This window comes from Mixophyes fleayi, chromosome 5 (assembly GCF_038048845.1).
Source record: "Mixophyes fleayi isolate aMixFle1 chromosome 5, aMixFle1.hap1, whole genome shotgun sequence".
Lineage (NCBI taxonomy): Eukaryota > Metazoa > Chordata > Amphibia > Anura > Limnodynastidae > Mixophyes > Mixophyes fleayi.
Genome location: NC_134406.1, coordinates 195,620,214 through 195,764,392, shown reverse-complemented (window position 1 = coordinate 195,764,392; position 144,179 = coordinate 195,620,214). Strand labels below are relative to the sequence as shown.

At 39.3% G+C, this 144,179-nt stretch overlaps 1 long non-coding RNA gene across 1 annotated transcript; it reads right to left on the bottom strand.

The window, feature by feature from the left end:
- Window positions 1-59,253: 59,253 nt before the first annotated feature.
- LOC142157807 (uncharacterized) lies at window positions 59,254-130,117 on the bottom strand. Its single transcript, XR_012692644.1, has 4 exons — window positions 130,014-130,117; window positions 116,653-116,792; window positions 59,847-60,068; window positions 59,254-59,370 (listed from the first exon to the last, which is right to left on the bottom strand). It is a non-coding gene; the product is annotated as an uncharacterized LOC142157807 (long non-coding RNA).
- Window positions 130,118-144,179: the final 14,062 nt, after the last annotated feature.

Genomic DNA, 144,179 nt, shown 5'->3' with positions numbered 1-144,179 from the left:
CTGAGAGAAGGGAGGTAGCTGATGCTGGACCGCTTGTTGTTATTCTTTAGCATAAGTTTCTGATTTTCACAAAAGCTTTCCATGAACTCGCTTCAAATGGCGTAACATGGATGAGGTTCCTAGATGGTTAAGGTCCCTACCTCTACTGACTGTGGTTTTACAATGCTACAAATGGCTAGACAAGTGTTGTCAGGATTTGGGTAATAATAATTCCATACATAAGAGGTGGATTTTTTGGTCTTATGCCCAGGCATACACAATGGCATTCTTCTTATCACTGGCAAGAACTGCTGCAGTCTTTGTTTGAAGGTGTATGTAAATAATATTGTGATCTGTGAGGTGGTCAAAATTGACTGCAAATAACTTGAAATTAGTGTAACTGAGGTTGATATTAATGAAAGGGGGGGAAGCACAAATATGTGATTTTAGCAAAAAAAAAATAGGGATTTTAGAAAGAAATCGGGATCCAAAACCAAAACCAAAACACGAAGTTAATCCAGATCCAAAACCAAAACCAGAACATGGGGTCAGTGAACATCTCTACTTAGAATCAGTGATGGAAGAACTAAGTAGTTACAGTATGCAATGTCATATTAAGGAAAGAACAAAAAATAATACATGACCTATATTATTACAAGAAATACCTTGCTTCTTATCATACACATATGCTAGACACGTAGAGGAGGCCTGTGGACCAAAATATAGGGAGCATGTCTACTGGCCATATTCCGGCAGCAAAGGAAGAAAAATAGACCATCTGCAAGCACTAGTCACAGATGGGGGAAAAAAAATTGTGCTGGTAAAAAAAATATTCTTAACTTTATGTCTATTTTTATCGTTGTTTATAATGTATTTGTTTGTTAATAAGTGTTCTTGTTTCAATCAAAATCTGTATTATTTTGCATATATTACAATAAATTTTTAATAATGAGTCAGGTAAGCATCGTAAATGCCTGATCACAGCATATAATATTTTATTACATTGCCTGTTGTCTAGTGAAAATTTAAGGCACATTTATATGACAGATATTTGCATTATTTTAACTTGGACGTATCTATATACCAAAAGCATGACTATTTTTTATCAAAGTATTTTGAGATGGATGTATCTCACAATACATCCAACTCAATATACACAAGTAAGACTGCAAGTTTGCATATGATTTTTTCAATGTTTAAGTATATAGCAACGCAGGCAACTGTGCATAAAAAAAAAGTTTTTTCAGGACCTATCTGAATTACAATTAAAAACTTTCCCCCATGTCATTTACTTACAGTATACGAATGCCACACTTGTATATATTTTCCGGTTGACCAATTTAATTCATTTACCTTACCATAGCTACCTAAAAATATATGAGAAAAGTTAACCAATTAAGTAGTATAAAATTAAATATGAGGGTGAAGAATTATGACTGTAATTATTTTGCAATGCAGTATATTGCTAATGCCAACATTTAAATTTACATTTGCCCCCTTTGTAGCATAACATGAATTTTAAAGACATACCTACAAAATTTGATGTAATAAATGTACATCACACCTATCCTATTTTCTACAACTTTTAATACATGAACTAATGTAAACTAATCATAATCTCATATTATATTGGCCTTATAAATCAGAATCAATGGTGGGGTTTGGGGTTCATTTTGATTTCTTTTGTTACCTGAATCAAAACAATCTTTTTTTTCAATTTAAGTTTTACAAAATATTTAATTCATTCTTTACAGAACTGATTGATTTTGTGTACTTTTGTATTCTCTTGCATGAACTGCGTGCTTCAATCTTTTTACAACATTCCAACTGGTTTAAGTTCAGATCATTCATTTTGGTCACTTAAAAGATAATTTTTTTTCTTGAGTAACCATACAGTTGTAGATTAACTTGTATGCTTAGAATTTTTGTTGTTTTGTATCCACATCCCATTAACCTTTAGCATATAGACAGATATCCAAATATTTCTAGTACAATTTATTTATCAATGGGAATGCAGTGCTTAATTTTCTTACATAAATCCTCCTGGTGGAATTTATAATTTCCTTTTGTTTGGTTTATCACATTTTATAACATTTGCAAAGCCAATAGTTCCCATGAAAAACACCCCAACCTTTCTATTTTTTGAAAGATCTACAAGCTCATTATCAAGCTCTGGTCATAATGACATTTGCATAATGCCCACCAGATGTTAGTCTGACAGATGTCAGTCAGTATTTCTAATTGTAATATAACTAATTATAATATGTGACAAACATACGCAAACTCTAGTGCTTAGCTGACAATAATTCTAATTGGACTTGTACCAGCTACTGTCACTGCCACACAGCATGGCATATAACAGTCTTAAAAAAATACAGCTTAATTTTTTTTCACCAATAACAATTATATGATATAAATAAATGTTTCTTTACCATTTCTTAAATTTATTTTAGGTTGTCTGTATTAGAAAGAAAGGAAACTAGAATATATCTTATTAACAGTATGATTAACATTTTTATTGAAGAACTATGACATACTTATATCAGTAACAGTATTATTTATTTTATTGCAATTATTTTTATTAGAGCAAGGCATTGTGTGTGGTATACTGTACAAAGTATGTGATGTGAATAATATCCCCTACTAAAGGTGACTTCTAGTTCATTGATTTCCTTTGACTTAACACCTGTCATGCAAGATCCAATTAGAAATGATAATATAGCAAAAATACCCATTAATACATAGGTATTCAATAAACATGTCTGGATCATGTTGATGTATTGCATTGTTGACCCTGAATTTACTATCACCAGGTAATATCACAATATATGTGTTGTGACAAATATGGTTCTAGTAAAAAAGCAATATGTTCCTATAAACACAAACACTAACCAGTTAAAAAAAACTATACTGGCTACAAAATAATTGTTATTGTAAATATAAAAACAGCAACCACAGAAATATACAGCAAAGTGAACAATAAAAAAAAGTGAAAGTAATAAAAGTAAACCTATCTTTAACCCCTTAATTAATATAGTTTATACTATTGTGACTATGTTGGCATTTTTGCTATACGCCTGTTAAAATACAGTCATTTTAATTTATTACGGCTTTTATATTGTTGTATTCATGACAGCTAGGTCTTTATTTTCACAGTGTTTTTCAAATAAACATATTTCTAGGGTTATGAAAGCCAAATTAGATTGAAATAGTAGAAAAATAAATAAATATATATTCCCATGATTAGACTCATGATTACTTCAACAATTATTGCACCCTTAAAATATCTTCTTATTTACTACCTTACCTAATACTGTAATTTGTATGTAACCACATACTGATACTGAAACATCATTATTACATAGCAGGCCTTGTACATTGTCCAATGAAGGTTACAACAAGCCACATTACTAAATTCAATACTTTTTCTTCTACACTTGGACAGATCAAACTGTAATCTATTAACTATTTTTAAAGTGAAAACTTGCACCTTGCAATTTCACCCCTGAGACCTGCAAGTTGTTGAGGCTACAGCCATTGCTTGTGGCTCCAGCAGCACTATGACTGCACAATTGAGCATTGGCTCAATATGCATGAAGCTGGACGCCCTCATGTCTGCAAGTAAATTAGACTTTTCGACATTCTCCAAACTGATTGGCTCTCAGGCCACGTGTTGGCTTAGGCCCATAAGTCGCTGATCCCTTCTGTACGATAACTAAATGGCTGATTTTCTCTCACCTGTCATTGGAGGATTGGATGACCATCTGTCATTCAAGCAAAATAGTGGGTCATTACCAGTCAATTAGAGGCGTTACAACGCCTGGGCATTCACACACAACCAATGACATGAGAGGACGCCTCTGTAGACACTATATAAGGCTGGAGGAGCAATCATAGTGCCTTGCCATTTTGTGATATAGGATGAATATATATCAATCTGTATATTGTGCCTGGTATTTTGGCTGTGAGTATAATATACTGCATATATGAGATGTATTCTGAGGAAGAGACGGCTGGCCAAAGGCAATCTACCTCCACAAACAGAGACAACCAAATTTTTCCCAACGTGAGGTGAAAATCTGTGTGCAGCTGGTGGTGAATATGCTGCACCATACCAGCAACTATCTGCCCCAGTGAAGCACCGCATTTGGGAAGACATCAGGGAGCAGGTCAATAGCTCCTATTAGTTAGGAGATTTGTGACTGAGGTGAAAAAAGGGTAAGCAAACACAATTATTTATATGTATATATGTCAGTATATCGTGCTCTGCCTGCATTTCTAAACAGACCACTTTCTTTCAATATTGTCAAACACAAATGTTGTGCAAGGCATGAGAAGACCAAGACCAAAACCTTTCACAAATATAGTAATTTAAAAGTTTGCAAGCTTACATTGCAACCTGTTATAAGTTTTTAAAATAATTATGGTTGTGTAGCAGTCTGTGATTATTGTGTGACCTTTAGGCCAAATACATTTATATCTATAGGTATGTATGCAATAAAGTCATCAAGTCATTAGATTTGTGTGAGTGAATGCCAAGCTTATTCATCGCTATCATCCATCACCTACTGTAAACTTGACCTTGAGCAAGTGCAAACCTTAGATCTGAAAATGAGCGTACTTCTGCGTACGTTCGAGCATGAATCGTCTGCTGCTTGGGAACACCTTTACTGTACTTCGGCTACGTTCAACCACCCCTTCCCTCCGCAGTTCTGCCCTTCAAGTGGTAGGCTTTTGTGTCATTTGTGTTCGAAGATTAATTGCATACACTTGCATTCTCTGGTGTATAGTTTGGCTCTGGACATGCACAGAACACTTTTACTCAAAATACACTTATCAGCAATTGCGTTCCTTGATGAATCCTGTGTGTTTATAAAAATTTCGTTTTTTCCCCACCAGATTACATATTGGACCATTTTGCCTATTTTCTGAAAAAGTAATTTGCTTTATGTCAATATTAGTTTTCACAATTATTTTTCATAATTTTTATCAAGCAAAATCAATGCAATAAACTATTATAATTATATATAATGGTGTGAAATACATTATTTAAAAAATTACTTTCAAGGGAGCTTATATTTTACATTTTGGGAAATGTTGACTTCTTTGATGGAAATATTTTGTCACTCAAAAATGTGACTTGTCATTGGGTAAAAAGGACTTTACACCATGGAAAAGGGTACAAGGGTCATGACATGGGAAAAAGGGAAATTTTTACTTTGGCCTTTTCTTTCATTGTTGACCTCCCCAATCCATACCACATTTATAGAAACAGATCTGATGAGATGAAGCATAATAGTGAGCCAGATTCAAGAGTATACCTTACTCTTTCCTTAAGTGCAATCATCCCTACACACGCACACACACACACACAAACTTGTTTTCATTGCATCATGAGGACCCATGTCTGGAACATGGCATATAGGGACTCCCCTTTCCGAATGCCCTGTCAACAGAACAATCATAGGGGTATGTGTAAGAGCGCTTTATCACCAGAGTTACCACATGAGATTTACACTTTGACTTTGCATAAAGTACTGACACGGACTGCAAGATGAGGAAAGTGTCATGTATTTGGACTGTCTGAGGACATCCACATTCCTTCATACATAATTTAATAAATAATAACAATGGTAGGGAACGTTTTGTGTATCCTGGCCATCTGAAGACATATTTATCCTTACACAGACACTGAGCCATGGAGGCTACAGCCCTGTTCAACCACTGCGCATCAGTTCAACAAGTTTGATCCCTCTTTAAAGCTGTTATGCACTTCTTTATGTAGAATTTCACCCCCAACCAGTTCCGATTTTTCAGTATGGATGTTTCAGCCATGAGGCACCCAACACAGTCTCGCTTTCCGGGCACCCGGCATGTCTGTATAAACCTCATCAGGTGTTTCCCCACAGCTTGGACCTCCTCTCTGTCCCAGGATTTCCTCCACACTTCTTTGCAACCTTAAAGGAAGTAGAGTGATCATTATGGCTTTGCAAAATACAGGGAAGGCAAAGTTCTTCTGCCTAGCAAAACTGTGTTCTACACCAACCTGTGCAAGCCATGGTTGGGCACTGGTCCCGTGTTGCCAGGTCCATACATTGCCTCTCTTCTGACGTGGAAGTGTCTACCAAACGATTGGTCACTTGTCCTTCTGTCATGGGGGATTGCTGATCATCCGACATGTTGCTCTGAGCTGGATCGATTCTGAAAAGAAACAGATAAATGTTATGTAAATGACCGAGGTAAAAGTCAAAAGCATACCTCGGACATGAGATTCTCCACATACCGTCTGGATCAATGTGCATCTCATCCAAATTCTTGCCTTTGAATTCAGCCAGTCTGCCATTCTAAAGAGCCATTAACAGTTTGCTGATTTTAGCGAGTTGGAGGGTACCTTCTGGGAGGTGGTAATACTGACGGTGTACCCTGATGTCATGCCCAAGGAAGTCTGCTAACTGGTCCAGTTCTGTGTCATTTAGATTGAGGACCTTTGAGAGAGTGGCAATGTGCTTTCGATGCTTCGTGGAAGACAGCGTGTGGGGATGCTTGGCCACACACTCTCGGGTAAACAGTCGTATGCAATCGGAGCCTCTGTGACAAGGTAGCTGTTCTGGAGAACATGTGTGACGAGTCGCGGCAGTGCCCTGAGTTGCCGCGACTCTCTGCCCACTCTGCAGCTACATCCTGGCCATCACCATGACGACCGGGACGTCATTTCTTCTGTCAATAGCACCGCGTTCCGGTGTGATCTAACAGCCGGGCATAAATTACTATAATACTGTTATTATTTATATATTTTATACGTGTGGTCTTTTGTTTGGGGCTTTCTTTTTGGCAGAATTAGGAGTGTGTAGGGACATTCTACAACTCCACGGGGAGCTCTCTTATGAATTAAATTGGTTCAGTTATATATTTATACATGTTCCTGGGTTATGTTATTACCTATGCCAGTTCTAAACTAGTAATTAATTAGTAGCCTCCTGAAGCTGATTGTCAGCCCTGTGCCTCCTCCTTTGTGCTTGGCCCATCAAATTATTTAAGGCAGGGAGGGCTTAGCCTACCTGCCGGTTATAGCATTCTGTGTGCTGCACGTGTGCTGACCTGCTTTTGCTCCTGAAGATATTAGATATCTGTGACCTGATTCCCTGCTGTGACCTCGGCCTGTTTTCTGGATTCTGCTTGAACTCCTGTGCCCCTTGACCTCTGCCTGTTTTCGGATATTATTGTACACTGCCTTACCAGACCTTTTGTCTGTCCCTTGGTTATCCTGCTTACAAGTCTCCAATGACCCTGGCCAGTTCCTAAAATCCTCCTTCAGCTTTCCGCTGACCTCCTGCGCTATAGTTATTTGGATAAGCTTCCTTTCAACCTCTAATAGTGCTAGGGACACATCTTCATGGAGATCAAAAGTTTCTCTTCCCTTCTTCGATTGAACAAGATCACCTGTGCCAGGGTGACTTTTGCAAGTAATGCCCAGTGGTTAACCTCAGTGGAAAGACCACTTTGGTAGCCTTGCTGCTTCACATCGAGGTACAAGTGCATCTTTTTCACATCTTCCGTGAAAGGTAAGAGCTGAGGCATGTTCCACTTGGACTCCTTAAGAGTTTTCAAGGCAGCCGGTGAGATCAGCTCATTCCATCTCGACTCATATAGCTTCCTGAAATTTTGTGTGTTTTCAACCACAGCAGTGCAGCCCTCCATCATGGCTTGGCACTCCGCAATGCTCGCTATCTTTTGCAGACCATGCCCGACTTTAAATGCCAGTGAGGGTATCTTAAATGTACCTGTCTCCTCATCATAGCCAGCTACCAGCTTCACAGCATCTACTACGTGCAGAAAGTTCGATGGGGCGGTAAAGTCTTCCATCCTCTCCAAAGGGATAACTCTTCTGGCCTTTAGCAGTAGCCTGACCATTTGTCTAAGCTTCTGATGGATATACTCATGCCTGCAATATCTGAACCGACCCAGGTTGAAGAGATGCTGCACAGTGCATGAAGCCTTTAGCATCCATCTCTTTCTCTGGAAATTCGCACAGGACCAGAACGCCATGGCTTGTCCTCATTGCCTCAGGTTTGTGTGCAAAGTTGTCCCTATTGCTAAAATGTGCCAATTGCATGCACCTTTCTTTCGAGTGCTTGGGGAATTTCATGGCCCAGACTACTTCATTCTCATTGCCGTGAACATGCTCCATGTGCGGGGCTGTTTTTGAGATGGCCTCCTCACTGTACACACAGCACTGCTTTTTGTTATACGCCATGGAGCCATCACTGTTTCTGGATAGGGTTTGGATAGACACCTCGTCATCTCTCTGACCCTCTGTGTTTAAAACACGGCTAGCAGAAAGTCAAAATGGTCATACATAGAACTCATCTCTGGGTACCTGCACTCTGCTGCGCTGGTGGGCAATGGTGCATCACCACTGGTGTCTGAACCTTCTTCCTCTGAAGTGTCAGGTGCATAGTCCATTGCTTTCCGAGCTATAGTCGGAGCCACCAGTGGGCTCTGTCATGATCCACTGTCCCTGCTTTACCTTCAGCAGCAGACAGATATGATTGTGTCTTGACCCGGTTGGTGTATAAAGCACCAGATGGCTGCAGTCACTACCTCTTCCTACTCCTGCTATACATATGGACAGTCTACTGACCTCTGGCGGTGGCATGAACACACACTCTCCCCTCCACATTGGACACACACACACTTTTGGGAAATAGAATAGGAGAATAGGCAGTGCTGATAGCACCATACAAGGGGTCAGGCAGAAGCGTAGTTAAACAATCCTAAGTCAGTCCATGCAGGTAGCGAAGGACAACGGGAACAGACAGAGACGTAGTCCGACGATCCGGAACATGGACCATGTTAAATCAAGAAATATAATAATTGAGGATGAGACATTTTTGATTGTAAAAATATAAAATAGGTGCAATTAGATGCCATATACTCACTTACTATTAGCATTTCAAGTAATCAGCAGGGCACAAGCTGACATATGTGTGAAAGTCAAATAATTGGATGAAGTACACCAAATTAATTAATATTGTTTTACCGTGCGATTGCGATTAGTATGCCACGTGTTATGACACAATCGCACAGATTAATAAAACACACATTTACATTCACTCTTACACTCGTAAATTACACACATTTAATAAGGTTCCAATCCACATTTATTTATTAGTAAAGTGTATTAGAGATTGTTTACACATAAATGATAATATATAAATGATATCTAAGGATCAGAATGTAGGAAATGTATAATTTATAGTGTTATTTTGATCTGCACATTACCATCTGGAATCCGCTACTTTTCGCAAAGCGATCGCTTCCTGCGATCGATGGTTATGGAAGATAAAGTATTAATGTCCAAAATGAGATTGTGTGGAAACTGGTTTAGGTCAGTTTCCTTAAGCATCTCATGTGTTCAGCTGTTGAGGGTGAGGTGGTCACACCTTATCAGAGGAATCCTTTGAATTAACTTATGACCAGCAGACAACTGGAACATCATTAAGCCTGAGTCAATGAAGACCCCTAGACGTGATGCTTGTGTACATAGTGAATTTATCAGTAGATTTTTGTACTGAAACTGCATAGAAGCAAGCTTCTCCCCTAGCTGAAACTCTCTTATCCTGACTACAGACGACATGACTGTATACCCTGGGCCCAGGAGAAAGCTCTAGCAAAAATGCAATGTATTCGGTGTTATACTTTCCTGCTTTATTGTAATATATTTTGAGTTATGATGGCTTGTTGCAAATCCAGCTATATTTTGCATATATTTGTGCTTTGGAACCACAATAAACGCATTGGACAATGTTTTTTTGGTAAGAGAGAAAAATACTTAATATAGGCTAGAGTTAACAGCATTATATTAGACCTTTTGTGCTGTTTTGCCACAATTGGATCATGAGAGAGGATGATAATTTTCTCCACCTGAGACCCAATATACTAGTAGGGCCTTGGCTAGTGGCCTGAGCACTGTGCTAGCTGGTACACTGGTATATATTTTAATGCTCTATCCATGAACTCATAAGGTAACTGTTAGGTCTAACCCACTAAATCTCCAGTACAGCAGTTGAACCTGAGATTGGGTCCCCTGCAAAATCCTGAGTGCCATTGATCCCTTGCCAGCTCTATAGTGGTGCTACATATTGGATCAATTTAAAGCTCCAAACCTAACCAGGGACTTGGAGGGAACTCACAGATTGTTTAATTAATTATACAACAAATCTAAATTGCAACATATTTGATTGAATTATAGCTGACATTAACAGGCTGGGCACCATTAATTAAACTGATTTGTAAAATATTACATTTAGGTTTTAGATCCCACTGCATCAGATGTAACATGTGAAGGTGCCTTTAAGCACTAGATTGGCTAATTAAACTTTACAAGAGACCACCAACATCAGTTTTATATATAGTAAATTTATGTTTAACACCAGTTTAGCATTAACTGTCCAACTTCTGCATCCATTTAGCGAAAACAGACTTTATTCTTTAATTGTGAGATGGGCAAAAAATATTTTTTATACAAACATTAACTTTATTGTTCCATTTGGATTCTCTTCATTCTCGTTTTACTAATAATTTTTATTTATTTCCCCTAAAATTTATCTTGTTTGGGTAACGGTTTTTTAATCTTTTAGACTGTATGTAGGACATTCATTTGATACAAATTTTTGATAGACAGTAAGGGTTACGCGCTCATTGGTTGATAGTGTAAACTTGTTGCTTATAAATTCTGATATGATTCCCAACAGTTCATCAGTAGTTTCTCGAGAGATGTTTAATACATGTCACGAACTCAGAGTATTTGCTTACTGGTTTTAGCATTACTCACCAAAGAGGCGCGGAGTCTAACGTTTACCAGGTCTTCGTCAGGAACCCCCGCAAGGGAGTATGGTCTTAGCTGCAGGAGACACGCAGGTCGCGGTCCTCAGAGGGAGCAACCAGTGAAGCGGTATGATGAAACGGTGTCAGGCAGGCTGGGTCAGAAACGAGAGTCAGGATATGCCACAGGGAGAATCCAATATCGTAGTCAGGAGTAGCCGGGTCAGAACCGAGAATCAGGATATGCCACAGGGAGAATCCAATATCGTAGTCAGGAATAGCCGGGTCAGGTATCAGAAGCGCAGGAGAGAATGGTCAACAAGCCGGGTTCAATACACAGGGATCACAGATGAAGGGTAGTCAGGAGCAAGCCGGGTAATACACAGGAGTCACTAGAGGAATGCACAGGAACGCTGGAGCTAGGTGGGACCTAATACTCTGGCACTCTCCAAGTGCCAGATTGATCCTTTTATAGGGCATCTCTAATCAGTGGCGGTGGTGACGCTGAACACCACCGCCGGAACTACTGGGAAGCGTTCCGTTGCCTATCAACGGAACATGTGACCGCCGACCCGGAAGTGCGCTCGGCTGCTCTGCAGCAACAGCAGTCGTCCGTCCCTGTGCGATGGACACAGCACGGGGACGGCGCCTGACAATACATATCGTTCATTACATGACCAGCCTATAAATTAGCAGCTTACTATTACCATTGATTAATAAATAATGTTTATTTAATAGCAAAAACGATTCAATTGAAAAAAATAGATTTTAATCAGATAAAATCATTTATCATAAACCCACATCAAATAACATACATAGTCTATTCAAATCCAACAACACAACTAAAAGAGCATAAGATGCTGTCAGGTTTGTACACGAAGAATGAGTGAGATCTTGCTGTCTCAACTGGTAATGTCTAGACTTCCCTAGAAGCGCGGAGTCTAACAGAATGGAAGGTATTCACCAGGGATTCTGGCAAGGGAATTTGGGCTTCAGCAGCTTCCACCCTGCAGGTCGCGGCCCTCCAGGGAAGTTCCCAGTGAGACAGATTAGAGAAATAATTTAGGCAACATTCAGAGAATTACAGTTCTAATAGCAGATGATGATCATAGCAATTACCACTAAAGAGTGAAACATAAATACAAAGTTCAATGGAACAGATAGGGTGCTGCAAAGGATGGCCTCAGGCTATGCCACTGGGAAGTGGAACAGATCAGCAGAAGTAAATGGTACATCCGAATAGATAATGGACGTTGATCACAGCAAATGCCACTAAGGAGTAGAACATATATGGCAAGTTCAATGGAGTACTGGGTATACTGCAGACGATGGACTACGGCTGTTATTACAGGAGAGTGGAAACAATCAGCGAAGTTCAGCAGTACATGCAGAATACATAGTGAGCGTTGATAACAGGAAATACCACTAAGGAGTGGAACATCTATGCAGCGTTCAATGGAGTATGAGGCATACAGCAAAGGATGAGCCACAGATATTACCACATGGCTGTGGAAGGAATTAGCGGAGGTCAGTCATGCAGGCAGAGTAGATAGTGGGAGATGATCACAGCAGTTACGAGTAACAAGTGGACCAGGTGAACAGGGATCAGCGGTATCCAGGTATGCAGCAGACGATGAGCCACAGCTATTACCATGGAGATGTGTAAACGATCAGCGAAGGTCAGTGGTGCGTGCAGAGTAAATAGAGGGTGTTGATCACAACGATTACCCCTGATGAGTGGACAAGGTAAGCAGAGATTAGCAATATCCAAGTATGCAGCAGACAGTGAGTCACAGCTTACCACAAGGATGTGAAACGAATCAGCAGTAGTTAGAGGTACATGCAGAGTAGATAGTGGGCGTTAATCACAGTGGTTACCAGTAACGAGTGGAACAGGTGAGCAGAGATCAACGATATCCAGGTATGCAGCAGACGATGAGCCACAGCTTACCACAGGGATGTGGAACAGATCAGCAGTAGTCAGCGGTGCATGCAGAGTAGATAGCGGGCGTTGATTACAGCGGTTACCAGTAATGAGTGGAACAGGTGAGCAAAGATCAGCGATATCCAGGTATGCAGCAGACGATGAGCCACGGCTTACCACTGGGATGTGGAACAGATCAGCAGCATGCAGAGTAGGTAGCGGCATTGATCATAACGGAGAGGGGAAGCTGAAACAGGCCAGGTGTAGACTCGAAGAACCAGCAATGAAAATGTGAAGGGAGGAACCTTATAAAGGAGGACTGACCAATGGCTAAACAGGCGAAACATAGGTGAAGCAAATAAAGGTGCAAACCATCGTTGACAGCCTGCACAATGAAGAGAATTACAGTGAGAGTCAGTGTATTGAGGCTCAGGTGGAGATACATGGTCGTTCTAGCCAATAGTTCAAGCAAAATGACAACCTAAAATTAGTTAATCCAAGTGTAAAATCCCAGGTGTTGGAAAAACCCTCTCCAATTGTAATAGAATTGAAAAATGTCAAGTACCTGAAATGTCAATATTCATGTCAATCCTATTCATAGAGTAGAGAAGTAAGGATGCAATGAATATATTGTTAAGTGCCAGTGCCAAATCGACTCTCAGACTTCCGTTCTAAACTGTAACACATGTTAGTGAATTGGGGAGAAAATGATGAATCTGAGTAAATAATTGAATACTTGCTGTGAAAATTGCGGCCAGGTACCCAGCGAGTCCTTGGTGGGCTGGAATGAAGGCAGCAGCAAGACGGAGTTCAGCGTTGAGAAAGTATAGAACCGCATGCATTCCAGGGTGAAATGCAATCGTCATTTCCGGTTAGCGTACTCAGCCAACGGGGTGAAAGTTGACGAGTCCGAACGCGTTTCATCCGAGAAAGAACTTTCTCAAGGGTAGAGAAAAACACAATTTTTTATGCAAATTTTCATTTTCATCAGTTAGATAACTCTATTTCATCACTCATCTTATGAGTTTTGTCCAAGTATTGTATGACATATTCTTCCAGATGATACATAATTAGACAAATGATTAAATTAGAGAAATAAGGGAACATGTGATACTGGAAGCTACTGAACTTTCTTAAACATGTTTAAAATTGTATCATATTGCAAACAAAATGCTAAATTTCAAATTCCATACATTTTGCACGGAGGTAAAGTATGATTCAGGCATGCAGTCTTCACAGTAATCTAAAATTGAGCACAAAATCTAGTCTCTGTCAGAATGAGGGCCTAAATATAACATTAAATGTCAGGGCCCCAAATATGAAATTGATAAATAGAAATTAATCTGATCTTCACTCAGATAAAAGTTGTTGTTTCCTTTTTAAAACATTTGGTAAATTAGCCGAGTGAGAGGTAATTAGTTTCAGCAGACATTCTGCCAGTAAGCTTATTAAGATATGCAGACCACAGCTATGCATTGTATTTAATTCTGTGTTTCCTATTTAGAGAAGACTGTCTAATGAGGCAGGGTAACAACAAAGGTGTAAGGTGTAAATAATGGGAAGCGTTAGACTAGATGAAAACCTTGTAGACAGATGCAGAAACATGAAAGCTATATATGCAGATATATAGAAATTTGAACTTCAAAGAACATGCCTTCGTATTTCATATTTTGGGAAATCAGGGTGCCACACCGTATTCAGGGATTGAAACTGCACAAGGGTTTTGAATTATAGGTAACAGGGGTACAGGGGAACAGCAGTAGTCATGTGTCTTTTGTAAAGATATTTCATATTGTTATAACTCCATCATGTTTGGTATTTAAATGTGTAGGAGGCTATAACTGGTTTATTGAAGGAGGAGTTATGTTTCTGAGATATAACTGAGAAAAGTTAAGACACATCAGAACTTTTGGAATATTTTTGAGCAAACCATAGTTGACACCCAGGGGAGATTTCCGCCCCCACTTTAGCATCAACACTGCCCCTTTGAATGCCGTCTCATTTGAATTGGAGAAAAAGCCTGTGTTGTGAAGGGACAAATTGTCAGTTCTTGGGATTCAATCTAATTGAAATACTGTCCATCTCTTCAGCCTGTCCCAGGCATACAGATAATTATATGCAAGTTTATTCTCTGTACATTCATCCTATTTGTTTATATAACTGTTATGCATTTATTGTTTGTATGTCAAAGGTTATGCTTGTTTTTATATCCAATTGCCCTGTACCTTTGTATATTAAATCTAAAAATGTAATAAGTCTTGTCCTTGATACTCTAATGAATCCATTATCCTGTTAGAAAGCATATAGCTTGACAATGACCAAGGCGAGCTCAGGGAGGACAGAAACCTCCCATGGAAACCTTCTGCTCCACGGGAGGTTTCTGTCCTCCTTGAGCTTGCCTTAGGACACCTGCCTTACGGTTTGACAGGTGTACTGCCCCAGTCAAACTCCCCACCTGCCACTGTCCTCGGAGCATGAATGCTAGTGTATGAATTGCTAATACATTTGACTAACGAGCCTAGGGTGTGCTTGTGTGTACAATCTGTGTAGCAGAGTCTTGAAGATTAAAGATTGCTAGTGTGGCCATTGGTAACCTGTGTATAACCCCAGAAGCATTGTGTGTATGTGTGGTACAGTATATTGGGGTCAATTGCCCTTATTTAATAGTTGGTGGCAGAACCGAAGTCAGTGGGGGTGTGAGAGCGCTGTTTTGTGGGTGATCCAGCAGATCGATAAACTGTGGGATAGGTAAGAGAGAGATTGAGTGCTGGAATTGTGTTTAACCCCATACAGTAAACACTGAAAGTCACGGAAGCTGGGAATGTGTTCGTGACAGTACATCTCTATATACTTTATAGAATAGATGTATTTACCAATGCCTTCCTAAAAAAATATGTTTTGTATGATGATATGAAAATAATTAGTATACTGCACTAAATTGTGTGCCATCTTCTATTAGGTATATGATCTATATCTATGGGTAAAACCCATGTCCCTTTGGTTCATCAAATTCTTCATAGATACAGAAGACTGGTTGATTCAAATTGAGAAAGAAATAAACTTGTATCTCCAACATTAAGGAGAAGCACTAATAACTTATATGTTTTCATTAATCACTACATTCTTCTTTACAATAATTCTTATTTTTTCTGCCATATTTATATACTAGTCATTGTCACAAAATCTACGCGTCTCAAGGTTTCTGTAATGTATGCATTCATTTGTATCTCTTGCGGGAAGGAGGCTAACAAATAATTTTACACTGATTAGTGGCAATAGTCATATAGCAATGTGCAATAAACAATATGGTTATATCTGAATATCTGAATATGGTATGCACTTCAATCTAGGATTCAGTTAAGACCAACAACTGCTTCTTAGTGAAATAAGAGTTTGAAAAACCTTTAAAGCTAAGACTGAAAAAACTAACAAAAGTGATGAGACTGATTGATAAATATTGATGACTGCATTGCACAGTCCTTTTTTTCACCAAGGCATTTTCAGTTAGGTGCCTAGTGTTCAGATTTACACCCTAGTTTGCTCACTAAAAAAGACATTTTAGGTATGGTTAAAATCATATCATAGTATCACCATCACAAGAAACACAGGGGGTCTTAGGTAAATCTGGGGCAATGCATAGAATTTCTGCCTTTTTATTCTGAAACTAATTTCCAAAAGTTTTTTTTGCTCCATCATCATCATCATTTATTAATATAGCGCCAACATATTCCGTAGCGCTTTACAATTGGGGACAAACATAGTAAACTAATAAACAAACTGGGTAAAACAGACAAAGAGGTGAGAAGGCCCTGCTCACAAGCTTACAATCTATGGGACAATGGGAGTTTGTCACATGAGGCTAAGGCTAAGTCTACAAATGTTTCACTGGTCACAAAACACCGATGCCCATAGAAACGCAACATTTGCCAAATCGTTTTGCTCATTTCTCAATATTACAGTGAGTAAGTAATAAAGCAATAAAGATGACAGGGCCATTTATGTAAATTAATAATAAAAGAGATGACAGTCAGTCAGCGTACATTTCTTAGTTTTCTTTCTGTCTGTGTAATAAAAATGTAAGACGTACTATATTAACTGTAGATCTTTTTCATGCAAACAGTAAATCAGTTCTACAAATATATTCAGCTTTATCATTGCCTATTCTTGCACAGCAGGCCATGTGCAGTGCTTTGAGCTCAAATCTGCATCCAACAATAATTACTTGAGAGACAGTGTCAGCCAGAAGTTACAGTTTATATATATATATATATATATATATATATATATATATAAAGAGAGAGAGAGAGAGTGTGTGTGTGTGTGTGTGTGTGTGTGTGTGTGTGTGTGTGTGTGTGTTCCCCTCTCCTCTGGTTGAAATACATTCTGTATTTTTATCGCATGTATAATATGTTTCTAAAATTTCATTAGACTATTAGAGGTGGATTTGAAAGAAACAACAATAATATAACACATGTACACTCGTCCAACAAAAATGATAGATAAATATTTTATTTTACTATTAGTACTTCTAGCCAAATCAATTGCTTCTCATTAAGCTGGTATTTTAAATGTAATCACCAGTCATAATTTGTATAGTATATAGTATATATTTGGGAACTGGAAGTAAGCATAAATAAAAAAGTGAGGTGGGCATCAAACTGTAGAGTGTGTGGATGATGCTGAGTTGGTTGTAGGCTAGTTTGCATAGCCAAAATATGCAAATTTATTCTGTGCATACCCACATAAAAGGCATATGATTATGTCCAAATACAGATTTTCTACTTGTGCCTTATTTTGATTGGAGAGGTGTAACAGTGGAGTAAAGGTGTGGAAATAGCAAACTAAAGTAGACCTACTTCCCAGAATGCTTCTCTGGAGAACGCAGGTTGTTTCAAAATTTTAAAGAAAAGTTAAAATTTTATTTCAAACTGACACCCCACTCTTCTGGAACAGAACATCAAAAATTTGCCCACCTACTTGCTAAGTACTCTGAATGATGGTATAGGTGGGGAACTGCTTTTCATTCCTGCTGATAGAGCAGCGCTAGTCAGAACAAGTCCAATATCTGAGAGGAGCAGCGTGAATTAATCGGCATTGTCTAATACTAATGCCCTACCTAATCTTGTGGGGTATGATACTCTGTATTAATTCTGATAATAAGGGGGATAAATTTCAGAAGCACGAACAGTAAATGAGGCGTCCGCCGACGCGCATTTCGCTATTAGCTTTGACTAGGCAAAAGCCTAGGTGGGCAAATTATAGACCAATTTGAAGGACAAATACTTTTACTTTTTTTATCGATTGATAATATACACTTATGATAGTCCACATTTATAAAGGTGTATAATAGTATTATTCTATGCTGCTCCTATAGAGTTTATAGTGAACAGCCAGCACTGTTTTCTCAGTTCATAGTGAGAGAAGCTTATTCCACCTATTATACCACTAAGGTGGAAGAAATATATTGTAAAAAGTGGTATAATTAGAGGATGATACACTATTAATCTGAAGGGTGTTTATTTTATATGTGATAGCACCAGACATTTATGGCACATGTTCATGGTTAATTAGATAGTGCTAAGCATTATTTTTGAGCAGTATCGCGGTTAGACAATTAATATTGTCTATTCTATCAGTTATTCTCTATCTCACTTTGACTTTCCAGTATATGCATCTTTTTAATATTTTGCTACTAGAAAGTTTTTATAAGGAATTTACTTAATAAAGATATATTTAACAGAATTTAATAAAATGCAATTATTCATCATATATGATTATCCATTAGAGTGCCCCTTATGATCATTCTCTTTTCCTCTCTCACCTTTTGGTTTAAAAATATTAGTGATTGGGTGCACCCTTCCTTGGGATGTATATTCATTACCACCCAAGCCAAATTGGCATGCATATTTGAGAGGAAGTTGAATGGACCACCTAGTGCGGTTTTCTCTTTTTCTGTAAATAAGCTTGTTATCTATTCTAAGAAGTATAGATATAGTTTTTCTGCTAAGTCGCCTCCGATAGTTGTTGACAGGCACCAGAGTAAAGAGAATTTTGTCAGGTACTAAGTCAGGTACTAAAACAGGTAGTACAGACATTCCTGTCACTCATCAAGCAGTTACATCATTTGACATTCAATGAGGAAATATTTCTATTGATAAAGCATCAATTATACTCCATTGTTCAATGTCCACATGTCATTGGAGCAGTGAATGATACTCATGTATCTACATTTAGGTTTTGCCTCCCCCCTTTTTTCTTTCTTTTTTCCGGTTTCATATTCCATTCACATTGTATTTTTTGACCTTTTGTATTTTATTTTAAATGATTAGGCTGTGGTTGCCCTTTTTTTGCATCCTTCATTTCTGATATTACCCCTTTTTTCAGTTTCAGTGCTTTCTGGTAATAACAACACTCTTTTTGATAACAGTCCTGACACCTACTTGCACGTTGTTATGTGAGGGTCTCCATGTGATATGTGGAGGTATTTATTACCCTTAGTGAAGACCTTGATTCATGGGTCTTTTGCACAGCTAGCTTGGACTAGCCATAATACACCTTTGTAATTTTACATGCACTTTTATATTATACTGTTTTGGTCACTTATGTTTCATTCAATGTAATTGACATACCATGAGTGTTATATACATGTATTGTCACAGGTCTATTGACTTTTAGCCTTGATGATATAGGCTTAGTTATATATATTTTTAGGCAATGTACTTGTTATTAGTATACCATATCTATAGTCTTAGTAATCTAGCCCTGTATTTTCTCACTCTTTATGTTATCTAATATTATGATGACATTATTGTATTTGTTAAACAGTATATTCTCTGTTACTTACTGCATGTATTATTGCTGCACTGACACTTTATGTGACATTACTATACTGTTGACCATATGTGAAAGCTACTGTAACTTTATTGTTACATTGTAACTGTGCTGATGCACGGAACATAATTTTTAGCAACTTCCAAGTGTTGAGATGTATTGCGCATGTGCCGATACATAAAACGTAGACGCATGCATCATCACGTATCACGACGTGATAGACGTATTACATTATTTAGTGTCGGTTATTGTAATGGCGGCAGCGCATATAAATTAGAGCCCCGGTGCTATTTACCTCTATCTATTCATGCTCCTCCATATGCTGAACGGACGAAACGCATTGAGGATTGTGTTAGCTCATCTGGTGATTTCGGCTTTCTATTTTGTGGACACTGGTCGTCATCTGTTCTCCAGCTAAGCGGATGTGGAGTTACAGAAAGAACTATATGTTGTCATTTCCACTGGATTCCATGCAGCCCAGATGAGTACTGGTGAAAGAAACCTTTATGTGTATATTTCACATTGTTTTTATGTAAGTGTGATACTTACTGTTTTAATAAATCTGTTACATACAGTATTACACTATTTTAGCTCTCTCTTTATCATGCCTATGGTCTGAGGTTCCAGCTGTAATCGGTGTCATTCTGCTGAGGAGAAGTTAACATTGGCTGTCATAGCAGATATTGAAACATCATCAGCATTTCAGTTGTGCCTTCCAAGTCTTGTATCTGGTACGCAGAATCTTTAACTAGTGGTGATCTCACTTGGGAATTGAGTCACTTCACTCACATGTGTGTTGTATTGACTTCACGGGTCTTTAACTTGAAAGTCACGTGTTTTTCCTATCCGGGAATTCATTATAGTACAGCTTTTATCTCACGTATATCTGGTAATACACTATGTGGCGCCTTGTTCTTTTTACTTTATATATATATATATATATATATATATATATATATATGTATATATATATATGTATATATATTCTATTTATAATCATAAATGACTATATTATTGACAGGTAACAGTAGTTGCTTAATATATTTTTTTCTATGTGTTCTTTTGAGATTTTAGAGAAACTTACTATTTTTTCTTGCTTTACTTTCCTTAATGAATCAAGCCCACGATGGGCTCAGTATGCGTGCCTTAATGAATTAGGCCCCTTGTGTCCAATCATGTATGAAAAAGTCTGTACATACCTGTAATTGTGACTGCAACCACGGAACTGCATACCCTGACTGTGACAGCCAGCCGAGACGGAACAGGCAGCCCACGAAGAACAGTGTCCCTGCTGGGACCAAAAGACAGTTTGAGTGAGTCGTCTCAATGAGCACAAAAAAGACAGTTGTCAGGGCTTGTCCTTAACATATCTGTGTGTATCTATCAAAATGAAAACATGAGGTATTAGTTCATATTTTGATCAAAACATTTAAGCCTGCATCCCAGCATCAAGGGCACCTCATTATATGCAGGTCCTACACTGACCTATATGCTTTAAACATCATTAAATTGCAGTTAAAATCAGATGCTCTCACCTCCTAGGTATAAGGGTTTACATCTAGCAAGGACTGACTTGTAAGCCACACTCAAATGTGCCTTAAATAGGCTTGATGGACAGCTGCTATGGCAATAAGGCAATATTTTTAAACAAAACCAGAGAAAAAACAAGTCTAATCAAGGTATATATACTAATTAGTCTAATACAGGTTATGAGTCCTGCATCCAGTAGATATGACATACGCCTGATATAAACCTGGTGCAGATGCTACGGATACAGAGTTCAATGCATCTTTTGATGTGTATTCCTCAACATATGTATGTAAATACACTCTTTTTACATGTAGCTTTTTAAGGTCATATTTAACACATATTTTTCCAAAACCGCATCAGGCCGTTTGTTCAGTGAAGATTGGGAGTTAAATACATTATATTCGCATCTGTCTTGTCTTGGTGAGAATTCTTATAACAAATTGATTAAGATATGCTATTTCCACCTATTGTCAGATTGCCTTTTATAAGATGGTCATAGGCACCAAACTTTTGGTTCTTAATATAAAATATGATGTGATACTAAGGAATGAAGGGGTTTGGGAGCCCAAAGGCTTTGTGCTATGAAAATAATGATTTCATTTTTAAAAAAAATGTAACAGGTAAGTCATTTGTTCACCTCAATTATTAGGTTCTCACCAATCTATAGAATAAAAATGATTCCTTTGTTCATGAAAATAGTTTGCTCACTATGAGAGCTGCACTAATATTCATGTCTGATTTCAAAATCTGGACAGACCAAAAAGGAGGCCTGTTGTATTCATGGCGCATCCATCATTTAAAGTCAGTAACAGGAGTACTGAAATGCAGTCCTCATATGTTGGCTGCAATTTTGCTTTGTTTACATAGCTGTTATTGCACTGCTTCACTTTATCCTTTAAGAGTGTCTCTGGTTGCAAATGCACATGTCAATACAATCTTTACAGAAAATAAACCAGCAATCATGTCAGTATGAGTTCCTACAGTTTTAAAAACAGATGACATGACAGTAAAATATTATCATCTATTCTCCAGTCCACGGTGAAGTTCTGAAGCAGGGGATTCTCAGTTTAGTTTGTGTAATTAATGCAAAAAAATAGCTTGTGGACGTGGCCATATAGCAATAATGTTGCAGCTAAAATACTCTTATCTATTAACATAAACAGTGAACACATATTTTGTGGCATACTACATCCAATCAAGATCTAGGTCTCTCTTCCACTTTCATCACTTCCTATTCTTGGTTACGAACTTTTTTCGGGCTGCACCCACTTTATGGAATTTACTCCCTTGCACCACAAGACTTTCCTCTAATCTTCAAACCTTCAAGCGTTCTCTGAAAACCCACCTCTTCAGACAAGCTTATAATATTCCTCTACCACCCTTTTAATCTCCCTAGGTTACCCTATTGCCACCTTCTACACAGCTAACACAAGAAAACAACCCTCTGACCAACATAGTTGTGTGACTGAGCATACAGCCCACTAAATGCTTTGTAAGCTTTGCATTCTAGCTGGACAAATATTCAATATAATGTAGCACTTACCCTTGTGTATCAAACCATTGTCCCATAGATTGTAAGCTTGTGAGCAGGGCCCTCTTACCTGTATGTCTGTAGTATGTATTACCCAGTATTGTTTTATTACTGTTTGTTCCCAGTTATAAAGTGCTACGGAATCTGCTGGCACTATATAAATAAATGTTGATGATGATGATGATGAACTGTCAAAAGCCTGAGTCGATCATTTACTGCATGATCAGCTTTATGTTTCTAGCATTTAAGCAATATATGGCACACAGACCAGACGTCACTAGGACAAATAGTAATATTCCATTAAAAGGCCACTAAATCTGAAGTGTGAAAACAACTCCTGCATGAGAAACCCTATATGTTTTCTTCATTGTTCAAATAGAATGAAAACACTTGTTTTATGTGTTGTGCTAAACCTGGCTGTGAGAATAGCAACAATACTAGTAATGCCGCTATCTTTGCAACTGTTACAGACATTTGCTGTCTCCAATCTCATGTTTTCATGTTAGATATATGTTTATATAATGCACAAAAAAGAACAAGTAAAATAAAATTATAAACATATTATGCAAATACAAGTAGAGTTGCAAAATGTACGTATCTTAAAGCTTTGTTATTTATGTAACCTTGATCGGAGATAGACTTACAGCTTCATAAGCACTGTTTGAGCAAAATGTATCAATATGTTTTCTAATGAGTTCATTCTCAAAATCAAATTGACTTATTTTATAAGTAGAACTGCTGACAACGAGATTAGACGTAGGCTTAAAGTACATTACTATGCCTATGAAACAAAAAAGCTGATGGGTAAGCAAAGACAGAGGTTACTGCGAAAGTGCAGAAACAGCATTTGCAACTCCAATCTTATCTGTTCCACTGTAATAGTAAAACTACAGTGACAAGAAAATCTGTCACAGTAATGTTATCTTTATACACAATATTTAACTGTGTCAGCTTTATGAAATAATAAAGCATAAAACAGGATACTAAAATGTAATTGTAATTTAGCTGCTCTCTGAATTTTCTGTTTCTAGTCTGCACTATATATTTAATAAAATATCAAAATAACAACTAATAATAAGGCTTATGACATCAATTCTCTGGGCTGCATTAGCATTTTTGCTGGGTTTTTTACCTGATAAATAAAAACAAACAAAAAAATCCTGTCTTTAAGGGACTACTAAACATTGAGCTGTATGCTTACTAAGCTGTGATATACTGTACTGTGTCAACACTGTACCACAGCAAAAAAAAAGCAATTGCTTCTCTAAACAAATAGCAACTTCAGCCTGAAAAGCGCTAACTTTGTATGATACTGCAGAGCAATTATGCATCTCTGCAATACAGATATTGACAGTTGAACCTTCTGGCTTACTAAGCTGTGAGCCATGTAATGATGTACATTGCTGCCAATACTTGCATGGTGGCATGTGGCATGTTCCATTATTGGAATATGGGAAAATTATGACAGCTGTGATAGCGATGAGGATAGGATTTCAAAACCTATTTATCTAAACCTGTATTGTGGAGATGATGAGCAATGAAATGTGCGTAGTGCTGGGTGTTTTATTCTTGGCTACCTTGTGTAAATGTTCCTCAGGGAGGTAAACCTAGAAACCGTCCTGGTTTATTATTATTTTTAATAATGTAAAGCACCACAGTGTTCCACAGTGAAGAAAAGTGGGGAAAAAAGGGCATACATAAAACAGGGACATACACAAAATAAATGCATATTAAAACAAATTGTAGAGAGTGTACTGCTCATAAGAGAGCTTACAATCCAGTGGGAAAAGGGCACCGCGGAGCAGCGAGTGTGTCTGAAAATGGACATTAGGACAAAATTAATTTGTCAAGCAAAGAGGTGTACTAAAATTCAGTTGACCGAGAACAGAGTGGGAGTGGAGGGAGGATGTGCCAGATGTAAACACACTGAGAATCTGTTCAATAGGTATGAAGTGAGCTAGGAAAATACTGCGTCATGAAGGCCAATGGAGACAAGGATGTGCAGGAGAAAAGAGTGATAAAAAGTGTCAAAAAGAACGCAGATGTCCAAGAGGATAAGTATGATGAAGTGATCCCTACACTTTGCCTAAGTAGATGGATAGAAATTGATCACTTTTATGAGCGTAGTATCAGTGGAATTTTGAGGATAGAAAAATGATTGTAGGTAGTCAAGAAAACAGTGAGATGTGAGAAAGTGAAATAGATTGTGGCATAAAACGTATCTGAAGCCAAAGGGGAGGATAGGTACAGGATAGTAGTTGGAGATAGAGTTTGGGTCAAGAGATGGTCTCTTTAAGGTTGGTGAGACGAGTGAGTCTGTAAAGGAGGATGGCAATGTGCTAGTGGAGTGAGATAGGATGAACTGGGAGCACTTTTGCAGGTGACTGTTAGGTGTACCAAGGTTGAGGTATTTAATTGCTGGTGAGTTTTCATGTTGGTTGGAGCTGCATTGTCTAGTAAATGTATTGTAATAGAAAGAGACAGTCAGATGATAGCAGAACAAGGTAGTTATAGGAGAGGAGCAATTTTAGTGAAGATTTCATAGTGTCAAGAGTATTTAGAGTCAAGAGTATTTAGTCAAGATTATTTAGATGTCATGATGTGTATGTCATTTTGGTGCAGTGGGGAGAGCATGGGATAAGGTGAGCCTGAAGAAAACAATATTGTAGTCAAAGAATGGAAAGGCAACTTTTTATAAAAAAAGGATGGAGCAGAATCTGGAAAGACAAGGTTAAGGGAATGACCATCACAGAGGGCGGGAGATGAACTGCACTGGATGAGACCAAGGAAGGAATAAAATAAATTTTGTGGCCGCAGAAACAGTGGGGTTGTCAATTGTAATGTAGAAATTGTCTATTATGAGAGTCGGTAAGTCAAATGATTGAAAATAAATGATCCAGGCACCAAAGTTGTCCAGAAATATGGAAAATGGACCTGGGGTGTCAATAAATGACAGCAAAATGAAGGTGGAGCAGAGAGGATAGACAGATTCTGATGATTTCAAAGGAAGAGAAGGAGAGGGAGTGTTTCAGGGGTATGACTTGATAGATGTAGCATGCAGAAAGAAGAATACCTTCTCTGTCACCCTGTCGGTCTTCTTGTCTGGGAGTGTGGCTGAGGGAGAGGTCCTAATAGAATAGAGATGCACATTATGTAGTGTCAGCAGAGGTAAGTCATGTTTTTAATGGTAAGCAGGTCGAGGATTTTAAAAATAATAGATCATTTTTTCAAGTGAGTTTGTCACAAACAGATCTTGTGTTCCAGAGTGCACAGGAAAACAGAAGGGAGGGTAGTGGAGAGAGACGTGGATAAGTTCGAAGAAACTTGAATTTCATTATAGATGAAAAGTTTTGGGGTACAATGAAGATTGTGAGTAGATAGAGGGGATTGCATGTGGCTTGGGTTTGGGTGAGATGTTGCCAGCACCCATGAGAAGGAACAGAGCGAGAAAAAGGATGTGTGATGTATGTATTATAGGGACAATATTTTATTATAAATACAGTACATAAATAAGTACAGGGACCATACTACATTATTAATAATGGGGGAATATTTCTTATTTTATAACGAGCAAAATTTATAGGGCACTTTTGTCACATTTCAAATGTGCAAGTATGCACTTATGCTTGTAGTTCTAAAAGCGCATGCACTAGCACTCATAAACTGTCACTGCATGCTGGCACTTCTAGTGCCACAACAGGTTGTGCTATATTTTTATTACAGATATTCACTAACCCGCGTGTTTTGGTTTTGGTTTTGGATCTGTATTAACTTCATGTTTTGGTTTTGGTTTTGGCAAAACCCTCCTCGAGTGTTTTTGTTTTGGTTTTGAATCTGTATTTTTAAGAAAAATTGCTAAAATATGCTAAAATCACATAATTTTGCTCTTTTTCTGTTCGTACATTATTATCAACCTCAATAACACTATTTTCCAATAATTTCCAGTCAACTTTGACCACCTCACAGGTCACATTATTATTTTCATATACTTTCGGCCAATGACTGCAGTGAGCTGGCTGGATGCTACGTGACAGAGCAACGACACAAACACACAGCAGTTCATAGCACATCATCATCATCATCACCATTTATTTATATAGCACCACTAGTTCCGCAGCGCTGTACAGAGAACTCACTCACATCAGTCCCTGCCCCATTGGGGCTTACAGTCTATATTCCCTAACAAACACACACACAGACAGACACACAGACTAGGGTCAGTTTGTTAGCAGCCAATTAACCTACCAGTACGTTTTGTTTTTGGAGTGTCGGAGGAAACCGGAGCTCCTGGAGGAAACCCACGCAAACATGGGGAGAACATACAAACTCCACACAGATAAGACCATGGTCAGGAATTGAACTCATGACCCCAGTGCTATCTAGGAAACTTTTCCACACAGTAGTGGCAGAAAAGAAAAGTGGTGCAAGATGGAACTGTCCTTGGGACCTCCCACCCACCCATATGTTAAAAAGCTTTAACAAACTCACACAGAAACAGAAGGGGTAACAGGTACAGTTTAACAAACCAAGCACTTCAGCGACAAGGAGTGCCACTTTTGTGTCTGAAGTGCTTTGTTTGTTTGGGCCCCCAAAAATAAGATAAAAATTAAGCTTAAGGCAGGTAAGTTAACAGTGTTGTCAGTGAACTCTAAGGGCTAGATTTACTAAGCTGCGGGTTTGAAAAAGTGGGGATGTTGCCTATAGCAACCAATCAGATTCTAGTTGTCATTTTGTAGAAAGCACTAAATAAATGAAAGCTAGAATCTGATTGGTTGCTATAGGCAACATCTCCACTTTTTCAAACCCGCAGCTTAGTAAATCTAGCCCTAAGACTGCAATGAGCTGCCTGGTTGCTCTGTCGATTAGTAACAGCACAAACACATAGCAGTTCATAGTACATTTAGGAAACATTGCCACACAGCAGTGGCAGAAAAGAAAGTTAGTGCAAGATGGAATTGTCCTTTGGAGCTCCCACCGACCCTTATGTTGGATTGACATAATATGATTGATAGGCAGCAGAGTAGATGAGGTAATGAAGTCGACAATATAATGACATTGACAGTATTATTAGGACATCAATTGCAATGTAGACAGCATTTACTAGGTTGACAATTCAAATGTACACAGTATTATCCCTAACTCCCTCTCCTTAGAGCTGTCCCTAACCATATCCGTAGCCCTATAATAAAAAAGTCCACATTTGAATAGTCTACCTATATCATACGGTCTACCATGTGAATTGGCGACCTAATAATACTGTTGAAATGTGAATTGTCGACTGTTACACAAGCTGATAGACCAAGGGCAAAATGTCAAACAGTGCAAGATGGAATTGTCCTTGAGAAATATGTTGAGAAGGTTTAACAAACACACCGAAACAGAAAGGGTAACAGGTACAGTTTAAAAAACTAATGAACTCTAAGACTGATTGGCTTTTCCCTGTTCCTCCATCCTCTGAAGAATATAAAGTGTGCAATTCCACCTCTTGCTTTAGTTGGTGGCAGGGCAAATTAAATTGTTCTTGTAGCTGCTGCAATCTAATCAACAGAGCAACAGCAGAAACACAGCAGTTCATAGCACATCTGGGAAACAATGCCACACAGCAGTGGCAGAAAAGAAAAGTGGTGCAAGATGGAATTGTACTTGCTTCCCGGCTGTGCTGAAAACACTTTTCAAGTACACACTGGATGGTGGGAAGCTTAGTTATTGCAAAGCGAGCTTCTACATTGGTCTTCAAATTGCCTTTTTTTCCTCTCAGTATGTAAAGGGACTGTCTGACCTGTCTATTTGTATGGTGTCGTTAAAATAATCCTCCACCATCCTTTGGATGTTGATAATAGGATCAGGTGCAGTTACAGCAGAGGTGTCATGGTTTTTGGTCAATTATTTTAGATCAGACCAGATGTCAACATTTTTTGCTGAGTCATCTGCAGCATTCCTGGATCTCTTGGGAAAGCTAAGATTTTTAAGTTTTTTACTAGCAGTAGTTGCCTGAGAAACTGAAGGAGGAGACGCCGTTGTGTCACATAACACTTGAGCTGTCACCTTGCTCTCCAAGAGCTCCTTGTATCTCTTGAGATCTAGGTCAGTTGGAAACAAAGAGAAGATATAGCTCTTAACTTAGGCTCAAGCACAGTTGCCAAAATGTAGTGATCCGATTTCAAGATTTTGATAATTCTTGGATCCTGGTGAAGCAAATAAAACACTTGATATACAAATTCGACATAATTAGCGTAAATTCTTTGCTTCATATCCTCCTTCAATTTCTCAAGCTGCTTTTCCAAAAGTCTAATTAAGGGAATCACTTGGCTCAAGCTAGTAGTGACTGAACTCACTTCCCAGGTAACTACTTCAAATGGTCTCAGCACCTTGCACAACACGGAAAGTATTCTCCACTGCGCTGGACTAAAACACATTGCCTCTCCTTTCCCAATGTCATGGCTTGTGGAGTAAGCATGGATGGCTTTTCGCCGTTCCTCCATCTTCAGAAGCATATAATGGGTGGAATTCCACCTTGTTACCACCTCTTGCTTCAGTTGGTGGCAGGGCAAATTAAATTGTTCTTGTAGCTGCTACAATCTCCTACATGATGTTGCAGAATGCTTGAAATGTCCTGAAATTATATGAGCCACACAAAGCATCTTCTGCACGTCCCTGTCATTTTTCAAAAGCTCTGCACCACCAAGTTGATTGTGTGAGCAAAACAGGGAATTTGATGAAATTTACCCAGCTGCAATGCTCTCACAATATTGGTGGCATTATAAGAAATGGGGGAGAGTCCAAGTGGAATAAGCCATGTAGCATTGATGTCACTTAGGCATATAGCTGACAATCTGTACACAGAGTAGCTTGCCTCTTAATAATGTGATGTAGTTGGGTACATGCTGCTGCTGTTGCTGGTGGTGAATGCAAATCACCAACTCAGTGGGCTATCACAGCCATATAATCTTTAGATTGCTCACTTCCGCTTGTCCACATATCTGTGGTTAAGTGTACAGTGGGTAGAATTACATTTTGTAGCCCAATAATTACATTTTTGCGAACCTTCTGGTAGAGGAATTTGGTAATGGGGACACAAGACCTCAATTAACTGGCTAAATCCAGCTGTATTAATAGTGGATATTGGGCGCAGATCTAATATTAGCATAGTCGCTATGGCATCTGCGATCCACTTTGCGACTAGGTGACAGCTTTAATACTTGCTTCCTCTTAGAAAGAATTGTTTAACAGTCAATTGTTTTAAACTAGTAATAGTCTTTTTGGTCTGCTTCTGGGAGGAAGATCCACCCCCAGTAGCACCAGCAGCAGCAGCAGTGGGACTAACGCTCAAGAATTCTTCTGGGGAATCCTGGATAGTGGAGGAGTCATCCAGCCTTAGCAACTTGGATGCAAGACTAACACCGATCACTAGTGAGGATATTGCTGAGGAAGGTGTTGTGGGTTTAGATTGCAGGTGTGAGAAGGGAGCTAGCTGATGCTGGACTGCTTGTTGTTATTTGTTTAGCATAAGTTTCTGATTTCCCCAAAAGCTTACCATAAACTCGCTTCAAATAGTGCAACATGGATGAGGTTCCTAGATGGTTAAGGTCCCTACCTATACTGACTCTGGCTTTACAAACACTACAAATGGCTAGACAACTGTTGTTGGATAAAAATAATTCCACACATAAAACATGGATTTTTTGGTCTTATGCCCAGGCATGACAATGGCCAAGAACTGCTTCCACTGTTGCAGGACAAAATCAACATCATCCTCATCAACATCCTCATTAGCACCGTCGTCACCTACACAAATATCCCCCTCATCCTTTTGCAATTCCAAAGTGGCATCCTCTTTTTGCGTATCACCGGCTACAAATGGGCTGCTCATCAACACATCTGCAGAAATGCTGAAAAGAGGCTTCTTTATGTGTACAGTATCAGTAAAGTCAGGCTTACACATAGCACTTGTGTATACACTCCCCTCAGGGATTTGTGTCATTTCAGAATCTGAACATACATTTTCTTCTAATGCCTTACTGTTTTCTTCCAGCTCTGCTTTTACACTTAAAAGTGTTTGGCCACTACTTTTCGAGTCAGAATGAGAAGGTCTTGAATCATCATGACTGACCTTACCAGAAGATGCCTCTCTGACAGTTGCAGAACTAGTACTCATACAGAAAGGCGAAGACCTATTTCTTTCCTTGCCACTGCGTGTGTAGAGTGGCATGTTGGCAATTATTTTTTTTAACGTTGCTTCGATTACAGGTGTTTTTTCTTTACCAAGGTAAATGCTTTTTATCTACATTTTTGATTCCCTGACTTAAAAACACATTTAACATAGGAGTTAGCGGATGATGTAGACGGATTACTATCATCATGACCAGTGCCCACAGCTGCTTGGTGCTCTTGGTCTTCTGTGGACTGATTTGAATCCATATCAATGGCACATATCAATGTTTCTATGTGAGCTATGGCACAGAGCAATGTGAATGGAGACTTTTCAGAACACAGCCAACTCTATTTTTTCTGTTTCAATAATGACAATGAGCAATGGCACTGACACTGTAGACTGGCAAGAACACTGCCACCTCTCCTGTTTCTGTGTGAGCTATGACACAGAGCAATGTGACTGCAGACTTTCCAGAACACTGCCACCTCTATTGTTTCTGTTTCAGCAATGACAATGAGCATTGGCACTGACACTGTAGACTGGCAAGAACACTGCCACCACTCCTGTTTCTGTGTGAGCTATGGAACAGTATACTGTCACTCGAGAATGTCTAGGACACTGCCACCCCTCCTCTTTCTGTTTCATCAATGATACTGCCCAACTGCACTGGAGACTAGCAAGAACCCTGCTACCTCTTCTGTGTCTGGCTGTGAAATGGCGCCGGATCTCCGTGGAGAGCGGTACTTATAGAATCCAAAACTGGTGAGATCCAACACTGCAACAAAGACGTTTTGCTTTGTTTTGAATTCTGAAGGTGCGCGAAAGTACCTAGCCAGCTCGGATTGGTACTCGGATCTGCAATGTCTGGGTGGTCTCGGTTTTCGGAAAACCGAAACCGAACATCTCTTATTTTTATACACTATATGGACAAAAGTATTCAGACGCTTGACCATTGGAACAACAGGGACTGTATTCAAATACATATACTTGTATTGTATTGTATATCATTGTATTCAAATACATATACTTTAATTAAGAGTTGGTCCCCCTTTTTCAGCAATAACAGCTTCCATTCTTTGTGCGCTTTTTACAAGATGTTGGAGTGTTTCTGTGGGAGTGTGTGTCCAATCATTCTGTACAGCCTTTATAAGGTCAGGCACTGATGCTGGTCGAGAAGGCCTGGCTCGCAATCTCCTTTCCAGTTCATCCCAAAGGTTCAGGTCAGGTTAGGGAATGCAATGCAAACGTTTTATTCTTTATTCATTTACTTTAATCTTTTGTGGCAGGAGAAGGGGAAAAAGCTCAAACAAAATGTGGTTTTGGATATCTAACTTGTATCAACCACGTAATTTTATTTTATTTTATTCAAGGGTGAATTGCCAGGTGGGTTGGCAAGCCTTGTAGTTCAAAAGTGGGAACATTCAAGAAGTTTAGGGCTGCCAGGGCTTGCTGGGACCAATAGTACACAAGCAAAAAATACATTTATATAAAATACTTTTTAATTACCCTACACCTATGACCCCATAAATGTGGGATGAGCCCTAGTGCTTACAGTACTGAGCTGTTTACCCGGGGGGCAAGACATTTTTTTTGCAGACATGATTTCCCTAGGGATTTCAGCCCCATGCTGAAAAGGCTAGGGCTCATTGACATTATGTTCATTTTATAGTGTCACCAGCCCAGGTTGCTATAGCCTAGAGCTGGTAGTTGCTTTTTGGGGGGATTTGATGCTGTTTGTACCCCCCCCCCCCAGGGTTGCAACTCCAAAACTCCAATCGAGGGGAGTACTTTTAAAAATATTAATATTTGATTTTATTTTTTTAAAGACTTGGAAGGTCCATGCAGATAATCAGCAGCATGTATCTTGCACCAGTGTTCGAGCACTTACAACTGATATGCCTCCTGACAGACATATCCAGGGCTGTCTTCACCTCTACATAGGTAACAAGTACACCTTTATTGTAATTTACTGCACTTACTATATTTTACTGTACTTATACATCTTTACTGTAGTTGCCCTACATTGGAATGCAATCCACCGTTCTGCCTCCGTAAGAGTAGTAGATGTAAGATGTGCCTGAATCTACATAGGGACTTGTGCTTACAAATTCACCGTGCACATGTATTTTATGTAAAAACTATGCACTTATGTCCAACTCTATATGAGGCCTGATGTCTCTGCAAACACAGGTTTATTGAATTCCATTTCAATCTGTAAATGCGTTATAATTGTCTTTGTAATGTACAGAAACTTTTCAGACTAAAGAAAACATTTTCTGGTATACTAAATAATTTTGAGTGAATTGATTTTGGGCAGTTATTATAAATAATAAGCACTCTCTAGCTAAAAAAAACAATGTACATAAAATACTTGTACAAGAGCAATTATAGGTTTTCGAAGACATTACAAAAGACAATTTAGTAATTATTAGGTAGACTTAGCTCTAGTTCTTTTACACATTCATTAACCCCAAAGGCATTTGGATATGGATATGATACATAGAACAAACTCAATATGATTAAATAATTTGGTAAGTCACATTTGAGATGATTAACTAGCACAATTTGCACAATCCCCTTTGACAATTACACATTTTCTTTCACCCACTCATGTTATTTTGACACTTATCTATTAGCTCAACTCATTAAGTTAGGGCTATTAAGGACTATTTCCAAACATTATTCTTAGAGATGCTCAGGCTCGGTTCCTCGAGAACCGAACACACCCGAACTTAGGAGATCGGCTCGGTACTCTCGTGCGCCTTTGGAATTGAAAACGAGGCAAAATGTCATTGTGACGTTGTCGGATGTCGGATCTCGCAAGTTTTGGATTCCTTTTTAAGGCCAAAAATAACGAGAGGGTGGGAGGCAGGGCCGACCCCCATTTTATTTCTGCCACTGCTGTGTGCCAATGTATCCTAGATGTGCTAGAAACTGCTATGTGTTTGTGTCATTGCTCTGTCGCTTAGCATCCAGACAAATATGTGATTTTACCATATTTTAGGATTTTTCTTACAAAATACAAAACCAAAACCAAAACCACAACACACGAGGGTGGTTTTGCCAAAACCAAAACACGAAGCTAATCCAGATCCAAAACCAAAACCACTCCATGGGGGTCAGTGAGCATCTCTAATTATTTTCTGAATTGCACTGCAAATTGTTCATGTAGAGTTAGAAAATGCTTATGTAAGAGTAACTCAGAATCTGCATAGATTAAAAGAAGAGGAAACTGTGTCACTTAAACGCTACATTTATTTTGCTACAAAATACTGTCTTGTAGAACTATGTGACATTAACCATACTGTCCTAAAAGGTACCCATCTCATTCATCATGTTTAGTGTCATTCAAATTCTCTTTTAATAGGATCACGAATATTGACATATATTAGTTAAAAGTCACATTATTTACAATATTTCCATTCAGGCTATGTGAGTTGTAAATAACAACTTCTTTTAACAAATGTCTGTCTGACAACTTCCCTTTCCACATCAAAATCGTTTAACTTTAGCACAAAGGAACCGATCCAAAGTGATATACATTTTTCCGCCTTAGCTGTTGGTGTGTAATTATGTATTCTGTTTTTCTCCTATTAAATGTATTATATTTATTTTTTTGTAAATATTTTGCACATATACAAAGACCTGTTATCAAATAAAACATGTGTCCTTTTTCTTTGTTCCACATAGGAACTTTCTACTTCTGAATAGATTGTAGTTTGGTCAATATTTTTAGTAATTTTAATAAACTGCCTAGCAGTTGATATACTTCTACTTTTACCTTATTGCACTTACCAGGAGTTATCTTACCTAAATATATAACTACACAAGACATTTGTTTGGCGAATGAAAGGTCACAAATTTTATTAAAAATAAATTTAAAGCGGTGTCAAGTAAAAGCAAGACCAATCAGCCGTCAGCCTTTCTCAAAGCCAGAATTAAAGCAAACTAAAATATTCAGACACTTCTAGGCGATGGAGCCCGACTATACCCAGTTTTGGCTCACTAGCTGGGGCCCGCCCAACCAGATGGTGTTCCATCACTCCCCAGGGGGGTAGTATTACTAATTGAACCTCCCTGTAAAGGGAGAGTGCCCAACCACCACCCGAATGTGCCATTATGGCTGCTGATTGGCATGCTTTTCCACCACCTAGACCTTTCTGGAAGAAAAAGCAGAGGAAACAAACAAAGCAAGCCACATAAAAGACATCAGGGGCCCTGGTGGGCGGGAAACCTTCCAGAAGACAAGAGAAAGAAAAACGGACACCTACTTTCCTTATAAGCCTTCCCCAGCTCAGCCCCTCCCTAGATCCTCATACTCATTGGCTAATTATTCATAACAAAATTATGCAAATTTAACTCTTCCTAAGCTCAATTAGCGTCATATTTTGCAACATAGACATTTACATCAAACCAATTCCTGCCCTCTATCCTCCTATTTTTTTCTAAGATCTGGTTTGCTATCAAATGGTAACAAAATCCCAAGATTTGTTTTAAATCTTAACTGACAGTGGCAGTATTTTCAAGTGCAATATAACAGTCCAGGTATTGAAGTGCCTTAATTTGTGAAAAGTTATGAGTTTAAGAGTTGCATCAACTTATCACTTCTACACACATCATGCCTGAGATGTCTAGTTCCCTGCATACAATTGGGTGTATGTAATCAGATTAGCAGCAGCTCTGGATATATGCTAAATATTATAACAGACACATTGTATTTGCATACCTGCATATACACACAAGGGACTAAGCAAAATATGCTAATTTACTCATTAAACATTTTGCTACATATTAAGGAACCTGACCACAGTAGCCTCTTAAAAAGTGTGGGTCTGTCAACAATGATTGTGTGGATAATCTATTTACCTTCTCAGCTGCACAATGCTAGCACCTGGGTGCCACAAAATCTCTCTGGCAGCGTTATTTAACTATATGTGAATGCAGCAGTATTTAAATGAAATATTATAACATTATGTTGTAATAACCCGCATAATATAAAGGTACTTTGCACAATAATTGCGTAAAGACATCACTGTACATAATACAGTAACATTTGAAACATAACTGAAATAAATTTGCTCCTATTTATTGGGGCATTAACTGCAACATATATTTATTCTATAATAAAGACTGGGAAGAGGTAACCAGGGATAAAAACTAGAAACTCATCCCTTTTAGTGGAAGAAACAAGGTACAATTTGGGTGATCTTGTTTCTTCACAATTTCCTTAACCTTAGTTGATCTGCTTCCACCTCCTTTCTGACATTGTTTAGTATTGAGATTATTAATTGTAGCAAGTGGGCAAGTCATAATGACAAAGCGAATGTGTGCTACAAGTAAATATCTGCCAACAATGCTAGTGGACTGCATGTTTGTTAATCGTATTTTTGTGAATCTGAATCAATGCTTGTTCATTTATCTCTACACCAATCCCACTCATCGAGGTCTTAGCCACACTTACCATGTCCGCCGTTGACATATCACGGCTTTCCAGGTCTCTCTTGGTGACCTGTTGCAGTCTTGAGCACCACTTCTTCATTTGTAATCAAAACACCTACTATTTATTCTGCTGCATGGGAGCAGCCATCTTGGAATCAGTCAGGTGACCTTCCAGCCCAACCAGATTTCAGCAGCTATGATCACATGATCTGTGAAACCAATAAGTATTCGGAAAACCCTATTTAAATTTGCTCTTGTGATCTGCTCATTGCCACAACAACACACTTTCTCTCCTGAGGATAGTTCTTGGCTCCAGTTGATTTTAGCACTGTTCCTCTGCACAACCAAGTGATCATCTTTCTGCAAATACCCTGCATTACCAAGTGCATATCTTTCTGCAAGTACCCTGCATTTCCAAACTGCTCATCTTTCTGCAAGAATTCTGTGTGTGGGTTTCAGGTATGTGGCTGTCTCACAGTCCTAAGTTCTTAATTCCTAGTCACAGTTCTAAATTTTGAGTTCCTCTCTCCAGTTCCAGCTCATTCTTTTCTGATTTTCCCTGTGATGCACATTCTGAGTTTCTAATAGTGGGTTTCAGTTTCATGTGCCTGGTCATATGTGCCGGGGTGGAGTTCCAATGAATGGTTCCAGAGTGTCGATATGGTGGATTCCAGTTCTGTACTCTGGCTCAGACTCCGGTCCTTGACTCCTACCATGCTAGTAACAAGTATATATCACTTTTCCTGCGCTCCTTAAGGACTCAGGGATAAGGTTAGGGAATGCAGCCTCCTCTCCCCAGGGATTGCCTAATTTTCCCCAAAATTAATGCTAGCGATATATATGGTTCGGATCGGGCGCAAATAGCAATGGGAAGGACAGTAAGGTAAAACACTCTTTGCCAATAGATGAATTGCAATGTTAAACAGAGAAAGTTCTAAAACAGTGAATTGTAACACAGCCAAATTAAACATGTATCCGGTACATACGATGATAAATGACAGGCTAGCAAACTTGTGTTCCTGAATTAAAGTTATTCCCAAGTAGAAAAATGCAACAGAGTTTGATTTTAATCCACGCTGAAATGGTAAGTCTCTATGGAGTCTCTGTTCTCTCTTCGGCTTACCTCATGTGCAGAGAGGGAAACAAGAAGAGACACAAGTGCTCCGCTGGTGTAATAATGTAAAAAACATTTATTGATAAAACAAATCAGAGTAAACTTACATTTAGTAAGTGCACAAGTGTGCATCAAGGTATCTTTGATCAGTTTAGTTCTCTAGACGCTCGTAGTGGCAGCGGTGGATTTACTCCCTACTTGGAGATATGCGTCTTTCTTGCTTGGCGCTCCAGTACTTTCGGGTAGGTGGTGGGTTTCAGCTCTCATTGGGCCCTACGAGTTTCGTTGTATTGACTTCGTCAGGGGATAACCAATAAGGGTTGGGTATTGCATTATATAGTCTGTGGAGCTCATCTGATTACAATTGGTTCTAAATGTACAGAGGGGCCGTGATAATCAGTGTATTGCACTTTACAAAGAAGGGTAACATTTCAAAAACAGAATGAATAAGACAATCTCATAGAACCTGGTAATAATAGCATACATGTATATTTATTATAAACATCCCTGAAGATATATACAGGTCTTCAGGGATGTTTATAATGAATATACATGTAATCCTAAAATATGGTAAAATCACATATTTGGCTGGATGCAAAACCCAGCCCTCATTGGAAGAACAATTATTGCGTGCAAAATAAAACAACTTACTTGAAATACACTTCTTCCTTTATACAAAAACTACAGAGTTTACATCTTTTACCAGAACACAGTATACTTTGCACAATAGATGTATGTAGCCTCTATACAAGCATACCACATGTCAAGGGGCTTAAAGACTCAAATCAACTTTTAATAACAACAAAGATTACCAGGTACCTCTCCTGGATTTTTTTTCTAAAACTATTGGAACTTACTTCAACTAGAACATTAATTCTGGAATGATGGATCTCTCTCAATTCAGATAGCCAACTGTGCAATGGGTACAGTCATATGATAATGCCTTTGTATGTCATTGGCACGGGAACAAGCGATTCCTTTATCAAACACATTGAATCCATCAATAACTCATATCAGCATTGTATCATAAAGTTTACATATAAGTAGGACCGAAATAAATACACTATTTAGATGTCTTGATCAAAAAAACATTACCTTTATCCCTTAGACGTGAAAATACCAGACTCAATAAATTACCATGGGTACAATCTTATGCCACCTACAACAAGGCAGTTAGAGAGGCAATTCATAGATTGTGGCCCATTGAACAATCCGACCCTGAACTTCCAGCTCTAAATAACACCAGAGTGATACCTTGTAACAAAAGAGAAAAGAATACCAGACACGTGATAATTACTGATGTAACCATATATGATGCCACATCATGCATCCAATTGATATCTAATACTTAAAAGGGATGCTTCCACTGACCTAATTGTACAACTTGCCAACATCTTCATACAGGAAACACCTTTAACAATTCTTACTCCGACAAAAAACATACTATCAGGTTTGCTCTTACGTGTACAAGTCATTTTTTAATTTACATCATAATATGTCCTTGTGGCCTTTACTATATAGGTAAAACTACAAGGCAAGGAACGTATGGCATTACACCGATCCGCAATGAGATTAGCCCTAGAGGGTAAAAATTTTGAGCAACCGGTTGCTAAACAATTTGTAAAAGAAAGACATTTTTAGCCACATTACATTACAAAATCATTGATCACATTCCCATGTATATAAGTGGTTGAGAACTGATTACTGCAAGACTGATTACTGAAAGACGGAAAGCCATTAGGAACAATAAATTGAACATTGGAACCCCAGAAGGACTAAATGAATGTCTGTCTTTGAACTGTTTCTTTGACATATTATATATTAATTTTTCTCTAAATTGCCAGGTATTTAATAGTGTCAAAAAATATATATACCTGATTAGCCTAATCATCATTTTCCTGGCACATATATCGTCTATGACTATGGTACTGAAAAAACACATAGAGTATTATGTTTCTGTCGCTATTCATTTAAACTTTGTTTCACTAGTTGTAAAATGAATATTCATATTCTCATGGTTGGGTTATTGCAAATCTTCCTTGGTGTATTCTCTTGGCTATAGTCAACCTATATAGATGTTTAATATAGTTCCATCTATCATTCATGCTATTCCCCTTAAATATACTATGGGCCTGATTCATTAAGGAAAGTAAGTAAAAAAAAAGGAGTCAGTTTTCTCCTGGACATAAACATGTTACAATGCAAGGGGTGCAAGTTAGTTTATTATTTTGCACATACATTACATACTGGCTGTTTTTTCATGTAGCACACAAATACCTGATAGCTTAATTTTTACACTTAAGTGTAAAGTTGATCTAGAACATGCCCTACCCCAACTATAAATCTGTCCCCACATTTTAAATTTAGCTCCCCATCCAATGCAACATGGTTTTGCCAAGGTGCAAAGGTACTAATTTGTTTGCTTTATTTTCCTTAATCGATCTGGCCCTATGTGTCTTAGCTTTCTTACATTGTGCTATACACTTCAACATAATACCTGTATCTAGGTAATACATAACTTAGTTAACTTGGGTTCTACATTTCCTAAATGATTAACATGTTTTTTGACAGATATATTTAGTTTATGTTAATAGTACATACATATGCCATTTCTAATCAAACACCTGTAACATCTGGAATTTTGCATACCTTAAAGTGTATCTAATGACATAACATTTGGGATTAGCTAACATCTTGATATTTCTATTATTACTGTAATTATTTGAATTCTTCTAATTCCAATTTTGTTTTGATGAAATATGCTACTCCTTGTAACTTATTATGCCTTTTGTCTTTTCATGTAGTGCAATACGAGTTAAGGTTAAATCCAACTATTATATATCCAAGTTTATTTACCATGATAGAAAAGACAATGTTTCTTTTCTACGCATTTAGTTTAATTATAGCATTAATATATTAACATCTATTATGTAGTTTTATTGTCCTCTATATTACTAATATCTGTATGATGTACAATATCTAATGAACTTTGTGATTTGACAGTGTATTTTGCTTAATTGTATTTTATTTTACTCACTTTTCTTTGGTTCTTCATCTATCACTATATTCTTATATCTTAATTTTCACATCTAAAGACCATTGCCGAGGCTGAGAAGCAACCCCACACATGAATGGTCTCAAGATGCTTTACTGTTGGCATGGCAAAGGACTGATGTTAGCACTCACCTTTCCTTCTCCGGACAAGCGTTTTTCCAGATGCCCCAAACAATCTGAAAGGGGATTCAGCAGAGAAAATGACTTTACCCCAGTCCTCAGCAGTCCAAGCCCTGTACTTTTAGCAGAATATCAGTCTGTCCCTGATGTTTTTCCTGGAGAGAAGTGGCTTCTTTGCTGACCTTCTTGACACAAGGCTATCCTCCAAAAGTCTTCGCCTCACTGTGTGTGCAGATGCACTCACACCTGCCTGCTGCCATTCCTGAGCTAGCTCTGCACTGGTGGGAGTGAAATGACTCACAATTTTCCCTAAGAACACAGCCATGAATGAAGAATGGTACCAAAACTTCCGCCAAGAGCAACTTCTCCCAACCATCGAAGAACAGTTTGGTGACGAACAATGAATTTTTCATCATGATGGAACACCTTACCGTAAGGCAAAGTGATAACTAAGTGGCTTGAGGAACAAAACATTGAAATTTTGCCCAAATGCCCAAAAATGCCCAAACCTTAATCCCATTGAGAACTTGTGATCGATCCTCAATCGGCGGGTGGACAAACAAAAACCCACAAATTCTGAAAAACTCCAAGCATTGATTAGGCAAGAATGGGCGGCCATCAGTAAGATGTGGCCCAGAAGAACTAGCTTTTCAATGGAAACCTGATAGAAGACGGAGCACTAGTTCTTGCTTTCTCTCAACCACAGATCTTTTAAATGTATCATTCTCCTTTTCTTCACCTGGGTGATTAATTAATGGGTTTTTTATAAAATGTTCTTCCTTTACTTTATCCCACTCTTTATAATGTACTATTTTCCTTTCAAAGCAAGTTTGGGAGAAAATTAATTCATTGAAACTTGTAATTTCTTTGCTGACAAATACTGTAGCTACACTTCTAATTTCTTTGCTGACCATATACGTCATCCCTGCACCATTGGTCACCTCTGAGCATCTGGAGGGAGGAGGAATGACAAATTTCACAGTTAGGTTTGTGTCGCATCTTCCAAAACATAGGCGCAAATTTGACTAATGGTTGAAGAAGCTTAACGTTTTTAGTGGATAACCAGGCCCTGTCTCCAATTATGATATTAGAAGTGTAGCAAAGAAATGAGAAGTTCCAATGAACTCAAAGGGCAGCCACTTCACTCTAAAGGGTGGGAAAAAGTAGAATGATCCAGGGGGATTACTATAAACACAAAATAAAGGAGAAGTCCTGGTTGAGGAATGCAGGGAACTATTTTGAGCATATTCTGCCCATGGCAAATACTCAGACCAATCAGACTGAAGACTGGAAACATAATATTTAAGATACTGTTATAAAGACTGGTAAGTCGCTTCTGTTTGACCATTGATTACAAGAAGCTATCAAAACAATTTCCAATTTTTTTTTAAATAAATTGCTACACTCTATCCAAGATGATATTAATAGGAGTATCATAATATTTAAAGATATGTTGAAGGAAGCCACTGCTTCGGCAGAGGGTAATTTGTTCAGTTATACAAAGTGACCAATTTTACTGAATTGGTCTATTACTGTCCAAATTACTGTATATTCTTTGGAAGGTGGCAGTTTAATAATAAAATTAATTAATAACTGGGACTGAGTAAAGGATTCAACTATCCCAAAGGAAGACTTCTAGGAGTCATAATTTCAAGCACCGGTTTCCAAGGCAGATAGGCTTTGGCATCTTTATTCAAAGAAGGATACCAGACAGACAGAGATAATAAACTGATGGTCTTAGACACACTTGGATGGCCTAACAATTTAAACTTAGAAAAAACTGCTTTTCAAAAGTTTACCAGATCAGAGAGCAAATGAGGAGCAGTTTTGCTGGCGATTGGTACGCTCTAGGCTTTGCGAGGCTGTGTTGGTGGTACTATGAAGACAAAACCTTAAGCATAGGTTGCCGTGTCATAAGGTCAACCAACCTGTGAGGAAACCAAGGATCAGGTTATTGGACTTTTATAGCGCTGGTCCCGCTCCTCCACTACCATAGGACTTTGACTGAAATGGTGCCTTTAAGCACAGGACTTTTGGGCATTACTAGTGCCCATGTTATCCACTATCAACCTTTTCATAGTTAGCCAACAGGGTCATTGTATACTAGTACCCTGAATTAGACCCCTAGGTTAGGCACCTTCTCCACAGGTGTACCAATGGCCCCTAATTACCAGGGAGAGGATATTCAGGGTTAAGTATAATCAATTTGCAACCTAACCCAAGCTGGCTACTGCCCCTAATTTGCCAACCTCTGTGGAAAAATTTATGGGGATAGACCTGTATTTTTGACTGTTTGGAGGAGTAGTAGATTTGTGACTTGGAACTGCGCTTTCATCACATGTGTATGCTGCACCTGCAAGGAATCACATCTGTCTGGTGATAGTATATCCACCTGTTTATTGCCATCTATGGAATAAACTGTGCTTTGGTTGCAGCAATCTGCCTAGAGGATTTCAAAGAACCCACTAGGACATGCAGTCTTCACACAGCCCTAACCTGTTCCTAGGGAAAATGGTCCCGCAAAAAAATGCAGCTTCCACAGAAACAATCAGCCCATTTGATGCATACACCACTATTATTATTATTATTATCATTTATTTGTTAGGCACCGCAAGGCTTTCACAGCGTCGTACACAGTACAAACAGTAGACTATACAGGGTGAAACACTACAGAACAATAAACAAAAATGCCAATACTTTAGTAACTTCACGCAGGCTAATACAATAAGCACGGATTAGAAGAGCGGGTAAGGAGACAGGAGGGAAGACGGCCCTGCTCATGTGAGCTTACATCCTAAGGGAGGGTAGACAGAACAGGCACAAGGGGAGCCAGAAGAGGCAAAGGGAGAGAAGGAAGAGCGAGTTGAGGAGGTGAGGTGGTTAAGTAGATGGTTGGTAGGCTTTACAGAAGAGGTGAGTTTTCAGTGCACGTTTGAAGGAGCACAAAGTAGGAGAGAGATGGATGGAACGAGGAAGGTCATTCCAGTGAAGGGGGGCTGCACGGGAAAAGTCCTGGATTCTGGAGTGGGAAGAGGTGATAAGAATGGAGGAGAGGCGGCGATCATTGACTGAGTGCAGGGAGCGGGCAGGAGTGTGAATGGAGAGGAGGTTAGAGATGTAGGGGGCAGTAGAGTGGGAGAGAGCTTTGTAAGTGGTGGTGAGGAGTTTGAAAAGGATTCTGTAGGGGAAGGGAAGCCAGTGTAAGGCAAGGCAGAGAGGGGAGGCCGAGGAGGAGCGGTGTGAGAGGAAGATGAGTCTAGCGGCCGCATTGAGTATAGAGCGGAGGGGGAAGAGGTGGGAGTGGGGGAGGCCAGTGAGGAGGAGGTTGCAATAATCCAGGCGGGAGATGATGAGTGTGTGGATGATAGTTTTGGTGGCGTCCTGAGAGAGAAAGGGACGGATGCGGGCGATGTTGCGTAGTTGGAAGCGACAGGCTTGGGCAAGGGAATGAATGTGGGGGGCAAAAGAGAGAGAGGAGTCGAGGGTGACACCCAGGCAGTGGAGTTGGGTAACAGAGGAGATGGAGGTGTTATTGACAACAATAGAGAGGTCATGGTGGGATGGGAGTCTGGGCGGAGGTAAGACAACGAGTTCCGTTTTAGAGATATTGATTTTGAGAAAGTGAGCAGACATCCAGGAGGAGATGGCGGAGAGTCAGTCAGATACCCGAGAGAGGAGGGTGGAAGAAAGATCAGGAGAAGAGATGTAGAGTTGAATGTCGTCAGCATAAAGGTGATACTGAAGCCCGAAGGAGGAGATGAGAGCACCAAGGGAGGAAGTATAGAGAGAGAAGAGTAACAGGCCGAGAACAGAGCCTTGCGGGACTCCTACAGGGAGAGGGTAGGCGGAGGAGGAAGAAGCAGATGTGGATACAGAGAAGGAGCGGTTGGCGAGGTATGAGGTGAACCAGGCATGGACAGATCCAGAGAGACAGAGAGAGAGAAGAGTTTGCAGCAGGAGGGGGTGGTCCATGGTGTCAAAGGTTGCGGAGAGGTCAAAGAGGATGAGTAGGGAGAAGAGACCCTTGGACTTGGCCAATAGGAGGTCATTAGTAACCTTGGCCAGGGCAGCAGCGGTGGAGTTTTGGTTGATGGTAGCCGGATTGGAGAGGGTCGAGGAAGGAATAATCAGAGAAGTGTCTGGCGAGGCAGCTGCAGACAATCCGCTCAAGTAATTTGGAGGCATAGGGGAGTAGTGAGATAGGGCGATAATTAGCGAGAGAGGAGGGGTCAAGATTGGGTTTTTTGAGGATAGGAGAGATAAGAGTGTGTTTAAAAGAGGGGGGATTACACCAGAGGAGAGTGATAAGTTGAATAGGTGTGCAAGGTAAGAACAGGCAGTGGGAGAGAGAGAGCGAAGGAGGTGAGAGGGGATAGGGTCGAGAGGACAGGTAGAGGGTGGGGAGGAAAGAATAAGGGAGCGAACTTCTTCACCTGTTGTGGGGCAAAAGGAGCACCAAAGTTGGTTGTTGGAGGGAGGAGAAGCAATGAGGGTTGCGGGAGAAGGGAAGGAGGAGATGTTCAGTCTGATGGCCTCAATTTTGGAAGAGAAAAAGGTGGCGAAGTCAGAAGCGGAGAGGGAAGGCGGGACAGAGGGGGGGGGAGAGAGTAGGGAGTTGAAGGTGGCAAAGAGACTGCGGGATTTGGAGGACTGAGAAGAAATGAGGGACTTAAAGAAGGATTGTTTAGCGAGGGAGAGGGCAGAGCAGAAAGAGGAGAGGATGAATTTAAAGTGAAGGAAGTCAGCCAGCGAACGAGATTTTCTCCAGAGGCGTTCAGCAGTGCGAGAGCACTTTTGGAGGAAGCGGGTGAGTTTCGAGTTCCATGGTTGGGGAATAAGGCGACGTTGGCGGATAGAGGAGCCCGGGGAGGAGGACAGCGTGAAGGAGAGGAGATGGTGGTCAGAGAGTGGGAAGGAAGAGTTGGAGAAGTCAGAGAGATCACAGAGATGGGAGAAGACAAGGTCGAGGGAGTGACCAAGACAGTGGGTGGGTGAGGAGGTCCACTGAGTAAGGCCTAGAGAGGAGGAAAGAGCGAGAAGTTTGATGGTGGCAGGGTCGAAACAGTCAATGGGGATATTAAAGTCGCCAAGTATGATGGAGGGGAGGTCAGAGGAAAGGTAGTGGGGGAGTCAGGCAGCGAAGTTGTCAAGGAAAAGGAAGGTGGGGCCTGGGGGACTGTAGATGACGGAGACACAGAGGTGGATAGGGGAGAAGATACGGATGGAGTGAACTTCAAAGGAGGAGAAGGAGAGGGAAGGTAAAGTAGGAATGACCCGAAAAGTGCAGTTAGGAGACAGGAGGAGGCCCACTCCACCTCCTGGATGCTCATCCGGTCTGGTGGAGTGGGTGAAGGAGAGGCCCCCATAGGAGAGGGCAGCAGGTGAGGCAGTGTCAGAAGAAGTAAGCCAGGTTTCCGTGATGGCAAGAAGAGTTAGAGAGTTAGAGATGAAGAGGTCATGGATGGAGGATAGTTTGTTACGGATGGACCTGGAGTTCCAGAGGGCACATGAGAAAGGGAGGGAGGGAGCAGGGGAGATGTGGATGAGATTGTTAGGGTTGATGGAGTGAGGGGGAGGGTGAGAGGCGGGGCAGTGAGAGTTGGGCCAGAGAAGGGGGCTGGGGGAGAGGATAGGTATAGGAAAGGAGCGGGGCGGCATGGTATAGAGCAGGAACGATGGCAGTGGCAAAAACAATATGAGAAGCAGCAAAAATTAGAATACAGTAAAAATTAAAATACAGTGCAGTTGAAATAAAAAGCACATAAAATTAAAATAAATGCAAGTAAAATTAAAATAGAATACAAACACTAGTCAGTGGGTGTGGACTAATAAAGTTTATATTGATAAATTAATATTTTTTTGCCGTTGCAATAAAGGGCCCAGCAGTGACATATCTAAAGCATTTAGGGATGCTGGCACTTGTAGAACTGTAAGTTCTATGTTGATGGTTACAGTCTAATAAATTACACTGGTACACTGGTGTCTCACTGGTTATGCTGTCTGTTCCCAGCATTCAGTAGTTGAGAGTGATTATCTACACTCTGTATACTCAAAGCAAATTGCAGAGCTTATATCCATCAAACGTGCCTGTGTGCTAAATAAAGGCAAGTCAATGAATATGTTCACTGATTCCAGCTATGCCTTTGGTGTAGTTCATAGCTATTGACAGCTCTGGAAACAGTGGTGCTATTTTACATCTGGAGACTTACAAATAAAAATTGGCCCTGATGTACATCAATTACTAGATGCTGTCATGATACTATCTAAAAAAAACTATAATCAAAGGCACAGCTCACCTCTCTTACTGATGATATCTCATGAAAAAATGCTTTGGCAGACAATTCAATTCTGCTTTGACAGCAGCCCTTTCTAGGATTTTGCAAAACAAACATACTTTGCTTGCAATGGAGCCAACTTTCCTCTGGCCATTCTAGAAAATATTGCTTAACATGGAAGTCTTCTGGCTATACTTTGCAAACTGACAACCTCTGGAAATCTCTAGACTGTTGTTCTGTCTTGCTCGTGCAGCTTGCTCATATGCTCGATGCAATGGATATTGATATTGTCAAATTCATCTTATTTTTCAGATCTACAATGTTGGTTCATTTGAAAAGATACAAAAAAGCTGCTTCAAGAGGCCCATTTGCAGATTTGCATATTAAGTTTATCCAGATATGAAAACGTTGTAACTGTTAATGTTAATAAACTGGCTTGTAGCTATAAAAACCATAACATTTATTATTACAACAATAAAGCCAACACAATAATATAGCCAGGCAAGAATCATTGAGAGTGCAACATTGAATAACCTGCAGGTGGGATAATAGTAACAGTAATAGAAATTACAGAGTAAATGCAAATCAATCCAATCATATGTTAAAAAGAAGCTCAAGTACATATTGAATAATAGTATCAATCTCCTCAGGAACTGCACAGTCCTATACGAAATAGTAGGTAACACAAAGTCAGACAAAGAATGTCCACATTGGATGGTATTAGATGAATAACAAAGTATAAGGTCTTATTCATGCTGAGATCATGTGTACATAATCTATATCTCCATTCGGATAGTGTCTCTTAGAACTAGACAAATAGTAAAACTCTTTATAGTCTGACATGTATTATCTCATAACAAGCAATACTGTTTCAGTACAGTTAATTTAAACTACATTCAACCAATGACTGCATAGTTAATTAGTAAGTATCTGAAAACAAACAAAAAGACACACCAAGAAAACAGCGTAAAAACAATTCAAATAAATAATCATCAAAATAATTACATATATTTTAATAATTTAAATAAAATACACAGATTAGAACACACAAACTAAATAAAATACATATAAATAAAACTTAACTAAAGTTGCTATAACTAGCCTGTTTAAATCCTTTACTCCTTCTCATATGGGGGAAATAAATTTTTGGCTCCTAGTATAAAACTTTATGCATTTGAAACATGATGTTTAACACACATTTACAGTTTATTTGTGGAGCTATATGTAACATATTTGTAAAAACTAGAGATGCTCAGGCTCGGTTCCCTGAGAACCGAACACACCCGAACTTAGCAGATCTGAGTACTGAGCCGGCTCAGCTCGGTACTTTTGCGCTCCCTCGGAATTGAAAACAAGGCAAAACGTCATCATTACGTCATCGAATTTCGCATGTCACGAGCTTTGGATTCTATAAGTACCGCCCACCACGACGATCCTGCGCCATTTCACAGAGGGACACAGAAGGTGTAGCACAGTTCTTGGCAGTCTCTAGTGCAGTTGGGCAGCGTCATAGGTACAAAAGAAAGATGAGGGGTAGCAGTGCTCTTCAAAGTCTCCAGTGACATTCAGGAGAGCTCCATTGCTAAATTGCTGATTGACATTGCTGAATTAGAAATAATAGGTCTGACAGGCTTAGTCTTCTAAATCTGCAGTCACATTGTACTGTGTTATATAGGTAACACACAAAGAGGAGAGCTCCATTGCTAATTGTCATTGCTGAAATAGAAATAATAGGTCTGGCAGGCTTGAGGGTAAATGTATTAACCTCCGGTTTCTTCAACTCCCGCGAGTTCGGCGTCTTCAGCGCTTAAATTTAAAGCGGCGCTGCCTTGTCCACAGTTTGATATCATCTGTGCTCACTGAATGAGCTGTACACATAAACGGACATGGCCCCAGAGTGTTTCCTGCTGCACTCCCGCTTGTCCGGCCCAGGACCGGATTCAGTTAACAGAGGCCCCTGGGCTAAGGATACTGTGAGCCATCCACCCTCTGTGGGCCCCTCCCTGTGAGCCCCCCCCCCGTGAGCACCCCTTGCTTACTTTGTATTCCTTGTCCATCCTGTCTGCAGGCTGCAGGCATTCTTCTGTCGCTCCCTGTAGTGCTTCCGCAATGCGCAGTAGTAAGGAGATTACTGCACGTCGCTGAAACACTACAGTGACAGCAGGCAACTAACAGCATAACATTTGCTGTTAGTTGCTTGCCCTCCTCGACCAGCTGACAGTCGGAGTCAGGGGCAGCTAAGAAAAAAAAAGCAGTTTCAAGGACCCCCCAGATGCCCGAGGCCCGTGGGCTCTAGCCCAGTTAGACCTCGGGTTAATCCGGCCCTGGTCCAGCAGGAGCGGCTACACCTCTTTTTTAAAAAAACAGCCAGGACCAAGAAAACTGCAGCACATGCTCAGGAACTGAAAACAGTTAGGACTTTGATGGCATTAGACACATGCCGCCCCCGTATTAAAGAACAGGAGGTAAGGAAGAGTCTGTGGAGCCACTTCATTCCGCCCTACGTGAAAAGCAAGTCCTGATTTTATCAGTGACAATTACTCTAGATTTGCATGCTTGTTTGTTGAGGAAAAAGAGGATGAAGAAGAAGGAGCTCGAAAACTGAAAGCAAAGAATAAGAAGTAAAACCAGTGGGCATGTTTAATCTTAGCACAATACACCTCACACAACTCACCAAATTCCTACTCAACAAATAACTGAAATTAGCTCCCAACAACAAACTGGAGATGTTTAACACTTACATAGACATTTGCAAATTCACATGAAACTTATGCCTAAATGTTTCACTAGCGCGTCTTGTCATAAACTTACAGAACCGGTGAGAGAGATATTCACCTATAGCAGCTGCCTTTCCCGTAGAGCTTGATGTGCTCACATGTACTCGGATGCCTCCAGGTCTTAACTCTAAAGTAGCGTAAGTTTATGAACAACACCACAGGTAGAAGGAGCCAATCCGGAAATTAGCGAGAAGTCTGAAGGCAGGCCTAGGTCAGGGGTCCAAAGCAGACAAGATGGTCAGGAATAATCAATAAGGTCAGGGCTGCTGGCAAACAAGAATATCCAGGAAACAGGTCCAGAGGTCAGGTCAATCAGCAAACAAACAAAGTCCTGGTATGAGGCCAAGGGTAACAACGGAAGGTCCATTAACAGAGAGGCAAAGTATCCAGAGGAACAGGTGTAACAGAACAGGAGCAGGTCAGTAAAAGACAAAATCTACGCTATAACCATCAGGAAGGCTAAGCCCTCCCTGCCTTAAATACACAAGGTTGCCAATCAGGAAAGAGGGGAGAGGTGAACCTCAATGAGTCCCAGAAGCTGCATACATAATTAATTAACAATACCCCACCGGCTATAACATTACTGCGCGCCTGGCTGCCCAGTGTTGCTGGGAGACAGCGCTGATTGAAACAGAGGTCCAGAAAGTGATGTTCCGGCTCTTGTCATGACAGCCGGGATGTAGGTAAGCATGAGCGGCGGAAAGCCGATACTCGTTACACTAAACAAGTTCTTCATGAAAGAAAAAAAAGCCCACATCGACAATACCACAACAACAACCAAATACACACACCAACCTGAAGAAAAAATCACATCCCACAGAGCTACAATGGCCCCTTCATACAAACAATTGAAAGCCTAGTAGAAGTAGATATAAAAAGGATCCAAATGAACTCAAAAGACAAGATGAATCTTATCCACAAGAAAAAGAAGCACTTCATCTATTGAAAAACAACCAATAGTCATAGCTAAATAAAGCAGACTACAAAAACCACACAGACACTTAGAAGACATTACTACATACAGCAAACTGAAGAGCGACCAACCTTACTTCTCAAGAAAGGTTGTAGCACAGGCATCTTCAAACAAGAAGGAGCATGAATGCTACATCCTAGACTCCCAGTATTATACTACATACCAAAGATCCACAAAAACATGACAAGACCACCAGGAAGACTGATTGTCTCTGCGATAGATTTATTAACATGCATCCTCTCCAAATATATATTTCTGCATGTAAATCCTGCAACTATTAGTATGCACGCAGAAGAGAAGAGATACCTGTAGGACACCACCCAAGTTTTGAAGACCATTGACTACCTGTGATGTGATTTCCCTCTACACGGTCATTAACCATGAACAAAGATGCCAGGATAACTACTACTTTCTCATTACAGAATCTTCCTCACTGGAACCTCAAGCAAACATTCTGATAGAACATATTCTTTTCATTCTGAAGCACAACTGTTTCTGGCTTGAAGGGAACTTCTGCAAGCAAATAAAGATAACTGATATGGGTCAAAATTCAACCAGTTACGTAAATCTCTTTATGACCACATGGGAAGAGGATAACATATGGAAGAACAACCCCCATTAGAAGGTTCTAATACTGTGATGAAGATAAATTGACAATATACTCTTCATCTGCGGAGGCAAAAAAGAAGACTTCAAAGCATTCACCACCTACCTGAACGAGAACCAGCTGAACCATAAATTCACCACCAACAAAAGCAAAGAATAGGTGGAATTTCTAGATCTCACCATTTCCATAGATGATGGACACATACAGACAAACATCTACATAAAACCAGTGGATTGTAATACCAGCAAACAACAACCACCGCAAACCCTGGCTGCAGAACGTAACAGGAGGATAATGCAGATGCCTATGCAGAGACTAATCAAAACTCACCACATTTAAACACTCAAAAGGAAATTCTTACCAAAAAAAATATGACTCAGAGCTACTGCACAAAAACACAAATAAAACAACAATATGGAAGGAAAACAACTGCTTTCACACAAAGGAGCAAGAAAAAATGTTAAAAAACAAGTGGAGACACTACAACCCCTCTTCATCACCGAATTCAACAGCCAACACAGACAACTTGAAAATAGCCTAAAAAAGCTCTAGCATACTCTTTGAAAAGATAAAAAAAACTAAGGGACATCCTCACGAATAGACCTAAAATTATCTACAGGAAGATACAGAACTTCAAGATCTTCTTTACAGCAAGCTTCATCCCAATACAATGAGAAAAAACAGAAATTTGGATGAAAGAAGAAACAAAAGGCTTCTCTACTACTGCAACAGATGCTTAGTTCCACAGTCATCTATTTTTGTAGATCCGAGTTGGGACCCTTAAGTATTGTTGATTAAGGAGTGCAGCTAAAACTGGAAACAGGAACACAGAACTCAGAACTGAGACCAGGGGATAAATGTATTATTCTGTATGTTTCCAGCGGTTTTGAAATGTGGAGATGTTGCCTATAGCAACCAATAAGATTCTAGCTATCATTTTGTAGAATATATCAATTAAATTATATCTAGAATCTGATTGGTTGCTATAGGCAACATCTCCATTTTTCAAACCTGCCTGAAACTCTCAGCTTGATACATTTATTTACTTGAGAACTCAAGCGGATGAATCAGCCTCGGGCCTGGAATCTACATACAGATTCACAGAACTGGAAATGAGCCCTAGAGACTCAGAGCTAGCCTCAGAACCGGTAATACTAGCAGAACACTAAGCACTTAGATAAGTGCAAAGTTCTTTCAGAAATGTGAGCACTTCGGAAAATGAGTCAGGAACAGTGCTGGAAACAACTGAAGCCTGGAGCGAGGGACCTATCCTCAGGAGAAGAAAGTAAGTTGTTCTGGCAATGAGCTGGCCTCAGGAGCTGGTATAATTAGGGTGTTCCCAGTGCCTATTGGTTTCACAGGTGATGTACAGCTGCTGGAGTCTGGTTGAACTAGGAAGATCACCTGACAGAATGCACCCATGCAGCAGAACAGACAGTATTTTTTATAAATGATGATATAGAGTTCAGAAATGCCGCAGGTGACCAGGAGAAGCCCAGATGGCCAAGAGATGACACAAATTGACATGGTAAATGGGACTAAGACCTTGATGTGTATCAAAGCCTGCAGAACTAAAAAGAAGAAAACAACCAAACCCAACACAGAATTCACAAGAAACATTAACAAACAATCCTGCAGGATAAAAGAGAAATTATTTGTGAATACAAAGGTGTTACAAACCTTCCACAATGCTCCTGTGGCTTTCACTACATAGGAAGGAAAATAAGAGACCTGAAGACCAGAATACAGGAACACATCAGAAACACCAGGAAAGAGGCTTGCATATTATCTACTCTTGCTTTCAACCCCACTTGCACACTACTAATATTACATTGTCAGTCCTTACTACTGGAGATTCATTCACCTGCACACTTAGCTGCACAGCCAATCACTGTCTGCCTACATCCCTCCTGTTACTCAGGAGAGAGATATCTGCTCCAAATCAAAGCTCCTACACTTTAAGTATACCCACCTTATCACATCCTATACCCACCTAATTACTTTGTGAGTACAGCATCCACCCACCCCGACTCTTTGCTTCTATCTACAATCATACCTTTTACACAGCTGTGCTGTAATTCAGCTGTAATGAGGACCTGATGGTAAGACTAGGTAGCGGTTTTGAGGAAAAGGGGGCCATATAGTCCTAAAAAATGGAAAATAAGATCTGATTTAATCATTCATTCTACTTATAACTAACAATACATGCAATAGTGACACATATAATGGTAGAATTAAAAGCTAAGTAATTGGACATGAATCTGAAGATTGCGGTGAGAGACTGTTAACTGAAATGTGTATATGACGATTTTGTGATAACCCTCTTGAAGATAGATGTGGAAAACAGTGTGATGAGGCCCCAGAACATTTTTTTTTAAATCAACAACCTATAGATTTGTATCATGAAATGATAGGATGAGCAATTAAACAAATTGTTGGATATGTACTCATATATCAAATGGACACCAAAATGTCAGATTGTTGCCAATACATTTAAATTTTACAGATTTGCTTAATTTGCGAGAGAAGACCGGGTTTAAAGAATTTCAGAGGATAGGTTGATGGGAAATATTATGAAACGTGGCCTCCTTACTTAAAATTGTTGCCACATGTATTGACTGAAAGTGGTATATGCAGAAATTTTAAAAGTATACAAGAGATTAAAACCTGGGAGCTGAACTGTTTTGAATTGGTGGTAACCACTTTTAATAGACCTATAGAGGAGAAAAGCGAACATTTAGGGAAAATTGGGAAAAGCCCTGCATTTAAAAATCAGAAATTTAGATATGTTGGACCAAAGAGAGAACAGTAGCATCACAATATTGTAATATAACTTTACAAGATGGTGACTGTAAAGAGCAAGTAAAGAATAATATGTATGGAAAGTTTATAAATATTCTCTGCACAGATACACTATATGGACAAAAGTATTTCACCACACCTGTTAATTATTGAATTGAGGTGTTTAAATGAGACCAGTTGCCAGAGGTTTATAAAATCAAGCACCTAGCCATGCATACTCCATTTGCAAATATTTGTGATACAAAATGGGCCATTCTGAAGAGCTTCAAACAAAGCACTGTGATAGGATGCCACCTTTGCAATAAGACGGTTTGTGAAATTTCATCCCTACTGGATATACCACGGTCAACTGTAAGTGATATTATTAGAAAGTGGAAGCTTTTAAGAACAACAGCCGTGAAGTGGAAGACCATGTGAAATCACAGAGCGGAGTTAACAATTAAATCGCATGGTGCGTAAAAGTCGCCAATGCTTGGCTGATTCCAAAGCTGTAGAGTTCCGAACTTCCACTGGCATTTATGTTAGCACAAAAACTGTGCGGCAAGAACTTAATGGAATGGGTTTCCATGGCCGAGCAGCTGCATGCAAGCCTCACATCACAAAAACCAATGCCAAGTGTCCATTTGAGTGGTGTACAGCACACCAACACTGGACTGTGGAGCAGTGGAAACGAGTTCTGTGTAATAACGAATCATGCTCCTCTGTTTAGCAGTCAGATTGGCGAGTCTGGTTTTGGCGGATGCTGGGAGAACGTTACCTGCCTGTCTGCATTATGCCAACTGTGAAGTTTGATGGAGGAGGGATAATGGTATGGGGCTGCTTTTCAGGGGTTTTGCTAGACCCCTTATCTCCAGTATGTAACACTACTGGTGGCATTAACTGAAGCCCAATAGCCGAATAGATATCTAGCGAGTAGACAAACGTTTGCCGGGTTGGTACACAAGAGAGTAGTCAGACGTTTGCCGGGTCAATACACAAGCAGGATAGTCAGACGTTTGCCGGGTCAGTACACAAGCAGGGTAGTCACGAATGCAAGGAAGTTCAGCAATATGCAGGAGCTGAGCAGGCAGAATACTCAAGCACATGTGTAATCCAGGAAGTGCCTATTACAGGCCCAAACAGGAAACAGGATCCAAGATGGTTTCTCCTTGATGCAATTCTGGCCATCTTGGATAAGGGTAAATCTGAGGGCAAGTTCATGAATCAGCGAACTCCATTGGTCGGAGATGCAAATATCAAAGTAATTCCTTACAAAGTCATTGCTATGCTTCCAACTTTGTGGCAACAGTTTGGGGAAGGCCCCTTTCTATTCCAACATGACTGAGCCCCAGTTCGCAAAGGACTACAAAGACATAGTTTGATCAATTCGATGTGGAAGAACTTGACTGGCCTGCACAGAGCCCTGACCTCAACCCCATGGAACACCTTTGGGATGAACTGGAATGGAGATTGCAATTCAGGCCTACCTGTCCAACATTAGTGTCTGACCTCTACAGAGTGAATGAGCACAAATTTCCACAGAAACACTCGAACATCTTGTGGAAAGCCTTCCAAGAGGAGTTGAAGCTGTTGTCGCTCCAAAAGGGGGACCAACTCCATACTAAAGTATATGTATTTGAATACAATGTCATTACAGTCCCTGTTGGTGTAATGACCAAGAGCCCAAATACTTTTGTCCATATAGTGTATATTTCAAGTAGCAATGGCATGTATTCTATCAGATAATATATTACATATGCAGAAGTAAGGCATATAAGTGTTTACCACTGAATTTAGGTGAAATATGTTATCTTGATGAGGTGATTACAGTTGTTAATATAATTACACATTATGATTTAACAGAAATTGTACATCAAAAATATTTAATAGATAATTCAGTAACAAGAAAGAAAAGAAGCAATAAAAAGAATGGAAAACAACCGGTATCACAATTCATTAATGAATCAACCGGTGTACAAATATTGATTGCATTAGAATTTTCAATATTACATGTAGAAATTTGAATGTATTTTATATCCAAGGTTAATTACATTGATAGATAATATAACTAATGTGTATGATGAAACCTTCCATTATGTTGCAAAAGAGCTTAATGTTTTCAAAACAGTTAATACAACATAGATTGGTCTTAAACTAACTTTCTGCACAAACAGAAGGTTATTGTGTAACATTCCAGATGAAGTATGGAATATTAATTTGTATCTGACAAACTACACCGATAATCCAGAGAAGATAATTCATAATTATACAGATGAAGTAGTGAAAATTAAGAAAGATTTTGCACAGATAACATGACATTATCTGCAGTGGATAAATGGTTTTCAAGGTTAGATAAAAAACATTTGGTACAGGGTTTCAATCAAAGTTGCATTTATTAGGAAAATTTCCTTTCTTTATATTAGGAATAATTTTGTTTATCTATTTTGTATTAAAATGCATACCAGTAGAGTTGCAAATTTGTAAGCAAATATTGAGTAGCAACATGGAAAAGTTAACAATACAGGGAAAGAAATTATAGAACTATGCAAACAAATAAAGATTCATAATATAATAGTGGGATTGTTGAGATAACTATCAAATGGGGGAACTATCAAAGGTATTTTTGGATGAAGGAATATATATACACTGTTTTATTTTATTTGATGTGGTATTTTTGATGCCAATTGTATCTGTTCGTGTGAGCTGAGAGGGATGTGAACAGCAGTGGAAAAGTTAATTCGAAGAACAGATGTTCCTAATCAGTATTGGTGGACAAAGACATTCCAAATTTCTTAAAACCCAATTAAAGTCTTGGGATCCTAATGGTCTACGGAACGCCAAATACTATCTCTGTCACTTGTAACACGGCATTTGAATTGTAACATAGCCTACTGTTCAGTGTTTATATTAAGGACTGCTTCATTTGTAGAAGTAGAGTTTCAAATTGAAAGTTGATGACAACATTATCACAGCACAAGCTTCTTCTTTTTTTGTTAATAAACCTTTGTACATTTTCTTAAAGTTTGTTTGCTATGGAAATTCAATTGCTTTATCAGTTATATAACCTAATTTTATTCTAAAATCTTATTATTCTTGCTATAGAGGGTAAATCTGAATCATACAATGCTTAAGTCAATATTTCTGTGAATAAGATATATAACACTTATTTATGATTGTGGGCTAAATGGTATGTAGCTACGTCAGGTTATCAGATTCCTGTTACATGAAATTATCAAGCATCAATAAATTCAGACAAAAGTCCATCTCTTCCATGTTTTCTCTAGAAATACATGGATAAATACATAGATAGATATACACAAAGTGGCCACTATATTAGATACACCTTTCTAGTATTGGGTAGGACCCAACTTTGCCTCCAGTACAGTCTGAATTATTTGTGGCATAGATTCAGCAAGGTCCTGGAAACATTCTTAGACATTCTGGTTTATGTTGACATGGCAGCATCAAGCAGTTGCTACAGATTTGTCTGCTGCACATTTATACTGCTAGTCTCCTGTTCCACTACAACTATTGAATTGAGATCTGGTGCTTGTGGAGGCCATTAGTGCACTAAACTCATTGTCATGTGAAACCAGCTTGAGATGATGGGCCTGAGTCACTAAGGGACGCATATTGAGCGCAGCAAGCGTTCGTGCGTTATCGCACATTCCAGACAGCTGCGAACATCTGAAGTCAATAAGAAGTGTATCATGACATACGCAGCCCAATGACTTCGGGTGCAACTACCTTGTGCTAAAGCCTGTGCACTGTACATCCACGTGTGTGACGATAATGTTTGTTCGCAAGGACGTTTTCTGCTCTACTTGCGTAGGCGAATGCTATGCATTAAAATTAAACACTACAATGTGTTGTAACATTCTAACCTTCATTTGTGTATGACTGACTACATGTACCATGTTGGTTGTGTACTTTTGGTTGTAATGGACACTAAAATATGTGGTCCCTTGATTTTATGCTACTTTGTTTACCTGTACCACCACTGGTCTCTGTGAATCCCAAAGTGTCAGCATGCCTATTGCCCTTGCACCCATGAACAGGTGATTGTTGTTTGCAAAATTGGCAAACTTTGCCACTAAACCTGGCATTAATACAAAGTTTGCCCCTATGATGTGATATTAGAGATGTGCCCGGTCTCTTCCCCTATTGCCTTTTAACTAGAGATGCTCACTGACCCCCGTGAAGTGGTTTTTGTTTTGAATCTGGATTAGCTTCGTGTTTTGGTTTTGGTTTTGGCAAAACCACCCTCATGCGTTTTGGTTTTGCATTTTTTTAGAAAAATAGCTAAAATATGCAAAATCACATAATTTTGCTCTTTTTTTGATCCTACATTATTATTAACTTCAATAGCACCAATTTCAAGTCATTTGCAGTCAATTTTGACCACCTCACAGGTCACATTATTATTTTCCACACACTTTCGGTCAAATACTGCAGCAACCTGGCTGGATGCTAAGAGACAGAGCAATGACTCAAACACACGGCAGTTCCTACCATATCTAGGACACAGTGGCACACAGCAGTGGCAGAAAAGAAAAGTCAGAAGAAAAGCCTGCAAGGCCTAATATTTGTATTTCAGCAATGACAATTAGCAATGGAACAATGGAGCTCTTCTCTTTAGGTGTATATAACACCATACACTTGTTTGTGGAAATTTAGCAGAAAAGTCTGCAAGGACTAGTAGTTGTATTTCTGCAATGAGAATTACCAATGGAGCACTCCTTTCTGTGTGTTACCTATATAACACTGTAGAATTGGACTGCAGAATTAAATCAATCCTGTAAGCACTATTATTTGTATTTTTCTGCAATGAGATTTAACACTGGAGCTATGGAGCTCTCCTGAATGTCAATGATTACTTTCTTTAATACTGCTAGCCCCTCTACTTTCAATTCTATCTATTTGCCTGCCCAACTGCTCTACACTCTATGCTACCCCTTCTGTGTCCCTCTCTCAAATGACGCTAGATTGCCGTGGTGGGCAGTATTTATAGATTCCAAAACTCGCAAGATCCGAGATTCAACGACGTCACAATGACGTTTTGCCTCGTTTTCAATTCCGAAAAAGCGGGAAAGTATCGAGCCGACTCGGCTCGGTATTCAGATCCCCTAAGTTCAGGTGTGTTTGGTTTCCGAGGAACCAAGCCTGAGTATCTCTATTTTTAACCCACTGGTTTACTTTAAAGAATCTGAATACCCATTTTTAAAAGGAATCAAACACACAAACACAACGTTTTCTAACAAAATAAACAAATTTAATTAGAAAATAATAATAAGAAATTTAAAGTCAACTTAATAAAACTTGTTCAGTAATTTAGTCAGGTATTTTATTTTTTGCATTTTTTGCTTTTTTAGATTTTTTGTATTTTTTTTCTTGTTTGTTAAGTTAATTTATTAGCCATTGACTCAGTGGTCTTGTCTGGCCCATCAACTCCTCGTCATCTGCAAATAAATAAATATCAAAATTTAGAAACTGCACTCTTATATGGGGAAATGCTAGGTCTATAGGTGTTTTTATATGCATTTTGCAAGCTTCATAGAGTGCACAAATGGTATGTTACGAGAATGACAGGCCAAAGTTTTGTATTATGCCAAACACATAATGTAGTATATATAGTAGTATATAAGAAGTGTATAGTACAATTGTGTGTATTTGCCTAAATATTTTTTCTCCTTCATTGCAAATGTTTCCAAGCAGAGTCTAACTCCCCAGGCTACAATTTTCAAGACAGCCTCTGCTGTACCAGCTGCACACAAGACAAGAAGAGGGCAAGGAAAAGGTTCCACTTTGGGGTGTACTTAGGATGCCCTCTGGATGTGATCATGGAAAGGGAAAACTGTTTCTCATTTCAACGTGTTTCTACTATAAAAATAAATTGTCAAAACTCTTACAAACATTACAATAACCTTGTACTTACTTTCTTCCACCAGCACCTGTGGCTGCTGGGATGGTTCAGGTCTGCTCCGGAACAGGAGTGGGGAGCTTGGAAAAATCTCCTCCTGGGCCTCCGCTGCCTCCTCCTCCTGGATCACCTCTGCCGGCTCCTCCTGGACCACCTCCACCACCTCCTCTTGGACCAGCTCCTCCTCCGATGGGCCTTCGTCATGGCGGTGTTGGTGGCGGGGGATGCATTGGCGTCCTGTTGAGAAATATTTATTTAAATATTTAATAGTATTTTTTGGTCACAAACCAAATATGCATTGTGTCAGCATTTATTGAATAGTTTGCCAGATGGCTGCTCAACCGCAAAATGCTTATTGTGGAAAAATTCAGAAATTTATGGGAACACAGTTATGAGCATTAATAATTGTTTTATCAAATATAGCGACAATAAGAATGATCTGTGCCTTTTTTTTTTAGGTGGGCTTGCAGTTACACTTTGCTATTTATATATTTAATCAAATACTATTAATTACTATATTCCCATAAAGGTATCATTACATGCAAATCAAATGTTAACCGCCACCTAAAAAATGGAAATAAACCTGGCAAAGTAAGATCAAGAAATGAAGAAATTTTAGTCAGTAGGAATAGACAACTACACAAGAGTCCTTTTCAAATATGTGTCCAAATTTGTTTGGATGTTTTCTGTGTATGGTCTATAATTCTTGTAACAATGCCTATAATGTTGTCATGTTGTCATTTTGGACGTATTTACGCGCTGCTATCTCTGCCCTTAATTCTGCTAGGAGGTCGGGCTGCCTTCTCCTCAGGTTGCTCCATCAGTGCTGCAATTGCAACCATATTTACCTTCTGCTCATTTGTTACATACCGTGGTGCGGGTTAAATACAACAGTCACGTGTTACTGTTAGCACCCACACCCTTTTACTTAGCATCTGAAGATGAAGGACTAATTTTTGATAGTTTCAATTTCTATTTATGTCTGAACAAGGGCCTTCTGGATCCTCCAGCTCTGCTAGGAAAAACCTGCACCAGCCCAATTTCACCAATCCAGAAATTTAAATTTTGGTTGAATTGGCTGTCGATAGGCTCCACTCCACTACTCGTCAGGTTACGGCAACATCAAAAACTCAAGTTTGGAATGAAATAACAAATGATGTCAACTCCGTGGTTCTAATAAGACGCCCGTTGTCTGAGGTGAAAGAAGGTAAATATGGAATTGTGTTACAAGAGTTACAAAAAGGGCAAAGTGGCCTCCAGAAGTTTGGGCTGAGAGTCTGGCACCATATCAAATTGTCAAAGCTCAGCAACCATATATGGATTTGGTAGTAACTATTCACTACTCTTGATTTAACAAAGGGCTATTGGCAAGTTCCCCTTACTTCCTCAGCCAAGCAAAATACCACATTTTCCACCTCTGATGGTCTCTTCCAGTATAATGGTCTATCTACCCTTTGAGTTGCAAGGGCCATGCAAAAGTTGCTGAGATCCCAGATAGTCTATGCAGCCACATACCTTAGATGACATAGTGAATTATACCCCTGAATGGAAGTCACATTTGCCCAAAGTCGAAGAGGTCCTAACTTCATTGAAGTACACAGGCATGACAGCTAATCCAGAAAAGTGTGCCATAGATATGAGAGAAGCCAAATATTTAAGGTACATTGTCAGGTAAGGGCAAGTGAAACCCCAACTAGACTAGGTGGAAGCAATCAAAACCTGGCCAAGACCTGAAAAGAAATCACGGTTAAGTACATTCCTAGGCCTTGTAAGGTACTATAGGAGATCTATAAGCCATTTCACCACTAGAGCTGTTACACTTACGGACATATTAAAGAAAAGTTGCCCAGATCAGTTAGCCTGGTCTGACTCTGCAGATGCTGCTTGGTCAGATCTTTGCTTAGCCCTCTGTTCCTCTCAGGTACTAAAAGCACCTGACTACACCAGGAGGTTTTTCCTCCAAACCGATGCCTCCAGTGCCAGCTTAGGTGCAGTCTTGTCACAGGAAAAGGATGGAATAGAGAATTCAGTACTGTCTCCAAGCCGGAAGTTGCTGCCATGGGACCAAAAAAATGCTACAGTAGAGAGGTATAGAAAGTGTATGGAACTCTATGTTGTGAGTTACTTACCATCCTAACAAATAAAGCAAAATACAAAGCAAGAAGTTGTTTGTGTATGCATCAACAGTCGGGTGCATGCCACAATGTATTAAACTAAGATAATGATGAATATATATATATATATATATATATATATATATATATATATATATATATATCACAGCTGTATATATAATATGTATATGCATGCTGTCTGTGGAAAAATAATGATGCATTGTAATACATTTAGAATATATGCAACAAAATGAATGACTGTAATGGGAGGCATTGGATGTTTTCTTGCTCACAGCTTGGATCCATTCTTCTTGATGGTGTAATGATCATTATATCTCTGATAAAAGATATTACTATACATCACAATTTCTTCATTTTACTGACATTTGTTCATCTTTATCTACACATTATGTGACTTTATGCTGTGAATGTAACTACTTTTTGGAAATATGTTACTTTTTTATGCAAAATGCTATTTCTTGTGTGTATAAAGAAGTATGGTTATTGTGACTCTTTCTTTGTTAATAGACATTTCTTTCAGATGTTTCTGAAATATTTCCTCCCAATCTCATAGTGTGATTTTAAAAAAAACAAGGGCTAACTATCTACCTTTCATATCATTGACTAAAGTAATGTTTTTGACAATTATAATTTAATATGTATCATTAACATGTACATTCTACATATGCATAGGACCATATTTTGCATATTCCTACATATGGCACATTGACATGTGGCTCTACTGACAAATCTTCCTGCATCAAACATTACGTGCAATCACAAGTCACTAATGACCATTGCTTTCCTCAGAGCAACTCCTCATTGGTAGAACTTGCACAGTTGTTTTGTTATTCTAACAGCACAGATTACTTTGCATTTTATTTCCATGTTTTCTGAAACTCTTTAATTTTCTCTACCATTCCAACTTAAGTTTCATCTCCTCCAAATATATTTTACTTTATCTTAACTCTTCCCATTTACTATCATAACCACCATACCAGCTACTGGTATTAGTTTTCATTTACCCTTAAGTTGCATGCTTTTATTTGAGGACTGATTAGCATGTGTAGTATGTCAAATATAGCCTTAGTGAGCCATGCATTATTTGCACACTATTGCAACATGTTGACTGTATATAGCCATATATATTAACAAAATACAGATCTATGCACACAATGCACAGCCCCATGCCTATGATATGCAAGTAGAACACCACCATAAGCAGACCAGAAATAACATACCCAACATGATCTACTATGAACAGTAACACGAACAGCAATATGTTTTATTTTTCCCAATAAAAAGTAACAATTACATCAAGATGTCATTTGCCAAATATTATGCAGGATATAAAATATTCCAAAATCTGATGTGACCTGGTAGATATCCCAGTGACACCAGTCACTTGCCTTTGAGTGTCCAAACATCTTCTATCTTTCCTATGTCACTCATGTAGCTAGTGCTGGTCCATAAAAGATGCACAGGTTGAAATAAACGACTGGAATCTGGACCTGGTGGACTGGAACCTGGATGCAGGAACAGAGGGACTGAACCCATGGCCAGAGACTCAGTACCTGCAAGAATTCAGAAACTCAGTCGAATATAGTATCAAGACTGGGACTGGGAAGGCTTAGAACTCAGGCTGCTGATTATCAGGGGTGACAACCTCCTGAACTGTATAAGCCTAGAACTAGCCCGGGCAACTCAGAACTCAGAGTCTGAGGATAATTACATCTTGCACTACTTTTCCTTTCAGCTACCGCTGTGCAGCTGAAGTTAGTTTTCAATCATCCTTTCAATTGCTTCTCTCTTGTACGTGTGACCACATACTTTGTCTTTCACTGGGTTCACCATCTCCAACTGTGTTATAGGAGTGCTCTGGGTGATGGAGATCTCCTGTTCTTCATCTTCCAAATCCTCGTCTGCAGGGGCCAGTAACATACTCATTTGTTTTCTCAGGTCTCTTAGCTGTTCTTTAAACTGGACATATTTATCATCCTGCCTCAGGGCCTTCTCTTTATTATTTTTCTGAAGCGCAGTGTATCTCTCATGTACAAGCTATCTTAAATCTGGGATCTCATCCGGTGGGTCACGTTTTAATTTAATTACGGTCTCCTCAACTGCATCTATATATTGGTTTAAATCTCTGTCCAAAGCAGCGTATTTTCACGCTGCCCACATGTTCCGTGTCACAATCTGTCTGAAGCAGTTGTAATGCCACTCCAGTTGTAATATCCATTCCTGTGTCTACATAAGATTGGCAGTTCTTCAGGGATGAGAGGGATGTATCCAGAGTGGAGAATGAGATTAAAGATGCAGCACAAGCAGACATGGTTTAATAATGAAGAGTTCATTGACCGCACTGTTGGGCAGCTAAGCTATTGGTAGCTTGTTTTGTGGGGGCCCAAACAAACTGAGCATATCAGCCTCAAAAGTGGCACTCCTTGTTGCTGGAGTGCTTGCTTTGTACATGTCCTTTTTAATATCTTACATAAGGGTGGGTGTCAGGGCCCAATTCCTTCTTGCACCACTATTCTTTTATGCCACTGCTGTATGGCAATGTTTCCTAGATGTGCTATGAACTGCTGTGTGTTTATGTCGTTGCTCTGTTGCTTAGCTTCCAGCCAGGTTGCTGCATTCTGTCCGAAAGTGGATGAAAATAATATTGTGACCTGTGAGATGGTCAAAATTGACTGGCAATGACTGGAAATTAGTGTTATTGAGGATAATAATAATAATGTAAGAGAAAAAAATAAAAAAATTATGTGATTTTAGCATATTTTAGCTATTTTTCTAAAAAATACAGATCCAAAACCAAAACCAAAACACAAGAGGACAGTTTTGCTAAAAACAAAACAAAACACGAACTTAAACCAGATCCAAAACCAAAACCAAAACACAGAAGGCAATTAACATCTCTATTCAAAACAGGGATCTGCTGCTATTAACATTTAACATCCAGTATTAACCACCAGCTTAATTAATAAACATTACTTGCAATTTTTACATTTCTCACCTTAAATACTGCTAGTTTATATTTATAGTTATTACCCTCATTACTGTTATACTTTTACATTTTTATGTGCACATAAGTGGTATAAAAGGCATCCCCATTGCAAGTACTGGATGACTTCAGATGTCTCAAATGCACCCAAAAAGCCAGTCTTTGTGTGGAGAAAGAGCTCCTGTGGCCACCCACTAATCCGACTAAATGCTGCCTTTCTAACCCTTTCTGATAGAATTTATATGCCATATGAGGCAGAAGGAAAACTACAGTTTCCGCCATCTTGCTTCCCTAACCCTTGCTGTACATGTAGATAGACGAAGAGTGACATCACAGCAAATTACCCTTCTTGGCTTGTTATATAATCAGTGTAGGAATAGACATACTCTGGTTACTGCTTCTGGCTCCTTTGAGCCATGGAGTCTAATAGCACTGCTGGTTTTCACCAGAGGACCCTAAAAAAGGGACTTTAATTGCTCAACAGAAAGTTAAAGAACTAGTAGCTGAACTTAGATTCAAACCTCCAGACAGATAACAAAAAGAGGCAAAAATGTATGCCCTTATGAAGATGCATGGAGTGTGCACAAAGATGGAGAAAATGTGGTAGAAACATCAGCCAATACGTATCCCTTGCAACATGCAATTGTACTTTCTACCACTGTCTATTAAGAGAAAATCATAGTGGGGCTGAGGCAGAGTTGGCCACAAAATGGCAGTGAATTACTAGTAGTAAAAGATTATGGAAAGAAACATATTTCCGCCTATATGCAGAGCCGTACTCATCTCAAGATGCGTCTGCCTCTGCATTTGCGTAAACAGGCTTTTACTATACTTGGCCAATGTTAGAACACACCTTTCGTCCCCTGTCCTGCCTATCCAGGTGCAGACTGGTGTAAGTGTCAAAATCATTCAAGTCTGCATATGTGCATATGTGTGAGCCCACTTTATGGGCATGCGCAGAGCAATTTCACATAAAATACGCTAAGCAAACTGGCATTTTCACCCTCTGCATCAGCCCCAGAGTGTCTAAATAAAAATAACATTTCTGTGTTATTTTTTTGACAGCAAAAAATCTTCAGGTTTACATTGCTGCAATATGTATTTTATATCTTAATTCATTTATCAGTATAACCAACCCATAATAATTTCAGATTGATTTTAAACAGATCAACTTAGAATTCTAAATATTTAAACCAATGGGGTGGCTTCTGTTGTAGTCAGAAATGATTACTTACCAGTATTTATACTGCATTGGAGGATAATTGATTTTTTTATGAAGAAGAAGAGAGGAAGCATTAACCTTTGGAGCCTGACAATGACACTTAGAAATTAATCTTTCTTGGCATTGCAATAAGATCAGAGCCTTACTACCCTAAGTGATATACGTTCTTTCTCTACGAGTTGTATGAATTTTTTATGCTTTTTGTTTCATTTACTGCATCCATATAGATCACATGGCAGGTGGGTTGTTATGAATGACAATGAAGAACACATTGTTTAGAGAATAAAGAAGTTCAATGAATGCAATAGATTAAATGGAATTTATAAATGAACAATTCATGCAAAAATACGATTTACAAATGTTGTTCATTGTACAATTAGGAAGAAACATTTACAGATACACATTTTAAAGATGATACCGAGATTGAAATGCAATAAAAGTATATTATATAAAGATGAGAAAACTGCTGATGTTTTGTTTTTTGTTTTTCTTTTGTTTCTACACTACTCATGCTTTGGTTTTGGTTTTAGAAAAATCAGGCTGGGGTTTAGGTCTTGGTTTTAAATTTCATCAAAATATGGAGTGGGATACCCCTGTATATAGGCAGCTCGCACAGGCATCCCAAGTCATCCTGAGCACTGATGTTGTTAAAAATATGCTGATAATTGTCACCATTCAGTCTCAATGTTTAAGTAGAATTGCATTTTTTTTAAGAAATATTGATCATATCATCATCATCATCATCATCATCATTTATTTATATAGCGCCACTAATTCCGCAGCGCTGTACAGAGAACTCATTCACATCAGTGTAAGTCGCTGTTCATTGCACGTGTTTTCTATGTTATTACCTGGGAAAGAGTTTGGGGTGCAATATTGGAACATATCTGAGAATTGGCCTTTTTTGCAATCTCTTCTTTTTGTATGGGATTTTTCTTTTCCCATTTGTTTTATCACGTCTGGCTTGATCTATTTGGAATATGCATCAAAGCTTTCTAAGATTAATTGTAGACCAGTCAGCCCACTTTCATGAAATATTTTCACAAAGTATTTTCTCTCGTGAATTACATTTATTTAGTGCTCTTTCAAGCCTAGATCAGAGAATATTTATAAGATATAGTTTTTATTTTTGGCTACATGGCTTTAACAACAACTATATTTCACCAGTGAGTTATGGTTTGAGAATTTACTACTGATATATATACCCCAGAAAGAAGGTTTCCGAACATTAAAATAATGCTGTTGAGTAGAATAGGGGCTTGGGTTTAATTGCATAGGTCAACTGCAGCAGTGCTTACACTGAATATATATATTTTTGCAGGTTAATTTAGCCCATTTTCTACACAACAAGATTTACATTGCGATCAATACTACTAAATTGATAACTATGACCATTAAACATGCTGATAAAGCACAATATTATGTTTAACTCAAAAGTCTACATATCTTATATTTTACAGCAATTATTGTAAAACATGGAATAATAATAATTTAGGAGAATCCTAGTATATGAATCTTTTATCAGTGTACAGAAAAAATAGATATTACTGTAAAAAAAAAAAAAAAAAAATGATTTGCTGCTACCACTAACGTTTTACCAGCATGGAGTGGCATTATGTGTTATGATGAAACAAAGCTCTGCAAAATGGCGTGTTCAGCCATGAAACTCTATTAGAATGAAATTTAGCTGGAACTTTGCTCTCAAAGTGTCCATATACACAAATCCTTCATTTTGGAGAAAGTTGGGGTGGGGCCAGGAAATCAAATATTGGAGAGCATTGATGATGTTTAGGTGTAAATGTATCGAGTCATAGACGTATGAAAAGGCAAACTGATAGAATGCTACTGGAAAAGCACCATTTTCAAGAGCACCACATTACAAATCGCCTCCTGACTTTTAGCCATGACACGAATGCAAAGTGTGAGAGGCATCAAGCAGCAGTTTTACTACCAGACAAATTGCCCAACAAAAAATAATTTGGTTCTGAGAGGCAAGATTGCTAAAAATGTCAGGTATTGGCCTATGCAAGCCTATGATGCCTATAAAAAGGGCTCAAAACTTATCTAATACTCTGGGTGTGGCAAGATGGCAATTGTTGGAAATGTCCTTAAATTTTTTAATGCCCAGCACATGCTCTTAGATTTTGAAGAAAAGAGGAGGAGGGAGGAGTATCAACATCACAAGTGTCAAGGTCACCACAGGCTTTGGAATGCACATATATTCCATTGATTATTAACCCTGGGCCCCCTCTCAGATCAGGAGGTCAAGTTTCATAACAGTCAGATCCCATAGAGATGGCTACTGGGTATGTACATAAAAACATATGATCTAACATAATTACTCAGTATATAAGTTTATAGACCTAATCTGTCTTTTGTGTGTCATTCTAACTGACTTATAGCCATTAGAAGTGTAAAGTAACAAATTTTATTTAGAGAATAACCATTTCACACTATTGTATAGATATATTTTAAAAAAACATATGTTAATCATTAGCATGTACGAAATTGATTTATTTTGGTCTTGAATGTTGCCACCTTCCTGGACCCTTCCTGGTCTACACACTACGCCTTGATGAAGTAGTTGGCATTGTTGTTGCTGTACTTGTCTGGCAACTTTTAGACAAGACTAGATTGGCCTGGTAAGTTTGATATACTAGCATGCTGTATTTGGACAGATGCAGAGACAATGTTAGAATTGAGCTCTTTAATATCCAACGTTAAAGACTTAATGGCTGTTGCCATCTGGACTAGCTACTAAGTGGGTGTTTGAAATTCCATTTTATGTATTTTCATTAGTAGATAGATATTTTAGACCCTTACACATATACAAACTGGTGCCCAAAATTGAGTGTGTTTACAATGGGCACTTTTCCTTTAAACTGATGACAGTTTTGCCGTACTTAAACCATCACAAAGCAAGGGACTTCTATGGTGGTTTTTGCCTTCCAAACTGCCAGATGTATTATCCAAACACAAACCACCAAGGATGTGTACCAATGGGTTGAGGTTTCAAAACCGCTAGAAAAAAAATGCTTGATACATTTTCCTTTAATATCTTTACACAACTATTCCACGTGAAAATGGATTAAAGTAGTTTCACATTATTTAAAATTAAATAATGTCACATTTTCATCACTGTTTTTTTTTAGATTTCAAAATGTTTATACTACACATAATCATTTTCTTTTTGAGGGCAATTTATGAACCCAGGCATGTGGGATAGGCATGGGGACTTGCGTTGTGCCCTCCTTTGCCTATGTACAGTTGGTGGGAATTAATTGGATTTGTTTCAGGCTATGTAAAGGTCAATTGACAATATTTTAATGATATGGGGACCAGGAATCCTTAAATACATTTTGTTGGATCTGGGCAAGTAGTTTTTGCAATCTTAAATTCACTCATTTGTACTTGAAAACAAGTTATATCAACTATAAATAATCACCTGGTTGCCTGAAAACATTGACATCGCAGGAAAAATACTGTAATATTCCTTAATACTCGTCCATATTTTTTTTTCAGAGCACACATGATATTTTTTAGGAAGTCATTTGCAGAGTAAACTAAATTGGACTAAACTGTTTAGATCAAATAAGAAAAAAAATATTTTAATAATGAGCTTATTTAATACACAATATAGTACTAGTTTTAATAAACATTGGAATATTTTCTTTTAAGATCCCATTGTACAATGTTTTTGCAATACAAATCTTCAGCTATATATGAAAAAGTTACTAATCTTAAATTATTTCCCCTTGTATGATATCCAGTATGACTAATACACAGTTTTCTGCAACAGGTTGTTATAATTGTTTATTTTGTAAGGCCTGTAATGTTTTTTCCAAGTGTAATAAGTTTGTATCTCAAGTGTGAATGTGAGTGGATATGTGATTTACATTATGACATGTCCATATGATTTGTAAACAGAAACTTCTTACCAAAATTGAAAACTCAATTGTTAGAACATGTAAATAATATAAAGAATATCAAACATAAATCATGTTTTAGCTGGTAAGATGCACATGAGTTTCTGGGAATTTGCTTTGGAACATATGTGGAACCTCCAGTTTCACTCTTGTGAGAGCAACATACTCACTCCATTTGGACCTGTTCATGGTGAAGCAGCTTTCTGTTTCCAATTTATTGATTTTATGGTGCACATTTTACATTTATGAGTAAGCAAATACTTTTAGTTCTGTAATTTTATTATGGTATTGACTCTCTTGACCTCCTGTTTTATCAGTTTTTTTTATTTTCTGCATAACTGTCACAACTTACTTGTTCTACACTTATGTGTTGCTAATTTCCTCTCCCTATGTGTAGAAGTCAGCACTTCCTGGTCACGTGATCATGGCTGGGAGGCGGCATAGTCTTTCTGCAGAGTATATAAACCTTACTCTGAGACTATAGCAGTGTCAGAGCAACAAGTGTCTCAGCTTGTCTGACTCCTGGCCATTGTTCAGTTCCTGTGCTCTTGCTCCCTGAGTTGCTATCCTGTTCATTGAACATTTGTGTACCAGGCTCTGGCTTCATCCTGACACTCCATCTTCCTCCTGATTCTGCTACTGCATTGCCCTCCTGTGTACCAGACTCTGGCTCTGTTCTGACCATCCATCTGCCTCCTGACTCTGTACCTCATTGTCTGCCTGTGTACCAGACCCCGGCTTGTTCTGACACTCCAGCTGCCACCAGAACCTATTATTAACCATTCATGTACCTATTCAGATTCCGTTTCTCCGAATGCTACCAAGTGCTTCTTCCCTCTACTACTGTGTTCAGTATTGTGTGTTACACCTAGGGGCAGGTCAGGGGACCGCGACCTGAGGGTTCTCGGCAGCTAAGCTCATCCCGCCTTGTGGCGGTTCTTGGTGAAAACCAGGGAATCTGTTAGACTCCGCACCCTTGGTCGGCCAGCGTCAATATAGGTTAACACAAGGAATCCTACTTCTGAAATTGTTACAATATCTGACTGGAGAGTGGATACCAGTGCCAACTGTAGCTACAGGGAGTCCAATTGATCATTTAACTGCTGCACTGCATAGACCAGATTTTAGTACTCTTTGCACTTAAAGATATGTATGCACATATATTTTACTGTAGCATTGACACTACCCAAGTCTGGAATGTCCAGGAGTGGTGTAACAAATTTTCTTCCACAAGAAAGACACTCAATTGATACCTGGCTGATGGTGACCTTCAGATTTCATAGTCCCTGAGTGATGAGATGCCATGTTGATACCTCCAAATGTACATGTGAAAGGTAGTAAAGTGTGATTTGGAGGCAAAAAAGGAGAGATTTTATTTTTCTAAATAGGTGAGAAAAAGGCAAAAGATAAATTGGTTGTCAAAACAGAAGATGATTGAGACACTAAGGGGGAAATGTAACAAGATGCATTTTTTCAGGCAGTTTTGAAACCGCTGCACATCACCACATAACCTCAAAACTGCAGCATTTATTATATAGCAGTTTGGAGTTCCAAAATTCAAATGTGACATATGTCAATTTCAAAATACTTAAACCGCCGGTGATTTAATCATAAGGATCAAAAAAAAAAAAAAAAAGATAGGTTCTTTTTAGACCTTCTATGATAGATGAGATAGCTCAAACAGCATGCTATTTAAGCTATCTTGCTATTCATAACATAACAGAAGCATAACAAAAGTATTATTTACTAATTAAGGGGAGATTCATTAATAATGAACTTATGGGGCAAAAATAATTTTTAATGAAATGTTATTCTATGATAAAATTAAGAGGATACTATTATTTTATAATGAAATGAATGGGACAATATTATTTGACTGCTAATGGTTGCAATAAATAATTATGATGAGGCAACACTTATTATTTCATGGTGGCACAATTTACAATGTATACTTCTTTCACATCACAGTATGGCAAGCACAGCTGATGCAAGTTCACTGAGATCAGGTGATCACTGACATCAGAGAGGTGGGTATTTTACCATGCATTATTTAAACCTATTCTGTCTGTCATCCCCAGTCAGAGTATCAGCTTTGCTGTTCTGAGCTCCTGGTTGTGTTATTTTGATTGCTACTTGACTCCTGATTATTGACCCAGCTTGTTCCTGTTTTCATGAGACTTAGATTCTGACTTTGTACTGCACTGCCAGATTGCTTTTACATTTGGCTTTGTGACTAGTCCCCTACCTGCTAATTCTGTTTTGTATTACCTGTATCCTGCTGACCATATCTAGTCTAACCATTCTGCCTTACCTAATATGTAGCGCTCCAAACACCACGCTAAGGTCCAGCGCAGTAGATTGTGACCTGGTTACTATATGCAGCCAAATCCATCCCTCCTTTTGGCAGCTCTGGTGAATATCAGTAGTAACTTAGACTCTGCACCACCAGTCTCTGGAAGTGTCAATCCTAGCTGGTGTTGTGTCCACAATCCCTGCCCTGAAAGCCAGATGAGCATTGTGGTAGAAGGCCCAATTCTCCTAGTAGGCCCTGGAAGTTCACTTAATGTGATGGCATCTGTTCAGAGGGAATCCAGACAGTGAGGTGAAGACTGCAGAGCAATAGAGCCCAGCGGACAGCCCAAGATGTGGACAGGCTGTTCAATCGTTCTCACATCCAGTGTAATGGGGTGCCTAGGGAGACCCTTATGGTTATGGATCCACAGCCTCAATAGAGGGAGCTGGCAGAGTATCATCCTGGCCCTTATGGTTGTCATTAACTCAATGGTACCACAAATAAGCATATAGCATTAAAAAGTGGCTAAGTTAGTAAACAGGTAAAATAGTGAGCACTTTACTGGACATGTTGGATGAATCGATGTTCAAGAGTACAGGTAAGAAGCTCACATTCACCAGTGCTGGGTGTTTAGCAGCCTATGTGAGTGCAAGTCATCTACGGCCGGTTCTGCCTATACTACATGAATCCCGGGAACAGCTCCAGACACTGGCTGTCAGAGGATGTTAGTAGTGACTGGTTTGATGGGTACACGTGTGGTTTAGGGCGCTAATGCTGTGGGTTGGTGGAAGATAGGCCACAAGCATGAATAACACAGCCATGTTGTCAGCCACATGAGTTCAGGAGTAGTGCCAGGGAGGCTTGAGGACTGTGAGATGTTGAAATATCTTGTTCCTGATGCTGCCAGCATGATACAGGTGACCATTCTGGTATACCTGTGGAGAGGATCACACTTTGAAGTGTAATCGTGGAGCCGGGTTTGGCTGAGAGTAGTCTCACGAGGCTGCTGTCAGGATGATCAGAGGTTGAGTAAGCTATCAGGTCAGCTTTGAGTGAGACAGTGAGACTCCACCATGAGACCAAGTTAACTATTGATGATTGGGTATTTTTGTGGTGGTGGTGGGGGGGGGGCTAGTCCTAGTGCTATTGAAAATAGTATTATTTAGGGGAGGCAAAGTTTCATCGACTCAGCAGTGCAAGTGCCTGGTTCTGTCAGTGTCAGCTATCACACTGCACTGTACCTTCTCGTGTTGACAGTGTCTCTTACGCTATGTGTGCAGCATGTTTTCTAAGCTATTTCTTCAGGAGTCCCCTAATATACAGGTACTAAATTAACAGTGAGGACTATTGTTTTCTGCTCTGAGTTACTTGCACTGATTGATGGGCGCAGACTGTGCTTTTGACAACACGTTCCAAAGTCAGTAGACAAATGCACAGTGAGTTGTGCATTTGTCACTGCTAAATAAGCTCTCTTTCTTTCAGTAAATGCTTGAAGTGATTAGAGGTGACTTCTGGCTCTACCATGTAGGAAATATCGAACAGATCCCTTGTAGGATTTTGTCTGTCCTACTCGCATGGAACACTCAAGAATTTGCTATGTGGCTGCTTTTTGGCTCAATGCTTTCCCAATTCAGAGTAATATTAGAGAAGTACAAAGTGGGGTCCACATCACAGTATGGGGTGCTTAACAGAGACACTCAAAAAAACACTGTGCAGAACAAAATGCATAAGGAATTTAATTTTAGTACAGAGTTGCCCTATAAACTTGAATATATAACAAATAGATTGTCGCCCTCCTCTTTTTTCACTACAAAGTTTCCCTACATGTTTTATAAAATACCTAAGTACTCAAAACCCTGGTGACTCTCCATTGCTCTCTCCTCTCTGACCACTGAGTAGTTTAATCTTACATACTATTAAATATTTTCCAGCTTGTGATTCATGCATTGTGTGGAAGATAATTAGACCACAGATGAAAGAATTGCTGCAAAGACACAGAACCAATTTTTGACATGTATTCTAAGACTAGACAGTTATGAAACCTTTAGCTGCCAGATAGTGTGTAATGGATGAAATTTCAAGCAATCGAGGCAGAAATTGTCTGTAACATTTTTAGCGATTTAGCTAAGCTGGTTCGGAAACTCAGGCAAAAGCATGCCTGGCACCCTTCTCTCCCAAACATCCCCCTATGAAACAATATTCATTATAAATTAATTTTATCAATTTACTCAATAAAAAATGCTTGCACCATAATTCATAAGTTAACTGTGCCCCCTCTTATGTTATGAATGGCAAGATAGCTCAAACAGCATGCTGTTTAAACAAATTTTCCTATTGGAACCACTTCTATTTTTCTGTCTGTTTCTCTGCTGTTTGCAAAACCACTGACTGATACATATCATGCTTTGCATTCTTATCATGACTAAAAGTGAAAATGGCGATTTGTAATGTGGCTTTTTTTATAATTGCGATTCTCTATCAGTTCGCCCTTTCATGTCTGCGGTTTTCAAAACCACCAAAAATTGCAGATTTTACACAAACTGCAGCTTGATACATTTTCCCCTAGGGATTGTATATCAAAACCATATAATTTTCTCACATTAGTCTTTGAAACAGGTGTCAACATCTATACCAGGATATCTAACTCATGAAAAGGAAAGCTTAATAAATACTTAACATTTAACATGGGCAATAAATAGATGCGTTCTGTCATATTTAATTATGGACAACATATTTTTAGGTCATAATATACTATCCATGCCTTAAAAGTTAAATAGCTAACACTGTAGAAATAAAATACTATATAATTTATGCTAAAATGTTTGTAATAAATGTAGAGGAGAGAAGACTACTAATCAGCTTATTTATTTTATGTCCTAACATTTGCTGTCATGCTATTGCTAATTATCTATTTGTAAACTGAGCGTGGGAGATGCTGTGAATCTCATGAACAGCTAGCAGAAATTGATCTCTATGTCACTGTTCTTTTCGATAACAGAGAAATAAATGTCATTTATTTGCAAGAAAATCTTCCACAGTATGGCATAGTTAGAGAAAAGATTTATTGTAATTTGTATTTTTAAAGAGAATATTTGTATTTTCAGGAAGAATATATAATAATGTTTTTTTTATTGTATATGTTATACTGTGCATATACATTTCACCATAAAGTGATATGAACATGCAGAAAAAAATATCACAGTAACAAAATGTGTAAAAATAATAGTGAGAAGCAGATGAACACTGCATTTTGTTGGATGTTTTGCAGTGCCATATTTTGTGGAACTAAACTAATTCAGACCCAGGTTCAACTCGCAATATCTGTTTTTTTGTGGCATTTGACCATTTTTTCTTCTCCGTTTATACCAGGCACCAAAAATTGAATTTTAAACACTACTAGGCAGAAAATACAGTATGTGCTTAAATTGTTCTGCTTGAAAATGTTTTTATGCTACCTAGCATAACATTCTATGTGTTGGATAAATTATCCAGATTAACAATATAGATCAATATATCTTTTTCTACAATGTAAAAACTACAGACCTGTAAAATTACAGGTTACACAACATTTGTAAAAAGGCATTCATAAAAACTATTTTTATTGTTTTTTTTAAGTTGATTCACAATTGTAGTAATAATTATATTTAAGTGTCGCAATTTCCATTTCTTGGGAGATATATTTATCAAAATGATTCTTTCAGGATCAGTCTGCTTATCGCAAGCTTAGAGATAAAGTTCAATTTTGTAAATGGATGGATTCCCCTTCCTCATACTTCAAAGGACACAGTGTGTGTAACTCATGAAAGCTTCTGGCTTCGGATATGAAAGTGTCCCAAGAACCCCTCATTTGCTACGTGGAGGGCCAGAAGAGAAATAAGGTGCTATCCATCCCTCTCCCTTATAGCTCAATGGAAGTCATCTATTGATCATGCTGTGGTTTCTCATCATGGTTGTTTTAGGGGGGGGTAACAGGTCAATAGCCCTGGACTCAAACCATTCTGAGGCCCCTAAGCCCTGCTTCCTTTATCTCATATGGGATGCTTGCTTTTATAAGTGTTTCGAGCTGTAGATCTTAATGTTATTTTACAACCAGTGCAACCCATTCATTTCTATGTGTAGCATCATTGCTGTCCACAAGAAAAGAACAACATGTATACAGCTCTGCAGCAACAGTGAAACCTAGCAGTCTCCCTGCTTTGACTTTACTATCTGAAACGTCAGTTTCATCATTTGAAATCATTGTTGCAGTCTCTTCAGAAGAACCTGCACAGCTTAGATAAGAAACACATTGGCTTAATACTTGAAATCAAAATGCGGTTTTATTGTCTTAACTCACCTTTGAATTCTTCTGAAGACATATTAATGTAAAAGAGTGCATAGAAGGGAACATGCCTGCACAAGTTGGCCATGAAACTTACATTGCAGGACACATGGCTATATGTACTGTTGTTAATATCATCATCACCATTTATTTATATAGCGCCACTGATTCCGCAGCACTGTACAGAGAACTCACTCACATCAGTCCCTGCCCCATTGGAGCTTACAGTCTAAATTCCCTAACATGCACACACAGACAGACTAGGGTCAATTTTGATAGCAGCCAATTAACCTACCAGTATGTTTTTGGAGTGTGGGAGGAAACCGGAGCACCCGGAGGAAACCAACGCAAACACAGGGAGAACATACATACTCCACACAGATAAGGTCAGGGTCAGGAATTGAACTCATGACCCCAGCGCTGTGAGGCAGAAGTGCTAATCACTTAGTCACCGTGCTGGAAACAGAGCTATAGTAGGCACAGGACTGTGAGGGGCAGGAGATTAAAAAAACTAAGTGTTGGCCATTGAACCATGGCAGACAGAAGAATGATAAGCAGAGCACAAAATAGGGAATGGATATGCCAAGTGTTTGCAAAAGTAAGCAGAATTTTCCATGAATGCCAAAAAACCTGTATAATTGTCCCTGACTTTGCTCCTAACACAAATTGATGCATTATGTTATGGGAAATGCTTCTACTAAATGAGAATTACTCAAATTTGAAAACACTACATTCAATGTAAAAAGAACTGAAGAATTCTCATCTGGGAGTGTTTCCACTGCACTCTGACTCATAAAAGGACAAAAAATTATTTATCTGAAGGCATAGCAGTCAAACTATGAGAGCCCCTAACAGCAAAGTATGCACCCAGCAGAAGCAATCATTGGCAGTTTTGGCAGTGGTGAGGACAACATACTGTATTTGGTGGCTGCATGATGTACTGATGATTGTGGTCCATTTGCAAAGACCATAACAGTGACCATGATACCATGCAGCTTAGAGGCAAAATTGACAAAATATTCTTCAATAGCGTTAGAAGTAGTGATTATGATCATGTCCAGGGGTCATGTGATGTTGGTAATTGTCCAATATATTACCTGTAATTTTTGTTATGTTGATTATCTTTCGTGGAATGTTAATTATTTTGTTAACTATGCACAATTTTTATTGTATTCTAGATAACAGAGTAATAACAAATACCTTAGCTTATGAGAATTATAGAAACATTAAAAAGGCATATTTATCAATTTTATTTTAATCAAGTGGAATTAAAGTGTTCCACTGTCATTTTATTCTTTCAATTTTCTCGACAGCAACACATTTAGGATTTTATGCTACTCCTGTGAAACATTCAGTTTGTCAAGCATTAAATGTCAATGCTGTCATCTAAGTAAATGACCTTGAAAAAGATTATTTAATATAACATTGTATCTTCCTTCTACTACTTGTAAGTTGCTTAATAGCCTTTATTTTACTGTAGGTGGATTCTCAGAATGATTCTAAATTCCAAAAGGTATATGATAAAAATTCACAGGCAAGCATTAACAAAGCAATATATATATATAGTTTACTCACAAAGCACTGATTAATCATGTATGCCAGACACCTTGGTGATAAAACTTCAGGCTTATCCGTAGTAAAATTTGAGTTTAGTAATGAAGCACTACTTTAATCCCTTGTGTGCTGTATCTTCCAAACTCAGCAGTCATTTCATGGATGTTTTATAGATTGGAATGAAATATTAGCACTCAAACATAAAAGTTGAGCATACAGATAATGTGTATAAATACACTGGCTTAAACTGAAGAAAACAGTATTAAGAGATATATTTTTTTGTTTTTGTTTTTAAATAATGATATCAATTGAAAGTTTTAACAAGACTTAATGACCCTTGCCTTGGAAATGTCATCTTTTAGTGCTGAAGTTGTAACATGTATTCTAATTATGTAGAATTGTGTCAAATTGTTGTCAAGATGTTCTTTCACTGCTTCTATTACTTCTTTTTTAAATTGTGTGTTATGGACTTTTAGTTCTATAATGACAACATATTATGCAGAATTTAATCATTAGAATTGAATTCATGTCTATCACCAATCCAGAGAGCTTACAATCAAATTTCTCTACCACAGACACAAAAATGCACACTATGGGCTTGATTCATGTTTGGGCGTTGCATATCTTGTGTGAAATTGCTTGGTGCTGTTACGATACTTACCTTTCCACGCTCCCCCGCCGCTCCGTCGGACCCGGAAGCCGCACTTCCGGGTTCAGCGATCACGTGACCGCTACCTAGGCCGGTCACATGATCACCACCAGGGCGGGGAATTCAAATGGGACTCTGCATAAAAACCTAGCTCTGACACTTGGAGAATGTCAGAGCAACTTACCAGTTCCTGGCTCCTGATTCCTGTGTCCTTCCTTGTTCCTGCTTCGTGTGTATTGACTCCCAGTGTACCGACCCGGCTTGTTCACTCCTCTGGATTCCGTTGTCCTCTGTGTACCGACCCGGCTAGCTGACCTCGCTTCTGTTCTTGTGACCCGTGTACCGACCCGGTTTGATTAACTCCGAGACCGCTTCCTGATTCTGTCTGCATTGCCTGCCTGTGTACCGACTCGGCCTGTCCGACTACTCTCATCTTGCTCCTGCTCCGCTGTACTACACCTTGTGGAAAACCTGAGGACCGCGACCTGCGACTCCTGGCAGCAAAGCCCATCCCGCCTTGCGGCGGTTATTGGTGAATACCGGGGAGATCGTTAGACTCCGCACCTCAGGTAAGCCAGCGTTAATCAAGGTTAGTAGAGAATCCAGTAAATCCGTTACAGGTGCATGCTCAGAGCTAATGCGCCAATGAGCGCAATTCATGTCCGAACGCAAATGACACTTAAGAAAGACTACAAATTGAGAAGCGGAATGGGGAAGAGAAGGAGAGAACGATCATAGACAGTGTACAGTCAGAGCGTTGCTGAGCGCGTTCCAACGCAGATGCAGGAGATTCAAGTCCTGGGTTTCTCGTAAGTACTCTTGGTTTCAGCCGTATCATTTGCACCAGCTACAGGGCGGTGTAAGTGCCAACTGACAGTGATGACTGACATGGCATAGTCTTTGTTTTAAAAACTACACGTATGGGTGCTACTAACTAGCACATAACATGTGTATGCAAGTAAGGCAGACTATATAAATGCATTGTATGTACAGTACGTATTGAAAACATATTTTTGTATGAATTTATTCGATTTATGTACTGAATGTAAAGGGGGAAAAAATCTTTGAAAATCCATATTTATATTAATGATTATACTGTAAATAGTTGTTAATGTATTTTAAAATATATTTTATAATATAATATTTTTTATGCATTTTGATGTGATCTTATATTGTATATACGTTTGTGCATATACTGGTCTGTTCTGTCTGTCTACGTAAGACATACTTAGGCAGAGCATACTTACACCCAGATTCATATCAGATCAGCTTCAACTTAAATATGGTCAGAGCTGGTAAACCTATTGTGATGAAACGGGGTCTCCCGAGGCTGATCAGCATATCAAGTCTACTTGTATGTGGGTAAAGATTTATACGAAGGCAGATATCCAACTTTCCCAATGGTAGCTTTTATTAAAAGAAAAGAACAGCCACAACAGGCACAAAACCAGCATATGTACAGGAGTAACAGTTACAAGCATATTTAATGGGCACAAGTGTAGTACAAGGGTCCTAGCAGTTCTTCTCCTCAGTCAGCTGCAGGACCATTACTTTCTACACCAGCCAGATATTTTTATTCCCTGAACACTAAACTGCTCTTCCCATACCCCCAGAATAGCCTCAGGCAGTGTGTTTGGCTTATTTCCATGTCTTATGATTTGAAGGCAATACACATTTCCAAATTAAGTTAATTAAATCAGGCACAGAGAGCTACAGTGTCTGACTTGTGAATACACTCCTAAAGCGTTGTACACATTAATGCAATTATCATGTAGATCACACGATAATAGACCCTTTGGTCAGCTATTGCAAGAGTGCCATGATTATGTTTTATCATACCAAAGGACATTACATCTGGTGATTTGGTTTTAAAAACTTCCTAAAATTCATGATCAACGATGGGATGCTGTCAGTCAAATATGGTCTAGTTTACATCTCTAGAAATGCAGCTAACAGCACAATCTTACAGTCTCTCACTGTTAGCCTGTAATGTGTGGGTAAATAGCAATGTCATAGCAGGGCAGAATAATTGCAATCTATATAAATGGTTACAGCATAGTGTAACATTGGCTATTCACCCCATTGTGCTGTAAGCATAACACTTGCCTGGCTAGATTTGGAACAGAGGTGGGGACATTACCCCTAGCTAGATCTCCAGTGCTCTAGGTAAACAAAGTTAGCTTCTGTTAAATAATAGTCTGCTCTACATGATCTGATAATCTAATTATTGATGCATGGTTTCTACAGATCTTTAGTATACACCTACTTAGGCTGGGCTGGTATTGTTAATGATTTTACCAAGACTGAAAGTCCCAATCAGCATGTCGATTCCTGTGTACACACTGTTGACGTTTTACATGATTTGCCATCAGATTTGTGCTCTTCATCTGTCATAACCATCAGCTGAAAATATTGAGATTCACGCTCCATAGAGATCCGTCTACACTGCTGGTCGTAATTGCATACACACTGCAGATTTGGAACAATATAATTCCATTATTGAACAAGATTTTTAGTCTAGTTTAAAAATCAAATCAAATGATACAATGTGCTTTGGAATGATAATCGTTGATAGTTGGAGCGTACACATTAATGCAATATCGGACTGAAAGGTCGTTGATTGCGCGATTGGCCCGATCATTAGATAAAAAACCTGTAGTGTGTTCCCAGCCTTACTACTTTAGCATAATTAAACAATGAACATCTCAAGTACCGTGTAACACAATCGCATACGTTACCAATATTAAAATGGATATTCAAACACAATATAGGGGTAAGCAGACATGCTATAGGGAATGTAAAGCACACATACTGAATGTATATAGTCATAATGAGTACTAGGGCAGGCACTCTAGTGCACATGTGGATAAAAAGCACATTTTCAATGAGTTTCATCACATCTACAAATACATCTTTTTACACTGGGGGAAAATGAGGACCCAAAAGAATTCCATGCTAGTACAGAAATAACAAACAAACAAACTCCAAGCATATATTATGCAGGATCAAACCCATGGCCACATCTTTTTGATGTATGTCTTAGTCCAGTGTTGCCTAATCTGTGACACTGCAGGTGTTGTGAAACTACAAGTCCCAGCATACCCTTACACCAATAAACTGCTATATATTGGCAAAGCATGCTGGGACATGTAGTTTCACAACACTTGGAATGTCACAGGTTAGCCAGCACTGTCTTAGTCCATGATGCTCTAGTTAATTTATCAAACAAATTGCAACTTTTCTTAAAATGGCCACTAGGGGCACTGTTCTCTTGTGGGGTTTTTTAAACCTATTTCATGTTAAGCGGACCAGGGCATTTACGTTATGAGTCATTTAACCCTTTCACTGTCCCATACATAACTCTTACATCCACAATCTACCACTCCCAGGTATAAAGTGTTGAGCTGCCTACTGCAGCCATAGTGAACTCCATTCTCTTACCTAACCGTCTGGTCATCATATCACTTCTGGTTCCAAGCATAGGGAGTCCACAGGATCATCATATTATTTTTAATTTTTGGTGACCCTGTCCCTATTTCTAAAATTCTCTGATCCTGTACATTTGGTGAGTTCTGGAAGAAAAGGACAACCAGAAGGTTGTCCAATCACTTAATAAGTTGGTAGACACTATCTCCATTTGACCAGAGGCAGAACATTCCCAATGGTGACAACAGAATCATGGATGAACCCCTGGGTAGATTATGCCCTTGCAATGGTAATCAAAACAGTTTAAGACTAAATAAAAAATGTTAGAAGGGTATAAAATAAAAATAAATTAAAGATAAGGGAAGAAGTTCTAACTCTACACACACCAAATACGCATAATGTACACATAATTATAGCCCAGTAACTTACACAAAACTTCTAATACATTTCACATATTCAGTAAATCTATAAATATAAGTCAAGGAATAAATTTAGAGGTATCATTTCACTGTGTGAAAATTGCAAAGGACAGAATTATGTTTTAGTGTGTGTCTGGTTTTGCATTGTCACACTTTTATTGTATGCAAAAGTCTGCAGATGATTCTTTTGCCATGAAAGATGAAATGATCAGTGTTTATTTTAAACAGGAAAGTTGGGTGGTGTTTTAGTGGTATGAAGAATTCACAGTAAGTGTATTCCTGCTTTTAAACTTACCCTCCCTACCCCCATCCTACAGAGGTTATTAACAAGATTGGGACCCTTGGAGAAGCAACGTTGCCCCCCCTTTTGTTCCAATATAGATAACAAGTTCTTCAGTAAATATTAACATTTGGGTGAGGTGTTATCCCCACTGAACCCACATGAACAGGTTCAGGATAGCTTAATCCTAATGCAAGTTGAATAATGTTTCCACCATCTTTTAAACAAAGAAGTACAGTATATGCTTAGATTGACACCTATGCATTCTATAATGCTGTCTTAATATTCTATTTCTATTATTAATTGTTAACAACTCGTATTTAGAGATAGTAATTAAAAATGTAAACAACTGTTCTATGAGAGGCACTAAGTATATTTAAAGCAATACCATACACATGCGTGTTTCACATATTAATTAATTAAATACCATTATAGTATACTTAGTAGTATACTAAAGTGTAATATACTTAATATTTGAAAAAGTTTTGCTTAAACAATTGTTTAAACATTTGGTTATCATGACTGCAAAAAGTTATACAATATATCAGGCTTGTATTTAATATGTTGATGAAAAAAGAAATTCAAAATATAAATGTTTTAACTTTGCAAACCCTAAACAGCCATAACATTTCATAGAGAGAAAATCTTATGACTTAATGTGTCAAATTAAAACTTCTTACAGTTAAAGAAGATCAACAATTTGAGGAAATTACATATATTATGCATGTCTAATTAAGCATTTTCTGGATCAGTCAAGGACTCCAAAAAAGAAAGAAAGTGATGTCCATTAAGGCATAAGCCGTAATGTATGCATTCCTTATGAAATACAAGAATGGCATCACAAAGTCAGATCTGGGATTCTTTATTGCAGTCAAAGTTAGTACTGGTAGAACAGAGGTGTGGAGTTTAACAGACCCCTGGTTTTCACCAGTGACCCCAAGCAAGAAGATTTGGATAATGGAGCACAATCTAAAGGAAACTCAGGAAAATGCTGTAGCTGAGACCTTATTAACTTAATACTCTCAGCACTGAAAAATGCACAGAGCACTGTTTAAATAGGTCTGCCTAATTTAAAACAGGTGAGCATGGTGAGCTATAAGAAAGAGAAGTTGATGCGCACCCACTACTATAAGCAGTATGGAAGCAGTGGAAGAGACATCCGAAAGGGAGAACTGGACTCTGGGTCCAGCTTGTGACAGTACCCCCTCCTTAAGTGTGGACACAGAACACCCAACAAAGGATTTGTCAAAAAACTTCTTATGGAACTGTTTGAGAAGGCGTAGAGCATGAACATTGGATGTCCAGGAGCATTCCTCTGTTCAATAACCTTTTCAATCAACAAAAAAGTTCAAAATTTGGTTAACCTTGTATTCTTCTTGCTGCTGCACACTAATGGAGGTTAGAGTAGAATTTGAAGAAGAGAAACTGAGGATTGAGAATTAAGGGTTTCAGTAGAGAGATATTGAATATATTTGGAATGCATTAGGAGGCAGGCAATTGTAGCTTGAAGGCCACTCTGGATTAAATATTTGTGGAATGGTGCCATGAAATGAATAGCAAATTTCATACTCAGAACTTGGAAGCAAAGATTAGAGTGGAAATCCATACTTTATTGCCTGCGGCCAACTTGGGAACTAATTAGCCAAGGTTTTGTTATCAAGTTATCCATGACCTGATACCAAATATCTAAAAAACAGCCATAAAGAACAAAGAAATGCAGTTGTAGCAGTTGTTATTAGCGAACTCCACCCAGGGTAATAAGTCAACCCAGTCATCTTGGTTGGCTGAAATACACATACTTAAAAATATGTCAAATATCCTTTTGATCTGTTCATTAGATTGCAGATGATATGCTGTTGAAAAAATAGAGTTTAACATCAATTTTCTTGCAGAACTTGCAAAATTCAGACATAAACTTAGTCTATCAATTAGACACAATCTCACGGAGACAGCCTTGCAAGCAGAAGAGTTATTATATAAATAGGGAAGCAGGTACCAATATAAGACCCTTGAGAGGACTGATGTGAATCTAATTGCAAAAATAGTCAACTACCCAGATGGTATTGTAGCTCTTGGAAGGAAGTCTTGTAATGAAGTGCATAGAAAGTTGAGTTCAGGGTTTATCTGAGATGCATAGCGGAAGTAGAGAACCCCAAGGGTCTTATGATGGGCACAGATGTAACATGCCAGAAGAAAATACATCTAGAGGAACTGTAGGCCACTAATAATTTGAGGAAATTAACTTCTGTGTTTTCTTAATACCAGCATGAACAGCAAATCATGAGAAAACTCTAGCACCTTTGATACTGCCGAAAAGTTCTGAATCTAGGGGTAAATCTGCATTAGGACCACAAACACAAGATTGCAGATTATAATAACAAAAATGTCTGTTTGAAACCTGTTGGTAATGTGCCCCCTAAACTAGGAAGGTGAGCAACTGAACAGATTCTCCTGGGGCATTGAAGATAAGTAAGATGGAGAATCTATTATCATGGTTAGCAGAACCTGTGTAGTTAGATGAGTCTAGCATGGCCTCTTCAGTACCAACTAGGCTTTGGCGTTCCTTGATTTTTAGGGCAAGTTCCAATTAAATGATTTGGTATGGCACAGTACAAACACAGGTTATTCTTGAATCTCCTTTCCAGCTCCTTGAGAGTATTGGAGTTTGAATACAAGGTTCCAGTCTAATAGCGAAATTACAAAATTGCTCTATTTCCTGAGCCCTCTCCCTGAAATGGATATCCTATTTGTTGCACAGGAAGATAAGGTCCAAATAAGATGGAAGATCTAAAGAACTCAGTTCATCCTTCATTCTATCATGACAAACCTTGCCAGAAAGTAGCAACCAAGGATATTTTGTTCAACTGAAGTTTCGAAGCCAAAGTGTAGAATAGGACTGCACTTGACCAACAATTTGGGAGCCTTGGCTGAGCCACAGAATGCTAGAAACAGCAGATAATACCCAACCAGGCTTGATAAAGATCTTCTGAAAGGCATTCAAAAATACAGAGCAGTTGAGAAGGACAATTCATTACGCTCTCATAAAGGGCATAGCCCATGCGATGGCTTGACTGGAAGGTAACAATTTTTCAAATGCCACTTTTGCTGTTTCATCTGGGAAGTTCCCAGGCAATAACTGAAAATGGTTAGAGCATTGGTTCATGAAGCCCCTGCATGCTTTGGAATACCTGGGAGGATTAGAAATGAGAAGCTGATAAGGTGTAGCCATATCTGCAGATTCTTCAGGTGGCAAAGTGGAAAGCACTTTTCCACCTAAAGTATGTTGAAGTGCCTCAAGGTAGCGAGAAAGTGGATGTGGATTCTTTACTGCCAGCCAAATTCTTACTGGCAGAACAGAGGCATAGAATCTAACGACACCCAGTATTCACCAGGGTCCCGCAGGGAGATTTGAACTTCATTGCGAGGAGGCCCTTTGAACTTCCCCCTAGAGTCACCAGCTGGTAACTACAGGATGTGTGTTACCAAATTAGTATGGAGAAAATGGGTCAGGGGAGCCAAGGCCTGGTACACAAGCGGGCAGCATAGTACAAAATCAGGATAAACAGTAGTGAGGAATGTGGAAACGTCAAACACAGTGATGAATCACGGAGCAGAAGGGAAATTCTACAAGACAGGTATAGTACACAATTACATACAAGCCACAGGAAACTCAGCAAAAACACTGGAACTAAGAGACCTCAGTAACCTAATACTCTGGTACTGAAAAGTGCAGAGAGTCTTGTTTAAATAGGCCCACCTGATTTGAAACAGATGGGCCTGGTGATATCAGCAGTAAGATTATGCAAGTATAAGGAATAGAAGGTACTTCCTGTCCACTGCTATAAGCAGTGCAAAAGTAGTGGCAAGGGATTTCAGGAAGCGAATGCTGGCCTCCAGATTCTTTAAGTAGGATCTGGACTCTGGGTCCAGATACATAGTCTTCCAACAAATACTGTGGTTAGGCACACTCATGCAATTAATCATTACAAAGCAAAGAATGCCCCTGCATTGTCAAGCTTGTCCCATTAGAGTAAGGGCTCCTGCAAATGTTACCTTGACCCACAGGAGATCTTGGCAAACAATCCATGTACAAAAGTAGACAAGTGATGTTATAAACTATAATTTGCACTGTGGGTTTGCACCTTTGCACAGTCGTAAATTATATTAACAGTTTCACATTCAACCAGGATCTGGACTGGTACAGCAGGGCAAGCGTAAAGAAAATCATCATCAGCTCAGAAAGTTATTAGCTCAGTATGCTGTATGCAACGTCATTTATACTGCTTTTCACTGTACATATTGAAGTGAGATGCAGAAAAGCCAATTTCCTAGAACAGTTACTTATATAATATTCTTTACTGAAATAGTATAGGCTATTTGTATCAACAGGCTTCCCATATTTGCTCACAAGTACAAAAATTGTCAAATTGTTATTACCCAACTAAGTAAATACAACACAAAGACATCATATTGTAGTTTAAGACACTAAGGGGTAAATGTATGAACCTCCGGATTCTTCAACTCCGGCGAGTTCAGCGTCTTCAGCGCTTAAATTTAAAGCGGCGCTGCCTTGTAAAGAGAAGTCTCCCTTTACAAGGCAGCGCCGCACATTTTCAGACAATGGCAACAAACACCCATTGAGAAAAACAGTTGTCAAATTATCTTTCCACAATCAGTTTTATTAATCTGTCCTTTAATTTTTAATGAAAAACAATTTAGTGTATGTATATATTTTTCACTAGTTGGCTAATAGTTTTAAGACCAGGGTCCTGATTTAATTTTTATACTCCAGACACAGTAACTTATAAAAAAAGTTATGGTTCATACCTCTTGTTCTTTTTTCATACCTCTTCCCAAATTTTAGATCCATTCCTCTACATAATATAAATTGCTTTGGATTACTTAAATTAGTCTATCACACAAGCCAGGATTAATTATTAATAAAGTAATTATCAGAATGACATCAATGATAAAAGAGCTGGATGCATGAAACAAAACAAGGAGCCCTGAATGTGTACATATAAAAGACAATAATTCAACTGAATATGTTTATGAAAATATTTTAAAAAAATCACAAATTTAAAAAAAATATATAAATATAATGAAAATGGAAAATAAAAAAGCAGAGATGTTCTGACAACTATAAGTGATATCTTGAATACTCATAGTGCCTCATTCATTAACAAACACAAAATGAATGTAATGCGTGTTTTTTACATTAGGTATATGCACGTCCATTTTGAATAAGGAGTGGATCTGAAGACACGTCTGTTGATGAAGATAGTCTAGGTCTGGTCTGCTCTGCTCTAACAGACAATACACTCCAGGATACATCCAATACATATGTGGAATATAAAGTCACAAAAAAAACAGGAGAAAAAAAAAATGTAATTAATGACACCTGTTAATACTATAGTCATTAATGACAAAACATTTTTTGCTCCCCCCCCCCCATAAAATACATTTATTAAGATGTTTTGAATGTCTACTGTACATAAAGTACATTTTTACCATTGCTCCTGATTACAAAAGCATGTTCTAGCTTGTATACGCAGCCATTACCATTAGCAATAGGCACTTACACCAGCCCTGTAACTGGTGCAAGTGATGCGGCAGAAAATCACGTACCTTTGAGATACCCAAAGCTTAAATCTGCGGGCGCTTGAGCTTGGCACACCCTTTTTGTACATTGACTACATGCATACACCCAGCCCCCTACCCATTCTACCCTTGAAATTGCAAGCTGTCGTAAGTCCTTTGTGCTCGAAGATTAATGGAAAGCTGCTGCTATCTGTGGTTTATGGTGTGGTTCTGGCCATGCGCAGAGTACTTGTGTGCATACTCGTGCATACGAAATGTATCTCAAATTACGCTCCTTAATGAATCAGGCCAATAAAATTTATCTGGACCATACATAAATTTCCATTAACCTACAGCAGGAAATGCAGATACCAAAGAGTTCTTATGGAACTAAACTCAGAAATAGCTAGACTGCTATTCTTAATTTTTAATATATTTATTAATGACTTTAGTAATGGTAATATGTATGACCCAAATATAGGCTGCATGGGGCCCTATAAAAGATATTTCTTCGGCCCTTCTTTTCCCTTCGATGAGGGAGGGGGGTGTCCAAACTAGTATCTATTTACAGTACACACCCAAAATTATTTCTCTTAATTATTTCAACATTAAGACAGATATATGCCTATGTGCACATAGTTCTCCAGACATCCGAAACTGAGCACACTTAAGTTCCCCTACATAAGCATAAAACTCTGTTTCTAGCCTTCCAGATCTAATCCACAGACACAACATCACTCACAGATAGAACAGAAATTAATTCCCTGCACCCACTCTGAAAACATCATATTCTTAAAAAGGGCTTCCCTCCCACCCTACCCCTATTATGCTCCAACATTTATAGAATTACAAGCTCCAGCATGCCAAGTCAGAGCCATAATTAGATATTTTAGTGCCCTGGGAAAGAGAGAATAATGGCTACCCCGTGCATCTTGGTGGGAGTAGATGTTGCCGGGAAGGCATAGCAATTCTACAGTGGGGGCGTGCCTAGCCCTCTACAAGCTCAAGACCAATCTCCAACCCTGTGCTGCACTCTCCTGCCAGTTTTTATAGCTTTCACTACATGGTGCTGGTGCTGGCATCTTAAATTCATTTACTACTAGACCGGATCATAGAATAGTAGAATGATAGCATTCACATTTAATAAACATGCCTATTCCTCCCCCCAATCAGCCCCAATATTAAATTCACACCACTCACATTGAATATTAAGGCATCCTTCCCTCTATCCCCTTAACCTGCGTGACATTAAATTAACAGTAACCATGTTTAATAAATAAGTCTCTTTCCTTCAAGTCAGCCCCAACATTAAAGTAATAGCCATCCCATTTATAATGTAGATCCCGCAATGCCCCACCCATACTCCGCCATTCAATTAATAACATTCCCACTTAATAAATAGGCCTATTTCCCTGACCAGCCCCAAAATCAAGTTAATAACTTACTCTTTTTCACCACATTTAATAGAGACTATAATTGCTAAGAAACACATCACCACCTAGTATACTGATCTTTATAATTATAATAAAATACTTATTATGTTTTATAGCATTTATGTAAAATATATTCATGTACCACAAAGTTCCAGCACCCTGACTCCCCAGTCCTTGTGTTCTGCAGCACCCCCCCCCCCCCACACACACAAACACACACTGTTCTCTCCAGCCCCTCACCCCCTATTCTCTCCATCACTTCTCCTTCCCACCCTGTTCTTTCCAGCCCACCCCCACTATCTCCTGTCATTTCTCCCCCCTTTTCTCTCCAGTTATCCTCCCTTCTTTCCAGCCACTTCTTCCCATCCACAGTTTTCTCCAGACACTTCTGCTTCTCACTCCTCTCCAGCCACTGCCCCCCCTCCACTGTTTTCTCCAGCTACTTCTGCTCCCCCCCACTGTTCTCTACAGCAAGTTCTCCTCCCCTGTTCTCACCAGCCGTCTCTCCCCCCTGTCATCTGCAACAACTTCTCCCCCCTTTTCCTCACCAGCCTCCCCCTTCCCCATTGTTTGCAGCCACTTCTCCCCTGCTCTCTGCAGCCTCTTCTCTCCTGTTTTCTGTAGACAACTCACACCCCGTTTTCTCCAGCCACTTTTCCCGTTTTCTTTGAGGTATTCTAATTATCTTCTCTTCTTCTTTTTTCTTCTTGCCAGCTACTATGCTTCTGCTTCTACTTTATTCTTTGCTTCCTAGTTCCGCTCGGCTGCTGCTCACTGACAGCGCCAAGACATTACAACGATGTTGGGAGCCAGTCGCCAGGCAGATATTCAAATGCGGTACTGCACTTTGGAAACACTGCATTTATATATACCTGAGGCTAATAGCAGGCGGCAGTTGCGCCCCCTAGGGTTTGCATCTCATGCGATCATACCATTGGCATGACCCTCGTTAGGGACCTGTGCCAAGTGAATAAGTTTGCATAGACAGAGGGGTGGACTTGGGCAGAGTGAAGAAAATCACACTGAAGTATGGAAGAGGCAAATTGGTGATCCTCGTTTTGTGGAAGTGTGCAGGACCAATATTTATTTTTTGCTGAGCACAATATTTATAATGAGAGAAAGTAGTGGAAAGTGCATATTTTCAGGGAAGTTCCTTGCCATGCGAAGAGGTGCACAGCCATTTGCACTTTACAAAAGTGTTGGCAGAGAATGGTCTGGTTCTGTACTTTTAAAGAGAATAAACAAAGAAGCAATTAAAAAACTGTAAGCATGCCCCTTCCAAACCCTTAGACAGACCCAGTGCTAGACAGCCTGGGATTCCACTATAACAGGATGATATTATAATAATCTCAAGAAGACAATTACATTTTATGTATAAAGATAGATAAATATAACTATATATGTATATATATATATATATATATATATATATATATATATATATATATATATATATATATATAAACACACATACATTTGTAGTTGTACAAACTGTCTTTTAGTCTTCACCACTACATTCATTTATTATCCTGCAAATTTAGATAACAAGCTCCTCTTGACTAATACCTGATTTTGTGTACAGATTTTTATTTTATGATTTGTGCAGTATATGCTAGGGCCTTAAAAATAAATGTGACTACAATTGTGTTATATAAGATTAATTAAATCATTTTACATATACGCTTACTGTTAATCTAGATTTAATTGTTTAATTAATAATCTACTTCATTCAATTTCTAGCGTGAAATAAATGAGTTCATACTACTACCTCAGAAAATGTTTTGTTTGACTTTTCATGTTCTTTCAAGGACTTTATATTTTAATCCCAAGATCACTCAAGATTCTGAGTGACATTTTTGTGGAATTTAAACTTGACATCTGATACACAAATACACAGGATCACTTGTTTTGTGTAAAAAGCATACCATACCTATAAGCTTTCTAAGAATCTCATAGTCTCTGAGGGATTAGCCTGCAGTATTCAAGCTATTAAGTTAAATAAATCTAACAGGGCCTAGTGGACTGTAACATTTTTATAGGAAGCACTATTATCAAATCAATTAAAATGTAAATGCGTATGTATATACTTCTGATCGAATGCAATTAATAGATGGCCAAAGCACTATAATTGTGGGTAAAACAAGGGGAAATATTTGATTACATCTCACTTTCAGATTTGTATATTTTGCGTTGGCTGGATTAGGACTAGCACAACTATTGTAAATTTTTAATGTTTCTGCTAAGAACCCTATAGCAATAAAATGCGTGTCTGTTTCTGGGAGCCTTAGATTTACTTTTTGTATTATTAATGCTATTTTTAAGGAGTACCAGAACATAAAACTATTGTTTGCCTAACAGTGGATATAATTTATTTACATACAATATTTGAATGACTATGTGTATTTGCTTTGTTTATTAAACACACATTTAGTCATTTAGATCTGCAGCAGAGATAAAAGGAAAAATGCGTATGTACACTAACATTTCTGTAGTGATAATTTTAGTTGAACTTTAAAGGTAACTTATGGATGAATCAGGCAATCATCATCAACTTGAAAACTTGCACCAGTAGTATAGAACAGACAAAGATAGCCTACCTAAAAGGCATATCTTAAAAATATGTATAATTTAAAATAGAATGTATCTCGAATTGCTTGGTCTCCACACTGTTAGGGATTTTAGTCTGTATGTCAGATAACGATTGGGGGATTCAATTGGAAGCAAAAGTCTTAGGGCCTGATTCATTAAGGATCTTAACTTGAGAAACTTCTTATTTCAGTCTCCTGGACAAAACCATGTTACAATGCAAGGGTGCAAATTAGTATTCTGTTTTGCACATAAGTTAAATACGGATTGTTTTTTCATGTAGCACACAAATATCAACTTTAAATTTCAGTGTACAAATAAGCTATCAAGTATTTGTGTGCTACATGAAAAAACAGTCAGTATTTAACTTATGTGCAAAACAGAATACTAGTTTGCACCCCTCGCATTGTAACATGGTTTTGTCCAGGAGACTGAAGTAAGATCCTTAATGAATCAGGCCCTTAGTGAGTAAAGGTGCACAGGGGGTAAGTCTGGATACTCAAGTAATAACAGGTATAGAGAATAGCTAGTGGTCCAGAGCCATAGAGGGTAGTTGTCCAAGAGCCAAATGTCAAGAGAGTGCTGGTTCACAGAGATAAGCTCAATAAACTAACAATGTTATATTCAATGGAAGCTGCTTGTATAAGCTTGAGACTATGGTAACAAGCCTCAGGTATGGGCAATTCATTACAAGCAGCAGGATATTATGCCATTCCCTGAGGCAGATCTACACAGATGAAGTGATAATAAAAAGGTTGCAGTAGGTTGTTAACTGAGTCTGTGGCTCAGGCTACTGCACTGCTACAAGAGTTTTTTGTTCAAATCCTACAGTAACAGATTATTCTTGGGCATTGGTGGTGTCAGGTAGCAATAAAAACCCTGTTTCTGGGGGCGTCTGAGCAGATGCAGATCCTGTGAGCTTTTGGTCATCTAGTGATCTAAATGATGTGGCACAATCTGCAACCTTTTTTTGGGATTTTAACAAATATCCTCCACTATTATTTACCTGTCTCTCCATTAATACGGGATCAGACTTTGGAGGACCATTACTTCACTATTTTGCCAGCAGCTTTGCGGCCTAAAGCTTGCCAGTCCCGCCAAGACTTATGCCTCCTCCCTTCTGACCATGGTGGACAGAAGCCCCTCCATGCAGCAGCTGAGTTTTGTGAATTGGGCTCCCTGACTATCATCCTGACAGCAGCACTAGCTGGTGACACATGCCAGCCTGGTTCTTCTGCAGGTACAACACCTCTGGGGTGTCCCCTGGATCAACATGCAAGAATAAGTGACTGCAGTGGGGGCTTCTAAAATACTATTTCGCCAGAGCTCCACCACAGACCCTGTATATCTGTGATTGCCTCTCTTCCACTGAGGAGACAATCTGAGACTAGGGCCTACCTAGAGGGACCCAATAACCACCTGACCATACAGACAGGTTAGTGCTGGTGTCTACCTGGCTGTTGGTGCTGAGTCCGATTGCCTGCTTGCCATTGAATATAGCCAGTGTGCCTTGTAGCCCTTTGGGTGGCTATGTTAAAACCTGGCCCTTCAGCCACTCTTTTCAGAGATTAGTGCATCTATCAGTATACGTCCATGTTTCATAAGTGGCTCTTCTGCCACCCAGTGGCCACCTCTCATATTGCCTTAACTTCTACTATTCAAGACCCCCACCATATATAAGAAAGCAATCCTGTTGATTATAATACCATTAAGTGAATATTTCTGACACCTACCCTGTTCCAGTACCTTATTTTGTAAAGAAACACACCATTTTGGCTGCACCTGCACAGTGTAAGTGTTATGTTTCAACTACTGCACCTAAAACTGTGCAGTTAGCTTCTGCATGTTGGCAATGTAACTGATTGTAACATTTATCCTACACTACGAACCTTTGGCATGCCGGTATATTGGCTTCTTGCCTTGGTGTGGACATGTGTAACTTCTACGCAAAACTGTGTTGCATTTGCCTAACCAGATGATTCACTAGCCCCGGGTCCTGAGGAGACCTGAATAGCCAATTGGAGTGTACTGTTTTTTCCTGCTTTCCATCCCAACCTGTTTTTGTTTTGGGGTTTTTTTCTTCTCTCTCTCTCTCTCTCTGTCTTGAAGAGGGCTCTCTGCCAGCTGTTTTGTTAAATGACTACCAAACACAAAAAGCGCCACGACGGCATCAGCCTCCTCACAACTTTCTAATCAGTCTTGCTCTTCTAGCTATGTTTTTCTATCTGAAACTGAAATTGATCCTGCAGTTAAAGCAGCTATCACAAATCTAGCAAATGATAACAAAGTCACCTTTCAATAAGAAAGAGAATTCATATAAAAAATAGCAGCTTTTGGCTCTAGGGCTTATACTATTGAATCCAAAACTGATGATCTATATCATACTCAAGTGTCTTTTGAAAGAGAATTAGCAACAACATGGAAATCATCAAAGAGAAACAAGAGGACCAAGGGAAAAGGTCATGTCAGAACAACCTGAGAATCCGTCATGTTCCGGAGTCCGTGACAAATTCCTCTCTTCCTGATTTCTGTAATCTCTCTCTCTCTCTCTCTACTGGTATCTTCCCGTCATTATACAGTCATGGCCAAAAGTTTTGAGAATGACAGAAATATTATTTTTCACACAGCTTGCTGTCTCAGATTATATGATGGCAATTTGCATATACTCCAGGATGTCATGAAGAGTGATCAGATGAATTGCAATTAATTACAAAGTCTCTCTTTGCCATGACAATGAACTTTATCCCAAAAACAACATTTCCACAGCATTTCACCCCTGCCACAAAAGGAACAGCTGACATCAGGTCAGTGATTCTCTCGTTGACACAGGTGAGAGTGTTGAGGACAAGGCTAGAGATCACTCTGTCATACTGATTAAGTTAGAATAATAGACTGGAAGCTTTAAAAGGAGGTTGGTGCTTGAAATCATTGTTCTTCCTCTGTTAACCATGGTTACCTGCAAGAAAACATGTGCAGTCATCATTGCTTTGCACAAAAGGGCTTCACAGGCAAGAATATTGCTGTTAGTAAGACTGTACCTAAATCACCCATTTATTGGATCATCAAAAACTTCAATGAGAGGGGTTCAATAGTTTTGAAGAAGACTTCAGGGTGCCCAAGAACATCCAGCAAGCACCAGAACCGTCTCTTAAAGTTGGTTCAGCTGCGGGATCAGGGCAACACAGTGCAAAGCTTGCTAAGGAATTGCAACAAGCGAGGCGAAGATTTTTGGTTGATGATCTGGGGTCAAGAAGGCCAGCAAAGAAGCCACTTCTCTCCAGGAAAACATTAGGGACAGACTGATATTCTGCAAAAGGTACAGGGATTGAACTGCTGAGGACTGTGGCAAAGTCATTTTCTCTGATGAATCCCCTTTCAGATTGTTTTGGGCATCTGGAAAAATTCTTGCCTGGAGAAGAAAAGGTGAGCGCTATCATCAGTCCTGTGTCATGCCAACAGTAAAGCATCCTGAGACCATTCATGTGTGGGGTTTCTACTCAGCCAAGAGAGTGGGATCACTCACAATTGTGCCTAAGAACACAGACATGTATATAGTATGGTATCAAAACATCCTTCAAGAACAACTTCTCCCAACCATTTTTAATATATTTATTAATGATCTTAGTGATGGTTTAGAGAGTAAAGTTTCCATTTTTGCAGATGACACTAAAGTCTGTAAGGTAATAAAATCAGAGCAAGATGTAGCTTCTCTACAGAGGGACTTAAATAAACTGGAGGATTGGGCAACCAAATGGAATATGAGGTTTAACATAGATAAATGTAAGGTTATGCATTTAGGGATCAAAACCAAGCACACAATCTATAAATTAAATGGAATTAATTGAGGGGAATTTATAATGGAAAATGATTTGGGAGTGCTCGTAGATAGTCGAGTTAGCAATGGTGCTTCTTCTCCTTTTCTAATCTCCAGTGGCACATGGCAAAGCTCTCATCCTTGACTTTTGCACTTTATTTGAGTTCTTAGCTGAAAAAATACATTCTAATAAAGCTATTTTAGGGATTATAGTGGGGAGAACAGACCACAAAATCTCTCTGTATGCTGATGACATCCTCCTGACACTATCAGATCCTTTTCTTTACCCTACAGTCCTTGACCCTTACAACCAACTTTACGGGTACAAAATAAATCCCCAAAAGACAGAAATAATTGACTTTTATCTCACAGACCCCATTAGAACAGATTTAGCCCAACAATTCACCTTTAAATGGTACTAAAAGAAATTTAAATACTTATGTGTCCACATTACCAAACAATATACCCAGCTCTTTCTAGCTTAATTATCCTTATCTGCTATCCCAGGTTAAAACTGATCTAGAGACACCTCATTTCTTGGATAGGGCCTACATTCTTTGAGTGTTTAAATGCTTGCTGTTTTCTTTGACATTGTCATCTGTGGTGACACACTGAACTTTGAATAAGGTTGTTTAAAAAAAAAAAAAAAAAAAACCTGTGTCTGCAGCAACGGATCTGCACCATGTTAGAAAAGATGTTTGATTTTAAACAGTGAACCCTGTGTGCTGACAGGCCCTAATTCATCAAGGATTGCAAAACTAAAATATTGTGCATTTTTTTGGAAAACCCACATAAATCGGGCATGCACACGTCCATATTCAACAGGGAGCTGATGTAAAGATAGGCATGTTTATGAATACAGGTTTAGGTCTGCTCTGCTCTAAAATACAATACACTGTAGGATACATCCAATACATATGTGGAATATAAAGTCACAAAAGAGCGCACAGAGAAAGAAATTAATTAATCAATTAATATTACCTGTTATAATAGCTTAAAAAAAATGTTTCCCCCCCCCCCTGTAAAATACATTTATTTGGATGTTATAGTTTGCATACGTGACTGTCATCACAAGTAATCACCACTTACACCCGACTGGCCCTGCTGCTAGTACAAGTGATACACCTGAAAAACACACATCTTTGAAATGCCCAAAGCTTGAATCGGAAGCTACTGCATGCACTCGAGCTTGGCACATTCTTACTGCAAATTAACTACATGCATACACCCATTCTCCTTTGCGCTCCACCCTGAAATCACAGGGTGTAGTAAGGGTCCTTTGCACTCGGAGATAAATTGAATGTTTCTGCATTTTCTGGTGTATGGTCATTTCTAGGCATGCACAGTTTGACATACAATATGGCACATATCGGCATTTACAAGCCTTAATGAATTGGGCCAACAGTGAGACTTTCAAGACATATGATACTCACACAGCAGGGTGAAACATACCCTGACTGCACTGCACTTTCATGTGATTGACTTCAATCTACTTCTCCAAGCATTAGGTGCCTTAAATATAAAATACGCTCAACTCATACACAATGCAACAATTTTTTTATGTGGTGCAAATCTAAATACGTCCCACTTTAAATAAGCCCTTATTAGCTAATTGATGTGATAAAATGTCAAATTATATTTTGAGTATTAAATTAAAAAAACAAAACTTCAAGATAGGGACACAGCTATAAAGTATAATAAAATAAAGATATTTAAAGATTGCATGCTTACTTATAATAATTATTTTGTTTCTCCAGAACAAAGCTGGACATAAGTTTCATGGACAGGATCATAGATTTGTATAAATTAACAAATGCTATAAATTTAACAACCACATTCTACTGCATATATACTATATATAATGTAAAAAGGTGTTATTGAGATTCCAATGTCGCAGAAATAATAACAGTTATATAGATCTTTTTTCCTACATTGAGCTTTAAAAATATAGACACATTATAAATGGAATGCAACCACACCAGAGAAGTCCTCAAGGTTAAAGCTTAAAAGATCCATTGAAATGTATATTAAAAGATGAGTGGAAAAGCTTACTTTGTCCATAGATATATTGCATTCCAAGACTTCAAAAGAATATTCATAATATAATCTTCAACAGGCTCAAAATCAAGTCAACTAGAAGGTTAGTAGAAAAGTTCTGCAATTATGGTGAAGAGACTATCAAATGTTAGGTAATCTCTGAAGTTACACTTGCCAACATTTGCCATGAAACCTTTACAGTGTCATACACACAACATATGAGATGTTACCAGTTATGGGAAATATAGTGTCACTGGCACTAGGAGTCTTTACCCAGGTATCACCAGATGATGGACTTACCAGAGCAGTATAGTTGGTAATATGGTACTCTGGTAGCGGGGTGACCACGGAACAGGAGACAGTAGATGGTAAGAGAATGCTCGAGAAAAGTCTATGACTAGCAGCACTGGTAATAGGTAGATAACTGTACACGAGGAACTAGATGGACAAGGAAACGTGAGGGTAGTCAGCGGTCTGCGTATAGCAAGTTGTACCGCTGTCTAGGTGAAGAATTGAATCCAGGTAAAGGTATCAGGGGAGTCAGTGGTCTGCGTTAGCAAGTTGTACCACTGCTAAATGAGGATACTTGAAACTGGTGTCACAGGGAACAGGAGCCAGTGGTCTGCATCTAGCAAGTTGTACCACAGCAAAATATATATGTGAGGAGGAGCATGAGGAGATGAATGCAATGCAGAGTATACACGGGCACACAGAACTTGATCCCACGATGATATGCACAATATAATAATAACTGAGCAGCACTGCACAAATATACAGAGTCACAATAACTATCCAGGCAAATAGGAAACACAGTCAAATGATAGCAATAGTCTCAGTGGATAGGAACTCCGGAGGAGAACAACTCAGTCCAGCTAGATATGCAATACACAAGCACAGTCAATGAGAAGTATGCATACCGCGGTTCAGGAGAGCAGGCTGTCAGAGAGACGTGCAGGGATACCTGAGCGGCTGAAGGCCGGCAGGAGGAGAGACCACTGGAAGATGGAAGCGATAACCAAGTTGGTGCAGTGCACGGTAGGTAGACCAGCAAGAACAAGGCAATACTCAGGAAGCAGTATTATATGGAACTGGACACCTGGAGAACACGGGAGAGTTGAGGCGGTCTGATAACCAGTAGCTGAGATGAAAGCAGCGGAGCGCTGACCCGATGAAGACAGGCGAGTTGAAATGAGCAGGAACACTGTAGAAGCACGGAGACAGCGGATAGGAATCAGCTGGCTGCAGACACGATGAACACTGGAGAGTTCAGGTGAGCAGGACTCTGTAGAAGCACGGAGGCAGCGGATAGGAATCAGCTGGCTGCAGACACGATGAACACTGGAGAGTTGAGGTGAGCAGGACTCTGTAGAAGCACGGAGGCAGCGGATAGGAATCAGCTGGCTGCAGACACGATGAACACTGGAGAGTTGAGGTGAGCAGGACTCTGTAGAAGCACGGAGGCAGCGGATAGGAATCAGCTGGTGCAGTCACGATGAACACGGGAGTGTTGAAGTGAGCAGGATACTGTAGAAGCACGGAGGCAGCGGATAGGAATCAGCTGGTGCAGTCACGATGAACACAGGAGAGTTGAAGTGAGCAGGATACTGTAGAAGCACGGAGGCAGCGGATAGGAATCAGCTGGTGCAGTCACGATGAACACAGGAGAGTTGAAGTGAGCAGGATACTGTAGAAGCACGAAGGCAGCGGATAGGAATCAGCTGGTGCAGTCACGATGAACACAGGAGAGTTGAAGTGAGCAGGATACTGTAGAAGCACGGAGGCAGCGGATAGGAATCAGCTGGTGCAGTCACGATGAACACAGGAGAGTTGAAGTGGTCTGGAAACCACAAACGAACAACAGGAATCAGCAGGAGCTGAATACACGAGGAAACACAGGAACACCTTCAGAGGCTCATGGGGAATGAGACTCCAAGATCAGGCAACGAGGTATTGACCACAGGTGCTTTAAATAGGGAGTGTTGCCTGATCAGCCAATTAACTAAAAGCAACAGGTACTGAAGGTTTGAAAGGGCTGCACATGCGCAGACCCTCAGGATGGTGGACGGCCACGGTTCCTAAACACACGAGAAGCGGCACTCACAGTCCGGTGAGTGACAGTACCCCCCCCCTTTTAAAGGTGGGCACAGAACACCTGGAACCGGGTTTGTCCGGATACTTGGAGTAAAACTTCTTAAGAAGAGTTGGAGCATTAAGATCTTCAGCTTTGATCCATGAGCGCTCCTCAGGACCAAAGCCCTTCCAATGAACGAGGAAACGAAGAACTCCTCGCAAAATTTTTGCATCCAAAACGGGAGTAATCTCAAAGTCCTCCTCTTGATGAATTTGAACTGGCCAAGGTGCTGAAGGAGGGACCGAGAAACGGTTGATGATAAGAGGTTTGAGCAAAGACACATGGAAGGCATTGGAAATACGAAGGTTCTTAGGAAGTAGAAGTTTGAAACTAGAGATGAGCGCACTCGGATTTATGAAATCCGAGCCCACCCGAACGTTGCCGATCCGAGTCGGATCCGAGACAGATCCGGGTATTGGCGCCAAATTCAAATCTGAAACTAAGCTCTGACTCATAATTCCATTGTCGGATCTCGCGATACTCGGATCCTATAAATTCCCCGCTAGTCGCCGCCATCTTCACTCGGGCATTGATCAGGGTAGAGGGAGGGTGTGTTAGGTGGTCCTCTGTCCTGCTATATCTCGTGCTGTTCAGTTAAGTTCTGTGCTGTTCAGTTAAGTTCTGTGCTGTGCTGTGCTGTGCTCAGTCCAGTGGTGCTGTGTCCTGTGCTCTGTCCTTCTGAGGTCAGTGGTGCTGCTGGGTCCTGTGCTGTGTCCTGTTCAGTCCGGTGGTGCTGTGTCCTGTGCTCTGTGCTTCTAAGGGCATAGTTATTTCCCCAATATTCCAAAGTGTTTAAAAAAATAAAAAAAAGTTATTTAAAAAAAATACAAAAAACTAATTACATTTTTTTTTAATTACAACAAAATTTGCACAACCAATCCTGCAGTATAAGCCCATTGGTACTGCAATATTACCAAGTTCACACATTCAGCAGTAAAAGTCCAGTGGTTCTGCAATATTACAAAGTTCACACATTCTGCAGTATCAGTCCAGTGGTGCTGTGTCCTGTGCTCTGTCCTGCTGAGTTCAGTAGTGCTGCTGGGTCCTGCGCTGTGTCCTGTTCAGTCCAGTGGTGCTGTGTCCTGTGCTCTGTGCTTCTAAGGGCATAGTTATTTCCCCATTATTCCCAAGTTTTTAAAAAATAAAAAAAAAGTTATAAAAAAAAATTAAAATAAAAAAAAATAAAATAAAATAATTATAACCAAATTTGCAAAGCCAATCCAGCAGTATATAAGCCCATTGGTACTGCAATATTACCAAGTTCACACATTCAGCAGTAAAAGTCCAGTGGTACTGCTATTACAAAGTTCACTGATTCAGCAGTGTATAAGTTCAGTGGTACTGCTATTACAAAGTTCACTGATTCAGCAGTGTATAAGTCCAGTGGTACTGCTATTACAAAGTTCACTGATTCAGCAGTGTATAAGTCCAGTGGTACTGCTATTACACAGTTCCCTGATTCAGCAGTGTATAAGTCCAGTGGTACTGCTATTACAAAGTTCACTGATTCAGCAGTGTATAAGTCCAGTGGTACTGCTATTACAAAGTTCACTGATTCAGCAGTATAAGTCCAGTGCTACTCTCCTGTGCCGCATATAATTTTTAAAGGCTTTGCCGAGTGTGTGTGGCTTAGGGGTACGCTCTCTTGTGCTACATATAATGGAAAACCAAAATTTGGAGGATAAAGTAGGGAAAGATCAAGACCCACTTCCTCCTAATGCTGAAGCTGCTGCCACTAGTCATGACATAGACAATGAAATGCCATCAACGTCGTCTGGCAAGCCCGATGCCCAATCTCCTAGTACAGGGCATGTAAAATCCAAAAAGCCCAAGTTCTCAAAAAATAGCAAAAAGAGAAACTTAAAATCATCTGAGGAGAAACGTAAAGTTGGCAATATGCCATTTACGACACGTAGTGGCAAGGAACGGCTTAGGCCCTGGCCCGTGTTCATGACTAGTGGTCCAGCTTCACCCAAGGATCTAAGCCCTCCTCCCCCCCCTACAAAAAATTTAAGAGAGTTATGCTGTCAGCAACAACAACAAAACAGCAAAGAACTCTGCCTTCTAAACAGATGACATCACAAATCCCCAAGGTGAGTCAAAGGGTGTTGTTGGTTGTGAACCCTGACCTTCCCATCACTGTACGGGAAGAGGTGACTCCATCCAGCATTTGCAGCACGCCCTCTGCATATGCTGGAAGGATCACCCACAGTCCAGTTACAGATTTGGCTAATGAAGGTGTGAATGTTGTACACTGGGAGGAGGATATTGATGTAGCTGGCGCTGAGGAGGATGTTGATGATTATGATGCAGACAGATACCAAATTGCCCTTCTCAATTTCTATTTATATTCTAGATTATATAACGGCTGAAAAGTTTTCTGTTTTACTCCTAGTGGAGAGGGGATCTTATGCAGACAGATACCAAACTGCCTTTGTCCATTTCTTTGTATATTTGAATTTCTAGCTCTACAGTCTATGCAGGCTGCTTTATTTATATTCAACTACAAGTGTAGGGCGGGGGGGGGGGGCATAGATAGCCACCAAAGTAACGTGGTCCATTTAATTTCACTTTCTAGCTCCACAGTCTGTGCAGCCTGCTTTTTTTATCTTCAAAGTATTTATATTTACAAGCCTTGCAATCTAAATTAACTAGAGGTAGTGACGTGGTGGAACTCCAAAAGGCAGTTTGGAAGCCCCTGTACAAACTGGCTCTATTTTTTAACTGAGTTGTCCCCCCTCCAGTGTGTACTCGGAAAGAGTTTTTAGTGCAGCGGGGAACCTGGTCAGTGAGCGGCGAAGGAGGTTGCTTCCTCAAAACATTGAAATAATGATGTTTATAAAAATGAATAATCAATTCCTCAATGAAGTACAGCACTGCCCTCCAGATAGTACAGAGGGACCTGTGGTTGTGGAGTCCAGCGGGGACGAATTGATAATGTGTGATGAGGAGGAAGTACACACTGTAGGGGGAGAGGAATCAGAGGTTGAGGATGAGGACGACATCTTGCCTCAGTAGAGCCTGTTTAGTCTGTACAGGGAGAGATGAATAGCTTTTTTGGTGTGGGGGCCCAAACAAACCAATCATTTCAGCCAAAGTTGTTTGGTAGGCCCTGTCGCTGAAATGATTGGTTTGCTAAAGTGTGCATGTCCTATTTCAACAACATAAGGGTGGGTGTGAGGGCCCAAGGACAATTCCATCTTGGAACTTTTTTTTTTGCATTATGTGACCAATCAACAGTCGTTTGCCATGTTCAAAAAGTAAAACCAAATTTAAACAAATTCAAGAAATTAAACCAAAAGTAAAATGCCCTGTCATAATTTAAAACAAGAGGTATTGACGTGCTCTGACTAAAACTACTGTATTGTTGTTTATATTTTATAAACACTACACTTGAAAGCTTGAGTCTTTTCTTATTATATATATTGTGGTGACCCACTCCACTACGCAGTCCAGATACATTTATTGCTGCGAATCATACAAGTTCAGGGTTTTTAATATATATTGTGGTGACCCACTCCTCTACGCAGTCCAGGTACATTTATTGGTGCGAATCATACAAGTTGATGGTTATCTTATTATATATATTGTGGTGACCCACTCCTCTACGCAGTCCAGGTACATTTATTGGTGCGAATCATACAAGTTGATGGTTATCTTATTATATATATTGTGGTGACCCACTCCTCTACACAGTCCAGATACATTTATTGGTGCGAATCATACAAGTTCAGGGTTTTTAATATATATTGTGGTGACCCACTCCTCTACGCAGTCCAGGTATTTTATTCGGTGCGATTTATACCAGTTGATGGTTTTCTTATTATATTGTGGGGACCACTCCACTACGCAGTCCAGAAAGATACCTCGTTGCAACGTTTTGGACTAATAACTATATTTTGAGGTGCTCAGAATACACTGTAAATTAGTGGAAATGCTTGTTATTGAATGTTATTGAGGTTAATAATAGCGTAGGAGTGAAAATAAGCCCAAAAACTTGATTTTTAAACTTTTTATGTTTTTTTCAAAAAAAATCCGAATCCAAAACCTTAAATCCGAAATGAGACCTTTCGTCAAGTGTTTTGCGAGACAAATCCGAACCCCAAAAATAATGAAAATCCGGATCCAAAACACAAAACACGAGACCTCAAAAGTCGCCGGTGCACATCCCTATTTGAAACAAACTGGATTTATAACTTGAATGATCCTATACGGACCAATAAAACGAGGAGCGAACTTCATAGATGGGACCTTTAAACGGATATTTTTGGTTGATAACCAAACACGATCTCCGATTTTCAGTGGTGGAATAGCCCGTCTCCTTTTATCTGCAAAAGACTTATATCTGGCAGATGTCTTCTTTAAACAGGTTTTGACCTGAGACCAAATATTTTTGAAGGTTTGGCAAACAGTCTCTAAAGCAGGAACTTGGGTGGGAGGGAGGGCAGGAAATTCCGGAAAAGACGGATGGTGACCGTAAACCACAACGAATGGAGTTTTAGAAGATGACACATGATTACCCTCTTCAACGTCCGAGGACGTCACGAACGCCTGATGAGGAGGAAGGCGTTCTGACAGAACCTTATCGCACAGATACGTAGATGAAGGATCCTGTGGAGGAAGACCTGGTGGAATAGACAACTGTTGTATTTGGAGTGGAACAACTTGAGAGAGACAACGATGATGACATTCAGACCCCCAGGATGTGACTTGAGGAGTGTTCCAGTTGATCTGAGGGGAATGAAGTTGAAGCCATGGAAGGCCTAGTATGATAGGACTGGTAGTAACAGGAAGAATTAAAAATGAAATTTCTTCTTGGTGTAATACACCAATCTGAAGGGTTACTGGAGACGTACTCTGGGTGATGAGACCATTGATAATGCGTGATCCATCAATAGCAGTCACAGTAATAGGTGTCTTCAAGGTAATCACTGGTAGGGACCATTGATTCACGAGGGATTTAGAAATAAAGTTTCCCGCAGCTCCAGAGTCAATAAGTGCTTGGGACTTAAAGGATTTGATAGCAAAGGAAACTGTAACATCAAAAGCGCAAACTTTTAATTTCGAAGAACAAGAAGAGGACTCCAGGAACCCTAACCTTATCTCTCCAGTATTGGTTAGAGCCCGGCATTTCCTGGGACATGAGTTCAGCATGTGAGTAGAGTCAGCACAATAGATACAGAGTCTATTTATCACTCTTCGTTCTCTCTCCTCTGCAGTTAATTTGGAGCGACCTATCTCCATAGCTACTACTGGAGATGGAGCTTGATGAACTTGAGGTACCGAGCGAAGAGGCGCTTTGAAAGAAGTTACTCTTTCGGAATCATTCTCACGAAACCTCATGTCTACACGAAGGCAAAGGGAAATCAAATCATCCAAAGAGGAGGGTACTTCTTGTGAGGTCAGTGCGTTTTTAATTTTATCGGAAAGCCCCTGCCAGAAGGCGGCGATCAGTGCCTCAGCGTTCCACTGAAGTTCAAAGGCTAGTATCCGAAATTGAATGACGTACTGAGCTACGGTGCGAGATCCTTGGCGTAGACAGAGGATGCTAGATGCAGCGGAAATAACCCGACCTGGTTCATCAAATACACTTCGGAATGTGGAAATAAATTTGGCACTTTCCTGTAATAATGGATTATTTCTTTCCCACAGAGGGGAAGCCCATGCGAGAGCTTGTCCGGAAAACAAGGAAATGAGATAGGCCACTCTGGAACGATGAGTAGAGAAATTTTGAGGTTGGAGCTCAAAATGGACGGAGCATTGGGTAAGAAAGCCCCTACAGGTTTTGGGGTCTCCATCATATTTTGAAGGAGTAGGCAGGTGTAGCGTGGAAGCAGTAGACACCTGGGATGGCAAAGGAGAAGAAGAAGACGACATGGGAGGATCAACGGTGGTTGCTACATTTTGCACAGAAGTTACTTGGGCGACTAAAGTCTGATAACATTGCAGCAACTGTTGTTGACGAACATCTTGTTGTTCCATACGGGTAACCAGATACCGCAGCATCTCAATAGCTGTTGGTTCCGATCCTGGGTTTGTTATGGCCTGATCTTACTGTCACGGGCACTAGGAGTCTTTACCCAGGTATCACCAGATGATGGACTTACCAGAGCAGTATAGTTGGTAATATGGTACTCTGGTAGCGGGGTGACCACGGAACAGGAGACAGCAGATGGTAAGAGAATGCTCGAGAAAAGTCTATGACTAGCAGCACTGGTAATAGGTAGATAACTGTACACGAGGAACTAGATGGACAAGGAAACGTGAGGGTAGTCAGTGGTCTGCGGATAGCAAGTTGTACCACTGCTATAGTGAGGAGGAATGTCCAGGAGTAACGAGGAGGTGGTGAGAGTCAGCGGTCTGCGTATAGCAGGTTGTAACGCTGTCTAGGTGAAGGAATAGAATCCAGGTGAAGGTATCAGGGGAGTCAGTGGTCTGCGTTAGCAAGTTGTACCACTGCTAAGTGAGGATACTTGAAACTGGTGTCACAGGGAACAGGAGCCAGTGGTCTGCATCTAGCAAGTTTTACCACTGCAATATATATGTGAGGAGGAGCACGAGGAGATGAATGCAATGCAGAGTATACACGGGCACACAGAACTTGATCCCACGATGATATGCACAATATAATAATAACTGAGCAGCACTGCACAAATATACAGAGTCACAATAACTATCCAGGCAAATAGGAAACACAGTCAAATGATAGCAATAGTCTCAGTGGATAGGAACTCCGGAGGAGAACAACTCAGTCCAGCTAGATATGCAATACACAAGCACAGTCAATGAGAAGTATGCATACCGCGGTTCAGGAGAGCAGGCTGTCAGAGAGACGTGCAGGGATACCTGAGCGACTGAAGGCCGGCAGGAGGAGAGACCACTGGAAGATGGAAGCGATAACCAAGTTGGTGCAGCGCACGGTAGGTAGACCAGCAAGAACAAGGCAATACTCAGGAAGCAGTAGTATATGGAACTGGACACCTGGAGAACACGGGAGAGTTGAGGCGGTCTGATAACCAGTAGCTGATATGAAAGCAGCGGAGCGCTGACCTGATGAAGACAGGCGAGTTGAAATGAGCAGGAACACTGTAGAAGCACGGAGACAGCGGATAGGAATCAGCTGGCTGCAGACACGATGAACACTGGAGAGTTGAGGTGAGCAGGACTCTGTAGAAGCACGGAGGCAGCGGATAGGAATCAGCTGGCTGCAGACACGATGTACATTGGAGAGTTGAGGTGAGCAGGACTCTGTAGAAGCACGGAGGCAGCGGATAGGAATCAGCTGGTGCAGTCACGATGAACACAGGAGAGTTGAAGTGAGCAGGATACTGTAGAAGCACGGAGGCAGCGGATAGGAATCAGCTGGTGCAGTCACGATGAACACAGGAGAGTTGAAGTGAGCAGGATACTGTAGAAGCACGAAGGCAGCGGATAGGAATCAGCTGGTGCAGTCACGATGAACACAGGAGAGTTGAAGTGAGCAGGATACTGTAGAAGCACGGAGGCAGCGGATAGGAATCAGCTGGTGCAGTCACGATGAACACAGGAGAGTTGAAGTGGTCTGGAAACCACAAACGAACAACAGGAATCAGCAGGAGCTGAATACACGAGGAAACACAGGAACACCTTCAGAGGCTCATGGGGAATGAGACTCCAAGATCAGGCAACGAGGTATTGACCACAGGTGCTTTAAATAGGGAGTGTTGCCTGATCAGCCAATTAACTAAAAGCAACAGGTACTGAAGGTTTGAAAGGGCTGCACATGCGCAGACCCTCAGGATGGTGGACGGCCACGGTTCCTAAACACACGAGAAGCGGCACTCACAGTCCGGTGAGTGACAGTACCCCCCCTTTTAAAGGTGGGCACAGAACACCTGGAACCGGGTTTGTCCGGATACTTGGAGTAAAACTTCTTAAGAAGAGTTGGAGCGTTAAGATCTTTAGCTTTGATCCATGAGCGCTCCTCAGGACCAAAGCCCTTCCAATGAACGAGGAAACGAAGAACTCCTCGCGAAATTTTTGCATCCAAAACGGGAGTAATCTCAAAGTCCTCCTCTTGATGAATTTGAACTGGCCAAGGTGCTGAAGGAGGGACCGAGAAACGGTTGATGATAAGAGGTTTGAGCAAAGACACATGGAAGGCATTGGAAATACGAAGGTTCTTAGGAAGTAGAAGTTTGAAACTAGAGATGAGCGCACTCGGATTTATGAAATCCGAGCCCACCCGAACGTTGCCGATCCGAGTCGGATCCGAGACAGATCCGGGTATTGGCGCCAAATTCAAATCTGAAACTAAGCTCTGACTCATAATTCCATTGTCGGATCTCGCGATACTCGGATCCTATAAATTCCCCGCTAGTCGCCGCCATCTTCACTCGGGCATTGATCAGGGTAGAGGGAGGGTGTGTTAGGTGGTCCTCTGTCCTGCTATATCTCGTGCTGTTCAGTTAAGTTCTGTGCTGTTCAGTTAAGTTCTGTGCTGTGCTGTGCTGTGCTCAGTCCAGTGGTGCTGTGTCCTGTGCTCTGTCCTTCTGAGGTCAGTGGTGCTGCTGGGTCCTGTGCTGTGTCCTGTTCAGTCCGGTGGTGCTGTGTCCTGTGCTCTGTGCTTCTAAGGGCATAGTTATTTCCCCAATATTCCAAAGTGTTTAAAAAAATAAAAAAAAGTTATTTAAAAAAAATACAAAAAACTAATTACATTTTTTTTTAATTACAACAAAATTTGCACAACCAATCCTGCAGTATAAGCCCATTGGTACTGCAATATTACCAAGTTCACACATTCAGCAGTAAAAGTCCAGTGGTTCTGCAATATTACAAAGTTCACACATTCTGCAGTATCAGTCCAGTGGTGCTGTGTCCTGTGCTCTGTCCTGCTGAGTTCAGTAGTGCTGCTGGGTCCTGCGCTGTGTCCTGTTCAGTCCAGTGGTGCTGTGTCCTGTGCTCTGTGCTTCTAAGGGCATAGTTATTTCCCCATTATTCCCAAGTTTTTAAAAAATAAAAAAAAAGTTATAAAAAAAAATTAAAATAAAAAAAAATAAAATAAAATAATTATAACCAAATTTGCAAAGCCAATCCAGCAGTATATAAGCCCATTGGTACTGCAATATTACCAAGTTCACACATTCAGCAGTAAAAGTCCAGTGGTACTGCTATTACAAAGTTCACTGATTCAGCAGTGTATAAGTTCAGTGGTACTGCTATTACAAAGTTCACTGATTCAGCAGTGTATAAGTCCAGTGGTACTGCTATTACAAAGTTCACTGATTCAGCAGTGTATAAGTCCAGTGGTACTGCTATTACACAGTTCCCTGATTCAGCAGTGTATAAGTCCAGTGGTACTGCTATTACAAAGTTCACTGATTCAGCAGTGTATAAGTCCAGTGGTACTGCTATTACAAAGTTCACTGATTCAGCAGTATAAGTCCAGTGCTACTCTCCTGTGCCGCATATAATTTTTAAAGGCTTTGCCGAGTGTGTGTGGCTTAGGGGTACACTCTCTTGTGCTACATATAATGGAAAACCAAAATTTGGAGGATAAAGTAGGGAAAGATCAAGACCCACTTCCTCCTAATGCTGAAGCTGCTGCCACTAGTCATGACATAGACAATGAAATGCCATCAACGTCGTCTGGCAAGCCCGATGCCCAATCTCCTAGTACAGGGCATGTAAAATCCAAAAAGCCCAAGTTCTCAAAAAATAGCAAAAAGAGAAACTTAAAATCATCTGAGGAGAAACGTAAAGTTGGCAATATGCCATTTACGACACGTAGTGGCAAGGAACAGCTTAGGCCCTGGCCCGTGTTCATGACTAGTGGTCCAGCTTCACCCAAGGATCTAAGCCCTCCTCCCCCCCTACAAAAAATTTAAGAGAGTTATGCTGTCAGCAACAACAACAAAACAGCAAAGAACTCTGCCTTCTAAACAGATGACATCACAAATCCCCAAGGTGAGTCAAAGGGTGTTGTTGGTTGTGAACCCTGACCTTCCCATCACTGTACGGGAAGAGGTGACTCCATCCAGCATTTGCAGCACGCCCTCTGCATATGCTGGAAGGATCACCCACAGTCCAGTTACAGATTTGGCTAATGAAGGTGTGAATGTTGTACACTGGGAGGAGGATATTGATGTAGCTGGCGCTGAGGAGGATGTTGATGATTATGATGCAGACAGATACCAAATTGCCCTTCTCAATTTCTATTTATATTCTAGATTATATAACGGCTGAAAAGTTTTCTGTTTTACTCCTAGTGGAGAGGGGATCTGATGCAGACAGATACCAAACTGCCTTTGTCCATTTCTTTGTATATTTGAATTTCTAGTTCTACAGTCTATGCAGGCTGCTTTATTTATATTCAACTACAAGTGTAGGGCGGGGGGGGGGGGGCATAGATAGCCACCAAAGTAACGTGGTCCATTTAATTTCACTTTCTAGCTCCACAGTCTGTGCAGCCTGCTTTTTTTATCTTCAAAGTATTTATATTTACAAGCCTTGCAATCTAAATTAACTAGAGGTAGTGACGTGGTGGAACTCCAAAAGGCAGTTTGGAAGCCCCTGTACAAACTGGCTCTATTTTTTAACTGAGTTGTCCCCCCTCCAGTGTGTACTCGGAAAGAGTTTTTAGTGCAGCGGGGAACCTGGTCAGTGAGCGGCGAAGGAGGTTGCTTCCTCAAAACATTGAAATAATGATGTTTATAAAAATGAATAATCAATTCCTCAATGAAGTACAGCACTGCCCTCCAGATAGTACAGAGAGACCTGTGGTTGTGGAGTCCAGCGGGGACGAATTGATAATGTGTGATGAGGAGGAAGTACACACTGTAGGGGGAGAGGAATCAGAGGTTGAGGATGAGGACGACATCTCGCCTCAGTAGAGCCTGTTTAGTCTGTACAGGGAGAGATGAATAGCTTTTTTGGTGTGGGGGCCCAAACAAACCAATCATTTCAGCCAAAGTTGTTTGGTAGGCCCTGTCGCTGAAATGATTGGTTTGCTAAAGTGTGCATGTCCTATTTCAACAACATAAGGGTGGGTGTGAGGGCCCAAGGACAATTCCATCTTGGAACTTTTTTTTTTGCATTATGTGACCAATCAACAGTCGTTTGCCATGTTCAAAAAGTAAAACCAAATTTAAACAAATTCAAGAAATTAAACCAAAAGTAAAATGCCCTGTCATAGTTTAAAACAAGAGGTATTGACGTGCTCTGACTAAAACTACTGTAATGTTGTTTATATTTTATAAACACTACACTTGAAAGCTTGAGTCTTTTCTTATTATATATATTGTGGTGACCCACTCCACTACGCAGTCCAGATACATTTATTGCTGCGAATCATACAAGTTCAGGGTTTTTAATATATATTGTGGTGACCCACTCCTCTACGCAGTCCAGGTACATTTATTGGTGCGAATCATACAAGTTGATGGTTATCTTATTATATATATTGTGGTGACCCACTCCTCTACGCAGTCCAGGTACATTTATTGGTGCGAATCATACAAGTTGATGGTTATCTTATTATATATATTGTGGTGACCCACTCCTCTACACAGTCCAGATACATTTATTGGTGCGAATCATACAAGTTCAGGGTTTTTAATATATATTGTGGTGACCCACTCCTCTACGCAGTCCAGGTACATTTATTGGTGCGAATCATACAAGTTGATGGTTATCTTATTATATATATTGTGGTGACCCACTCCTCTACGCAGTCCAGGTACATTTATTGGTGCGAATCATACAAGTTGATGGTTATCTTATTATATATATTGTGGTGACCCACTCCTCTACACAGTCCAGATACATTTATTGGTGCGAATCATACAAGTTCAGGGTTTTTAATATATATTGTGGTGACCCACTCCTCTACGCAGTCCAGGTATTTTATTCGGTGCGATTTATACCAGTTGATGGTTTTCTTATTATATTGTGGGGACCACTCCACTACGCAGTCCAGAAAGATACCTCGTTGCAACGTTTTGGACTAATAACTATATTTTGAGGTGCTCAGAATACACTGTAAATTAGTGGAAATGCTTGTTATTGAATGTTATTGAGGTTAATAATAGCGTAGGAGTGAAAATAAGCCCAAAAACTTGATTTTTAAACTTTTTATGTTTTTTTCAAAAAAAATCCGAATCCAAAACCTTAAATCCGAAATGAGACCTTTCGTCAAGTGTTTTGCGAGACAAATCCGAACCCCAAAAATAATGAAAATCCGGATCCAAAACACAAAACACGAGACCTCAAAAGTCGCCGGTGCACATCCCTATTTGAAACAAACTGGATTTATAACTTGAATGATCCTATACGGACCAATAAAACGAGGAGCGAACTTCATAGATGGGACCTTTAAACGGATATTTTTGGTTGATAACCAAACACGATCTCCGATTTTCAGTGGTGGAATAGCCCGTCTCCTTTTATCTGCAAAAGACTTATATCTGGCAGATGTCTTCTTTAAACAGGTTTTGACCTGAGACCAAATATTTTTGAAGGTTTGGCAAACAGTCTCTAAAGCAGGAACTTGGGTGGGAGGGAGGGCAGCAAATTCCGGAAAAGACGGATGGTGACCGTAAACCACAACGAATGGAGTTTTAGAAGATGACACATGATTACCCTCTTCAACGTCCGAGGACGTCACGAACGCCTGATGAGGAGGAAGGCGTTCTGACAGAACCTTATCGCACAGATACGTAGATGAAGGATCCTGTGGAGGAAGACCTGGTGGAATAGACAACTGTTGTATTTGGAGTGGAACAACTTGAGAGAGACAACGATGATGACATTCAGACCCCCAGGATGTGACTTGAGGAGTGTTCCAGTTGATCTGAGGGGAATGAAGTTGAAGCCATGGAAGGCCTAGTATGATAGGACTGGTAGTAACAGGAAGAATTAAAAATGAAATTTCTTCTTGGTGTAATACACCAATCTGAAGGGTTACTGGAGACGTACTCTGGGTGATGAGACCATTGATAATGCGTGATCCATCAATAGCAGTCACAGTAATAGGTGTCTTCAAGGTAATCACTGGTAGGGACCATTGATTCACGAGGGATTTAGAAATAAAGTTTCCCGCAGCTCCAGAGTCAATAAGTGCTTGGGACTTAAAGGATTTGATAGCAAAGGAAACTGTAACATCAAAAGCGCAAACTTTTAATTTCGAAGAACAAGAATAGGACTCCAGGAACCCTAACCTTATCTCTCCAGTATTGGTTAGAGCCCGGCATTTCCTGGGACATGAGTTCAGCATGTGAGTAGAGTCAGCACAATAGATACAGAGTCTATTTATCACTCTTCGTTCTCTCTCCTCTGCAGTTAATTTGGAGCGACCTATCTCCATAGCTACTACTGGAGATGGAGCTTGATGAACTTGAGGTACCGAGCGAAGAGGCGCTTTGAAAGAAGTTACTCTTTCGGAATCATTCTCACGAAACCTCATGTCTACACGAAGGCAAAGGGAAATCAAATCATCCAAAGAGGAGGGTACTTCTTGTGAGGTCAGTGCATTTTTAATTTTGTCGGAAAGCCCCTGCCAGAAGGCGGCGATCAGTGCCTCAGCGTTCCACTGAAGTTCAAAGGCTAGTATCCGAAATTGAATGACGTACTGAGCTACGGTGCGAGATCCTTGGCGTAGACAGAGGATGCTAGATGCAGCGGAAATAACCCGACCTGGTTCATCAAATACACTTCGGAATGTGGAAATAAATTTGGCACTTTCCTGTAATAATGGATTATTTCTTTCCCACAGAGGGGAAGCCCATGCGAGAGCTTGTCCGGAAAACAAGGAAATGAGATAGGCCACTCTGGAACGATGAGTAGAGAAATTTTGAGGTTGGAGCTCAAAATGGACGGAGCATTGGGTAAGAAAGCCCCTACAGGTTTTGGGGTCTCCATCATATTTTGAAGGAGTAGGCAGGTGTAGCGTGGAAGCAGTAGACACCTGGGATGGCAAAGGAGAAGAAGAAGACGACATGGGAGGATCAACGGTGGTTGCTACATTTTGCACAGAAGTTACTTGGGCGACTAAAGTCTGATAACATTGCAGCAACTGTTGTTGACGAACATCTTGTTGTTCCATACGGGTAACCAGATACCGCAGCATCTCAATAGCTGTTGGTTCCGATCCTGGGTTTGTTATGGCCTGATCTTACTGTCACGGGCACTAGGAGTCTTTACCCAGGTATCACCAGATGATGGACTTACCAGAGCAGTATAGTTGGTAATATGGTACTCTGGTAGCGGGGTGACCACGGAACAGGAGACAGCAGATGGTAAGAGAATGCTCGAGAAAAGTCTATGACTAGCAGTACTGGTAATAGGTAGATAACTGTACACGAGGAACTAGATGGACAAGGAAACGTGAGGGTAGTCAGTGGTCTGCGGATAGCAAGTTGTACCACTGCTATAGTGAGGAGGAATGTCCAGGAGTAACGAGGAGGTGGTGAGAGTCAGCGGTCTGCGTATAGCAAGTGTACCGCTGTCTAGGTGAAGGAATAGAATCCAGGTGAAGGTATCAGGGGAGTCAGTGGTCTGCGTTAGCAAGTTGTACCACTGCTAAGTGAGGATACTTGAAACTGGTGTCACAGGGAACAGGAGCCAGTGGTCTGCATCTAGCAAGTTTTACCACTGCAATATATATGTGAGGAGGAGCACGAGGAGATGAATGCAATGCAGAGTATACACGGGCACACAGAACTTGATCCCACGATGATATGCACAATATAATAATAACTGAGCAGCACTGCACAAATATACAGAGTCACAATAACTATCCAGGCAAATAGGAAACACAGTCAAATTATAGCAATAGTCTCAGTGGATAGGAACTCCGGAGGAGAACAACTCAGTCCAGCTAGATATGCAATACACAAGCACAGTCAATGAGAAGTATGCATACCGCGGTTCAGGAGAGCAGGCTGTCAGAGAGACGTGCAGGGATACCTGAGCGGCTGAAGGACGGCAGGAGGAGAGACCACTGGAAGATGGAAGCGATAACCAAGTTGGTGCAGCGCACGGTAGGTAGACCAGCAAGAACAAGGCAATACTCAGGAAGCAGTAGTATATGGAACTGGACACCTGGAGAACACGGGAGAGTTGAGGCGGTCTGATAACCAGTAGCTGAGATGAAAGCAGCGGAGCGCTGACCTGATGAAGACAGGCGAGTTGAAATGAGCAGGAACACTGTAGAAGCACGGAGACAGCGGATAGGAATCAGCTGGCTGCAGACACGATGAACACTGGAGAGTTCAGGTGAGCAGGACTCTGTAGAAGCACGGAGGCAGCGGATAGGAATCAGCTGGCTGCAGACACGATGAACACTGGAGAGTTGAGGTGAGCAGGACTCTGTAGAAGCACGGAGGCAGCGGATAGGAATCAGCTGGTGCAGTCACGATGAACACGGGAGTGTTGAAGTGAGCAGGATACTGTAGAAGCACGGAGGCAGCGGATAGGAATCAGCTGGCGCAGTCACGATGAACACAGGAGAGTTGAAGTGAGCAGGATACTGTAGAAGCACGGAGGCAGCGGATAGGAATCAGCTGGTGCAGTCACGATGAACACAGGAGAGTTAAAGTGAGCAGGATACTGTAGAAGCACGGAGGCAGCGGATAGGAATCAGCTAGTGCAGTCACGATGAACACAGGAGAGTTGAAGTGAGCAGGATACTGTAGAAGCACGGAGGCAGCGGATAGGAATCAGCTGGTGCAGTCACGATGAACACAGGAGAGTTGAAGTGGTCTGGAAACCACAAACGAACAACAGGAATCAGCAGGAGCTGAATACACGAGGAAACACAGGAACACCTTCAGAGGCTCATGGGGAATGAGACTCCAAGATCAGGCAACGAGGTATTGACCACAGGTGCTTTAAATAGGGAGTGTTGCCTGATCAGCCAATTAACTAAAAGCAACAGGTACTGAAGGTTTGAAAGGGCTGCACATGCGCAGACCCTCAGGATGGTGGACGGCCACGGTTCCTAAACACACGAGAAGTGGCACTCACAGTCCGGTGAGTGACATATAGATTATTTACCTTGTTGTCCACTTCCCACTCCTGCTCCTCTTCAGCCACCTCCTGGACCTCTTCAGCAGCCACCTTCTCTGACTCATGTGCAGCCACCTCGATATCCTCCAGGAGCTCTTCTTCCATGGCCTTTTCTCTGGCTAGCCGTTCTGTGTGGCATAATATATGAAAATTTAAATTTTTCATATCTTAGTTGATATATTGTAGAAATTTATATTCCATCATGTAAGTTGGACAAGAATGGAGGAGCAAACTTTAGTGACTAAAGAGACTCTAAATACTCTAATATGCATTTGTGTATTAAAATCTGTAATATTGCTGTATAATATTATAAAGAAACATGAGGCTCTTAGTGCCCATTTTCATCCCTTACCCATATACAGTATCAAGCTGGCTGCATTCAGATGGCTACCTACACTACCAGTTCCTTTGTGTAACAGGGCTACAATAGGTCCCAAACTGAATGCGGGCACCATGTGACTGTAGATAGGCATTCACAGTTTGATCAAAAGGGTCACTAAGAAACCCATTTTGTTTTACATATTATAAAGCAATTTTACATTTATTTTATTGCGACTGCATTCTTCTTAGTGTTCCCTCCAGTGATACACCTTTATATACATTTTAAAAATGTATGTAAAAGAAATAAATCCACATTTTCTTCTCCATATCCTGTCTGCATATTGTGAATTAACATTTAGAAATGTTGTGTAAAATCTAAATAAATTGATTTTTCATGATAGAAAATCATTGTATTATGTCTGCACATATGTGTACTTTATGATTTAAGTAAAAGAATAGCATAAAAGCTATTTATCAGAATAGAAATCTGTATGTTTCACGATTACATGTGATGTTATACAAAACTGTCATCCCCATACACACTGATCTTACATACTTATAATGATGAAGGGTTATATGTAACAAATGTTCTTGTTAGATCTAGATGTTATGTTTAATTCATATGTGGAACCAGCCTTACACAACATAACATTTATCATTACTATTTACATAACATAGCAGTAACATAAAGAAAATTAGAGTTCACTATGGTACTCTAATTCATTGTGATGTTGCCTCTAACGTTAGTGAATATGCAATCTAATTATATCCAACTAATCCATGAAACCTCTGTGTGGTCCATATTAAAGTTTAATGGATCCACAGAAAAGAAGCTCCAAGAACTGATCATTATAATTAGTTTAACATACCAATCTATAGTAACCTTAATGAGCAACTATTTAACTAAATGATAATCAGTTTCTATAGATAAAGTCACTTATTTAAAGAGAACTTCATACTTTTTATATCAACCAGAGCATACGTCCGTCAGTTCATTTAACTTAAGTCAATCAGAGTAAAAGGGAATAATTTGGTTAAGTCTTCTGACATCTTTCAGCCAATAGTATCCACTGGGGAAGGGCATTGGTCTAGAGAATATATTCTCACCCCAAGGGTTGCTGGGCCTCTTTTTTGCTGCACAAATTCCCTCCCTCCCTCTCTGCATTTCCATGTTGTATTATAACATTTTTCCCTCTCCTAGGTGAGGCACAGTTGGTAGTAAAGCTTTTGCAGTCAGCGACTAATTCATACGGTACTATCGCTGATTGGCCACAAGTCACTGCTTCATTCAAATGACCCTGACTCTTAGTCCTTTTTGTGTGGAGGATCCCTTGACCTCTTTTGTGTGAATATGTCATTGTGAGCCCAGAAGCAGTGAAGTCACTATGACGGCACATTTTGCACCGGCCAATCAGAAAGTACTATGTCTTTGGACCAGTGGTTAGTGCCTGTTGGCCATACACTGTTTGGTTTTGCTATTTGGTGTTAGCTGACTGCTCTTGTCACCACCATTTCTTCTTAAATTCAACAAACTGTGACCTGTTGCCAGATTGAAATTGAAATTGTTTTCCGTGTCTTTATTTACTTATGGATTTGACTGTTAAGTCTTAAACGGTAAGCAAGGTTTTGTGCAGTGAAGAAGAGGCATCAACAGTATGAATTTAAATCACTCTGACGAAATAGGTAACAATAAAGTTTTTAATTTAGTTTTATTTGGATTTGATTTGACTACTGGTATCACTTTAAAATAATTATGTGTAAAATAAGGTGTGCCTTTTGTTATTTTTGTGACAGGGTGGCAAGGTGTTTAAGGGTTTACACCTAAAAATGTATTAGAGCTATAAAGCTGAAATTGGGCATAGCAATGAAGAACTGTTTCTGAGTGCTTAATAGCAAATTTCAGAAAAAAAGAATACAAAATAACAAGTTATGCATAATCTTATTGTGAAAATCTCACCATTTTTTCCCCACTTCCTGTTTTGCAAAAGTCACCATTTTCCATATTTTTGGGGACAGCGTAACTCAGTGTACAGGGTGTTCTAAGACTCGGGGTATATTTACTAAAGCCCATCGTGTTTTGTCTTTAATAAAAAAAAAATAAGAAAATAATTTCAAAGTGCCTGGAATCGGTGGTTCTACGGAACCACCCCATAGTAAATATATCTCCAGGGGTTTTTTTTTGTTAGAAAGCTATTGTGACAGTGGAGTACCTTTTAAGGTATGACATTATTTAGAAATGTTTATCTTTTTTACAGTTTGGTAAAATATACCTTATTTTAAAGACAGGAGATTTCAGAGTGTTGCATATGTCAAATAGAGGGTGTATGCTGAGTGTACTCTATGTGGCTTCACTTGAGAGCATACTTGCCAACTTAAGGCAAGTATGATCCGGGAGCCTGCCAAGGGAGGTGGGTGTGCAGGGGGCGGGGCTTCAAAAATTGTGCCATTTTAGCCCCGCCCCGTGATGTAATGACGAAAAACGTGGTGAATCGCGAAATGCGGGAGTCTCCCGGACATTCCAGGAGAGGTGGCAAGTATGCTTGAGAGGAAAAGCATGTCTGACTTTCCCCCACCTAACTATTTACTTTTGTAAGCTGCAGAGGAATTACACATTTGTTGGCTATAGATGAGTAGGTTAGTGTTTTGGGACGGGAAGGCACACTGTATCATTATTAGCCCTGCGCAGCTTTCGTTACAATGTTTAATCCCACCATGCGGTGCCAGGGACAGTATTTACAGAATCCATTATAAATTTTTAGCCCCTTAAGCGACATCACTTAATTTATTCACTGCACGGAGATAGGGGGGAGAGATTTAAAAAGTGGTTTATGTTTCATGCACTGATTATACCAAATGGAGATCAGTGCATCAAATAGAAGTGGGATCATGCAGGAAAAAGAAAGTATAAGCGTCATGTTATTAAAATATATTTAAGTGCAGTGAGAATAGTAGGGGAAAAATCCTCAATACATAACATATGAATGGACTGTTGAGGTGAAAGCTTGTTAAATATCTCTTGGATGCCATGTCGAAGTCAGCTAATTGGATAAAGTCATTTCAATTAATATCGAGCAAACTTGATTGTCTTTGTCTGAAATTATGCGTAAAGCACGCTACGGTGTGAAAGGACGTATCCAGCCGCAACACTTGGCAATATACAGTTTCTACACTTTTACACACATTCGCACAAACATAAACATTTGTAAATAGTACACATTAATTGTAGTTGCCAACACATAGTCATTTATGTCGAAAATATAGTAGAATTCATGTTTAATAAAGAAGGTATATGCATACTAGTGAAACCTACGGTTCAGGTTAAGGGAAATGTGTCATGTTTGTTATCATATTAATCCCCTTTACATCAGCAGCTGTCCGGTGCATTTGGCGAAGAGATCGCACATTGCATACTCTAGTTATTGATGTTAGGGAATAAACCTTTAATATGATTCTGACTGTAAAATGCTAATAGACTGGTTGCAATTGAAGTTATGGCGGGAAGAACAGAGCTCATCCCCTGGAGAGATGACCCCCACCTTTAGATTCCTTAGATTAAACCAGCCTATGATCTACAACCCCCTGGACCTTCCTTAAACCTGGACCAATAGAAGCAAGCCACATCATCTGCATTGTTTTACTGTATTTCTGTTTGCATATAAGCATGAGCCTCATATCCAGTGAACAGACTTCTTGTCCACAGACTTCAGGATTGAATGACTGTTCGCTGGATCCAGAGCGCCTGCGGTAAGTAACGGCTGTACTTATTATTATTTTGCTTGAATTATTCTGCTACTTTTTGAGAATAAATATTTGTGCGTTGGAAACACAAATCGAGATTCGACAATCGTTATTGGATAGCGACAAAACGCTCTTAACAGCCACTTGCCGATTGAAGTTCAAGTTGCTGCTAAACATTGATCTATATACAAATCCGTGTTTTTGGGGTCACTTTTCAGGTGTACCAGGGGTTAATTTCTTGACCATTAAAAGAACTGACACTGTTTTTGTGTGACAGATGTATAAAAGTAGCCTGCATACAGCCACTGTATAATGACACAAAACTTACCAAAAGCTAATCCACGGATATTAAAGAGTTGCAATGAATTGTCTATAATTAAAATGTAAATAAAATGTGCTATAAGCATTTATGATGTTGGATTACAATTGTAGTTATATGAATGTATGAATGGTTCAGTCTTTTCTTATTGACTGAAGCTTCCTACAGCTCCAGATTCTAATTGTTGGCTATAAATGCAAGTTATGCTTGAATATTGGGTGATTTTAGTCCATTAATAACAATTCTGGGATGTATGAGATGCTATTAACAAACCTTTTTTTTTTTTATTAGTTTTAGTTTTTCAGCAAAGGTCTCCAAGAGAGGAGTAAGCTAGTTGGCTGACAGTCTGTATGTAAAAGGCTGCAGACCAAATTATACACAGGTGTAACACTGCACTTAGGTTCAGTTACATAGAGGTGTGAAACATGTGTCACTAAGTGTAAGTAAGAAATGTAATTTAACTTACATGCTTTGAGTTGTCTTCCACAGCAACAACAGAAGACTGACAAGGTGTCTGCAATCAGGAGAGGTTACAGAACATCTACAGGGAACTCCTTTTAAAAGGCAAAGGGGGAGTGTCGTCTGTCCGTCAAGACAAGCCTGTGGGAGGAGTCTCATGTGTAAAAATCTGAACTGTGCAATTGTGCATTGCGACCGATGCCAGCTAGTGGCCAGTATCCAGTTAGGGAACTGGGACTAGTAAGTGGTAGGTTGCCTGGTGTCGTCCTGACATTTGATTTTGCTTTGTTTATTGTGATGGACCAATGAAAGCACTTAATTATATGCAAGAAGTTGTCCATGTGACTGATGTCTGCAGGATGCCCATGTCACAAGTGGATGCTCTTGCTACAAGTGGTGTCAGAAGTGGGAATTGTAAAGAACAGCCAATGCACAGATGTCCACTCAGCCTCTCCAGAAGGTGGTGATGAGTGAAATGTTTGAATACTGCTGTCACACATAAAACGTTAGGCAACACCAGGCAACCTACCACTTACTTTTCCCAGTTTCCTAACTGGACACCGGCCACTAGCTGACATTGGTGAAAAATGATTCTGTATGTTAGGACCTATTAACAAAGTGTCAGCTATTATATTGTGATAAGAGCTGCAACCATGGAATTAAATTAACTCTCAAGATACAGGTGAATAGTCAACTGGCCACTACATGGTCTGTTGTTTTATTTGAAAGAATTTCTATGGGACATTATTTCCCAGAGGGACCCTTTGGGCTCTGAATATTCCTTTTTCTTGAGGGTTGTCTCTATTGAGTTTGAACTTGGTTTCAAGATCTATGTGACACATTTTGATATTGAAAGGAAAACAATTTTGTCCTTTGTTGTTGAGTATATTAAATCATAAAGTTACTGTTGTATTGAAAGTAAATTGTCCTCTGCTGTCATGAAGAACCTGGGTGCGCCTAAGAAACCATAGTAAAACAATCTATATAACACAGTGCTGGGGTCTCAATTAACAACAATTGCTTTATTAAAAATATATTAAAAAACATTATTATAACATATTGCACCTTACTTATCACACTACCAAATCTATCAATTGAGCCACATAAAACGGAACAAATATTATATTGTCAATAAGTCCTGATCAGTGTCCTGATCTTTTAGATCGTATATGATGTTGCTCTTTTATTTATTTTAGAGACAGCTCTCTTGTTGAGATACAGATATGAAGAACTATTGTGAATTTATTTGATATTTTTTTAATTATGATTTTGATATGAATACTCTGTGCTCTCCAAACCACATTTCTAATTGCGTTACGATTTATATCGACATTTCCCTTTTAAGGTTATATATGTAAATACTTATTAATATCCTTTATTTTTGCTGGTTTATGAGTTCATGGAAAGTTTTTTAATGGTACCTAGGTGTGTATCTCTCTTTTATGAAACAAAAAACTTTTAAGATGTCAGTGTTTAAAAGGGTTTTATAAACAAAAAAATCAGCTCATCTGAACAATTACATCTGTGAGGTAATTAATCTTAGAATAACTGGACAGTAGAACCATTATCGTTGCAATCTTTTCTTTCATGAAATCGTAATGATACAATGAAATGCGTTAGATTTAAACAGATTCAATGAAGAACAACATACAGCATATTTACATTATCGTCATGCAAGGTGGCACTCTATTATAAAGGCAGCTCCCTGGATGAGCAAGTTCAGTCGTGGGGATTAAGTATTAAATTTACGCCTGAAGAACCTGCAAGTTGTATAACTATGATTGGGAGATTCACCTCAGAACTGCAACATCACCTGTAGGTTCTCATTGAAGGACAAAGCAAATTACTGTATCTGTTTTTCCTTCTGCTAAAACATGTTTTCTAGTAGTCTGGTTAAGAACTATTGCAGCCTCTCACTCCTTATTGAGTAAGTAATATGTCGCTCACTGGACATTTATTTCAAATTAGAGAATTACAAGCTACATTTGAATAACACAAAGTGTTTCTGGCTAATTAGACTGAGCGGAGTGTGCTTTGAACTGTTGCTGTACGGGACTCCAAACTACATATCAATCTGACTTATCTCATCCATCTTTTATAATTCAGACTAAGAATAGCGTGTACTGAGCTGATTTACATATATTTTCACAGAGGAACATCATTATATATGATCTAAAAGATCAGTGTACTGATCAGGACTTATTAGCGATATATGTGTTCCGTTTTATGTGGATAAATTGATACATTTGGATGTTTTATAATAATATGTTTTAGTATAGTTTTAATAAAGCAATTTATCTACACTATATATCGAATATTTCTTTCAATTAACTGATTTGTATGTGGATTGTGTTAATTTATTCCCCAGCGCTGTGTTATTTAGCTTGCTTTACATTCTGATTTTGAATTTTTAAACTGTCTTCTCTCTTACAAATAATTTTGGGATATCCTAATTTGGGACAGCATGGTGGTTAAGTGGTTAGCACTTCTGCCTTACAGCACTGGGGTCATGAGTTCAATTCCCAACCCTGACCTTATCTGTGTTAGGAGTTTGTATGTTCTCCCCGTGTTTGCGTGGCTTTCTTCCGGGCGCTCTGGTTTCCTCCCACACTCCAAAAACAAACTGGTAGGTTAATTGGCTGCTATCAAATTGACCCTCGAGTCTGTGTGTGTGTGTGTGTGTGTGTGTGTGTGTGTGTGTTAAGGAATTTAGACTGTAAGCTCCAATGGGGCAGGGACTGATGTGAGTGAGTTCTCTGTACAGCGCTGTGGAATTAGTGACGCTAGTATGGAATGGAAACATCCTCAATCGCCAACCAAGAAAAAGTCAACCATCAGCTAAAAAATTAATGCTTACAGTTTTCTGGGATTCTCAAGTGTCAGTATCTGAAAATTATCAGGAAAAAGGTTCAACAACCAACAATGCTCATTACAGTGAGATGCTTACTGAAGACCTGAAGAATAATATTCAAACAAAACACAGAGGACTGCTATACATGGATGGTGTGTTATTGCATGACAATGCACGTCCGCACACCGCTGCTCATATTGTCGACAGTCTTCAAAAACTTTGTTTTGAGATATTAAAGCATCGTCCCTATAGTCCTTATTTTGCCCCATTGGACTATCACCTAAGAGGCTTCTTTCAGATTCACATCTAATGAAAAGGTAAAGACAGCGGTGCATTCGTGGCTCGCAGCTCAGCCTAAAACATTTTTTAATGAGGGAATACGAAAGCTTGTTGACAGATGGACAAAGTGTATTGAAATGCAGGGTGATTATGTTGAAAAATAATGTATTTTTTATTTTCTGAAAGTTGCTTAAAATAAATTCTGCAGCTATAGTGCGGATAATTTTTGATTCACCCTTGTATTACTATTTATAGTATTAACATTAATTTTTAGTTATTTTCAGTCTATTTCCTAATGATCCCTTCACAACTGTCCTAATTTTCACCAATTTTAACCAAAGTCTACAGCGAGAGACAAGTGGAAAAAATATATGGCACACATGCATGGAAGTTTCATTAAAGATACAATCCCTAAAACTAGGAAACAGAATAGATGATCAGGTAGCCTTGCAAAAATTTGTGAAGTGTTACGTAATTTGATGGCACAATATAAATAAATTTGGGTGCTGATTAACAAACGTGGAGTGCACTCATTTCAAAAAAATCAAAGAATAGGCATACAATGAATTTGGAGCATAACAGAATATCATAGACACTAATGCTACAGAAACAGGCAGATTTCATTGGATGGACAGTAGTAGAATTAATACAGTTAGATATTGATAAAACTAAATAAAACGAAGGTGGCCTGCACTTTCCTCTACTTATTTCCTATGCACTTATAGTTTGGTAAAGTATATACAAGGAGCTGATAGCTGAGATTTCAAACATCTTGTATTACTATAAGTGCTTTTTGATTGAATGAGAATGGTAGATCTGACTGAATACTAGTAGTATGTGCGGTAATGCTGCCCTTGTGAATCAAACAAGGGGACGCGTCACTCATATATATTTGCAAGTATATAAATATGTCTTGTATAAAATATGTCATGTATATCAACATGTAATGTATATAAATATATAAATATGGAAAGTATAAATATTACATATATGTTACATTACTGAAGTGTAAAAAATCTGTAAACCAGACAGTTCAGATTGGACAATAGTTGGTCTTCCCACACAATTAAGTATGTATAACTCACAATGATGCAGATTTGGTTGCCAAACTTTTGTCTTGACAAGACAATGCAATTGAGTTTGAAAGTGTACATTCTGAGATATTAAGAGACAGAATTTGGCATATTGGTCACCCAACGAGCAGTCAGTTGACAGTTAGCAGCACTAGTAACATGCTGAAAACAGTTAGGAAATACAATGAATTACAAAAAGCTCCCAAAAAATGGAATTTTAGTGCAAGAATGTACTACAACGAAGGCTTCATAAGATTCTTGGATAAAAGTGGAATAGCCAAAATTGTGCAAGAAGACATTGTCCTTGGGGCTACCCACCCACCCATATGTTTAAAAAGACATGCACATAGTTTAACAAACCAAGCTCTTCAGTCACAGGGGCTGCCACTTTTGTGCCTGAAGTGCTTGTATTATTTGGGCCCCCACAATTTTGGTTGTCAGTCGATGAACTGGACAGAATACATAGCAGTTTAAATGTTTTTTTTCATTTACAAATTCCGAATGGTCATTTGGCTAACAGGGGTCATCTTCCTCTCTGTTGATGACACTACCTCATCATCATCCTCATCACTGATATTATGATCATCATCATACAATATTAATTCATACCCATTAGAATCTGTACATTCTGTTGGTAATTGGTTGTAAGAATGATATTCTTCATACAATTTGTAGTTCATTTTGATGAACGCCAGTTTTTTTTACATTTATGGGAAGCAGTCTCCTCTGATGATCACTCACAATATTCCTGCCTGTACTAAACACTCTTTCTGAAGGGAGGGCAGCTTGAGTACACCATAGCTAGTTTGTACAAGGGGCTCCAATTTTTTATTTTTTTTCCCTCCCAGAATTCAAAATGGACAGTCTGAGATTCTAACTTCTACTTTATCATTAAAGTAATAATGCACCATTCTACTAAGACAAGGTGTATCCGATTGAGACATGCTAGAAGTGTCAATAGTACATTTGGGCAATTCTTTTATGCCTGATCAGATGTCATAAACTTTCACATTGGTGTGCTGCTGTGCTGTTGACTCATAAACAGTGTGACTATCAGAAAAGGAAAGATTTTCTCTGGCAGTACCAATCGAAGGGCAAGCTGCAGGAGTGAACATGTCACATTCTACTTGAGCCGACAGATTGCTCACAAGGAGATGTGTACATAAGTGAAGATTTGTGTCATTCTGAAAGAAAGACGTGACATATGATTGAAACCTAGGATCAAGCATGGTTGCCAAAATGTAGTGATCCAAATTCAACATGCTGCAAACCCTTGGCAAAGTGAATAAAGAACTTGATCCACATACTTTGCCGAATCGCTAACTTTCATCTTTTCCTTCAGCTTCTCCAGCTGCTTTTTCAGTAGTCTGATTAGGGGTTTGACTTGACTCAGGCTGACAGTGTCTGAGCTCCCCTCAGTTGTTATAATTTCAAAGGTTTTCAGTAGCTTGCATAAAACAGTAAGAATTCTCCAATGTACTAGCATAAGATAACATGTCCCTCCTCTCCCAATATCATGGTTTGCTGTGTAGGTCTTGATGGCTTGTTGCTGTTCCTCTAGTCACTGAAGCATATAAACTGTGGAATTCCACCTTCTAACTACCTCTTGCTTCAGTTGGTGACATGACAGATAACACTTTTTTGCAGCTGCTGCAATGTTCTACATGCGATCGTGGAATGTCTAAAATGGACAGAAATTTTACAGGCCACGAACAGCACCTCCTGCACTGACATCACATTTTTAAGATATTCTGCACCACCAAGTTTATTGTGAGTTGTAATGCACACACAATGTTGGCTTTGTTATGACCAATGAGAAATCCGAAAGAGTCTTAGTGAGGTGAGCTACTTTGCTATCACATTCCTGAGTTTTTCCAAGAGATTGACACCAGTATGTTTCTTTGTGAAACCAATGATACACAGAGTAGTTGCTTGTGAATGCCCTGGCATTGAGTGCTAGGTCTACTAATGCAGAAAGGATCAGGAAGATGATGGTGAAGCTACCTGCGCTGCTACTGCTGCTGATGGCGATAAAAGTACCCAGTGGTCTTTCACAGTCATATAGTCTTTATTTTGACCAGGACCACTTGTCCACATGTCCGTAGTTAAGTGGACTGTCGGTACAATTGCATTTTCTAAGGATTGAATCGCTTTTTGCTTAACTTCACAGTACAGCTAAGGAATTGACATCAATAAAGCAGTAGCAGGACCCCTACTAGCAAAAGGTGGGCATAGTCTTTTAAAAGTGGGCATAGTCTTTTTTTTAGGTGTGCAGCTAATGAGGAACCTTACGTGCAAATACCCATTTGTTTTTAAACTATTTCAGTCATCACTGTCCCAGACAAGGTTACTTGACTAGAAAAACTTTCAATTTTAAAAGAAATAAAATCTATGTGTTTTTTGGATTCTGCAGCTAATAGTCAGACAGCAAAACCCCACTGTTTTTCTCCAAGAAATAAATATACTAGTTAGTTCAGAATGATCTCCATCTAACACAGTCTGTATATACAGTCTAGTACTATTATATATAAGCAATGCATTAACAACCACCAGTAGCCACTAGTCTGTGTAAAGTGTATTTAAGAATGAAATTAAAAGCAATTGCTCAGCAAACTATTCCAGATAACTATTCTCTACAGAACTGCTTTACAATAATGACAGGATTCTATTGCTTTCCTATATCCCTTGTTTGCTCTGAACGCTATTTAATGAGCAGAGCGCCGCAGCTAACCTCCTCCCTTTATGCTATCTGTTCTAAAATGGCACTTCAGAAAATGAGGGAGGACTATATATACAAAAGATGACAATCCAAAACTCGCGAGAGATTTGTAAAAAAATGTTTCCAGAAATGACGTTTCGCCTCGTTTTGGGATCCGAGTTTGGCGGGAGAAACCGAGTTACAACTTGGTTTTGCATTGGATCCCCAACATCGGATCTTGTCAGAGTTCACATAATCCGAACTGCTCAGCTCTACTTTAAATATACGTTTTAATAAATATGAATCAAATAACCCTAACAAGAAAATATGTTGGTTTACTGGTGTTCAAAATTTGAACTTGTTTCTTAACAACCTGACCCTTGAAATTGAGCATGCACTGGACTACAGATGACATTAGCTGAGGTGGCAGATGTTTGTTGTGGCAATAATAACATCTTATGAATTATGCTAAAATTGTTTTGTATTATTGCATTCAGGCTTTAGAAATAGATAGCATTTGACTGTGCTTGTTTTGTCTTGTTTTAGTTTGACCTATATGTTTTATGCACTATGCTCTATTTTAATACTACAAGTTGCTACATAGTAACGTTGGGCCTGATTCATTAAGGATCTTAAATGAAGAGGTATCTTATTTCAGTCTCCTGGACAAAACCATGTTACAATGCAAGTGGTGCAAACTAGTATTCTGCTTTGCACATAAGTTAAATACTGACCGTTTTTTCATGTAGCACACAAATACGTGATAGCTTATTTGTACAATGAAATTTAAAGTTGATATTTGTGTGCAACATGAAAAAACAGTCAGTATTTAACTTGCACCCCTTGCATTGTAACATGGTTTTGTCCAGGAGACTGAAATAAGATACCTCTTCATTTAAAATCCTTAATGAATCAGGCCCGTAATGCACTATGTTGTAAAAACATAGTTGCCTACTCTCCCGGAATGTCTGGGAGACCTCAAATTTTTGGCTGTTCTCCTGGACTTCTGGGCAACCTCCTGCATCCTTCCCTCTTCGCTATTGAAGTGGATGGGAGTGGGGCTAATTGAATCATCCTGGACACACCCCCTGCTGTAATAGGACAAAATTGGTATGGAGAAGCAGAAGGGCGGGGCCTAAAGACACAATTCACATAGCCACATCCCTTGGATTCAGCATGGAGATCTCCCCTCCCAAAGTATGCATAAAAGTGTTAGAAACCGCGTGTTTTTCTCTGTCTTTAATTTCCATGGATATAGAAAAAAGAACACCCATGAGGAGGGGAGCCTGTCTCCTACACAGGAATATAATGAACCACCTAAAATACCAACTCCATCTCCTCCAATGGATGAAGTAGGACCCTCATTGAAACAGCTGAATCTTCACCTGACTGGGACATTGCCCAAATGTGGGCTGACACAGAAGCAGTGAATGTGTGCCAGTAGTAATACAATCACTTACTACAGGAAATGCTATGTGAAATCAACAAAGCCCAACAGCAAAATAATGAAATCTTGAGTGGAAATAATGAAATCAAGAGGGAATAAACTGCAATAATACAGACAGTGCATATCAAGTAATGAATGAGTGTTGGGTGCAACTGTATACATACCAGCTATTGTTAACTCCTCTCTATCTTGAAAAACAAACTGAAGTGCAAATGCACCATAGGGACAAATGTGGCATGGGTGAGTCTGAGCCAACTACCTCTGCAACCACAGCAACCACAGCTTGGGTCACCCGTAGCCAGGTGTGTATTCAATTGCAAGGGCCTGGTGGTAAAAAACAAAAATCAAAACACCAGTAAAGCTATGTTTTTATATTTATTTGTTTACTTCATTTTTAATAAAACAAGCATTAAAAGAAACAAATATCTGCTTATAAACTATATCTGGTATTAAAGTGATATTTAAATTATAATAGAAAATATATAAAGCAATACTTTCATCAAAAGGTGAGCAACTCCTTTGCATGTTAAAAAATACATTGAACCATATTTTCTCTTTTCTTAGTAAAAACAAACTGTGGTATTCTTATCATACACCTCTACCTTGTGCTCTTTTAGATCTGCCTCTGTTACCAGGATCATCCCACCACTGGTGAAGCAGAGATTTCCATTCATTCAATCCTAGCATTCAGAGTGCGCTGGCTTCTCCCTCACAGGGTTTTCTGATTGTTTCTATGTACGATTTGTTATTTGTATCATTTGCTATACGGACTGTCCAGCTCTGCAGATTTTTGTGGCAAGTAAATAAACATATCAAAGCAATGTGCATTTCATGATTTAATTATTATGATTGTCAGAAGGACAACATTTTTGCTCACAAATATCTTTAACGAAGAATAATTCAATAACAAGAATAGATGCAGTACTTTCCAGTCTAATTCTGTTATATTGCAACACACAATACTGAAAAATATTAACAGCAAATTGATGCCATTTATGCAGAGTTAAAGTCTTTGAAGCAATGCAAATATAGCAATTGCTTTGTTGTGAACCTTGATTATACCCTTCTAGATAAAGATGCTACATAAAATGTGTGGAGACTGACTTTTCTCTGTGCTAACTTCTATTTTGCATGATTATTACCACTAACTAATTACTGAGCTCTAAGAAGATCATACGTGTTGTGAATCTTTTACCGGGCAGAGATCCAGATGTATTACAGAGGAGATAAATCTGATCAGTTATTTTACCCACATGACAAAGAAAAATAGGAGCTTTATTTGGCCATGAAGTGGTTTAATATAATGAGATATTATGTTGTCTAATAATGTGTGCCATTTGCATTCAAATGAAGAGACCAAAGATTCAGAAACTATATAAGAGTATTTATGGGATCACAGCTGACGCAAGGTTTTTAGGCAACATAGGAGCCAGGACAAGGAAGTTAGGAGGAGGACTGATAGACTTGAATAAAGAAATAAGTCTTAAGGGCACGCTTGAAGCCTTTGAGAGTAGATGCTAACCTGATGGAACGTGGAAGATCGTTCCACAGCAGGGGAGCAGCCCGGGCAAAGTCCTGAAGACGAGAGTGAGAGGAGGTGATCAGTGAAGTAGTGAGGCGGCTGTCACAGGCAGAGCGGAGGGGGCGGGTAGGAGTGTAGGTAGAGATGAGATTAGAGATGTAGGGAGGGAAAGATTGACTAAGAGCTTTAAAGGTGAGGGTGAGGAGCTTAAATTTAATTCTGTAGGGTATGGGGAGCCAATGTAGTGACTCTTGGAGGGAGACTGCAGATACAGAGTGGCGGGAAAGAAAAATGAGGTGGGCAGCAGCATTGAGGATAGACTTAAGAGGGTCAAGGCGAGAATCAGGTAGGCCAGAAAGAAGGAGGTTACAGTAGTCAAGGCGAGAGATAACAGCGAGTGAACAAGGGTTTTCGTGGCTTCCGTGGTAAGAAAGGGGCGTATCTTAGATATATTCAGGAGGTGGAAGCAGCAGGATTTTGAGAGGGACAGAATGTGAGGCTTGAATGAGAGGGAGGAATCAAGGATGACCCCAAGGCATCGGACTTGATGATTACATTAGGTAATCAAATGTAATGTTTCTGTTATGACCTCTCCTTTAAATAAGGAGAGGTCATAACAGAAACATTACATATTGTTTGGTGCCAACTACAGAGCTTTAAATAAGCTCTGTAGTTGCCACCATACAATATCTAATTGTAGCATCTGCTTTCCCTTTGTCGGCATATTTACATGTAACAAGTAAACACAGAAAAGGACAAGTTCTATAACTCAATAGGATGGGGGGCATTTCTTCCAAAACACCAAGGGAGAATTCATTGCCCGTGGATATCTGAAGTCAGGCTGGTATTGAGATGGGTTGGGTATGCTTTACTGATGTCCACTTATCCTGCTAAATCCTTACCATGCACTTCCAGCCAGGCCATACAGCAGATGAGTGGGTTTGTGAGACGTTTTTTTGGGGTGTGTGATACTATACAATTCCCTGCTTTTTCTCCACTAAATAGTTCAGATGTCTATACTATATGTACTATAATATACAATTACAACAACCAGTATCCACTGCTTGTTGAACCCTGTTCAACCACCTCGAAGCGATTTTCTTACCACAGAACTACAGTCTACATCCTATCCACTGTAGTCTCCGAGATTATTTGGGAAATGCTCAATATGGGAATTCAAAAAATATTGCAGCCAAAGTTTCTGTAACTATTAAGCATTTCCCTGACAATTTCTTTGTAGTTTGGATCCTTGACATTGCCTAAAAACTTTGAAATCAATTGTTTGAATGAAGTCCACACCGAAAGTTCCACAATATTCATTACATGGCCAAAATGTTCATCTTATATTAATTTTCTAATATCAAGGCCTGTAAAAATGCCTTTCTTCAGTTTAGCATCGGATATGTTAGGGAATTTAGTGCAAAAGTATTTGAAAATTTGCCCAACTTTAGCTAGTGCTTTTACAAATTGTTTCATCAGTCCTAATTTTATATGTAGATGTGGAAGTAAAACTTTATTTGGATCTACTAAAATGGATTTGATCACATTATTTTTTCCAAATTCTAAACTTTTTCAAGCTGTCCAATTGTTATTTTGCCAATGTAATTTTTTAGCTCTGCTATCCCATTTACAGAGAAAACATGGGAATTTGTTGTAACCTTGTTGCTGGACACGTACCATGCATAAAATGTTAAGATCTCCACATATTAACCAGTTGTGTCTTGCATATCCAATCAGTTCCAAAACATTTTTTAAATTTTCATATGTTTATTTAAGATATACTGAATGTGCTAATGGCATTGACACGTATGTGTTGCCATTGTGCAGTAAAACAGCTTTTAAACTTCCTTTTGAAGAATCTATGAATGTATATGTACTGTGTGTGTGTGTGTGTGTGTGTGTGTGTGTGTGTGTGTGTGTGTGTGGTGGTAGGCAGGGGTTAAAATGAGACAGCACAGGGCAAAACTGTGTTGCATCTGTTGTATTTGGTTCCACCTTCGCCAGTTCACCTTGCAGTTGTAGTTGTTGTGTGTGTGCAATCTTCCTTTAGAGAGTATGGGGTTTAGGCCTTTTGTGGACCTTAATCTGGCACTGGGCGGGGGTAAGTTTTATGACGAGAACTGAATTGCAACGTTCTATACTACCGAGTGAATTAATTTAAGATAATGTTTATAATAAATGCAGGCAGAATACATGTATTATTTTAAAGAATATCAAAAAAATTACTTATTCATAAATACACCTTTTGCAGAAAAATGTGATATGTAAAATCGGGAGTCATTTCAGAAGCCAAAAATCTACAAGTATCACATAAATTTGTTAAAAATGTTTTTTTCATCGCAGACCTGTGTTATTCTATATCTGCAACAAAATTAAATTTTTGCAGGACAATACACATTCCTGTGCCCATTCTGCATTTAGGAATGCACCAATTCATCCAGGTCCTTTTATCAGAATGAGAAATCTTTCCACCTCACAGTCACCTCTTAATGCATTATTCCTCGGGCTTCTTGTGCAAAACAGGTGGAATTACACAAAAATAGGCCCTTAAAGCCACAAAACAGCATTTGCATTGCAAGCATATCCGGCGCTTCTACTAAACAATCTAAATTGGTTGCCTAGGCTGCCAAAGTTTAGGAGGTGCCTAAATGAGTTACATAATGTCATTCATTCAGTGCTTTTGTTTTCACTGCAGCACCCCCACAATGAGTGTCCGCAGCTGAAATGGAGGAGCAGTAGCCACCAACTTCTTAGCAGTGAAGCTGCCGGTTGCTGCTCATCCATGTCAATGATGGACTGGGAGTGGGACATTAACTATAATGTCACAGCCCAGCATTACATTCCAAGACCGACAACGAGGAATAGAAGATGATGCCCCCACCCCAAGGTAAGTGCAGGGGCAGTGGATGGGGGACAGTGCTCAGGAGGTGGCACAGAAAAGGGGGCGCAGTGCCTATGGTGCTTCCACTGCCCCGGGTTGCAGCCTGTATTTTTACTGCTTTGTGAATAGCTTTTAGTTTTTTAAAGAATAAAGATGCTCTAGTTAGTAGATCATTCAACTTAATTGACAATATTCAATATTTTTTTCTGGTTCCATATAAGTGACTGTGGGGTCTTCTACCTAGAAAATACAATGAGCTGTTTCTGGTTTAGTACATTACTGTATAAAGGAAGTCCTTAAAATAGTTTTAAATGTTTTGTCCATTGTGGGTTTTTGTTTGTTTTGTTTTTAAATAACTGTCTCCTTCAGTACATTCTACACACAAAAAAAACCACTTTGTATACATTGTAAATGTTCCTGTTTATTTCCATGACAGATGTGTTTACATTCCATGTATTATGCAGCACCTGAAACACAAATCCTTTCTAGTAGCAACTCTGCCTGTGAACAGTCAGCAGTTTCAGAGGTCAGCGTTTGATAAATTGGATCTGGCAAAGCCTAACTGATAGTTTCAGATCAAGATATTGCAAGGTTTCTGTTTAACCAATGACCTTAGTTGAACTAAAGGAGTGAAGGAGGTCCTGAATTTTTTTCTCAAGCTTGGAATTTGTGTACAATTTATGTATGAGATGAAGGACCTGATGCTGAGATTTAGTTTCTTTTTCAAGAATCGTATTACATGAACTCTGGAGGGAAAAGAGATGCTATTCTAATGAAAAACTTGGGCATTTTAATGAAATTGACGCCTAAGCTGTGAATGCTGCCAAAGCTTTACTGTGATCTTCTGAGCTTATTTCAGCTTCAAGTTTTTCCAATTGTACAAAACAGATTTAAAAGTTTTAACTGTCTTGAAAATTAGTTTATGACACAAAGATACAGCAGAATTACTTTATCAATGCAAGTGAAACACCAATTTAGAAAACATTTTACATTATAGAGTAAGTAAGCACCTTATAAAATGTATTAGAAGTATGCTTAAATACACATTTTTTTATATATTCATATTTCATTCCATAGTGCACTTGAAGAGCATTGCAAAATACCTTACTACCATATCAAGGTGCACGCCACTCTCCATAAAGAGACAATAAAATACATAAAAGATGTACTGTGCAAAAGTGTAAATGTCAGATAGAAATCAATCCTCCTACCCCTTTAGTACCAGCCAGTTTGAATAAATGAGACCATTTTTTTCATTAAAAAAACTTTTCTATTTGTATTGCTTAAATTAAGTGTATTACATGTCACTTTTGTGTGTCCTTTTTTATTATATTGCTAGGAGTGCACATACTGTCATGGGTGACTATCTGATATTTAAATGTCTTCAAACATTCCAATAATCAGGCATCAATTCTACAAATGATGTGATGTGATTGTAAACTATCACCCACCAAAAAAGTAAAACCTTTCTGCTAAACTCACATAATTTAGCCCCTTTGAGCATTAAACCTTCAAATAACTAATTATTAGAAGTCTGATTTAAAGGTGAAAGTAAAGATGCCCTTGTGTGTATGAGCGAAGATGTGTCTGCACATGTGCATTTTCTCAATTTCCAGTTGCACACATTGTAAGCTACATTCAAGCTTAGATCTAGTGTATAGATGCATCTGGTATAAAGATGAATCAGTCATCCTCATCAACTCTAAAAACTGCAAAGGTAGCAGAAAATGATTGTTAATTATTTTAGCAGCAGATAGAAAATGTATACTCCAGGCATGGATACAAGTACAATCGCGCACTTTCAATTAATTTAGAAACAAACTCTTCTCTGCATTTGAGATGGAATAGGTGGAGGTGCCACTGCGTAAATGGAAACACGCAAAGCAACTTTTTGAAATTTTGGAGAGTGTTATTGATACCTTACCATAAACATTGAGATGATGAGTACGTAACTGTACAGAAACTATATACAACATGCTGAATTTGATTCATTACTATAACATCAGGGAAAATATGTGGAAGGAAATGAATACACCTAGATCCACAATTATTGTTGTATCTTATTTTGCTTATGCCTGACTCAATATAATAACATAATATGACATACGAAATTGTATTTTATTAACTATATATACTTGAAGAGTATAATTCATTTGCCTCTGTTAAATTTTCTCCACATCTACTATACTATGCTAATTAATGAATAAAAAAAGAAAATAACTTATCTGCACTCCTTTATGTAGTGAATGGAGGAATAAGAAATGCAGCCAAATGGCGGTAAGATACCCCTAGTCCTAAAGTAATTGTACAAAAAGAAAAAAACTCGAAGGCGCAAAAGGTCATGCAGGTCGCCTGGGGAAGAGTCAGAGTGATCTAGTATACTAGACAGAAAGTTGTTTATATGAAAGGCATTTAATCGCATCAACAATTGTACAGTATTTAATCAATATATATGCTTATTATACACAAAATGTAAGTACATTCTGTCCAGAACTCGTAAATATATTTATTAAAAAAAACAATAGCCCAGGAGCATCAAACATTGTTTATCCAAGGGGATTTCAGCGCATGGGTTGATGATAAACTCTCGAACTTTGTCCAAGACCTCCACTTCACAATGACTGCCCTGTGGATTAGAAGTCTCTGACCTAACAATAAATCCATTTACTTGGTCAGATGACCACTCCATTTGTCCTTCATTTGCATTATTATTATTATTATTATTATTATTATCTTTTATTTATAAGGCGCCACAAGATTTCTGCAGCGCCGTACATAATACAAACAGTAAACCATACAGGGTAAAACAGTAGAGAACAATAAACAAATAATAACAAGACTCCAAAAGCTCCAGGCAAAATAATTACAGTGAAGTTGGAGCAGAAGAATAGATATAGAGACAGGAGGGGGGTGGGTCCTGTTTATAAAACAGCCAGCAGGCACAAAGGGAGTCGGTGGATGGTATCTAGCACAAGCAGAGTGAGTAAATGGGCAGAGAAAAGAGAGTGGTGAGTACAAGCATGGAGAGAGGGTTAGGTGGATGGCTGTTAGGCTTTGAGAAGCAGGTGAATTTTAAGTGCTCGTTTGAAGGAGTACAAATTAGGGGACAGTTGGATAGAGCATGGGAAGTCATTCCAGTGGAAGGAAAAGCACAGGAGAAATATTGGATTCTGGAGTGGGATGAGGAGAGCGGAGGAGAGGTGATGGTAATTGGCTAATCACAGGGAACGGGAGGGAGTGTGAATGGAGAGAAGGTTGGAGAAATATGGGGCAGCTGAGTGGGAGAGAGGCTTGTAGGGGAGGAGTTTGAAAAGGATTCTGTAGGGGAAGGTGAGCCAGTGTAAGGCAAAGCAGAGAGGGGAAGCAGAAGAAGAGCGGCATAAAAGGAAGATAGGTCTTGCAGCCTCGTTGAGTATAGAACAAAGGGGGGTGATGCACCTTGGTTTGAAACAATAACGGGGAGCTGAAAAAAAGATAACATAGGCCTGAGAGTGACACTTTGTGCATTTGAGGCCTTTTTTTTTTAAATTGAATAAAGTGTTCCTAGAAATGTGCATCTAGACTAAAGTACAACTGGAAGTATAGGATTACATCCGATCTCAGCCAACTCTGAACTGGTAGAAAAAGATTTTTTTGTAGTATGGAAATGGATTTTAACTCTTCCACACTGCAAGGAATGATCCCAAAGATGTGCTTTCTCCACCCCTTTCTCATTTCAATGACATGCATCTGCAAATTAAAATGTAGATATTTTTTGCATGTATTTGATATTATACTTATGTACCTTTTCTCATTTTATACTTTTCACTTTAATATGTCACTATATCTAGAATGGATGTATAAATGGTGAATAATTTAGATCTTACACTTCAACGAACACTTAACTTAAATTTGAAATTTTGACCTTAAATTTGAGTCGATCCGAGTCATGACCTAGTTTTCTCCAAAGAATCTGGAAATGAGGCAAAACATGATTTCTGGGAAAAGTTTGGGGACTTGAGTGTTTTAGATTGAGATCTTCTATATATAGTCCTCCCTCTTGTTCTCAGTTGCCATTTTAGATTTGATTGCAGTTGCAATTGTGTTCTAATAAATTGGATTGTAGAGGGCTGGACAAGATGAAAAGCCAATCAGTGTGTACGGGACTACCTGAGATTTTACTGCAGATGTCTTTACAGTTTATTTACAGATCACAGTCTGCTAGAATTGGGTGTTAATGTTGGTGTGAGAGAGTGAAGATTAGACAATCAGTGACTATTCTGGTAGTAAGATTGGTATATTAGTATGTTGGTAAACTAATTATAAGTGGACAAGAACAAGGTGCTGTTTCACTTTGAGCAGCACAACCCCTCAACAAAATATTTCTTCCTTTCAAAATCCAACTGTTTGAATTTGAAGGCAATTGTGTGTGGGGCAGTATCAAATCTGTACTAGAAAGTGGTCAAAACAAAGCAGGGTGCAATGTTGAAGACCACATCCCCAAAAAAAAATTTTTTTTTAACAAATCAGTTGTATTCATTTGAATGATATTGTAGAGCAGTGTTTGAATTGAAAGATAAAAATCCCTTCTTTCCTTATCTTATTTGACACTCACCAGTTGTGGTGACAGTTACAAGTAGCAACTTCAAGTAACTCTATTCCTCTTGTCAATCATCATCATCATTTATTTATATAGCGCCAACATATTCCGTAGTGCTTTACAATTGGGGACAAACATAATAAACTAATAAACAAACTGGGTAAAACAGACAAAGAGGTGAGAAGGCCGTGCTCGCAAGCTTACAATCTATGGGACAATGGGAGATTGACACATGAGGTTAAGTCTATATTTTGCATTTTGGCCCAGCCAGACTGCAAAGGTAAAAGTGACTCATAAGCTAAATGATCCCGTCACACAACAATGTTGGTTCAGGGGGTAGTTGTCTTGTGTGCTATTGTGTAACAGGCCAAAGGTAGCAAGGTTAAGAGGGTGGCTGAGGAATATTATAAGCTTGTCTGAAGAGGTAGGTTTTCAGAGAATGCTTGAAAGTTTGTAGACCAGAGGAGAGTCTTACTGTGCGAGGGAGAGAATTCCATAGAGTGGGTGCAGCCCGAAAAAAGTCCTGTAACCGGGAATGGGAGGATGTAATGAGGGTGGATGAGAGACGCAGATCTTGTGTGGAACGGAGTTGCCAAGTTGGGAGATATTTTGAGACAAGAGAGGAGATGTATGTTGGTGCAGCTTTGTTGATGGCCTTGTAGGTTAGTAAAAGTATTTTATATTGGATTCAGTACAAAACAGGCAGCCAGTGTAGAGACATGCAGAGTGATTCAACAGAGGAATAACGATTTGCAAGGAAAATCAGTCTTGTCGCATCATCATCACCATTTTTTTATATAGCGCCACTGATTCCGCAGCGCTGTACAGAGAACTCACTCACATCAGTCCCTGCCCCATTGGAACTTACAATCTAAATTCCCTAACACACACACACACACAGACAGACAGACTAGGGTCAATTTTTGATAGTAGCCAATTAACCTACGAGTATGTTTTCAGAGTGTGGGAGGAAACCAGAGTACCCGGAGGAAACCCACGCACACACGGGGAGACCAGACAAACTCCACACAGATAAGGCCATGGTCGGGAATTAAACTCATGACCCCAGCGCTGTGAGGCAGAAGTGCTAATCACTTAGTCACCGTGCTGCCCCAAATATCATATATTTATAACTATCATATATTTTTTAAACTGCTCTGTCTGCCTTTGGCCAATATTGGTGAAAATATTGACAGTTGTGAGGTGATCATTAGAAAATAGGCTGTAAATGACAGTAAATGGTGCTAATTATATAAATATTAATGTAAAACAGCACAAAATGAAATGATTTAACCTGTTGTTGACCATTTTTAATAAAATCCAAATTCAAAACACATAAAAGTAGTTTTGCCAAATAAGTGTTGTTACCCTAGTTTTAAACCCATTTGTTTATAATTACCTGACTTTCTTCAACTTGATCGACACTTTCTTCTCCCATTCGAACAGTTACAGAGTTATTGGCTGCTTGCTGAAAGTCATATACTAAGATGCTTTCTGTTTGGATTGACGCTAAGACACGACATTCAAAAATACTGTATCTTATTTGGTTGATATGAACAGGATCAAATTGGCTACTCTGCAGTTTATAAACCCAAGCTTTTTTGTTATGTCTCAGCCTTGATAGATTCTTATAGCAAAATGTATGTAAGCATCCTAATCGGGTCGACTCTGCTACACCATATGATCATGGTGCAGCACATGGTGATTCAAATTAATCAAGACTAACTAGAAATCAATCTCATCAGGAAGTGCAGGTGGAAGAGTAGTGCTCCGAGTTAATACTTTGGATCAGTAGGATCAGAATCTAAAATGATTATAAACCCAGTGTGAATGGCATAGCTTGTTTCCAGAGGATTAAACATCAAAACCATCAAATGTCTGTGTGTTAGCAGCAATTGAACAAAATGGGCACTGAAGAAAACTGTCAAAAAAATATATTAAATATATAGTTAAATTATTGAATTAGACAAGATTACATTCCCCTAGTTTTCTTATCTTGAATACATATCTTATTTAATTGCTTCTACTAACACACAGATATTTAATGGGCATTATCTTTGACAAGGTAAACATGTAAAAAGGCTCATATTGCCCTGTAACATCTCAACACAATTAAACATGTTAACTACAGTGTGCTATAAAATATATTATTTTGGTACTTACTGCATACCCCACGCTGGCAGTATTCATAAGATCTTTAGGTAGAACATTGCTAGATACTATTAAATTATGCGGTAAATATTTACAGTAACTTCATTTATGTAAACACACATCCTTGATTGAATGCCTGTGTTTTTAGAAAAGTAATATACTTTATCCTCGATAATTGGTAGAAAAATTAACCTGCACACCACAATAACAGTTTCTCTTCTGTATTTTTTACAGTTAAATGCCTGCTTTGGTTAACAACTGTTATATACAACCTTGACATTTTAACTTCTATTTCTAATAAATCCACATAAACACTTCCTTTTTTCACTCTGATGTACATCTTCCTATATAAACCAGCACAGTATGATTTTATATCATGTACATTACTGGAAGACATTTTATTGCACCATAAATAAAATACTCCATATTTTATTATAATTATCCTTACAGAAATAAATCTTTAGCACAAAACAAATCAAAATAGTTGTTCATGGCATTGTGAGCACTATTATCTACAAACTAACAGTTATTACAGAGACTGTACATGTTTAATTGAACATTTTTTAACATTACCAAGTCAATACATCATTAATGTCTAGATATAGTATAACTGTTATTTCCAAGATGTTTTCTTTTAATTTATCCTTTCTAGAGTGAATAAAGATTGAATTGGTTTATCCATGTGTAGTACTATCTCTGTTGTGTTCTATGATTTCACCCTTTATTCCATAAAGTAGTGAAAGAAATAGACAATTTACAAACGAATGCATGATCATCTTTACATCAGTCATCACAAAGGTAACTGGTAATCACTTGGAATATTACAGGTATATGAAATTCAATAATTATCACCAGAATAGAAGCACCACCTGGGCAATTAAAATATGAAGTAAAAAAAAAGATACTGTCATTGAGGTCAGCTTTTGAAAGTATAGAGATCTTTTACATTGCATCAAGATTTGTTGTAGATTTTTGCATGGCTGTGATAATATAAACACAAATTATTATTTTCGGTTTCCGTGAGCCAAATTCGGGTTCAATAGTTGTGAAGAAGGCTTCAGGGTGCCCAAGTACATCCAGCAAGCACCAGAACCATCTTCTAAAGTTGATTCATCTGCGGGATCGGGCACCACCAGTGCAGAGCTTGCTCAGGCAGGTATGAGTGCATCTGCACGCACAGTGAGGCAAAGACTTTTGGAGGATGGCCAGGTGTCAAGAAGAAGAAGAAGGTGTCAGGTGCAAAGAAGCCACTTCTCTCCAGGAAAAACGTCAGGGACAGACTGATATTCTGCAAAAGATTCAGGGATTGGACTGTTGAAGACCGGGGTTAAGTAGTCATTTTCTCTGATAAATCCCTTTTCAGATTGTTTGGGGCATCTGGAAAAATGCTTGTCTGGAGAAGGAAAGGTGAGCACTACCATCAGTCCTGTGTCATGCCAACAGTAAAGCATCCTGAGACCATTCACGTGTGGGGTTGCTTCACAGCCACATCCATGAATAAAGAATGGTACTAAAACATCCTCCAAGAGCAACTATCCAAGAACAATTTGGTGACAAACGATGTCTTTTTCAACATGATGGAGCACCTTGCCATAAGACAAAAGTGATAACTAAGTGGTTCAGGGATCAAAACATCAAAATTTTGGATCCATGGCCAGGAAACGCCCAAGACCTTAATCCCATTGAGAACTTGTGGTCAATCCTCAAGAGGCAGGTGGACAAACAAAAACCCACAAATTCTGAAAAACTGCATGCATTGATTAGGTAAGAATGGGCGGCCATCAGTCAGTATGTGGCCCAGAAGTTGATTGACAGCTTGCCAGGGCGAATTGCAGAGGTCTTCAAAAAGAAGGCTCAACACTGAAATTATTGACTCTCTGCATAAACTTAATGTAATTGTCAATAAAAGCCTTTGACACTTATGATATACTTGTAATTTTACTTCAGTATACCATAGCATGGCATACGTGGCATGCGGACAGCAGTTGGAGTAAGCTGTACACTGGCTCAGCTCCTGACCCAAACTTTTCCTTATTCTTACAAATATAACTCTTTGGAAATCTCTAAATACTGTTGGAAATATCACAGCAGCGCTGAGGATCGACTTCATAAGTAAAAACAAGGCTGTTTTAGGATCTCCAGAACTGCCATCACTGCCCAGCTGTGGGACTCACGGAGCTCAACTGTCATTGCTGTTTCAACATCTGTTCAGCTGTTCACTGAGCTCAGTTGTGATCGCTGCAACCATCTCTGTTTGGCTGCTAGACTCTCTGCACCCAACTGTCAGGATCTTCCAGGACCTCGTCGTGTCAGAGCGGCAGAAACTGCCTACTCCATTAACCCCTGTCAGGGGACAATAAAGTATCCTTTACCTCTTCCATTGCCCCACACATTTTGATCAGTTGTTCCTTTCTACTCTCTCATTACCTACCCTAGCTAATACACATTCATTCACATCTCTCCATCATGCACCTACTCAAATTACAGTCTCTCCTATTTACTGGCACCATACTTCTCTTCAAACTCCTTTTCTTACTTTATCATCCTATTTCTCCTTCCCCGATTATGATTTCCTCTTCACTACTTCCCTCCTTGCTAGTTTGTACACGTGAACTGTTTTGTCTCCTGCACACACCACACTCACCAGTCTACATAAACAGAAATAAACCTCACACACACAAATCCTCCTCAAATGTCCTTTTTCTCACCCTGCTGATTCTCATGGCTTCTGGTGATATCTCGCCTAACTCTGGGCCCCGTACAATCCCCATTATCTGCTCACGCTCCTCTCTTCACCCAAAAACTTTACATCCATTCCGTACTTCCAATCTCGCCAACCTTATCCACATATCTCCACTACCCTCTCTTCCCTTCTCCTGTGCACTATAGAACGTCAGATGTCTTTGCAATAAATTTACATCCATCCATGATCTATTCATTTCTAAATCCCTCAACCTCATTGCCTTTACAAAAACTTGTCTCACCTCTTCTGACACTAAATCAGCTGCAGCTCTCTCCTATGGGGGATTCTCCCAGCTACACTCCAAACCCGGAAACAGACAAGGTGGTGGAGTAGGCATTCTACTCTCTCCATGCGGCACCTTCATACCCTCTGAACCCTGCCTCTCATTCTCTTGCTTTGAAGTCCACACTATCTGTCCAAATTATCCTCTCTACCTTTGTGTTGCTGTCATTTA